Source organism: Saccopteryx leptura, chromosome 2 (assembly GCF_036850995.1).
Source record: "Saccopteryx leptura isolate mSacLep1 chromosome 2, mSacLep1_pri_phased_curated, whole genome shotgun sequence".
In the NCBI taxonomy this organism is placed as follows: Eukaryota; Metazoa; Chordata; class Mammalia; order Chiroptera; family Emballonuridae; genus Saccopteryx; species Saccopteryx leptura.
Window position 1 is genome coordinate 182300512 of NC_089504.1, and position 120276 is coordinate 182420787.

A 120276-nucleotide genomic window follows, 5' to 3' on the forward strand; every position below is an offset into this window, starting at 1 on the left:
AAAGACATCATTTCATATTTTTAGATATGATATTTTTTAGAATTATTATGGATTAATCATTTATTTCTTGATTAGTTAGTGTTGCTATTGAATGAATCATGTTTTCCCTATGATTACTGCATCAGGGTTCTCCAGAGAAACAGAACCAGTAGGATATATGTAGATAGAGACAAGAGATTTATTACAGAAATTTGCTTACATAATTATGGAAGCCAAGAAGTCCATAATCTGCCAGGAAAGCTAGTGGTATAATAAAGCTCAAGTCAAAAGGCCCAAAAATCAGGGACTAATACTATAAGTCCTGGTCTGAACCCAAAGGCCCAAGAATCAGGAGCACCAGTGTCTGGGGGCAGGAGAAGATGAGTGTCTCAGCTCAAGCAAAGGAAGTGAATTTGCCTTTCCTCTGCCTTTCTGTTACATGCAGGTCTCCTTAAAACTGGGTGATGCCCACCTGCACTGGTGAGGATGACAATTACTCAGTCTACTGATTCAAATGCTAATCTTATCCAGAAACAAGCTCACAAGCACACCCAGAAATAAGGTTTTACCAGCTCACTGGGCATCTCTTAGTCCAGTCAAGTTAAATTAGTCAAGTAAAATTAGTCATCATGATTATAAAGATGAATAATACAAAAGATATAAACTGAAAATAAGTCTTCCTCATAACCAGATGCCCAGACCCATATCTCACTCCAGATATAACCATTATTTACAGGTTTATTAATGTATAAGTAGATTAATTTTAATCTCACTGAGGACGCTGACAAAGAAGTTGAGCCACTACCTGAGATCCCACAGCTAATGGAGCTAACAGACTGAACTAGAACTTTTCCTTGACACCACACTGCCACCCTAACACAATCCTGAGTTCATATGTATGTCTTGGGTGTGCATCCAGGACTGAAAATCCTTGGAGAAAAAGGGCTGCACATGGCACCTGCTTGGAGCAGTACCAGCACTGGGCCACTGAGCACTACAGCAGGAGGCCTGGGATCTGATCCATGATTAAGGCTCTGCATGGTGTTGGACAAATCTCTTGATTTTCCCACCTTCCTACTCACTGGGCTAGGTTGGGACTCAAACAAGCTCAGTAGAAAGATGTCTAGAAACTAAAAGTGTCATACAAGGGGAAAATATTATGATCGGTTTAACTTTGAACTTTCATTTGAGCACACGTGTCTGTGTTCAAATGTAAACATCCTGAAAGTGTTACTTGTTCACTGCCTCTCTTCTCCTTTTTTTAAAATTGATTTTACAGAGAGAGCAGAAGAGCAAGAAGTTTCAACTCATAGTTGTTTTACTTTAGCTGTTTATTGCTACCTTGTCATATGTTCCTTGACCAGGCAAATCCAGGGTTTCAAACCAGCAAACTCAGTGCTCCAGGTCAAGGCTATATCCACTGTGCTGTGACAGGTCAGGCCCTGCCTCTCTTCTTTCTTTTTTTATTTTTCTTTTTTGACAGAGACTGTAAGACAGACAGAGAGAGGGACAGATAGAGACAGACAGGAAGGGAGAGAGATGAGAAGCATCAATTCTTCATTGCGGCACTTTAATTGTTTATTGATTGCTTTCTCATATGTGCTTTGACCAGGGGGTTACAGCAGACCGAGTGACCCCTTGCTCAAGCCAGCGACCTTGGGCTCAAGCTTGTGAGCTTTGCTCAAACCAGATGAGCCCGTGCTCAAGCTGGAGACCTCGGGGTTTTGAATCCAAGTCCTCCATGTCCCAGACCGATGCTCTATCCACTGTGCCACCACCTGGTCAGGCCAATCTACCACACACTTTATAATCCACCATTTAATAATGCTTACCAAGCAATCAGCCTGCACTGATTAAAAATCTAATATGTACTAAATATTGTGCTAGATGCTAAAGAATAAAAGAACTCTAAGACCCAGTCTATGCAAGAAAATTTGTGAAAGACTGAGATAAGCAAAAGATTCCTTAGTGCTTTTTCTTTCTTTCTTTTTTTTTTTTTTTTTTTTTTTTGTATTTTTCTGAAGTTGGAAACGGGGAGGCAGTCAGACAGACTCCCGCATGCGCCCGACCAGGATCCACCCGGCACACCCACCTAGGGGTGATGGGCTCTGCCCATCTGGGGCGTTGCTCTGTTGCAACCAGAGCCATTCTAGCGCCTGAGGCAGAGGCCACAGAGCCATCCTCAGCGCCCGGGCCATCTTTGCTCCAATGGAGCCTTGGCTGCAGGAGGGGAAGAGAGAGACAGAAAGGAAGGAGAGGTGGAGGGGTGGAGAAGCAGATGGGCGCTTCTCCTATGTGCCCTGGCCGGGAATCGAACTCTGGACTCCTGCACGCCAGGCCGACGCTCTACCACTGAGCCAACCGGCCAGGGCGGTTCTTAGCTCTTTTTCTATGGAATTTGCCCAGGGACCTGTTAGTGTTATTTGAATTTGTAGGAATCTGTACCTTTGACTTTTTTTTAATTTTATAAAAATAGTTTATTTTTAAAGACTCTCAATAGGACTTCTTTTTTCTTTTTCCTTTAGTGAGGGGGTGTGTACAGACAAGAAGGGAGAGAGATGAGAAGCATCAACTCATAATTGCGGCATCTTAGTTGTTCATTGATTGCTTGCTTATATGTGCCTTGACTTGGGGGTCTCCAGCTAAGCCACTGACACCTTGTTCAAGCCACTGATCTTGGCTCAAGCCAGTGACCATGGGTCATGTCTATGATTCCATACTCATGCCAGAGATCTTGTGGTCAAGCTAATGACCTTGGGGTTTGGAACCTGGTTTCTCAACATTGAAGTCCAACACTCTATCCACTGCACCACCACCTAGTCAGGCATGTTTGTTTGTTTTTGGATTTGGGGTGGTTTTTTAAAGTGAGAGGCGAGAAAATAGTGAGACAGACTCCTGCATATGCCCCGATTGGGATCCACCTGGTAACCCCTGTCTAGGGCCAATGCTCGAATCAACTGAGCTATCCTAGCTATCAGCTTGAGGCTGATGCACTTGGAAAAACTGAGCTATCTTAGCACCCAGGCCAAGCTCAAACCAATTTGAGCCACTGGCTACAGGGGAGGAAGAGGGAGAGAAGGGGGAGGAGGGGGAGGGAAGCAGATGGTTGCTTCTCCTGTGTTCCTTGACGGGGAATTAAACCCATCCATATGTTGGGCCGACACTCTAGCCACTGAGCCAATCAGCCAGCACCATCAATAGGACTTCAACATCTTAATTTCAGAAATACCAAGAAGGTTATCAATATGTTCAGCATAACCTTTGATTGTTTTTTACTAGACTTACTTATAGTTTTATAAGTTGGAAAAACTGACATTAATGCAAATTATTTTTGTCCAGTGAGATAAAATTGGCTTCCATCAAGTAGGAAAGATGATTCTAAATATTGTATTTTCATACCTGTGGGATATTCACCAGTTTTGTACCTATTAGCAAGTTCATTTCAGCATTCCTGATAGCCTGTAAATGGCCATTCTTCTGATCCTTCTTTCAATTGGTTTTCAACACACTGTAGGTTTCCTTCTTAATTAATGAGATGAATAAAATCTTTGAGCCTGACCAGGCAGTGGCGCAGTGGATAGAGTGTCACACTGGGATGCGGAAGACCCAGGTTCGAGACCCCGAGGTCGCCAGCTTGAGCGCAGGCTCATCTGGTTTGAGCAAAAAGCTCACCAGCTTGGACCCAAGGTTGCTGGCTTGAGCAAGGGGTTACTTGGTCTGCTGAAGGCCCACGGTCAAGGCATATATGAGAAAGCAATCAATGAACAACTAAGGTGTTGCAACGAAAAACTGATGATTGATGCTTTTCATCTCTCTCCGTTCCGGTCTGTCCATCCCTATCTATCCCTCTCTCCTACTCTATCTATATCCCTATAAAAAAAAATCTTTGAGGCCCTGGCCGGTTGGCTCAGTGGTAGAGCGTCGGCCTAGCGTGCGGAGGACCCGGGTTCGATTCCCGGCCAGGACACACAGGAGAAGCGCCCATTTGCTTCTCCACCCCTCCGCTGCGCTTTCCTCTCTGCCTCTCTCTTCCCCTCCCGCAGCCAAGGCTCCATTGGAGCAAAGATGGCCCGGGCGCTGGGGATGGCTCTGTGGCCTCTGCCTCAGGCACTAGAATGGCTTTGGTCACAACATGGCGACGCCCAGGATGGGCAGAGCATCGCCCCCTGGTGGGCAGAGCATCGCCCCATGGTGGGCATGCCGGGTGGATCCCGGTCGGGCGCATGCGGGAGTCTGTCTGACTGTCTCTCCCTGTTTCCAGCTTCAGAAAAATGAAAAAAAAAAAAAAATCTTTGATGTGTGTTCATTGGATATTTGTATAAGAGTCATTATTTTACCTTTCCAAAAATTATCCTATAATATAGTTGCCTCAGCTTTAAAATGGTAATAATGAACATATGTACCCTGATTTATCAATGTTATCCCATTAAAATTAATTTTAAAAATGGTAATAATAACAGTATCCCTCCCTAGGGTGGTTGAATGAATGAAACTAGATAAAATATATAGATATTTAATATCAAGCTCATAAAAATGCTTAATAAATATTATCTGCTTTATTGGTGTTTATATTATTCAAGGCCTTAGAATTTAGTTGGGGCCTTGGCCAGCTGGCTCGATGGATAGAGTGTCAGTCTAGTATATGGATGTCCCGGGTTCAATTCCTAATCAGGGCAAAGAGCAGAAGCAACCATCTGCTTCTCTCCCACTCCCTCTCCCCCTTCTCTCCCTCTTCTCCCCTGCAGCCAGTGGCTTGATTCGAGCATTGGCCCCGGGTGCTGAGAATAGCTCAGTTGGTCCCAGCTTCAGCCTCAGGCATTGAGTATAATTCAGTTGATTCAAACATCAGCGCAAGACAGGGGTTGCCAGGTGGACCCCAGTCAGGGAGTATGCAAGAGTCTGTCTCAGCCTGACCAGGCAGTGGCGCAGTGGATAGAGCGTCGAACTGGGCTGTGGAGGACCCACGTTCAAGACCCTGAGGTCACCAGCTTGAGCGCGGGCTCATCTGGTTTGAGCAAGGCTCACCAGCATGAGCCCAAGGTCACTGGCTCAAGCAAGGGGTCACTCAGTCTGCTGTAGCCCCCCCGCCCCTGGTCAAGGCACATATGAGAAATCAATCAATGAACAACTAAGGAGCCGCAATGAAGAACTGATGTTTCTCATCTCTCTCCCTTCCTGTCTGTCTGTCCCTATCTGTCCCTCTCTCTGACTCTCTCTGTCTCTGCCACAAAAAAGTCTGTCTCAATATTCTCCTTCCTCTCACTAAAAAAATATAAATAAATAAATAAAAGAATTTAGTTGAGTAATCACACAAAGCAGCAAAGAGTTTAGGTAATTAAGCTCTAAACTGTAGCAAAGGTTATTAATCCTGGTATTCAAAACAGGTCAATGGAGTCTGGAGTCATCTAGAATGGCTTCTTGGAAGAGGTCTTAGCTGATCCTTGAAGAATGAGCAGGATGTGGATAAAGAAAGAGAAGGAAGACGATACTCTCCCAAATAACACAAAGTCAAGATGGGAAAGAGTATAACTTGATCAGGCTCTGTGATGATTTCATCTTTAACTCTGTCCCCAATTGCATTCGTCTTTGATTTTTCTATTGGAGATTACGTCATTATTCATTACTCATTTATCCACAGACATACAATAAAAACATTAATCAGTTGAATTATATATTTTCTTACCAATACCTGCCAAAAGCACACAATTAACTGTAGATTTATAAATCTCTGAGGGGCAAGGGTCGAGCCTTTAGTTGTTTCTCAAACATACTTCAGCATTAAAAAGTCTGAACTGGTCAATGAAAAGGGGAAGAGGGACAACCTGAACCTGCTACTGTCAAACAAGCCTGTCTTAAGGACCAACCCAGGCTGCTCTCCTGACTGGATCCAGAGTTGGGTTCCAGTTTGAAACATTACATGGCAAATCTCTAGCCAAAATCCTCCCTAGTTCCTCCTTTGACTAATGATCTTCAGCCCAGGTAGTGAGAACGATGGCATCTTTAATGATAAAGGTTGGATTTGGGCAAGAAAAATCCCATTCACACTCCTAAAGCAGACATCCTCATTTAAAAAAACAACAACAAGGCCCTGGCCAGTTGGCTCAGTAGTAGAGCATCGGCCTGGTGTGCAGGAGTCCCAGGTTCGATTCCTGGCCAGGGCACACAGGAGAAGCGCCCATCTGCTTCTCCACCCCTCAACTCTCTCCTTCCTCTCTGTCTCTCTCTTCCCCTCCCGCAGCCAAGGCTCCACTGGAGCAAAGTTGGCCCGGGCGCTGGGGATGGCTCTATGGCCTCTGCCTCAGGCGCTAGAATGGCTCTGGTTGCAACAAAGCAACACTTCAGATGGGCAGAGCCTCGCCCCCTGGTGGGTGTGCCGGGTGGATCCCGGTCAGGCGCATGCGGGAGTCTGTCTGACTGCCTCCCCGTTTCCAACTTCAGAAAATACAACAACAACAAAAAAGTACTTAGCATAGTGCCTGACACATAGAAAGCATTCAATGAATGTTAGTTATTATTAATTATAATTGCTGGCCCTGGCCGGTTGGCTCCGCAGTAGAGCGTCAGTCCAGTGTAGGGAAGTTTCAGATTCGATTCCTGGCCAGGGCACACAGGAGAAGTGCCCATCTGCTTCTCTACCCTCCCCTTCTCCTTTCTTTCCATCTCACTCTTCCCCTCCTGCAGCCAAGGCTCCACTGGAGCAAAGTTGGCCTGGGCGCTGAGGATGGCTCCATGGCCTCTGCCTTAGGTGCTAGAATGTCTCCAGCTGCAACAGATCAATGGTCCAGATGGGCAGAGCATCACTCCCTAGTGGGCTTGCTGGTGAATCCCAGTTGGAGTGCATGTGGGAGTCTGTCTCTCTGTCTCCCCTCCTCTCACTGAATAAATAAATAAATAAATAAATAAATAAACTTACATACGTTTGCTTGTTTGCTTTATTTTAACTTAGTTTGTAAACACTTTTTAGTTTGAAAAAGCCTACAGGAAGACATCTTTTTTTGCTTTTTTCCTGTAAACAAAACCATTGTCTTTGAGGACTACATTTTCCAGTTCTATGAACTATATAAATCAATATACATTATAACTTCTTAAAAATTACCTCAATGAATGTAATTCCTTGGAAGTCCAACTTTAGCACCAACAAATATACACTCAGCACCAACAATGTTCCAGATGTTAATGCACAGAAAACACAAAGATGATCGATGTAGCTTCTGCTCTGAGGAGTTGATGGACAAGGAATGAAAGCAATTCAAGGGGGAAAGTGACAAATGCCAAAGGAAGATACAGGCACATTCCTGGTAGGATTCAGAGAAAGCTCAGAAAAAGCTTCCTAGAAATGGTGACATTTAAAGAGCCTTTGTATTGCTGACCAATTTGGTAGTGAAGGAAGAAAGAGTATTTCAGGCAGAAAGAAGAGCAAATGGCCAAAAAAAAAAAATTAATTAAAAAAAAAATATATATATATATAAAAGAAAGAAAGAAAGACTAGGCTAGGAAAGCACAGGTATACATGGCAGGAACACAACAGCAGACAAGGGAAACTAGTAAAAAAAAAGTGATGTGGGGCTGGAGTATACCAGCCTTGAATGTCTGCCTAAGCCATAGAGTCATGGAAAGTTTGCTAGCAGGAGAATGTGGAATGTGTTCAAACCTATGCTTTAGGACCTATGCTTTAGGAAAATAAATCTGGTAGCAACACACTACATGGATTGAAGCAGGGATAGACTGTTGGCAGAAAGTCTCATTAGGAGACTAATGCAGTGGTCAGGGTGAAAAATGACACAGGAAATTAACAGAAAAATAGAGAAAAGGATATGAATATAATAGGCATTGCAAATGTCAGGACTTGTAAAGTGATTTTCAATGACCAGTTTCTGTCCTACAGAAACTGAGATAATAAACTTTTGCTGTTTTAGGGTAATTTGTTATACAGCAATCAATAACTACCAGTTTGTTTCTTCTGCATTTCTTTAGAACAAATGCTACAAAGTGGTTGTCATGGACTTATCTTAAGATTTTAACAGTTTTATTTTTTTTCTTCTTTTCCAAGTGAGAGGAGGGGAGATAGAGAGACAGACTCCCATATGCGCCCCAACCCAGATCCATCTGGCAACCCCTGTCTGGGGCCAATTCTCTGTACATTTGGGGCCATACTTGCAACCAAGCTAATTTTAGCACCTGAGACAGAGGCTCCACAGAGCCATTCTCAACACCTGGGGTCGATATGCTTGAACCAATTGAGCCATGGCTGTGGGAGGGGGAGAGAGAGAGGAGAGAAAAGGGGGGAGGGGCAGGGAAGAAGATGGTTGCTTCTCCTGTGTGCCCTGACTGGGAATTAAACCTGGGACATCCACACACCAGGCCGATGCCCTACCACTGAGCCAATCAGCCAGGGCCATTTTCTTTATTTTTTTAAAGAAGTCTCTGGGAAACTGGAAACAATGTGGACCTGAGACAGACAGCTCTGGGTTCCCTGTTCTACCATCTGCTGGCTGTGTGCACTTGGGTAAGGTACTGTTTCTAAGTCTGAATCATTTAAAAATATTATTAATAGCCTGACCTGTGGTGGCGCAGTGGATAAAGCCTTGACCTGGAATGCTGAGGTCACCGGTTTGAAACCCTGGGCTTGCCTGGTCAAGGCACATATGGGAGTTGATGCTTCCTGCTCCTCCCCACCTTCTCTCTCTCTCTCTCTCTTCTCTGAAATGAATAAATAAAATAAAATAAAATAAAATATTATTAATATTAACCTTAGAGGGCCATTGTGAGGACTACACAAACTAGTTTTAAGTGTCTATATTACCCTGAAATATATAGGTGCTTAGTAATTGAAAGTCTCTCCCTTCCCTGTATGTCCCTATCTTATTTGGCTTTTCTCAGAACTTTCTGAAATCTATTATCTTCTTTTTTTTTTTTTTTTTTTCTGAAGCTGGAAACAGGGAGAGACAGTCAGACAGACTCCTGCATGCGCCCGACCGGGATCCACCCGGCACGCCCAAAGGGGCGACGCTCTGCCCACCAGGGGGCGATGCTCTGCCCATCTGGGGCATCGCTCTGCCCCGACCAGAACCACTCTAGCGCCTGGGGCAGAGGCCAAGGTGCCATCCCCAGCGCCCGGGCCATCTTTGCTCCAATGGAGCCTTGGCTGTGGGAGGGGAAGAGAGAGACAGAGAGGAAGGAGGAGGGGGTGGAGAAGCAAATGGGCGCTTCTCCTATGTGCCCTGGCCAGGAATCGAACCCGGGTCCCCCGCACGCCAGGCCGACGCTCTACCGCTGAGCCAACCGGCCAGGGCCAATTATCTTCAATGGTAATTGGGTCAATGATTTTTTTCCTTAATTTTCAGATATCATTCCATTTTAATGATCCAAAACAGAATACAAAATCTCAGGCTCACCCCAGTCCTAATGAATTGGAATATGGCTTTTAACAAATTGCCCAGGTGATTCATAAATGCATTGAAATATGGGAAGCACTGAACTAGTAGCTTCCCCAAACTTAGTATGACCAAAAGAGCTCGCAGACCTTCTCCAAAACTGCTCCACCTAAGGCTTAGCCATCTAAATAAATGGAATCAACTATATATTCATGCCAAAAATTTGAGAGTTATCGCTGATAGCTCCCACACCTGTGCTCTCCATGTCTAAGCAATAACCAAGTCTCCTTCCAAACTACTTCATCTTTCTCTTCCTATTTCTACACTCATGTCTAGACCACCCTCTTTTCTCACTAGGATTATAGCAGCTAGGGCTGACTTATCCAATAGTCACAGCAGGCACAGTGCCTAGGCCCCACCATACTTTTAAGAGACCTCAACAACATTTTAGTTTCTTTAAAAATTATAAGAAAAAAAATAGGGTAAATAAAAATGTTTTAATGTATAATATTAATAATTTGGCCTTTAAACCAACAATCATAAAATATAATTTTTAATACTGTTTTAATGTAAAAGGGGTCCTATAAAAATAAAAGTGCCTAGAGTTCATGAAAAGTCATTATAGGGCCCTGGCCTTTTAATTGGTCTTCTCTTCCATTATCACATGTGTATAACCCACTCTCCATTCAACAGCTTGGGTATTCTTGTTGGTTTTTTTGTTTGTTTGTTTTCTTTAAAGTATAATATCTCCCTGACCTGTTGTGGCACAGTGGATAAAACATCAACCTGGAATGCTGAGGTTGCCAGTTCAAAACCCTGGTCTTGCCTGGTCAAGGCACATATGGGAGTTGATGCTCCCTGCTCCTACCCCCTTTCTCTCTCCTTTCTAAAATGAAAAAATGAAGTCTTTTTAAAAACCTTTTAGGTCCTGGCTGGTTAGCTCAGTGGTAGAGCATTGGCCTGGCGTGCGGTAGTCCCGGGTTTGATTCCCGGCCAGGGCACACAGGAGAAGCGCCCATCTGCTTCTCCACCCCTCCACCTCTCTGTCTCTCTCTTCCCCTCCCGCAGCCAAGGCTCCATTGGAGCAAAATTGGCCCGGGCACTGAGGATGGCTCTGTGGCCTCTACCTCAGGTGCTAGAATGGCTCTGGTTGCAACAGAGTGATGCCCCAGATGGGCAGAGCATCGCCCCCTAGTGGGCATGCCGGGTGGATCCCGGTCGGGTGCATGCAGGAGTCTGTCTGCCTCCCCGTTTCCAACTTGGGAAAAATACAAACAACAACAACAAAAAAAACCCTTTTAAGTATAATTTCTATAAGTGAACTGCACAAATCTTAAATGTACTATGTGACAAATTTTTACATAAATATACACTCATGTAACCACCACCCACATAAGATACTCATCTTTCTCAAAATTTTAAGTCATGGCATTCCTTTATATAAAATCCTTTCATGCTTTCCCAACCCACTTGGAATAAAACCCAAACTCCCAAATCTGGTTAACAATGCCACACATGATCCAATCCTTCATCTTGTTAGGTTCCCTTAACATACTCCAGCTACCAGCCTTTAAATTCTTCAACTTGCCAGTGTTCCTGTCTTGGAGCATTTGATCTAGCTGTGCACCCTCGGCTTCTCCTAAAGCTCCTCCTAATGGCGCTCACAGAGCTGGCTATTTGTAATTCAGATCTCAGTTTAAATGTCACTTCTTCAGAGGCCTTCTCTGACTAAACAATCTAAAATTGCACCTAGTCACCTTTTATCAAAATCATCTTAATAACCTAGAATGGTCACTGGACTATAACTACCTTTTGGGCGGTTTTATTAGCTCTTGTACTGAAAAAAAAAGTAACAGTGCCTGACACATGGTAGATGCCCAATGAAATTTTTCATTGAATGAAATGCTAGTATAATGATAAATATACGATAAAACGTAGCATTCGCTGGGAAAGTATGGATAGCACTCATCTGTAAAATTACGGGGCCTGAGTTTGACTGAACTTAGTAAAATGAAAGGTTTAAATGAGGTAAAAACCCATGGCAATTAAGTGTTCTATAGCTTTTACTTCCTTATTCCTTCTAAATATGCCGAGTTAAAAGCATTCATAGCCAGAATTATAGGCTTGCTCTGCTTCAACAAAAGAGGTTTAAAAAGAAATTCAGAATCTCCGAGTTCAGAAAGTCAATTATGGCACACGCATTCAAAGTCCCGTCCTGCTTCCACTTGGCCCCAGCGAAGCGGCCCTAGCCAAAGCGGCCCCACCTCTTCCTGTTGGTTGGCTAAACCCACCAACAGGAAGTTCCCGAATCAAGAGACCCCGCTCAGTTCCTGTCCCTCGTCTGTGCGTAGTCATACGTAAAGCGATAGGAGTTTCGCCATAGCCCAAGCCCCACGTAAAGAGTTAGGGGTTTTGCGACAGCCCAGGCCCCACCTCTTTGGCCACATGTCGCACAAGTATTCCCGTCGGACGCTGCGGCACTTCCTCGCGCTGCTATACGAACCTGGCTGGAACAGCAACGCCTCACCTCCCGCCCCCTTCCAGTTTCGTGTCTCCTAACCCGGCGCTCCCGCTATAATCACGTGATTGTCTCATCCGGGTCCTTTGCGTTCTCTCTCCCTCTCTCAATATGGCGGCCTCAGGTGAGTGAGCGGCCGAGTGCGTCCTAGGACCGGGCTCCCAACCCACTCTCCGAATTTGATCCACTGATTCCCGGGAGTCGGGGAATGGGCGGCACTGCTTCCCTTCGGATTTGGAGGCTGCGGAAAGCTGGCGGCTAGGCCATGTTAGGTTATCGCCTCTGGATGTTTGGGGGGAGGGGAAGGACACCCTCCGTCTCACCCTTTTCACCCCATCTGCGCGAGGTTGGAGCGGGGAGTAATGATGAACTCTGGTTTGAGTTGGAATAAGAAGAAACGCAGGAATGTCTGTGGGAGGTGTGAGGCCTTCTCATAGAGGGAGTACTATGCCAGCGTGAAGGTGTGGAGGAAAGAAGGAGGCGGTTGGCGCGCGGAGACGGGTGCACCCTAGACTAGGTCTCCGAGGCGCGAGGCAGTTGCGGACGGAGTGGGGGCAGGGGAATGAAAGGGGGTGCAGTTAGAACGCGAGCGCGAGTCGGGGGGGGGGGGCAGCGGTGCGCGTGCGCGTTGAGAGAGTCGAGGGTAGTGGAAGACGGGCTCGCCTTAAAAGCACGCGCGGGAGTACAGATGGCAAGACTTTACGCTCATGTGGTACTTTTTTAATGTTCTTCCGCTTTCTGCTCTTTCCCCTTTAGAATGTGGCCCGGCCCCTGTAGTCCAAGTGTATATATGTTAGATTTGGAGGTCTACGTTTAGAGTTAGGTGAGGTTGGGAGACACACTGGTGCGCCCACGTGTTGGAGAAGAGGAAGCAAGGATGGAGACTAGGTTTCTTTACGCCTTTTTTGCTTAATTCAGTCAACACATTACTGAGGGCAAATTGTGCTAGGCCCAGTTCATGGCGTGGTAGATACTGAGTGGTGAACAAGATCAGATCCCTTGACAGCTTCCATTTTGGTTGACTTTTTATAGCTTCACTGGTGGGGTTCAGCTTTTTTTTTTCCCTAAGATAATTGCACTAGGAAGTGCGTTTTAAATGATACTAGTTTCTAGAGTTGGTTTCTTTTTTTAGACTAATTGGGGGAAGGAATATCACTGTCATACAGTCTAATTGCATTTCTTTTTTTTTTTTTTTTTTTTTTCCTAGTCTAATTGCATTTCTAATGGAATTGTCAGTGAGCTGTGCACCATTTTGTAGCATTTAGTTTGGGGTATATACAATGGGCAATCCTAATCCGAGGATTCAATCAACAGGGATGGGGAAGGGAATGTTGTGTTGCTGCAGCGTGTGCTATGCAGTTAGCCTGCCGTAGTTGTGTCTGTACTGAACCTGTATAGACATTATTATTCCCTAAACAACACAGTGTAACACTGTGTTTACATTGTATTATTACAAGTAATTAGAGATGATTTAAAGTATATGGGAGAATGTGTGTAGGTTATATGCAAATACTGTGTCATTCCATTTAAAGCACTTACGCATGTGAGGATTTTGGTATCCACAATATGGGGGAGGGTGCGTCATGGAACCAACCCGTACAGTACCAAAGGTCCACTGTAGTTCCTTTTCCCTGGCACGACCTTGCATTCTACAAAACTTTGATTGAATCCCTGTTATCTCTGGATGCTCCTTTCTCACTGAAAATTTATCCATCTCTGTTATCACATAGGAGACTAAGGATTGTGTATGTCTTTGGAAAATGTTGAGGAAATGGAACCTTTTCATTGGTGTAAAACTAGACAGTTGACCAAGCACTTACATGTATGTCTCTTGCCTCATTTGATGCTCTGTGAAATAAATGTAGGCAAATGGTGGTATCTCCCAGCTGAAGAAGATGAAATTATTTGTTCAGGGTCACACTGTATGCAGGTGGCAGAGCAAGGTCAAAATTTTTTAGACTCCTGACTCTTCTCCATTATCAACTTAGAAATAACAAGGTTGTCTTCCGTGTCATAAGTTTGCGGTGCTGCCCAAAAGCTTCATCTGAAGCAAAGTGTTCTCAGCCTGAATTTACCATCTTGACAGCTTAGTGTCAGTAATTAGTGAAACACCTATACTCCGTTTTTCCATAACTTTTGTGGACTTTTTAGAAGCATAAGACATTAGCAATTGGTGTCATTAATTTTACAGAGTTGAATGAAATCCTGGACTAGTTAACAGTATTTGCTTAATGATGTCTCCTTCTGTTCCATATTTACCTTCTTGAGAGCCCTCGTCTCCTTTAATTCCATAAGTCTTTTTAGATTGTATATTAGTGTAAGGGACACTATGCTAGTATCTGAACACAGGGTTACATCTGACAGTCTGTCCTTGAGGAATTTGGGGTTTGTCAGAATTTTTTCCCACTTAGAATCTTTTCTAATCGCACAGACTTTGTTGCGTGACTAGTAATCCCAGATATTGATCATTCAACCCATATGGCTGTATTAATAAAACTATAAAATTTTCAGAGTGTATTTTCATTATACTTAAATGTGTTTGATGCTGTTAATTTTTGAGACTAAAATGCTTTAAAATCAGTGATAGTGTATGTATGCCCACAGAAGGCCTTTCATATGCATAACACTTCAAAATGCCATTAAGTGTGGGATCTCGTTTGATAGTTTTTGTACAATGCTGAACCTTATAGTTAAAATCGTTTTGTTGGTTGCCATTTATGCTGTTTATAGCCTACCTATTTTCAAGTCTCATACTCTACCTTGTATTTTATTCTGGGATACACCCAGAATATAATATACCCAGAATCAGAAGACCAAGACTAGAATTTAATGAAAATTCAAGTACAGATGGAGTAGTGTCAAAGTAAAACAGTGTTTATAAGTAATGTCATTTAAGTATATACTTTTAAACAGCATTGAGATGTAATTCACATACTACATATGTATAGCTTTACATAGAATACCCTACTGCTTGTTCTTAGTCTTAAAACGTTCTAGAATTTATTTTATTTTCATGATGGTGTAGGAAAAGGATGAACTTCAGGGTTTTGTTTTGTTTTGGATTTTAACCAAGTGCTTGTTTGTAATTAAGTATGTGTATATATATTTACAATAATCAGTTTCTTAAAATTTGTGATAGATACTATGGTCCTAATGGTAGGGAAATGGCCAAAGCAAGAAGGTGTCTTTTGAATTTATATAGTTCCTCTCTTAAAGTGAAGCTTTGATTACTTTTGTCTACTGGTTAGCATGATGTGTATTAGATCCTTATTTTTATTTTTTGATGTAAATTATCATTGAATTATCTGGAGAAGTGAGGAAATGGCAATAGGTATTTTCCTCAGATTGTGTCAAGATGAAGAAATTGGGCAGAGAAGAGGGGTTTGTACGTAACTGAACACGAGTTGAGGTGGTGGAGTTTATTAGTCCTGACTTAGTCTTTTTTTTTTTTTTTTTAATTATTTTTTTTTTTTACAAGGACAGAGAGAGAGAGAGAGGGATAGATAGGGACAGACAGACGGAAATGGAGAGAGATGAGAAGCATTAATCATCAGTCTTTCGTTGTGACACCTTAGTTGTTCATTGATTGCTTTCTCATACGTGCCTTGACCGTAGGCCTTCAGCAGACCGAGTAACTCCTTGCTCGAGCCAGCGACCTTGAGTCCATGCTGGTGAGCTTTTTGGTTAAGCCAGATGAGCCCACATTCAAGCTGGCGACCTCGGGGTCTCGAATCTGGGTCCTCTGCATCCCAGTCCGACACTCTTATCTACTGCACCACTGCCTGGTCAGGCTACTTCCCTTCTTTATAAATCACCATTACTGTGGAACCGGTGGGCGATTAGAAAATTTTACTACTAACAGATACAAAAGTGGGCGGTAGGTATAAAAATGTTGGCTACCCCTGCTCTAAGTGGTAGTTCTAGGCACTCTAGTATTTGGGTACATTGATTGCATTTATACAGTATTGTTTCTTTAAAGAAACATTTGTTAATCTTTTTTTTTTTTTTTTTTTTTTTGACAGAGAGGGACAGACAGGAAGGGAGACAGATAAGCATCAATTCTTCGTGCAGCTCTTTAGTTGTTCATTGATTGCTTTTTCATATTTACCTTGACTGCGGGGTTAGGGGGTGCTACAGCAGAGCAAGTGACCCCTTGCTCAAACCAGCAATTTTTGGGCTTAAGCCAGTGACCATGGGGTCATGTCTGATCTCACATTAAAGATGGTGAGCCTGTGCCCAAGCTGGCAACCTTGGGGTTTCAAACCTGTGTCCTCCGCACCTCAGTTCAACGCTAGCCACTGTGTCACCACCTAGTCAGGCTTGTGTTAATCCTTAATTAGTTTTTAATTCTGGAGGATTTGGCACATTCACTTCCTAAAAGAAAAACTTGATCTATTAGCAATTATTTGTCTTCCCACCTCCAACATTAATTCACTGTTTCTTTGTATTTATCTGTTCTGAACATTTTCTATAAATAGAATCATACAGTGTGTAGACATTAATTATTAGCTTCTTTTACTTCGCATGTTTTCAGGGTTCATCTGTATTGAAGGGTATATGAGAACTCAGTTCTTATTGCCAGATTTTATGGACATCTATCTACATTTTATTTATCCATTCATCAGTTGATGGGCATTTGGATTATTTCCAGTTTTTGCCTATTAAGAATAATGCTGGCCCTGGCCGGTTGGCTCAGCGGTAGAGCGTCGGCCTGGCGTGCGGGGGACCCGGGTTCGATTCCCGGCCAGGGCACATAGGAGAGGCACCCATTTGCTTCTCCACACACCCCCCCTCCTTCCTCTCTGTCTCTCTCTTCCCCTCCCACAGCCAAGGCTCCATTGGAGCAAAGATGGCCCGGGCGCTGGGGATGGCTCCTTGGCCTCTGCCCCAGACGCTAGAGTGGCTCTGGTAGCGGCAGAGCGACGCCCCAGATGGGCAGAGCATCGCCCCCTGGTGGGCGTGCCGGGTGGATCCCGGTCGGGCACATGCGGGAGGCTGTCTGACTGTCTCTCCCCGTTTCCAGCTTCAGAAAAATACAAAAAAAAAAAAAAGAAGTGGGACTTAGTCTGACAAGAGTTATAGTCTGACAAGAGTTAAAATTAAGAAACTTAATCTTTTGACAAAGCTTCATCTGAATGTTGAAAACTTTGTAAATTCCCTTTCTAAATAAGAGATACTGCAGTGTGTTTGTAAAATCATGGTGCACTTTTTTTTTTTTTAATTTATTCATTTTTAGAGAGGAGAGAGAGAAGGGGGGAGGAGCTGGAAGCATCAATTCCCATATATGCCTTGACCAGGCAAGCCCAGGGTTCTGAACCGGCGATCTCAGCATTTCCAGGTCGATGCTCTATCCACTGCGCCACCACAGGTCAGGCCATGGTGCACTTTTGACTGGTCACAGGAAAGCAACAAAAGACGATAGAAATGTGAAATCTGCACCAAATAAAAGGAAAACCCTCCCAGTTTCTGTAGAATGAGTGGCAGCATGTACGCATGTGCAGATGATAATGTAACACCGTGTATACAGCGGAGCATGCCAGTCGAGATGTGGATGGTACAGAGGAAAGTTCAGTGTGTTCTGTGGCTCACTAAATTCGAATCCGTGACCAAAGTGCAACGTGAATATCGGCGCGTTTACAATGAAGCACCACCACATAGGAATAACATTACTCGGTGGGATAAGCAGTTGAAGGAAACCGGCAGTTTGGTGGAGAAACCCCGTTCTGGTAGGCCATCAGTCAGGGACGAGTCTGTAGAGGCTATACGGGATAGTTACCTAAGGAGCCCTAAAAAATCTGTGCGTGAGCCCACATCGAACTGCACTGAATAGGTATGAAACTGGGAGAGTTTTCCTTTTATTTGGTGCAGATTTCACATTTCTGTCGTCTTTTGTTGCTTTCCTGTGACCGGTCAAAAGTGCACCATGACTTTACGGACACACTGTAGTTTAAGAAAGGTGCAGGAGTAGGGCAGCACTGTACAATCAGTAAACTTTAATGCTTATAGTACTTTGAGATGCCTCTGTTTTGAAATATAAAAATAGCAGCTGGTCTATAGATTTTATCACTCCAATATCTGCTAATCAGTGCTTTTGTTTCCAATATGATAGAGTAATAACAGGAAAACATTCTAAGAAAAATAAAGCATATTTTTACATGCTCCAACCTGATCATCCTGAATACTTGGTTTATTATTGCAGTTTTCTGCTGATGTACTTTATGTAGGGCTAACATTTCATTTTGTTTGTCCTTTTATTTATTGATGTGAAAATACTACTTAGAATAGTGGTTCTCGGCCCTGGCCGGTTGGCTCAGCGGTAGAGCGTCGGCCTGGTGTGCGGGGGACCTGGGTTCGATTCCCGGCCAGGGCACACAGGAGAAGTGCCCATCTGCTTCTCCACCCCTCCCCCTTTCCTTCCTCTCTGTCTCTCTCTTCCCCTCCCGCAGCCAAGGCTCCATTGGAGCAAAGATGGCCCGGGCGCTGGGGATGGCTCCTTGGCCTCTGCCCCAGGCGCTAGAGTGGCTCTGGTCGCAGCAGAGCGACGCCCCCTGGTGGGCAGAGCTTCGCCCCTGATGGATCCCGGTCGGGCCATGCGGGAGTCTGTCTGACTGTCTCTCCCCGTTTCTAGCTTCAGAAAAATACAAAAACAAAAACAAAAAAAACAATAGTGGTTCTCAACCAGGGGCAATTTTGTTTCACCCAGGGGTCATTTAGCAAAGTCTGGAGGCGTTTCTGTGTGTCAAGTCTGGTGGGGATTTTGCTACTGGCATCTAATGAGTAGGGGTTAGAGATGCTAGTGTAATATCCAACAATGCACAAGATAGCCCTCTCAACAGAATCAGTAGTGTAGAAATTGAGAAAATAAGTTAAGTTGAATGGTTGTGTTTACTTTTGTATATATCATAACAGACCCTGTTTATAAGATGACTACAAATGTATTGTCTTTTTTAAGGCCTTATAGGCTTAATTTTGGAAAAAGCCTTTTTAAGATCTTGTATTTAACTTATATGTGTATATAAAGAACTTCCCAAGTACAGTCAGCCCTCTATATGCATGGGTTTCACATTAGCAATCATTGGGTGAAAAAATATTAGGGGGAAAAGGTTATGTTTGGTGGCATATTGTATGGTCTGAGGTAGTTAGTTGCATCTGTACTAACAATGTTCAGACCTTTGTTTCTCTTGTCATTATTCTCTAAATACAGTTACATTATTTACATAGCATTTACATTGTTTTTGGTATTATAAGTAATTATAGATATGATCTTAAAACATTACACCATTTTACATAAGGAGAGACTTGGGCATCTGAGGATTATGGTATGGGGGGACTGAAACCAATCACCATGGATACCAAGAGATCACTACTCAGTGCTTGTTAAAAACATTTACAGTTGTAATTGAGTCAGGAGGCAGTTAGAGGATTTAATAATATTTCTAGGAAATACGTTTTTAACCTCCTTGGTCCATGTGAATTTGTTCTTAAATTAAGACAGTGTGTCCGTAAAGTCATGGTGCATTTGTGACCGGTCACAGGAAAGCAACAAAAGACAGTGGAAATGTGAAATCTGCACCAAATAAAAGGAAAACTCTCCCAGTTTCATACCTATTCAGTGCAGTTCGATGTGGGCTCACGCACAGATTTTTTAGGGCTCCTTAGGTAACTATCCCGTATAGCCTCTACAGACTCGTCCCTGACTGATGGCCTACCAGAACGGGGTTTCTCCGCCAAACTGCCGGTTTCCTTCAACTGCTTATCCCACCGAGTAATGTTATTCCTATGTGGTGGTGCTTCATTGTAAACGCGCCGATATTCACGTTGCACTTTGGTCACAGATTCGAATTTAGCAAGCCACAGAACACACTGAACTTTCCTCTGTACCGTCCACATCTCAACTGGCATGGCTGTGGGCTGCTCCGCTGTATACACGGTGTTAACGTCATCATGCTGCCACATCAACCTACAGAAACTGGGAGGGTTTTCCTTTTATTTGGTACAGATTTCACATTTCTATCATCTTTTGTTGCTTTCCTGTGACCCGTCAAAAGTGCACCATAACTTGCCTGACCAGGCGGTGGCGCAGTGGATAGAGCGTTGGACTGGGATGCCAAGGACCCAGGTTCGAGACCCCGAGGTCGCCAGCTTGAGCACGGGCTCATCTGGTTTGAGCAAAAGCTCACCAGCTTTGACCCAAGGTCGCTGGCTCAAGCAAGGGGTTACTTGGTCTGAAGGCCCTCGGTCAAGGCACATATGAGAAAGCAATTAATGAAGAACTAAAGTGTTGCAATGCGCAATGAAAAACTAATGATTGATGCTTCTCATCTCTCCATTCCTGTCTGTCTGTCCCTATCTATCCCTCTCTCTGACTCTGTCTGTCTCTGGGAAGAAAAAAAAAAGTGCACCATAACTTTATGGACACACTATTTTGTATTGTGAGGTGGTAGATTTAACTTTTTTTTTAATGTTTTTTTTTAATTAATTAATTTATTCATTATTAGAGAGGAGAAACAGAGAGAGAGAGGAGAGAAAGACAGAGAGAGAGAAGGGGGGAGGAGCTGGAAGCATCAACTCCCATATGTGCCTTGACCAGGCAAGCCCAGGGTTTCGAACCGGCGATCTCAGCATTTACAGGTAGACGCTTTATCCACTGCGCCACCACAGGTCAGGCAGATTTAACTTTTTAAGTAATCAGTTAAAAAGAAAACTTAAGAGTTGGACCAGTTTGATCATTGATAAACCTGGAGTATTAGACAATATTTTACTTACAAAGAACAGAGGACAGCGTTGGAATTCTAAACATGTTGTCGGTCCAGATATTGGAGGAGCAAAATGCACAGATGATAACATCATTTCTCAGTTTTTGGAATAAAATAGAGCGAAGCAAACATTGTCACCCACTTTAGATTTATTGATTTTACTTTTTAAAGGCTAGTTCCTTTAAATCTACTATTTTTTAGTTTTGTTTATTTGTTTTAATTTATTTTTTACAGAGACAGAGAGTGAGTCAGAGGGATAGACAGGGACAGACGGACAGGAACAGAGAGAGATGAGAAGCATCAATGATCAGGTTTTTTTGTTTTGTTTTTTTTTAATTTTATTCATTTTAGAGAGGAGAGAGAGAGGGAGAGAAAGACAGAGAGAGAAGGTGGGGAGGAGCTGGAAGCATCAACTCCCATATGTGCCTTGACCAGGCAAGCCCAGGGTTTCGAACCGGCTACCTCAGCATTTTCAGGTCGACGCTTTATCCACTGCGCCACCACAGGTCAGGCCAATCATCAGTTTTTCATTGCGTGCTGCAACACCCTAGTTGTTCATTGACTGCTCTCTCATATGTGCCTTGACCGTGGGCCTTCAGCAGACCGAGCAACCCCTTGCTGGAGCCAGTGACCTTGGGTCCAAGCTGGTGGGCTTTCGCTCAAATCAGATGAACCCGCACTCAAGCCGGCGACCTCGGGGTCTCAAACCTGGGTCCTCTGCATCCCAGTCCAATGCTCCATCCACTGCGCCACCACCTGGTCAGGCTAAATCTACTATTTATATTATGACTGAATCAATGCTGCTATATTTTAAGAAACTTAAGTTAGAGATCTTATCTATCTGTCCCTCTCTCTGTCTCTGTCACACACACAAAAAAGAAAAGAAATTTCAATAACATTAAAGGAGACCATGAGACTTATTTGTCAAGAGTCGGGGGTAAAAGTTGAGAAACCCTGACTGAGAAAGTTGATTTAAGTCAAAATTAGACCAGAGGGCAAGTTAATTACAGATTTCTGTGTTGGTATTAGATATGTATATAGAACAAAGGATAAAGGGATATCTTAATCAAATTTTTATTGATCTTATGTTTAATTTGACCTCATTGTATGGATTAACCACTAGTTCTATGTTGATCATGCCAGGGACCAGATAGGTTAATAATCAGTTATAACTGATGATAGTAGGTTAAGTCCTATGAGGGTAAGGATCTCTTTTTTTCTTTTTCTGAAGCTGGAAACGGGGAGAGACAGTCAGACAGACTCCCGCATTCCCCCGACCGGGATCCACCCGGCACGCCCACCAGGGGCGACGCTCTGCCCCTCCGGGGGGCTGCTCTGCCGCGACCAGAGCCACCCTAGCGCCTGGGGCAGAGGCCAAGGAGCCATCCCCAGCGCCCAGGCCATCTTTGCTCCAATGGAGCCTTGGCTGCGGGAGGGGAAGAGAGAGACAGAGAGGAAGGAGGGGGGGGTGGAGAAGCAAATGTGCCCTGGCTGGGAATCGAACCCGGGTCCCCCGCACGCCAGGCCGACGCTCTACCACTGAGCCAACCGGCCAGGGCTGAGGGTAAGGATCTCTAACTAGCATCTTACTAGTCCTAGACACTGTTTTTGAATTAGAGTATATGGAAAAGACTAAAATAAGCCTATACATATATTATAAGCATTCTACCTCAGAGGTATGCTTTATGTCCTATTAAAATTAGCACCTTTTTAAAATTTTTCCAAATTAGCTTTTTAAAATTTCCCCTAGGCCTTTGCATATGAGCTAGGAGCAGTGTCACTGCTGTAATACCCAACCTCTTCCTAACTGCTTTCTTTGAAAGCATAAAGTAGATCCAAAATACAACCTGATTGATCATAAATTGTACTTTTAGAGTAGGAATTGTATTAATTCACTTCAGAGAAGCATGGAAACTTTACATTCCAAGCCATCTCTTTTCCCTGTATATGGCAGCCAAGTTCATCTAGTTTGCACATTAAGACCATAGTTCTTCAGCCTGAACTGGTGGCGAGTGGATAAAGTGTCAGCCTGGGATGCTGAGGTTGCTGGGTCAAGACCCTGGGCTTGCCTGGTCAAGGCACATATGGGAGTTGATGCTTCCTGCTCCTCCCCTCTTCTCTCTCTCTCTCTCTCTCTCTCAAATGAATAAATAAAATCTAAAAAAAAGGCCATAGTACTTCAAGTTCTTATTGTGTCTAGAAGATTGTGCAGAACGTTCATAGCAAATGGGTCTTTATTTCTTATAAGTTGGATTTAAAAAGAAAGGCAAGTACGAAGTGAGAGAACACTGGTTTTATTTAAACAAATGGTGCATCAAGTTGCAGATTCTTAGACCTCTTGGGTTGAAAATTAGATGAGAATTAGAACATGGAGGAGGAACTCATGACTATGAAAACCATGAAACTTGTTACAACAAAGCTTCTTACTTTTTCTTTTTTTTATATTTTTTATTTATTCATTTTAGAAAGGAGAGAGAGAGGGAAAGAAAGAGAGGAGAGAGAGAGAGAGAGAAGGGAGGGAGGAGCAGGAAGCATCAACTCCCATATGTGCCTTGACCAGGCAAGCCCAGGGTTTCGAACCGGCGACCTCAACATTTCCAGGTTGACGCTTTATCCACTACGCCACCACAGGTCAGGCCTTCTTACTTTTTCTTACCAGACCATGTAGTGGCTGTTCTCAGAGGTCAGTTCTAGAACTTCAGTTAGTCCTTTCAGCTCTTCTGCATTAGTTGCTGATTCGTGCCATCTCAAAAGTTCTAAGGACTGGATAAAGAGCCAAGTTCAGTCCATTAAATGGAGGCATTTGGAGATTCTTAAAGATTTCATAACTGGAAAACATTTAACTATGTTGGTTCTTAGGAATTTTTTACTTATTCTCTTTAGTATAATTTCTCATCTACATATGTGGGTTTGTTTTTTTTTTTTTCTTTTTCTGAAATGAGAAGCAGGGAGGCAGAAAGACTTGCATGTACTCAGCCAGGATCCACCTGGCATGCCCACTAGGGGGTGATGCTCCATTGCTCTGTTGCAGCTGGAGCCATTCTAGCACCTGAGGCAAAGGCCATGGAGCCATCCTCAGCACCCAGGCCAACTTTGCTCCATTGGAGCCTTGGCTGTGGGAGGGGAAGAGAGAGATAAAGAGAAAGGAGAGGGGGGAGGGTGGAGAAACAAATGGGTGCTTCTCCTATGTGCTCTTGCCGGGAATCGAACCCAGGACTTTCATATGCCAGGCCGACACTCTACCACTGAGCCAACCGGCCAAGGCCTTGTTTTGTTTTATTTTTGTTTGTTTTTTAATTGAGAGGCAGGAAACAAGACTCCTGCATGTGCCCCTCCTGGGCAGTGCTCTGCACATTTGGGGCTGCTACTTAGCAACCAAGCTATTTTAGCGCTTGAGGCAATGTCATGGAGCCATCCTCAGTGCCCAAGGCCAACTGTGCTTGAACCAGAGCCATGGCTGAGCGGTGGGAAGTGAGAGAGAGAAAAGGATGGGGTGGAGAAGCATATGGGTGCTTCTTCTGTGTGCCCTGTCCAGGAATCAAACCCAGGACTTCCACACACTAGGCTGATGCTCTTACCACTTGAGCCAACCAGCCAGGGCCCATGTGGTATTAAGGTAGGTAAGGAGGTAAAAAAAAAATTTTTTCTAGAGGGCAGAGCAATCCAGCTGGGTATATGAATCTTAACCACTTGAACGCTTTCTCAAATGACGGTGAGTACCATGATTATTATAACCTGACGTAGAACTAATAACAAGCTTCTTAGAGGCTGGGCTTCTGTGGAAAGAGCCCTAGACTTAGTGTCCAAAACCCTGGGTTTAATTCTAGCTCCATCATCTAATAGTTATGTAATTTTTAGGGTAGTCATTTAATCTCTGAATCTTGGTTTCTTTTTCTGTAAAATTTGATAGCAATGATTCCTACTTTACATGGTTGTTTACAAGTATCAGTCTTCAAAAGAGTTATACAGAATATGTTATTAGGGGTGAGGAGTTTTGTTTTTATTTCTTTGTATCCCAGGAGCAGCAAATGTCTTAATGCAAGTAATTGCTAAATTAAAAATCTCATGATTATTGAGTGAATATAGTAGGAAAGCAAAGGTTGCCCCGCACCTCACCCTTTCTTTACAGGAGGTGTGCTTGAAAATCCTAAGATCTTTTTCCATACACATGGATAAAGTGTGTTTAAACAAAAGGGACTTAACTAATATGCGACTTTTTAAATTTTTACTTCTCGTTGGAATTTCTCTGCCAGAATATTGTGCTTTCTCCTTATTTATATCTGCATGGTATTCCTTCATATAAATGTGCCACAATCCAATCCCTTGATGGACCTTTATGTTGCCTTTTTTATAAATATATTTAACAATTGTGTGTTGTACAACACTGTTAATATCCAAGTATTGATGAATAATATTTCTCACCTTTTTAAAACAGCAAAAAAGAAGAATAAGAAGGGGAAGACTATCTCCCTAACAGACTTTCTGGCTGAGGATGGAGGGACTGGTGGAGGAAGCACCTATGTCCCCAAACCAGTCAGCTGGGCAGATGAAACAGATGACTTTGAAGGAGATGGTAATTTTTATTTTCTATCATGCTTGGAATTTTCATTATCTTCGAGACAAATGCTATTCTATAGTAGTGATTCACACTTGTAATTTGAAAGGAAGTTACTCATTTCGTAGAACCTGAAATCTCATGTTTATGTATTTTATAGAATTTTAGGTTTATGGACTAAAGTGGTGATTCAGGAGAGCTAGCTCTTGCATTAACAGATTTTTCTCAAGGTACTGACCTGTAAATCATTCTTCATTTGAAAAGTAAGGACTAGATTATTTCCTTTTGGGTCTAAAGCTATATGGTGTCCTCATAAAGTGATACCAAAATGTAATCTATAAACTTATACTCAGAGTTAAAGAATAATTCATTTTAGAAGCCATGTCCCTAGGTAAATAAAGATGGTCTGAGCCCTGGCCAGATAGCTCAGTTGGTTGGAGTATCATCCAGAAGTGCGAGGTTGCTGGTTTGATCCCCAGTCAGGGCACATACAGGAACAGATTGATGTTCCTATCTCTCTCTCTTCTTCTCTCTTGCTAAAATCAATAAAATAAACATTTTTAAAAAATTAAAGTAAAATTTTAAAAAGAAGGGGTCTGAGGAAAGGAATTAGGAATAGTGATTATGTTGGGAAAATACGGAAGAGTCGTTGGATATCATTTGGAGAAGTTCTGTACTTTCATGGAGTAGCCAGGAACAGGTAGGAGCTGTATCTAATCATTGGATATGACATAAATCTGTTCATCATTTTTTTCTATAAGCTTGAATTATAGACTGAAGAATAATTTTTCTTCTTCATTTTTAATATTTTTAATATTTATTTTATTGATTTGAGAGAGAGAGAGACATGGGTCTGTTCCTGTGTGTGCCCTGACTGGGAATCAACCTTTTTTTTTTTTTTTTTTTTTTTTTTTTTACAGAGACAGAGAGAGAGTCAGAGTGAAGGATAGACAGGGACAGACAGACAGGAACGGTGAGATGAGAAGCATCAATCATTAATTTTTCGTTGCACGTTGCGACACCTTAGTTGTTCATTGATTGCTTTCTCATACATGCCTTGACCATAGGCCTTCAGCAAACTGAGTAACCCAGGGGTCTCAAACTCAACTCAGCATGTGGGCCGCAGAGCAAGATCACAGCCGTTCGGCGGGCTGCACTAGGTCTACAAAAGGCAACTGTTACGCAACACTTTTCTCACTGCAGTTGAAAACAAAAAAAAATCAGTACAACGTTGTTCGGCGGGCCACATGCGGCCCGCGCGCCGCAAGTTTGAGACCCCTGGAGTAACCCCTTGCTTGAGCCAGCGACCTTGGGTCCAAGCTGGTGAATTTTTGCTCAAACCAGATGAGCTCACGCTCAAGCTGGCAACCTCGGGGTCTCGAACCTGGGTCTTCCGCATCCCAGTCTGACGCTCTATCCACTGCGCCACCGCCTGGTTAGGCAGGGAATCAACCTCTTTATTTCAGGTTGATGCTCTAACTAACCATCCAAGCTCACCAGCCAGGGCAGAATACTTTTTCTTTTGTGACTTATTTTCATAATAAATTCCACATCAATTGTGCTTTCTATAAGTGTTGATACCTAAAGTGCAAATTCATGGGCAGTTCAATAGGGACAATATTGATCTTTTTAAAAATAGTAATAACAATAATAAAAGGAGGCTAAACCATGAAGAAAATACTTTCTTCAACTGAAATATAACACTGAGCTGTTTGTAGTGATTAAATACATTTGGAATGAGAGGAGCACAGGTTGGAATCCTAGTTCTGTCAGAATTACCCTCAACTGCTCTACCATCTGTGTGACCTTGGGCAGATTACTGGATCTTCCTGAAATCTGAGTTTCCTTCTTTGTAAAATGAGAAACAACCTCAAAGGATTGTCGAAAAGGTAAGGGGATATAGTGACTATTAAGTACTGTATTCCCCTGTGTATAAGATGCACCTTAATTTGGGAAACTGAAATTTGAAAAAAGACAAGCCTGAAAATGGGAAATGCAAGTAAAAAAAAGTTTATAACCACTGCATAAGACGCACCCTGTTTTTAGACCCTAAATTTTTTTGGAAAAGGGTGTGTCTTATACATGGGGAAATATGGCACCTGCACATAGTGATATTCAGTAAATAGTAGTTTATGTTCTGTCTTTTTTTTTTCCTACAGAAGGAATAAAAGTCATGTCACTTTTAACAAAAGCCTGAGTCTTAAAAGGCCTTGAAATACTTAGGAACAAAGACTGAATCTTTTTGCATTGCTATTCTGATTCTAACATTATCCGTTTCTTTCCCGATACAGCTTATTTAATACTTGGCACTTAGCTTGGATCCTTTTATTCTACAATAGCTGTAAGGGAAGTTTTCATTTATGTTCACTTTTCTATCCTAGTTTCAACCACTTGGCACAGTAATGATGATGATGTATATAGGGCACCTCCAATTGACCGTTCCATTCTGCCCACTGCTCCACGGGCTGCTCGGGAACCCAATATCGACAGGAGCCGTCTTCCCAAATCACCACCCTACACTGCTTTTCTAGGGAATCTGCCCTACGATGTGACAGAAGAGTCCATTAAGGAATTTTTTAGAGGATTAAATGTAAGTCTAAAAGTTTATGGAGGGTAGCCTTTTGGTAGTGACTGTCTGATTTTGTATGTTAAGAAAGTTCTCAAGATGTGTCTAGACCTGGAAGAAACAGGTGCATAATAAAATGGTATTTAGGCTCTTTGGCTAAGAATGTTGTCGCCTGACACCAATTGGACAATCTTAGCAAAATTAGCAATACCTTATTGATAGTCTCTCAAAAACCTGTACCCCTTCTCAATAAGAAACTTAAAGGTTATATACCCAGTTAAATGTTAAAAAATAGAGTTTCTCTGAACTCAGCCATTCTGTTACTGGCATTCAGGCTTACATCAAAATTACTTTTTTTTATAAGAATACTTTAACTTAGTAGATGTATCGTTTATATTAACAAAGTTTGCTCACATATAATAGAATCCATAATATTTATAATTATAAGCCTTGTTTAAAAGCTTAAGATGGTTTGTTTCTTTTAAGTTTATTGCGGCAACATGGATTAATAGAATTATGTAGGTTTTGACTATATATTTCTATGATAACATGATTTGTATATTGCATTATGTGCCCACCACATAAAGTCAAATCATCTTCCATCACCAAATTTGTCCCCCTTTACCTTTTACTACCCCACTACCCCCCTTCCCTTTGGTAACCACCATACTGTTGTATCTGTGAGTTTAGTTTTATATCCCACATATGATTAAAATCATTTGGTTCTGCCTGACCGGGCAGTGGTGCAGTGGATAGAGCGTCGGACTGGGATGCGGAGGACCCAGGTTCGAGAACCCGAGGTCACCAGCTTGAGCACGGGCTCATGGAGTTTGAGCAAAGCTCACCAGCTTGGACCCAAGGTCGCTGGCTCGAGCAAGGGGTCATTCAGTCTGCTGAAGGCCCACGGTCAAGGCACATATGAGAAAGCAATCAATGAACAACTAAGGTGATGCCACGAAAAACTGATGATTGATGCTTCTCATCTCTCTCTCTCTCTGTTCCTGTCTGTCCCTCTGTCTCTGACTCTCTCTCTCTCTGTCCCTGTAAAAAAAAAAAAATTATTTGGTTCTTAGCTTTTCCTGACTGACTGACTGACTTCACTTAGCATTATATTCTCAGGGTCCATTGATGATGTTGTAAATGGCTGTATTTCTTCTTTTTTTTTTTTACAGAGACAGAGAGAGGATTAGACAGGGACAGACAGACAGGAACGGAGAGATGAGAAGCATCAATCATTAGTTTTATGTTGCACATTGCGACACCTTAGTTGTTCATTGATTGCATTCTTATATGTGCCTTGACCGCGGGCCTTCAGCAGACCGAGTAACCCCTTGCTCGAGCCAGCGACCTTGGGTCCAAGCTGGTGAGCTTTTGCTCAAACCTGATGAGTCCGCGCTCAAGCTGATGACCTCAGGGTCTTGAACCTGGGTCCTTGTTATCCCGGTCCGACGCTCTATCCACTATGCCACCTCCTGGTCAGGCTCATCTCTTTTGATTTTAAAAAAATACTTGAGCCTGACCAGGAGGTGGCGCAGTGGATAGAGCGTCGGACCAGGATAACATGAGCAAAGCTCACCAGCTTGGACCCAGGGTCGCTGGCTCGAGCAAGGGGTTACTCGGTCTGCTGAAGGCCTGCTGTCAAGGCACATATGAGAAAGCAATCAATGAACAACTAAGGTGTTGCAACGCGCAACGAAAAACTAATGATTGATGCTTCTCATCTCTCTCCATTCCTGTCTGTCTGTCCCTGTCTATCCCTCTCTCTGACTCACTCTCTGTCTCTGTGAAAAATAAATAAAATTAAAAAAAAAATACTTCAGACGTAAAAGAACAAAAAAGAAAAAAAATACTTAGGACTTAATGAATAAAAGTTTTCAGTTCTGTTTGTTTTTCTCCAGTCTGTTTTTGTTTTGTTTAGTTTTGTTTGTTTTGAGAAGGAGGAGCAGGGACAGACAAGACAGGAAGGGAGAGAGATGAGAGGTATCAACTCATAGTTAGTTGTTCATTGATTACTTTCTCATATGTGCCTTGAGGGGTGGGGGGCTCCAGTCAAGCCAGTGACCTTGAGCTTCAAGCCAGCGACCATGGGATCATGTGAGGGATCCCACACTCAAGCTGGCAACGTTGGGGTTTTGAACCTGGGATCTCAGCATCCTGGGTCAATACTCTACCCACTGTACCACCACTGTGGGTTAGGCTTTTTCTCCAGTCTTTGCCAATGAAAAAAACATTTAAAAGTAGTTACCCCCAAGAATCTGCTCCCTCCTTCACTGTTACTTTGTTTCTTGATTCCTTTCATAGGTCCTGTTCTCTGCAATGAGCCATCAACCTCTGTAATTGTATTTTTCTAATGCGGTTATCTTTGCTACCTACAAGTTTTCCTCTCTGTTCAGTTCTATAGACCAACTAGAAGGCTGGCCTGTTTTTGATTTCTCTCTAATGGCCTTTCTCTGTAGAATGTTGAATAAAATCTGATGTGTTTAGGCATTCACCTGCATGCTCTAGAACTGGTCTTTAGTTACCCCCTCATTTTTTGTTCCTTTCTTTACTGTCTCATGAGTTAAATTAAACTAGAATTTATTTATTTTAATTAAACCAGAATTTAAGAGACTATAACAAAATCATATACATAGATTCTCAAGAGCCAGAATAAAGTATCATGGCAGTGATCCAGAAAATATACCTGAAAATAATAAATCGAAAGGTACAGGAAACAGATGTGGATGACAAAAAGAAGATGGCAAGTTCCACCAAACTATTGTTAATGTATGAAGACAATAATGGTTCTCAGATAAGTAAGATTTCTGAAAAATACACTGCCCAAGAAATTTTATGACAAAAATTGAGCTGCCTTTACGACAGATAAAAATTGGAAATGTGCCTGACCTGTGGTGGCGCAGTGGATAAAGCGTCAACCTGGAAACACTGAGGTTGCCGGTTCAAAACCCTGGCTTGCCTGGTCAAGGCACATATGGGAGTTGATGCTTCCTGCTCCTCCCCCTTCTCTCTCTCTCTCTCTCTGCCCCCCCTCCTCTCTAAAAAGAAAAAAAAAAAATTTGGAAATGTGAGCCCTGGCCGGGTAGCTCAGTGGTAGAGTGTCAGCCCAGTGTGTAGGTGTCCCCATTTTGATTCCTGGTCAGGGCTCACAGGAGAAGCAACCATATGTTTGTCTATCTCTCCCACTCCCCTTTCTCTGCCCCCCCCCCTTCTCTCGCAGCCATGGCTCAACTGGTTTGAGCAAGTTGCCCTTGGCTCAGCACCCGCCTCAGGCACTTAAAAATGGCTCAGTTGCTAAGCAATGGAGCGACAGCCCCAGATGGGCAGAGCATGGCCCCTAGTGGGTTTGCCAGGTGGATCCCAGTAGGGGCGCATGAGGGAGTCTGTCTCTCTGCCTCTCCTCCTTTCACTAAAAAAAAACATTGGAAATGTGTATTTAAACCAACTAAAATGAAAACAAAAAGAGAAAACTAAACTAAGCTAATTGTGGAACAGGCAGTTGCTATTAATTGAATAACGATAGAATTGTAGAGTGGAGCAAAGTCAATGGATATAAGGAGTATGGTGAACTTATGGTTGGTTGGTTGGTTGGTTGGTTGAAGGGTTGGGGTCATTTAAATTGAAAAGGTTTAATAGGGCTTACAGTGAAATCTGTCTTCTATTCTTGTGCACCAGTTTTCTGCCTGGAGACAACCAGGTTGTTGTGTACTTTAAAAAATTTATTGCATGTACAGTGGTTAACAGTAGACAATGAACCAGAACATTGAATTGGGAAACATTTCTTGTTTCTTTACTCCTTCAGATCAGTGCAGTGCGTTTACCACGTGAACCCAGCAATCCTGAGAGGTTGAAAGGTTTTGGTTATGCGGAGTTTGAAGACCTGGATTCTTTGTTCAATGCCCTGAGTCTCAATGAAGAGGTAAAGAAAATCAGGATGGGGAGTTTGAGGGGTGGGTGCTGATCACTCTATAGTGTTTATCACATTGATACTTTTTTTTAAGTTGGATCAGGAACTGTTTTAACGGGTTCCCAGAATATCTACAAGGAAAAGTCCTGGCTTATTTAACTATGTAAGACTTAAAAGTCACAGCTCACTTCAGCAAGCTCAGCAGGCCTCAATAATTCATGGAGGTACTGAGGTGGAACATGGTGAAAGAAATCCACCACACAAAGTCTTTAATAGAATCTTGCATTCGTTCAACTCACAGCTTTGCCTCAGCTCTCGTGGCTTTGCTTTTTCAAAATAATCTGACCAGATCAAGCCAAATAGAAAAATCATGTTAATCAGGTTAGTATTAAAAGGCATTATCTCATTTCAGGGAAGTAATTTTTTATAATTTTAAAAGTTTGTACTTGAATGTTGTTTATAATAAATATATGCCCCAAGGAACTTTTTACAAAAGAATGACAGTCAACATTTCAGTCTTTCTGCTTTTTAACATCGCCAGTCGATGTTTTTCTATCCAGACACATTAGAGATCTTGGGGGAAGAGATCCAGCTGTTACTACGTAAGGGGGAAATGGAGATTAAATTTTTTTAATCAAGTGAGAGCAGAGGATGGGGATGCAGAGAGACAGACTCCAACCAGTATCCACCGGCAAGCCCCCAATGAGGCAATGCTCTGCCCATCTGGGGCATTGCTCCATTGCTCAGTAACTGAGCTATTTTTAGCACCTGAGGCTGAGGCCAGGGAGCCATCCTCAACTCCCAGGGCCAACTCCCTCAAATCATTCCTGCTATGGTTGCGGGGGATAGGGGCATGAGAAGCAGAGGATCACCTCTCCTGTATACCCTGACCTGGAATTGAATCCGGCCGGAACATTTACACACTGGGCAGACCAGCCAGGGCTGATTAAATCTAATTGTAATACATTTATTACGTGATTGGTGCTATGTAGTGATTCTTAGGCTAGCCCAGTGGTCAGCAAACTCATTAGTCAATAGAGCCAAATATCAGCAGTACAACAATTGAAATTTCTTTTTGAGAGCCAAATGTTTTAAACTTAAACTATGTAAGTAGGTACATTCCTTATTATTCCCGCACAAGGTACTTGGTGGAAGAGCCACACTCAAGGGGCCAAAAAGCCGCATTTGGCTCACGAGCTGCGGTTTGCCGACCACTGGGCTAGCCCAAGCAGGATATTGAAGCATGTTTACCTTGTAGTGATGGAAGTTTCTAATCTAGGAACTGCTGTTTTACCTGTAGTAACTAGAGAAATCTAACTATAGTTAGGAAGGAAGGAAGACTGTTTTTTCTCTTTTAATTCTAGAAACCCCTCACTGTGTGTTGAGAAGGCAATTTCCAGTGCCATTTGTGCCATAATTCTGTGATCCAGGTCTGCCACTTGAGGCAATTAAAATCAAGGCTTCCTAAAATATTTTTCCTATCATAGAGTACCACCTTGATAACCTGAAATAAATGTTAGTTAGAAATAAAAATATACATATTTAGTTAAATATATGAAAAGCTGATCTGACCTGTGGTGACACAGTGGATAAAGCGTCGACCTGGAACTCTGAGGTCACCAATTTGAAACCCTGGGCTTGCCTGGTCAAGGCACATATGGTAGTTGATACTTTCTGCTTCTCCCCCTCCCTCCCCCTCCCTTCACTAAAATAAATAAATAAATATTTTAAAAATATATGAAAAGCTGAAATTGTTCCAAAATATTCCTTCTCAGATAATTTTTAGATTTTATTAACATTAATAATTTTTCATTTCTCAATCTGGATTTTCAAAAAGATAGCATATGATTTTTATTTGAATTTTGCTGGATTAACTGTTAAAATGTTGTCATGGTCCAGGCTTAGGAATTGCTGTGTATTTAGGAATTTTATTCTAGTGGTATTTAATTCTGGGTCTTTTTAATTAAAATTCACTGTAATCCTTCTTCAACTGTGGATTCTACTATGAAATGAGGAAAAATCAGCAGTAGAATTAATTGGATTCAAAGTATATAAATATAATGATGTGGGAAAGTGAAATCAGGGTATCCTACAGGAACTGATTTACACAAAGATAATACTAGGTGAAAGAATTTGAGATTATATGCAGAGACCATGCTTTAAGCAGTTTTATCATACATAGCAAGGGCTCCATAAATGCTTGAATGAATAATTTCTGAACCCAAATGTGTCTTTTATTTTGTTAATTGGACATTGTTTTTTAATTTATTGTACTTGATATTAAATTGCCTTTAATAGTATAAAGTAAACTCTATTCTTCAAAATTTGGCTTTATAAAAACAGCAAGTTAGTTGACCTGACATCATTTAAGCTCAACTTAACTTGGTTGATTTTAAGGGGTTGTTTCAGTTTTCAAGTCTTTATAAAGGATTCTTTAGCCAACAAATTGGAGTGTTGGCTAGATTACAGTGTTTTTCCTTTATCTTCCTTCCCCCAGTGCTTCTGCTATGCCCAGACGTTCAAGGTCACTCATGGGATTTGTGCATAATGGGGCAAAAGGTTGGTTAATATGGTCCTATGCTCTCAGTCTCTAGGTAACAGGAGAATTCGGGTGGACGTTGCTGATCAAGCCCAGGATAAAGGTAAGAAAGCTGATAGAAGTTTCTCTGTTTTGTTATTGTCGTAGGATGACAAAGCAGGTTGCCCTTTCCCAAGAAAAAAATTTTTTTTTCCAAGAAATTTTAATAAAGGTAGATAATGGTAGTCCTACCTTAATCTAGAGCAGTAGATCTTAATTGAGTGCTTGTTGATGTTTGGAGACATTTTGGGTTGTCACAACTTTGGAGAGTGCTACTGACATACAGTAGAATCCAGGGATTAATTCTGGAATTCACAGGACAGCCCCCCACAACAAAGAATTCTCAAGCTCAAAATGTTAGTAGTGTTGAGATTGAGAGACCCTGATTGAAATAGTTGAATGTTTAATGCCTAATAAATGGATTAGGTAACCAACAGGACACTGGACACATGACCCATAATTCATGTGTATATCGGGACTCCCATATAAAAGTTGAGACAGATAAGTATTAAGCCAGTGGGAGTAAATGAGGAAACACATCACTCAGTTGAGTTGAAGAGTGCATGTGTGGATTCCAGGGTAACTTCATGGCTGCCCTATGAGCAAGAAATACAGTAAATTGTGGGGAGTTTCCTATACGTGCAAGAAATATTGAGCAAATGTTTTGTTGTCTCACTTGTGGTTTTTTGTTTGTTTGTTTGTTTGTTTTTAAATATATCTATAGATAGGGATGATCGTTCTTTTGGCCGAGATAGAAATCGGGATTCTGACAAAACAGATACAGACTGGAGGGCCCGTCCTGCTACAGACAGCTTTGATGACTACCCACCTAGAAGAGGTGATGATAGTTTTGGAGACAGTAAGTTTATCAAGTTAGTTTTTTCTGTGTTCCATTCTTTCTTTTTTTTTTTTTTTTTTTTTTTTGAGACAACTGTGATAAAGAAAACCCAACAGTCTACAAAGTAAAGTACTTGAATTAACAAGAGTTCAACAAAATTGACGAGTTAAGAGTGATATACGGTAAGTCCTCACTTAATGTTGCAATAGGTTCTTCAACTTCAAGTGAAACAGCATAAATTGAAACCAGTTTTACCATAAGCTAGTTGATAGAAAAAGAGTAAGTTTCTGTATTATTGGAGAACGTGCTGTACAAAAACTGGTTACATTGCTAGCTGTAAACAGTCAAAATTAAATTTTTAAAGACACCTTTTAAAATAACAAAATTCATTCGCTTCAAAAATACTAGTCAGCATTGGCTGGTTGATTCAGCAGTAGAGCATTGGCCTGGCTTGTGGATGTCCTGAGTTTGATTCCAGGTCAGGGCACATAGGAGAAGCAACCATCTGCTTCTTTATCCCCCCTCTCCTTCTTTCTCTCTCTCTCTCTCTCTTTTTCTCCCTCCCTCTCCTTCCCTCCCTCCAGCAGCCATGGCTCAAATGGTTCTAGCAAGTTGGCCCAGGGCACTGAGTATGGCTCCATGGCCTGCCTCAGGCACTAAAATAACTCGGTTGCAGAGCAACAGAGCAGCAGCCCGAAGGGCAGAGCATCTCCTGGTCAGGCTCGCTGGGTGGATCCCAGTCCTGGTGCATACGGGCATCTCTCTCTGCCTCCCCACCTCTCACTTAAAAAAAAGTACTAGCCTGACCAGGCAGTGGCTCAGTGGATAGAGCGTTGGACTGGGATGCGGAAGACCCAGGTTCGATACCCCGAGGTCACCAGCTTGAGCACGGGCTTATCTGGTTTGAGCTAAAGCTCACCAACTTGGACACAAGGTCGCTGGCTCAAGCAAGGGGTTACTCGGTCTGCTGAAGGCCCACGGTCAAGGCACATATGAGAAAGCAATCAATGAACAGCTAAGGTGTCGCAATGTGCAACAAAAAACTAATGATTGATACTTCTCATCTCTCCGTTCCTGTCTGTCCCTGTCTATCCCTCTCTCTGACTCTCTCTCTGTCTCTGTAAAAAATAAAAAAATAAAATAAAAAAGTACTAAATGTCTGCCATGTGCCAGATACTACTATAAATTCAAGATATAGCAGTGGACAAAACAGACAAAATTTCTGTTCTCATTGTTTATATTGGGGAAGAGAAACAGTCTGCAAATAAAAGGTAATTTAGAGAGGGTAATGAAAGATATCATAGGGTAGTTAGGGTGAATTACAACTCTCACACATACTACCTAAATCCAACAAAAGTTTTCTAAAATGTTTATGGGTAAAATTATGCAACTTTATTGAAATACATGAAGAAATACTCAACACTATTTGTTTTAAAATGTAAAGACCTACTGTAAAGTAAGTCACTAAGTAGCAGTTTATCCATATAATGGACTACTTGACAGCATAACATACATGTAACAACAGGGATAAAATTCAAAACCTATTGGGGAGCAAAATGTAGAAATTTGAAAACAATATCATATAGTAGTAATACATAAATAGTACAAATGTATGCATGATAATGTAACTATCCTCCTGGTTGCTGGATGGAGGGTGGAGCGAGTCCTTGAGCTACATCTGTAATACTTTTTACATTTGAAGACTGAAAAAGAAACACCAAAATTAAATTTATATCTGACTTTTGATGAAGTCGTTGTGACTCAACAAAGCCTTGGAGAGAACTAGCTGAAGGACTTCACTTAGCATTTATTCAAAAGGTTCTATTGTTAACAAGAAGGAAAAGCCAACATACAGACCGAGGGTCCTGTTTTAAAACCAGGGCCATGACTATTTTCTCACCTCAGATCTTGAATTTAGATAAAGGCAGATGGATAACAAGAGTTGTGTGCTGTTATCTAAAGCTGACATGTGTGTAAGACTAGGTTATGGTCCCAAAGTCAGTTCTGTCAGCATGTTAAGAGCATGAAGAGGTCAGACTCCTATGCCAAGTATTTGACCCATAAAAGACACTTAGGGGGCGGTCAAGGGAGAGTATTATACTAAATAATACTATAACATCTCAGCAAAAACTTGTATATTTCCTGTCTGTATTAGTAACAGTGTGCTTGCTAATGTGTGTCTTTTCTTCACCATGGATTCCTTTTTCTTTTCTTTTTTTTGGATTCCTGTTTTCTTAGTGAGTACAAGCTTATAATCATTTTAATATCTAAATAAAATTGAGTATAGAGTTCACTGCCTCTCCAAAAATTAAAACTGTATTTCAAACACATGACACATTTTTTTCTGTTTATTTTTTAAATTCTGTTTGAGATGCTTTTCTATATATAATTGTTTGACTAACATTAGCATATCCTTTAGTTTATAAAATTTAAACTACAAAACATAAAGAAAATATATTTAAACTACCACAGGGTGTCTATTTCCATAGACAAAATGTTCTTTGGAATTCCTCTTTAGCCTGTATGCATCAATTACTAAACTATGAATGGTTTACGTTTTTTTTTTAAATTTATTTAAAATAGTTGGTTCGTATTTAGAAATGTGGATTTTTTTCATATAAAAATCTGGGTTCTGACTGACCAGGCAGTGGCGCAGTGGATAGAGCGTCGGACTGGGATGCCGAGGACCCAGGTTTGAGACCCCGAGGTTGCCAGCTTGAGCGCGGGCTCATCTGGTTTGAGCAAAAGCCCACCAGCTTGGACCCAAGGTCACTGGCTCAAGCAAGGGGTTACTCGGTCTGCTGAAGGCCCGCAGTCAAGGCACATATGAGAAAGCAATCAATGAACAACTAAGGTGTTGCAACGAAAAACTGATGATTGATGCTTCTCATCTCTCTCCGTTCTTGTCTGTCTTTCCCTATCTCTCCCCCCCTTCTGTCTCTGTAAAGGAAAAAAAAAAAATCTGGGTTCCCAGCTTTCCCTCAAAATTGGAAGATCTAATAAGTCAACTGAAACTAAAAGAATCACTACCCCCCTTTATAAATGTATTATACTATTCATAGTTTGCCACCTGAGGTACTACATTTATACAAATTTCTGGCATTTAGAGGCTTCTGACATTGGTATTTATATACGTGTATAAGGAATAGTTCACGATATACTTTTCAAATAATACATTGTGAACGTATTTAGAACATAATTACATTTCTCATTAAGTTTTTAATGGTTTTGTATGGGTGCCTCCTTAATTTATTTAATCTATAAGAAAACATTACAGTGAACTTTCTTGTACATGTGTCCAGTTAGTAGTTTAGGAAAAATTCCTAGAAATTGAATTGTTGGCCCAGAAGATATGCATAATTTTGTTGATAGTTCTGAAACAACTTTCAGAGTGGTTGTATTATTTTAAACTTATCAACAGTGTAGGAATAGACTTTCTTGTCTAAATTTTACCCACATAAGATATATAATTTAGCCTGACCTGTGGTGGCGCAGTGGATAAAGCGTCGACCTGGAACACTGAGGTCGCCGGTTCAAAACCCTGGGCTTGCCCAGTCAAGGCACGTATGGGAGTTGATGCTTGCTGCTCCTCCCCCCTTCTCTCTCTGTCTCTGTCTCTGTTTCTCTCTCCATCTCTCTTCTCTAAAATGAATAAATAAATAAAAATAATTCAAAAAAATAAATAAGAAAAAAAAAAGATATATAATTTATTTTAATCTTTGCCATTTTGGTAGGGGAATATGATATCCTATTACTTTTAGTTTCTGTTACTTAAGTATCAGGTAACCCATTGTCATATGTTGCATATATTTCTTTACCTTACATTTGTGTTATGTTTATTTTTCCATGTTAAACTTTTTTTTTTTTTTTTTACAGAGACAGAGAGTGAGTCAGAGAGAGGGATAGACAGGGACAGACAGACAGGAACGGAGAGAGATGAGAAGCATCAATCATTAGTTTTTCATTGTGTGTTGCAACACCTTAATTGTTCATTGATTGCTTTCTCATACGTGCCTTGACTGCGGGCCTTTAGCAGACCGAGTAACCCTTTGCTGTAGCCAGCAACCTTGGGTTCAAGCTGGTGGGCTTTTGCTCAAACCAGATGAGCCCGCGCTCAAGCTGGTGACCTCGGAGTCTCGAACCTGGGTCCTCTGCGTCCCAGTCCGAAGCTTTATCCACTGTGCCACCGCCTGGTCAGGCATGTTAAACATATTTTTAAGTGGTCTCTGATTGGTTCTTTGGCATCAAGGATGGAAAGTTACAACTATATTTTTTTCTAATGTTTTGTGCTTACATGTTTTAATATCTACATCTTTAATTCTGGAAATTCATTATGGGATATATTTCTTCTCTTCCTTAACATCCTACTCAATTGTTAACCCAGGAATTTATATTAAATTACTAGGGAAAATTTTTTCAAATAAATGCCAAGAATACTTTTAATTCAATACAGATTCTTCTGCTTTGGATATAATGTGACTTATTTTTATAAAAATAGACACAGCAACGAATATGAACTCATAAAAACAAATTGACCTAGTTGGGCTATCATGTTTCTTTAATGTCCATAAAATAGAAAGAATGAAAGAAGTGATGTTACCTGTCTCTCTTCCCCTAGAGTATCGAGATCGAGATCGTTACGATTCAGACCGATACCGTGATGGGTATCGGGACAGTTACCGGGATGGCCCACGCCGGGATACGGATCGATACAGTGGCCGGGATCGCTATGATGACAGAGGCAGCAGAGATTATGATAGAGGTCATTAAAACACCATTAAATTAAATTGCTTTAAGAACGTCTTTCTTGCCTTTTCTCCCTTCCAGTGTGATGATCACAATTTGGGATATATTTATTTACAGGCTATGATTCCAAGATAGGCAGTGGCAGAAGAGCATTTGGTAGTGGATACCGTAGGGATGATGACTACAGAGGAAGTGGGGACCGCTATGAGGACAGATATGACAGACGTGATGATCGGTCATGGAGCTCCAGAGATGATTACTCTCGAGATGATTATAGGCGTGATGATAGAGGTAATTATTTTCTTTTGTTTATTTAAGAGGGCAGACCACCTAACAGACTGAAAGGAAATTTTCAGTTCAGACCTCTTAAGTGGGCACAGATAGACTTTTACACATTGTAAAGGAGACAGTGGAGCAGTTAATGTAGATGGCATAATGGAAAGTTCAAATGTATTGAGTAAATAAAGTAGGAAAGGAAAAGAAAAAATGTCAGACATATCTATGGTATGCTCTCATTTCATAAACTACGTTTAAATTGGGTATGTTAGTCCTTCATTTTTTATTTTTTAGTTCCATCTTTCTAATGAAGACAGTAATACAGTCTCATAGCCAGTAATTGGCACTATGGAGTTCAAAACCAAGTGTGTCTGATTTCAGTTTCATTATTACCACAGTACTTGGTATTCATTAATTAATGCTGAGACTTCAGTACACCTGTTCTAGAATTATGCCCCTAATGCTATAACATTTATATAAAACCTTGTGTTATGAATCTGGCTTCTCAAAATGTTACACTAAATGGCCACCACTGTGTTCTGACTTTAGTGATATTGAAAAAGTCAGGTTTCTGGCCCAGAATTTTTCTTTCTTTTCAGACAGCAACCCTAGACTTGAACAGTCTTCTGTATCCCTGACATGCCAAGGGCTTATATACCTCATCATCTGTAATACCCCGAGTAAGGAAGGTAGACCTGGTCAACTAGTAAAACACATGGGGTGACAGAAGACCTCAGCCTTGTTGAAATTTCACTGCAGTAAATTCTTTCCTCCTCCCTCAAACAAAAACACAAAAATAACATTTCCCAGTTATTTTCTACAAAACTTTTAATTTATTCTATTTTTTTCCTCCCATTGATTTGGGGGTGCGGGGGAGAGAAACATAACCTCATTGTTCCACTTAGTTATTCCATTTAGTTGTTCACTCATTGATTGCTTCTCATACATGCCCTGACCCAGGGTTAAATCCATTACCTCAGCATGCCAAGACAACGCTTTATCCACTGAGCCACCCGGCCAGGGCCCAATTTATTCTTAAAAGCACTGTTATCTATTTCCATGCAAGAAATCTAGAAATAATAACTGACATTTATTGAGCATTTACTCTGCACCAGCAATGTGCTGAATTCTTACACAAGTATTATATAATTCTGACCAAGCGGTGGCACAGTGGACAGAGCATTGGCCTGGGATACAGAGGACCCAGGTTCAAAACCCCAAGGTCGCCAACTTGAGCAAGGGGTCCCTCACTCTGCTGGAGCCCCCCAGTCAATGCATGTAAGAGAAAGCAATCAACTAAGGTGCCACAACGAAGATTTGATACTTCGCATCTCTCCCTTCCTGTCTGTCCCTGTCTGTCTCTGTCATACACATACACAAAGAATTCTATCTTGTATAGGTAGGTACAATTTTCATCTGCACTTTACTAGTGATAAAAGTGGAGGCTGAGATGTGGGCCTCAGGTCCTCTTTGACTCCTGGCCTGTTTCTCTCGTGCCATTCTTTTCCTCCCCCAATAGCTGTATTCCCGATTTTTGTTTTTTCACTGGTAATCTTTACCCCCTGCTCCTTCTCTGACCTGCCCTCTTGTTTCTGGAGTCACTGCCACTGCCTTTGTTCAGACTTTATTGCCCAAATTGTCTTTCTGGAACAAGACCTAGTTAAATTATTCTCCTTCTTTATAAACCTTTCCAGTTTCTCTGTGGTCTGAAAGATATCTCTTTCTACTTCTGACATACAAGGGCCTTCACTGTTCTGCCTACAGTTTACCTCTTCAGTGTTTTCCATCCTTCCACATCTGCCCTGTTAGGTGTGTGCTCAGTTTTCAAGACTCTAAGGCAGCGGTTCTCAACCTGTAGGTCGCGACCCCAGCGGGGGTCGAATGACCAAAACACAGGGGTCGCCTAAAGCCATTGGAAATTTTTAAATAAAAAACTGCGTTGGACTGGGACACAGAGGACCCAGGTTGAAAACGCTGAGGTCGCCAGCTAGAGCGCGGGCTCATCTGATTTGAGCAAGGCTCACCAGCTTGGACCCAAGGTCACTGGCTTGAGCAAGGGGTCAGTGGCCCAGCTGGAGCCCCCCACTCCTCAAGGCACATATGAGAAAGCAATCAATGAACAACTAAGGTACTGCAACAAAGAATTGATGCTTCTCATCTCTCTCCTTCCAGTCTGTCTGTTCCTCTCTCTGTCTCTGTCACAAAAAGGAAAAAAAGACTAAGGTGTACTTTGAAGCTTTTACAGTCTTCCCCAAACACTGTCCCAGTCTTAGAACTTGCATATGAATAAATCTGTTATATAAAACTTAGTATATTATTCTTCCTTTATTTTTTTCCAGATTTTATTTATTGATCTCTTTTTTTTTTTTTTTCCAGAGACAGAGAGAGTCAGAGAGGGATGGACAGGGACAGACAGACAGACAGGAACGGCGAGATGAGAAGCATTAATCAGTTTTTCGTTGAGCATTGCGACACCTTAGTTGTTCATTGATTGCTTTCTCATATGTGCCTTGACCGCGGGCCTTCAGCAGACCGAGTAACCCCTTGCTCGAGCCAGTGACCTCGGGGTCTCGAACCTGGGTCCTCGGCATCCCAGTCAGATGCTCTATCCACTGTGCCACCGTCTGGTCAGGCTCAGATTTTATTTATTGATTATAGAGAGGAGAGGGAAAGGCTGCAGGTAGGAGCAGGAAGCATTAACTCATAGTTGCTTCTCATATGTGCCTTGACAGGGCAAACCTGGGGTTTCAAACCAGTGAAGTCAGCATTCCAGGTCAATGCTCTATCCACTGTACCTCCACAGATCAGGCACCTTGTTTTTTCAAGTTGAGAGTGGGGTAGGGGCAGGACAGACAGACAGGAAGGAAGAGAGATGACAAGCATCAGCTCATAGTTGCAGCACCTTAGTTGATTGCTTTCTCATATGTGCTTTGACTTGGGGGCTCCAACCAAGCTAGCAACCTTGAGGTCTTGTCTGTGAGCCCGCGCCCAAGCTAGCGACCTTGGGGTCTCAAACCTGGGTCCTCTGCATCCCAGGCCGACGCTCTCTCCGCTACGCCACTGCCTGGTCAGGCTGAACAAGATATTTTTATTCAGTAGTTTATTGTAGTTGAAAATTTCTTCCCAGCTAATATACTGCTCACAAAATTTAGGGGGATATTTCAAAATGAATATGAAGCAATAAAATATCCCCTAATTTTTGTGAGCAATATGGTAATTGTGATAAATGATGAGTTTACTGTGTAAATTTTTACTGTATTTAGTTTTTTTTCCCCTAGTCTGGTACTGCAACATGGATGTGGTAGTAATAGAACGATTGCTTGAACTTAATTATTGAAACCACTTTTTTTTTTTTTTTTTTTGAGAGAGAGAGAGAGAGAGAGGGACAGACAGGAAGGGAGAGAGATGAGAAGCATCCTTTCTTCCTTGAGGCACCTTCGTTGTTCATTGATTGCTTTCTCATATGGGATGGGGACTGCAGCCAAGCCAAGTGACCTTGGGCTTCAAGCTGGCAACCTTGGGATTTCAAACCTGGGTCCCCTGCATCCCATCCCAAGCTGACACCACCTCCTAGTCATGCTCAAACCACCCTTTTCTTTTTCTTTCCTTTTTTTTTTTAATTCTATTTAGTGAGAGGAGGGGAGGCAGAGACAGAATCCTGCATGCACCCTGACTGGGATCCACCCAGCAAGCACACTAGGGGGCAGTGCTCCATTGCTCAGCAACCAAGCTTTTCTCCGCACCTAAGGTGGAGGCCATGGAGCCATCCTCAGTGCCCGGGGCCAACTTGCTCCAATCGAGCCATGGCTGCAGGAGGGGAGGAGAAGAGGGGTGGAGAAGCAGATGGGTGCCTCTCCTGTGTGTCCTGACCAGGAATCGAACTCAAGACATTCACACACTGGGCTGACACTACCACTGAGCCAACCAGCCAGGGCTGAAATCACCCATTTTCTAATCTCCCTTCTTACCTTCTCTGCTGGATTGACTAGGCCGCTAATCTGAATCCCGTGTAAGAGCTTTGCCTAGGAATCTGGCTTTCAGCAATCAGCTTCTGATTTTAAAAACTTATTACCTAGATTTCTGTTTAACTTAGGTCCCCTCCAAAGACCCAAACTGAATCTAAAGCCTCGGAGCACTCCTAAGGAAGATGATTCCTCTGCTAGTACCTCCCAGTCCAGTCGAGCAGCCTCTATCTTTGGAGGGGCAAAGCCTGTTGACACAGCTGCTAGAGAACGAGAAGTAGAGGAGCGGCTCCAGAAGGAACAGGAGAAACTGCAACGGCAACTGGATGAGCCAAAACTAGAGCGGCGGCCTCGGGAGAGGTGAGGTCATCCTCAATTTGAATTTCCCACTTTTAAATACAGTGGTTCTGATGGGAGCACTTGAGAAATTTTTGGGAATGTTACTTGTTGTCATCAGCATTTAGTGTACATGGCTGGGGCTGCCAGGTGGTCTGTAGCACAGTATGTAGACAGTTTAACCAAGTTAAGAGTCATTACCTTTCCCTCAGAATTTTGAAAAGGCCTACTTGGTTTTACCTGCAACAAATATAAATTTGTGGTGTTTTAACACAGGAGTCAGCAAATTATGATCTGGGCTCGTTTTTATGATTGTTTATCTGGGCCTTTAAGAAAATTTTGCAAATTCTGCTTTAGTATATGACGTAAAATCCCACCATGGTAAGGTGAGTTGTGTAAGGTATTTTTCCCCGCCGCCGAGAAGGAAGGAAGGGGCCAGAGCCTCAAAGTGTGGAATTATAAAAGGCTTTATTGAGTACAGAGTGCATCCCGAACTACGAGGTTCCCTGCCCCCAAGGAAAGATGGAGGCCAGGGAAGTCGCAAGGGGTGACCTGTGTGGGAGATACCTAAAGGGTCCCTAGGGTGGTTGAGCTAATATGACGTGGTAAAATCTCACTGGCTGGCAGATGGTTGCTGTTTTCTTTTTTTTTTCTTTTTTTTTTTTTTTCTTTTTTCTGAAACTGGAAACAGGGAGAGACAGTCAGACAGACTCCCGCATGCGCCTGACCGGGATCCACCCGGCACGCCCACCAGGGGTGACGCTCTGCCCATCCTGGGCGTCGCCATGTTGTGACCAGAGCCATTCTAGCGCCTGAGGCAGAGGCCACAGAGCCATCCCCAGCGCCCGGGCCATCTTTGCTCCAATGGAGCCTTGGCTGCGGGAGGGGAAGAGAGAGACAGAGAGGAAAGCGCGGCGGAGGGGTGGAGAATCAAATGGGCGCTTCTCCTGTGTGCCCTGGCCGGGAATCGAACCCGGGTCCTCCGCACGCTAGGCCAACGCTTTACCGCTGAGCCAACCGGCCAGGGCCTGGTTGCTGTTTTCCAAAGAGCTCCTGGGAAGTTTCTTTTGGGGCGCTTGGTTGTGGGCGGTCCTAGCCAAAGTTCGCGAGTCTGACCTTTCCCCATTATCCACGGACCTTACATTCTGACCTGTTGTGTTTAATAGAATAAGAGGCACCGTTTATTCATCTGGCTTCCTGCTGATGAGGGGCGTCATAGGGAGGGGGAGATCGGAAGGTGGTGGTTTTGAGGGGTGTCAGGAGGAACATCTGTGTGGCCGTGAGTTGAGAAACTTCACAGATGCGGTCCTGTAAGGATTTTTTTTTAAAGAGTAATACAGGGATTTGCAGGGTCCAGCCTTTTGGTGAGCTGGAGATGGATGGAGTCCAGTGGTTCTGACTGCCAGTGGTTCTGTAAGGAGGCAAGCTTGAGGCAAAACTGCATGTCAGGAGTGGTGTAAAAAGGGGAAAGGAAGGGGTCCCATCCATTCCCATAACCGAGACCTGTGAGGGAACTAGAGGTCCAGAGTGTGATGGCAAAACAGAGAAGGTAGCCCCCGTGTCCACAAGGAATGACATGGACTTACCCACTTGTTGCAGAACCCTGGGTTCTCCGAGTCCAGGCCTAGGAGTTTGAGCGATGTGCCCACATGGCTGGATTGGCCTCCCATTTGGGCGGCTTGTCCTCCACATAGAGGCACTGAGGAAAAACCTGTTGCCCAAAGGGGCAATCACTCTGCCAGTGACTGGGCTGCTTGCAGTCAGGGCAGGGCTCAGTGGACAGCCGCGGGCAGGGGACCTACTGGGACCAGTGACCCTGCTTGCCATACTTTTTTTTTTTTTTTAATTTTTTATTTATTCATTTTAGAGATGAGAGGGAGAGACAGAGAGAGAGAGAGGAGAGAGAGAAGGGAGGAGGAGCTGGAAGCATCAACTCCCATATGTGCCTTGACCAGGCAAGCTCAGGGTTTCGAACCGGTGACCTCAGCATTTCCAGGTCGATGCTTTATCCACTGTGCCACCACAGGTCAGGCTGCTTGCCATACTTAAAGCAAGTTGCTGGTGGGATTTATCTTTGTGGCTTGGATTTGGGTCAGGCACTTCCTGTGCCTTGTCTCTGTTGTTCTATTGGCCTCAGGGCTGCCACAAGAGCCAGCGTTTGGAGCGTTACCTTCTGCTCTATGCGGGCCTGGCGAATAGCCTTGGCCTGTTTCTACTAGTTGGGACCGTTAAAAACTAAATGCCATGTTCACAGGTCCTGGATAGGAGTTTGGGAGTTGAGAATAAGAGGAGGAGGGCTCGTGCGGAGCCCGGCACCCAGATCCCGCAGGAAACACTAGAGCCAAAGGCAGGACAGGGCCAGAACTTCCTGCAAGAAAATTGGGGTTGGGCGTCCTGAAAACCGGTGTAAGAGCCAATGCCAGGCTGAGAATGGCCTGACGGAGGAGGGGTTTAAGAACACGGGAGAAGGGAAGGGTCCCTGACCAGCAGGGGAGGAGAAAGAGAGATGGTAGTGGTGAATAAGAAACAGGGAAAAAAAAAAAGAAAGAAACAGGATTTTGCAAAGGAAGGGGAGTGGGCTCTCAAAGGGAAGAGACCCAAGCACAAAAGAGGTCCGCAGAGGGACCAGAGAAAAGTCCTGAGAGAGGGGCACCCCTGGGGGTCAGACAGGAGGGAAGAGAGAGTTGGGAGTCCGCGGAGAAGGAAAGATCAGGAGTGGAGGTTTTAGGTGAGGATTCTCTGGCCAGAAAACGGGCCTGCGCGGTGGAACAGGCAGCACAGAGATTAAGGACGGGTGCACGAATAATTAGAAGCCGTGTATGTAAGAGATCTCCAACTAGTTCCCAGCTTTATTGGCGATAGTTAAATTGGTGAGGGTGTTAAAACCGAAAGTCCCTTCAGGAGGCTAATTGAGTGGGTTTTGTGGCCTGGCCACAGCAGAGAAGAACAGTTTCTTCTTCTTTAAGGAGGGAGATTCCTGTGCCCCCACAGCCGCCCTCAGTCCTCGGAGTGGTCAGATTTGAGTATCAGCGTCCTAAAAACTCAAGGTCTGGCCACAGATGTAAAAGATAAAATGGATGAGTTCAGAACGTCTCCACAAGCACACTCACTCGGAACGGAAAAGACTTCCCTGACGTAGCTACAGTTTCGGACAGGGAGTCTCTGCGGGAAGAACTGAGGGGAAGGCTGGAGGCAGGGGACTTAGCGCACCGTGCGCTGAAGTGGGTGGAAGGTCAGAGATCCTGGTTCTTTCTCGGAGGGGACAGGAAGAGGAGCGGTCCTTGCGGACTTCAAACTCCTCCCGGGTTTTCAGCACCAAAATGTAAGGTATTTTTCCCTGCTGCCGAGAAGGAAGGAAGGGGCCAGAGCCGCAAAGTGTGGAATAACAAAAGGTTTTATTGAGTACAGAGCGCATCCCGCCCTACGAGGTTCCCTGGCCCCGAGGAAAGATGGAGGCCAGGGAAGTTGCAAGGGGTGACCCGTGTGGGAGATATTTAAAGGGTCCCTAGGGTGGTCGAGCTAATATGACGGTAGTGAAATCTCACTGGCTGGCAGACGGTCGTTCTTTTCCAAAGGGCTCCTGCGAAGTTTCTTTTGGCGCACCTGGTTGTGGGTGGTCCTAGCCAAAGTTCGCTAGTCTTACCTTTCCCCATTATCCACCGACCTTACAAGTTGGATTTACCTCTTTTCAGTTTACTAGTGATGTAGAAAAATGTTTTCACTTTTGTAAGTATAGGCTATGAACTCACTTTCTTTTCTTTTTACATGTGTGTATGTTTGTTATACTTTGTTACTAAAGGATAGAGTCATTAAAAAATATTTATTAAGTGGTGACATTGGCCCTAATCAAGTAGAAATCTCTAATAACGATATTGGAAAACTAGGCTTACTTTTGAAAGACTTGCAGAATTGTGTTACCAGTAAAGGAAGGCAGTGTTGTAGACTATGTAGGACAATGTTCTTAATGCTAGCTAATACTTGCTGAAGTATTTAGAGCCAGTGTCTTAATGTCTGCAGCTTTCAAATGGTTTATGGGAAAAGAGAGAGATGAATACACCTACCTACACATGGATAAAGCAAGTGTAACAAAATACGAGTGATGGTTCTTGAGGAGTCAGCATGGGTTCAAAGTAGCCTTCACTAGGCTGAACATAGGTATTTTGTTGAACTTCTTATACAGACACCCAAGCTGGCGAAGTGAAGAAAATCAGGAACGCGAACGGTCAAGGACAGGAAGTGAGTCGTCACAGACGGGGACATCGGCCACATCTGGCAGAAGTAAGTCAGACCAGGGTGGTATAGTGTTGCCCTTTCCTATAACCTATCGATAATGAAATTATACAGAGACTTTGGGTTATTAAATCTAGTCGTGGGCTTTTTTATTTAGGTTAGCCTGGATCTGAGTTTTTCATCTCCTGCTCTAAACAGTCTGAGAAATGAGCACCAGACCTGACCTGGTGGCGCAGTGGATAAAGCGTCGACCTGGAAATGCTGAGGTCGCTGGTTCGAAACCCTGGGCTTGCCTGGTCAAGGCACATTATGGGAGTTGATGCTTCCAGCTCCTCCCTCCTTCTCTCTCTCTCTTTCTCTCTCTTCTCTCCTCTCTCTTTCTGTCTCTCTCCTCTCTAAAAATGAATAAAATTTAAAAAAAAAAAGAAATGAGCACCAGAGGGAAACTTAGATGATCTGTTTAATAGTTTTCCACTAAAGAGTGTACTTGACTGTTACATTTGTCCCTTCATTTTATGTGTTGACATCTCAGGGTGTTATGTTTGTTTGTTTTCAGAACAGTCATAGTCCTATAGCTAGCTCGCTCTGCTGCTCCCATGGCCATCCTTTTGTATGTCTTGTATGACCAGAGTAGTGTCTCAAGTGACAGTATTCTGCTTATTCTTCCTTCCTTACTTGAATTTACCAATTGTAAACAAGTATGTTTATTGTTTTGGAAATGAAAAGGTTCAATTATAACATTTTCCTCTCCTTATTGTGAGCCAGTGGTTGGTTTGTTTTTGTTGTGTGTTTTTGGGGGAGGGGGGTTGTTTTGTTTTGTTTTTTCCTTTAGTGAGAGAGGGACAAATATGAGAAGCATCAACTCATGGCTGTGGCACCTTAGTTGTTTAATGACTGCTTTCTACTATGTGCCTTGACTGGAGTAGAGTTCCAGCCAAGCCAGTGACCCTGTGTTCAACCTATGTGAGCCCACGCTCAAGCTGGCAACCTCAGGGTTTCAAACTTGGGTCCTCAGCTCTAGGGTCAACGCTCTACCCACTGCAGCAGCACCTGGTCAGGCTAGCCCAGTGGTGTTTTTTTAAGGCTTCTCTTCCCAACTCTAAATTGAATTATACTCTTTTTTTTTTTTTTTTTGGTATTTTTCTGAAGTTGGAAACAGGGAGGCAGTCAGACTCCCGCATTGTGCCCGACCGGGATCCACCCGGCATGCCCACTAGGGGGCAATGCTCTGCCCATCTGGGGCCTCGCTCTGTTGCATCCAGAGCCATTCTAGCACCTGAGGCAGAGGCCACAGAGCCATCCTCAGCGCCTGGGCTAACTTTGCTCCAAAGGAGCCTCGGCTGTGGGAGGGAAAGAAAGAGACAGAGAGGAAGGAGAGGGGGAGGGGTGGAGAAGCAGATGGGTGCTTCTCCTGTGTACCCTGGCCAGGAATCGAACCCGGGACTCCTGTACGCCAGGCCGACCCTCTACCACTGTGCCAACCGGCCAGGGCCTTGAATTATACTTGAGCATTTCAAAATATGGCTTGAAGGCTAGGGTGATTTGGAAATAGTCGTCCACGTATAGAAGTTTTCTGCAAATTATTCATACTGGAGTAGACTCTTAGTAATGGGATATAATGCCTCTTTATACCCAAGGCAGGAGTGTGATGATTGGGTTGATTTGTAGTCCTAATTCTGAACAGCTTGCAGTTATAATGTTAAAGGAATCTGACAAAACAAGCCTTTTTTTTTTTTAACAGAGACAGAGTCAGAGAGAGGGATAGATAGGGACAGACAGACAGGAACGGAGAGAGATGAGAAGCATCAATCATCAGTTTTTCGTGGCAACACCTTAATTTTTCATGGATTGTCTTCTCATATGTGCCTCAACCATGGGCCTTCAGCAGACTGAGTAACCCTTTGCTTGAGCCAGCCACCTTGGGTCCAAGCTGGTGAGCTTTTGCTCAAACCAGATGAGCCCGCACTCAAGCTGGTGACCTTGGGGTCTCGAACCTGGGTCCTTCCGCATTGCAGTCCGACTCTATCCACTGCGCCACCGCCTGGTCAGGTGAAAAACAAGCCATTTTTAAGGAGACATTTGGTGCCCTTTTTTTTGGAGAGGGACAGACACAAGCTGCAAGGTAAAAAGCATCAACTCTTAGTTGCTTTTCCTTTAGTTTTACATTGATTGCTTCACATCTGTGCCTTGAAAGGGGTCACACCAGTGTCCCCTAAGACAATGACCCCACATTGACCAGGCGGCATTCAGAGCCAGCAACTGGCAGCCTCAGCTTTCTGGGTCAATGCTTTATCCACTGCGCCACCACCGGTCAGGCTATTGGGCGCTTAAAAAAAATACATGAGTTTTTTTCTAGTTTTCATGTATTGTGTTTTCTACAGGTGTTGAGCCTCTAAGTTGATCAGTGGTTTCTGGAGTTTGAGGTTTCAACATAGGTCCTACTGATTATATATCATTCTCCAAGTATGACCATTTTAATTCTGAGACTAGAAAGCCTATAATCCTAAAATAAATAATATTCATTTCTAGGAAAGGTCGGATGGCTATTCTTAGAGTTATTTTTCTTATTTCTCTTGTATCAGTAAAACATTTTTACAAAATGACATTTGAAAACCACTGCCTTAAGGGTAATTTCATAATTTAATGAGCCTGCCTTGGCCAGGTAGCTGAGTTGGTTAGAGTGTCATCCCAGTACACCAAAGTTGCAGATTTGATCTTTGGTCAGGGCACATAAAAGAAGTAACCAGTGAATGCACAACTAAGTGGAATAACAAACTGATGCTCCTCCTTCTTTTTACCCCCTTTCCTCTCACACTCTCTTCCTCTCTTTCTCAAATCAATAAATTAATATTTTCAGGAGCCAAATTAGAGTCTATATTTAGAACCAGACCAGGTGGTGGCACAGTGGATAGAGCATGGGACTAGGATACAGAGGACCCAGTGGTCACTGGCTTGAGCAAGGGGTCACTCTGCTGGAGCCCCAGTCAAGGCACATATGAGAAAGCAATCAATGAACGTATAAGGTGCTGCAACGAAGAATTGATGCTTCTCATCTCTCTCCTTTCCTGTCTGTGTCTCTCTGTTTCTGACACACACACACACACACACACACACACACACACACACACACATAATAATAATAATAGAGCCTGACCAGTGGTGGTGCAGTGGGTAAAGCATTTGATCTGGAACACTGAGGTCGCTGGTTTGAAACCCTGGGCTTGCCCAGTTGAGGTACATATGGGAAGCACCAACTTATAGTAGTGCTTCTCCTCCTACCCCCCCTTCCTTTCTCTCTGTCTCTCATCTCTCTCTACAAATCAATAATTTAAATCTTTAAAAAGAAAAATAACAGAAAGCAGTAAATATGGGTGGGTGGGCTGTTTCCCATTCTGTTGAGATCCTAATCAATGGTTGTACAAACAGCCTTTTTTTCTGATAATCTGACCTCACTCTGACTTCACAGATGCGCGAAGGAGAGAGAGTGAGAAATCTCTAGATAATGAAACACCCAGTAAAGAGGAAGACTGTCACTCTCCAACTTCTAAGCCTCCCAAACCTGAACAGCCTCTAAAGGTAATGCCAGCCCCTCCACCAAAGGAGAATGCTTGGGTGAAGCGGAGTTCTAACCCTCCTGCTCGATGTCAGAGCTCAGACACAGAGCAGCAATCTCCTACAAGGTGAGTCAGCTTGGAAATGTAGCAGTTGGTTAACTGTAGAGTCTTAAATATTGTGACATCATGATGGAAAGTGTCCTATGCAAAGTTGGCCTTCGATAGCATCTTACACTGTCTTTCCTCTCGGTTCAAACTTGGTGGTATCTTACAGCTGGCTCATAAGTGCCAATTGTTCCATTTTCAATTTTTTGATAGCTGCTGGTTGACATCACTTTGGTGACTCAACATCTGCAAATACTATAAATTAGAAAACCCACAGCACCCACATGTTGGCAATATATTTTGGGGGGGTCACTTTACGTTCCTAAGTCTTAGGGATCCTCGTTTTAAAAATAGAGAGTAATAATAACCTTGCATAATTGTGACGAGTCTAAAGGACATGGCATTTAGTGTTCAAATAATTGCTTTTGTTGTTGTTTCTCCTGTGTTTTAATATTCCATGGCATTAAGTATGTGTTGTTTTTTGTTCTCTGTAAAGCTTACTCACTTGTAGAATGATGATGTAAGTTTCTCTCTTCCTTCCTAAGACAGCTGATGATGTGATTACATGTTTTACTTCTAGTGGTGGGGGTAAAGGAGTCCCAGCTCAACCATCTGAAGAAGGACCAGCAAGGAAAGGTAAGACCAAAAGGGAAATAGGTTTTTTTCACCTGAAGGCCAATTTAAAAGCCTATACAGGAGTCATGAAATACTGAGCTTCAGTGTATTTTGCACCAGTTTTGTGTTTAAGGTTCTTAGATTATCTACTTTTTCTTGCCAGTAGAGGGCAGGAGTGGTCTCTTTGGAGAGCTCACAGCGCCCTGCCCTTTCCTGGTAGAACATTTCTTGGAGGGAGCGAGTAGGAAGGAAATGAACATGTCAGTACAGATTAGGAATGTCACCATCTGCAAAACCGTCTGCTGTACCTCGTCGTAGTTCTTACTGCTATGTAGTTTGTTATTCAGGATGGCGTAACCCTACAGTGGAACTTTTTAGTGGATCTTATTTGGTGGTAGTTGGGTGTGGGTGTGGGTGTGTGATAAATACAGAGAGTATGTGGGAAGAAGGGCTTAGGAAGGAAGTCTGAGTTGGGGTGAGGTTTAATTTCCCTTAGTGCATATGAGCACATTTCTCTCTAGCCCTCAGGAAACCTAAGAGAGGGAGAGTAATTATTTTACTTGCCTTCAATTTATTTTTGCATCTCCACTCAAGCAGATGAAAGTAAAGTGGATGGGGTGAGTATTCCAAAAGGCCAAAGTGGGAACTCCAGCCGTGGTCCAGGAGATGGAGGGAACAAAGACCACTGGAAGGAGTCAGATAGGTATGTGTGTGCCCTCTCATCTCTCTCATTTGTAACTTTCATTGGCGCTAGACACACACGTCTTTGTAATGAAGAAGTTTTTGGTTCTCTAGGCATTGCCAGATCTAGTATGAACAAACTAAAGTCACCCAGTATGGACAGTTACAGTCCTGAGACCCTAGAAATAACAAAATGGCCAGCAGCAAGGACTGTTGACTGGAGGTGCCTGTTGAGTGCCTCGGAACCACTTATGGGTGTTGGGAGAGTCCTCTCCTAAAGGTGTGGTCTTATACTCACGTCTCTGCAGGAAAGATGGCAGAAAGGATCAAGACTCTCGATCTGCACCTGAGCCAAAGAAACCTGAAGAAAATCCAGCCTCTGTAAGTGTCAAAGGTTTGCCCTCAGTTTCCCTATCTTTACTATTCTCATTCCTTTACAAGGTAAGGGGTGGTGTGTAACTTGGGTAAGAACACACCTGCCTCTGGAAATGCTAATGAGCAAGCAAGAGGTTATGGTCTGGCTAAAGTGTCAGTACCCTGTTTCTTGGACTTTTGTGTAATAATTCAAAGGCCTTGATCATTTTACCACTCTTGTCTGTTATAGAAGTTCAGTTCTGCAAGCAAGTATGCTGCTCTCTCCGTTGATGGTGAAGATGAAAATGAGGGAGAAGATTACACAGAATAGACTTCTACATCCTATGCTTTCTCTGAGTCTCTCTATCCTGGAACATTCGAGAGCAAATCAAACCTCTATCCAGACAAGACAAAATAAAACTCACCATCTCCTGGAGACCTTTTTAAAAAAATTTTTTTTAATGAAAAGAAATTCTTTGCATGCTGCTGCAGCCTTTAAAGTATTGAACTAACTGGAGAATTGCCAACATAGTCAGAGAGAAAGACATTTTTTAGCGGAAGAGTTGTGCATTTTTATGACACATGCAGCTGCCTGTGTGATTAGTGCCTAGGGCCCTCCGTTTAAGAAAATGACAATGATGATGATGCAATGTCTGGAACCTGGTTGGGAAGTGGGCAGTTGTGAGGAAGAGTGTGAGGTCTCTATCTTTAATTCTTATTATCCCCTAATGTGGCATATATGAATTCTCAAACCTGAATAAATTCTTCATCCTTGGAAAGGTAGGTTTAGTCTCTGAAATTTTAGTCTCCAGGAGGCTGCCAGCCCCTCCTCTTATTGAATTCTGAGTTACTGGGGCCAGCCTAGGAGGAATTCCTTCATTTTTACCCCCTAGGGGGGTATCTGGGAGTGAGTGTACAGGCCACTAAAGAATAAAAGACTGCTGGGTGACCAAAATAATTGGGAAATCGTGGTTTGAAAAGAAGCTTTGGGAGGTGGGGGTGATGAATTATTTTGCACCAGTAATGGGGGAAGATGGTATGACCTCCAGTAAACACATGAATGGTGACTTCCTGGAGCAGGAAGCATTTAGGGGGTGTGGGAATTCCCAAGTCAATTATGTGTCCTGGTTTCACCCTTTCTTAAACACAATCCTTTCTGAAAGTTCAAATATATCCACATTCTGTTGAAATCTTGAAGCTTTAAAAATTTACTCTTGTGTTCCTCATGCTACTCTTTCCCATTACCTCCCAAAAAGCAGCTTCTGTTTAAGCCATACTCGGTCTCATAGGCATACTGTGTCAGCCCCTGGGTGCTGTCAGATGAGGAATCACTGCTTTTCCCAAGTAAATCTTGGCTCCTTCATCTTTTGACTCTCCTTCTAGTCCCTCCTGCTTCTGCTTCTTTGATCCCTTTTACACCTCAGAAAACTCTAGATAATGGTCTTAGGTGGTGAGTGAGGGTGGATAAGTAGGAACAGTTAAATTGGGAGCCTTCTTGTGACTTACTGGGTGTCTTGTTTTGTTTTGGGTTTTTGTGTGTGTGTGTGACAGGGGGACAGATAGGGACAGACTGACCAGAAAGGAGAAAGAGGAGAAGCACCAATTCTTCATTGCAGCACCATAGTTCATTGATTGCTTTCTCATATGTGCCTTGACCGGGGAGCTACAGCAGACCAACTGGCCCCTTGCTCGAGCCAGCAACCTTGGGCTCAAGCTGGTGAGCCTTGCTCAAACCAGATGAGCCCACACCAAAGCTGGCGACCTCGGGGTCTTGAACCTGGGTCCTCCATGTCCCAGTTTGACGCTCCATCCACTGCTCCACCGCCTGGTCAGGCTCATTGGGTTTTTTGTTTGGGGCTTTTTGTTTTTGTGTGTGTGTGAGAGAGAGAGATTTGGCCTTTTTTTTTTTTTTTTTTTTTTACAAGTTTCCTTCTCTCCACCGAAATCCCACACCAGTATTTGGATTTATATATAATGTGACCTAGACCAATGTGTGGTTTGGGGTTTTGTTTTTAGTTCCCCTTGAGAATAAATGATAATGGAGAACTATTTAACAAGGTCCTGGTTTCTCTTGCGTCACAGTAGCTTAACCTTGCCCTTTTTATGTGCACCCTTGTACTGTCAGCTCAGTAGGTGGTATCCTTATGGGCAGTGTTGGTACCTATGAAAAAATGACAGCTTGGTCTCTTGTTCACAAGCCCTTCTCCCATCAGTCCTAGGTTAGACCCTGTCTAGCCACGCAGGGATGTTGGTTTGAGTGCTGCAGCAGTGGACATAATGATTTACCCAATGACATAAAGGACTTAGCCAAGTGAAGTAACTTTAATAATTGGCTTGGGTGGTTAGTAGCTAGGAAGTGGCTTTTAGAGAATTATCCAAGGTTGAAAGGGTTTTTTTTTTTAACCATTTGCTGTAGATGATGAAAAAGTAGGGTTTGCCCTCTTCCAATCTACTCCTTCCAAATAGTTGTATCCAAAAAAAGTGGTTTTCTCCCCACTCCCCTTACCCTGTCCTCCATTGAAACAGGAACAGGGATGTATGTCCCACTCCTCAATACATGTAAAATTTGTATAAAAGTATCTTCTATGAAAATGATTTGTAATCTGTAGAGTTACTACCTGGGAGATGTCTTGAGATTGTGAATCCCATCCTTTGGGTTGTGGGTGTTTTTGTTTCCTCCAAATAAATATCTTTAAAAGTTCATTTTAATGCTGAAATTCTTTGACAATACATTCTATGCTCCCAGTCCTTTTTTTTTTTTTTTTTTTTTTTTTTTTTGCCCTCCCCACTGACATTCTGCTACCCTGCTTTCCTATCTTTGGGCACCATTTTGTGCAAGGACAGAGGATGAGGTTACAAGGGGAATTTTCATTTGAGGCCCAAGATCTGGAATTCACATCAACTCCCCTCCAGCATGTTTGCCTGGTGTCAACTAATAAGTCATTTGAGCTTTTATGCAGTCATTTTCCTATGCTGTTTTACTAAAATGAAGTGGGAGCTTCGAGGATAAACCCTCATGTCCTTCAGGCAGTGCCTCCATAAACATCAATCCTTCAGCAGGGGAGATGCTGCCTCTGCTTTTCTGACTTACACTGCACAGGCAGAAGGGAGTCCAGGTTACCACTTCAGTCATCGCTCACTTGGTGGGCGTTCCCCAAACAGCAGGGACAGACTGTTCATTGTTGCAAGGCAGGAAAGGTCAGGACAGTGGTAGAGAATCCTTAAGGTCACAAGGGGGTGGAACACAGAAAGCCAGGAAACCTGTCAACAGCTTGGAGCCAAGGGGAAGTAAAAGGACTTCCGAGCATAGTTACACAAGTGGTTTTGCCCTGGGGCCATCTGCTTGACCTCAAAGTTGAGGGGTCAGAGGCTCTGTGCAGCCTGTCTGTAGGTTAGGTAGGAAGGGAAAAGGCCCTGCCAGGCTGCCTGTGGACCCTACAAGGCAGTGTTTGCTTCACCACAGGAATCCGTCTCGGTCACACTCCAAGCCTTCGTTTCCCCTCGCTGTGCAATACTGAGGTCTGGGTAAAGGATGGAAAATGGAGAATTAAAGTGGGAAAGGCTGCCCTGGCCGGTTGGCTAAGTGGTAGAGTGTCGGCCTGGCATGCAGGAGTCCCGGGTTTGATTCCCGGCCAGGGCACACAGGAGAAGTGCCCATCTGCTTATCCACCCCCTCCCCCTCTCCTTCCTCTCTGTCTCTCTCTTCCTCTCCCACAGCCAAGCCTCCATTGGAACAAAGTTGGCCCGGGCGCTGAGGATGGCTCTGTGGCCTCTGCCTTGGGTGCTAGAATGGCTCAACAGAGCGGCGCCCCAGATGGGCAAAGCATCGCCCCCTGGTGGGTGTACCGGGTGGATCCCAGTTGGGCACATGTGGGAGTCTGACTGCCTCCCCATTTCCCAACTTCAGAAAAATACAAAAAAAAAAAGTGGGAAAGGCTAACAGCTTGAAGGAGGTTCATGTCCGTTGAGCACAGAATGGGTAGGTAAGAAGGAACTCCCTCTGCTGTTTTGCAAGAGAATCAAGTCAAGGGAAAGATAGGTGCTGGTATGCCCCCCCCCCCCCATCTGCTCACTGGTGCTGCAGTAGAAATGAACCTCAGGACTGATAGATATGTAAATTCCAAACTGCCCTCTTGATGTTCCGCTTATCTGTCAGACCTCACCCTTACTGGACTATTGCCCCTGAGACAAAGGAATTCCAAAAAGCTGAGAAGCTGCCCCAAGGAGGGGCTCCAGACATACCAGGACTTTTGTCTCAGTATCCCCTCAGGCTCTCCCAAACACTATATAACTCACCCCTAGTCTGTAACCAGTGCTCTTCTCCCCAGGAGAAGTGCCCGGCAGGGTTCCTTTCTTCCTTTCAATAAAGCTTCTTACTCTGGTCTTTCAGACTCCCATGGATTCTAACAAGGACTAGTCAGCCTGACACAACCTGCTGCAAATCTTGAGCAGTCCAGAAGGGGGCAGGTATGGCATCTTACCTTAAAAGGATCCATTTCAGGTTGGTTGGGGCCCACGTGTATAACGGGCCACATAGCCTAGTTTCTCCTATAGAGAATCAAGCACTAGGCAGTGGTTCTCAAAACTTTCTGAAGTCGGGGTGCATTTAAAATCCTACAAATAGCCTGACCTGTGGTGGTGCAGTGGATAAAGCGTCGACCTGGAAATGCTGAGGTCCCCGGTTCGAAACCTTAGGCTTGCCTGGTCAAGGCACCTATGGGAGTTGATGCTTCCAGCTCCTCCCCCCTGTCTCCCTCTCCTCTCTCTCTGTCTCTCTCTCGCCCTCTCTCTCCTCTCTAAAATGAATAAATAAAATTAAAAATTAAAAAAAAAGCTCTGGCCGGTTGGCTCAGCGGTAGAGTGTCGGCCTGGCGTGCAGGAGTCCCAGGTTCGATTCCCGGCCAGGGCACACAGGAGAAGCGCCTATCTGCTTCTCCACCCCTCCTCCTCTCCTTTCTCTCTGTCTCTCTCTTCCCCTCCTGCAGCGCCGAGGCTCCATTGGAGCAAATATGGCCCGGGCGCTGGGGATGGCTCTGTGGCCTCTGCCTCAGGCGTTAGAATGGCTCTGGATGCAACAGAGCAACGCCCCAGAGGGGCAGAACATCGCCCCCTGGTGGGCATGCCAGGTGGATCCCGGTCGGGCGCATGCGGGAGTCTGTCTGCCTCCCTGTTTCCAGCTTCGGAAAAATGAAAAAAATAAAAATAAAATTTTTAAATAAAAAAAAATAAAATCCTACAAATAATTGTAGGTGCACTATATATAAATTTCTGAAAAAATACGTTATAATACATCAAATATTAAAAAATAAAGTCCAAGTGTGCTTTTATGGTAATTAAACAATATGACTGTAAAGTAGGGGTCCCCAAACTACGGCCCGCGGGCCACATGCGGCCCCCTGAGGCCATTTATCTGGCCCCCACCGCACTTCCGGAAAGGGCACCTCTTTCATTGGTGGTCAGTGAAAGGAGCACATTGACCATCTCATTAGCCAAAAGCAAGCCCATAGTTCCCATTGAAATATTGGTCACTTTGTTGATTTAAATTTACTCATTCTTTATTTTAAATATTGTATTTGTTCCCATTTTGTTTTTTACTTTAAAATAAGATATGTGCAGTGTGCATAGGGATTTGTTTATAGGGTTTTTTTTATAGTCCGGCCCTCCAACGGTCTGAGGGACAGTGAACTGGCCCCCTGTGTAAAATGTTTGGGGACCCCTGCTGTTAAGCCAGATGCCATGGCTGCCATCACAGCCGCCCGGCCCATGCAGGTTCACATTGGATTCAGACAGTCGGTAAAGAAACAACGGAGCCAAAAACTGATGGGCCATTTTCTTTAATCCTAGCTTGCACCCGGCGGGCAAGTAAAAAACACACACTGGGCTCCAAAACCCACTCACATTCAGTGCTCACAAAGCTACTGACTTATCCCAGTTTCCTAGAATCAAAGGTTTCTAGCTCACCAGACTTATTCACCTCTGTTCCCCATCTCCTTCCTTCACTCTGCACAAACTGGCTTCTCACTCAACACTCCACCATCTTGGCTGCTTCTCCTGGCCTCCACGTGGCCTTTCTCTGCTCTCTTCTCTGCTCTCTCCTTTAATGATAATCTCAGGAACCAAGAGAGCAAGCTCCTATTCTGCCCCTATTTTATAGTGTAGAAATCCAAACCTTTAATCCAATATACAAAATAGGGAAGTCTCTAATACAAAGTCACTTCTCTGAGGTAGGATGGAATTGCACCACCCCACATCAAAAAGGGTGGGAAAGGCTTAGTCCTAAAACCAAGCCCCAGGCTACAAGGATCCTGCCTGCCCACAGCCCGCCCCCAACACACATTAATATCACCTGGGCGACGGCCTCCACGTGAGCAGCGCCATCTTTAACAAAGTGAGCATAATATATTTTATCTGCCCAACAATTAAATTGACTTTTTTTTGTATTTTTCTGAAGTTGGAAATGGGGAGGTAGTCAGACAGACTCCCACATGCGCCCAACCAGGATCCACCCAGCATGCCCACCAGGGGGCGATGCTCTGCCCATCTGGGGCATTGCTCTGCTGCAACCAGAACCATTCTAGCGCCTGAGGCAGAGGCCATAGAGTCATCCTCAGCGTCCGGGTCAACTTTAAATTTATTCTGACATTAAAAAACATTTTTATGTTATTTTTTATGCTTTTTAGAATTTGTAAAAAAGGAGTAAAAGATTTTTAAAAAACCAAAAGTTATCTTTTATATATATATAGATATATTCTTAGTAAGATTTAGTAAATTTGGCAGGTCCCGGTGCGAATGTGTTAAGTTTTTTCATTCTTGTGTTTATGAGAAACATGAGTCTTAGTGATTTCTTCAATGTTTAGGCATATATTTGAAAGGCAAACTCTCATTTCCTCATCAATACATTGAAGAATTCCTCTCTTTTTACTTTTGTGTTGAGTGCAGAAAACCCCCACCATACATATCATCTTAACTTTACACCAAACAAAGGATAGCAGAAACTTGCCTCCAGTCTTTCTGGAGAACATGGAGGGTGTGTAAATAATCCAGCACCACAGCTTAGCAGCCTTTTGCAACCTAACCAGGCAAGTGAGGTGGGGGGTTGGGCATACTGTCAGCTTACAGCCAATTCCCCACACTCTGGTCCCCCAAAAATCTAAACTCCAAAAACCCTGTTGGTTTTTTGGTCCCCAACAGGCACATATTTCTCTGGAATACCATAGGACACACCTGGAAATCTTCTAGGGCAGTGGTCCCCATCCTTTTTTGGTTTAATGTCAGAAAATATTTTCACGGACTGGCCTTTAGGGTGGGATGGATAAATGTATCACGTGACCAAGACAAGCATCAAGAGTGAGTCTTAGATGGATGTAACAGAGGGAATTTGGTCATTTTTTAAAAATAAAACATTGTTCAGACAAATATAAATAAGACGGAAAAATATGTTATTTATTCTTTCTTTCTCTGCAGACCGGTACTGGTCCACAGCCCGAGGGTTGGGGACCACTGTTCTAGGGCACACCAGTGCGCCCTGGCACACACTTTGAGAACAACTGCACTAGGCTGTGGATCCCAAGGCAATGAGGGTCCCACTTAGTGCTGAGGGCTTCACCTCAAGTGCTAAGTGAGCTCACAGCATGTTTCACAGGAAGTGGGAGAGCTACACATCTGCTTCTGGAAAGCATTGTTTCTTGTTAGATTCAAGGAGTACTGACATGCTGGGGCTGCCAAGAGTGTACAAGGTCCCTGTGACGCTGAAAACAAAGAGTTCAGCAACATCCTGCATTGAGTCAGAGACCCTTATCAGAAGTTTATGTTTGAAATTCTCCACTGAGTAATACCCCCCCCCGTAACTGCGCACGACCTCCCTAGCCAATGACTAACAGCCACATCAGCTTCTGTATGATGCTTGCTCATCCTAGACAGCCACCCTATAAAAAGGAGCCATTTTAGAAGCTCGGGGCTGCAGTCCCTGCGCAGGTTTGGGGGGCTGCAGTTTGTTGGCTGCGCAGGTTTGGTTGGCTGCAGTCCCTGTGCAGGTTTGGGGGGCTGCAGTCCCTGCGCAGGTTTGGTTGGCTGCAGTGCTCCAGTCTCTTCGGAGGCGTGGGTTGCCTGCAGTCCCTGCGCAGGTTTGGGAGGCTGCAGTGTTCCCCTGTGTGGGTTACCTGCAGTCCCTGCGCAGGTTTGGGGGGCTGCAGTGCTCCCTTGCATGGGTTGCCTGCAGTCCCTGCACAGGTTTGGGGGGCTGCAGTGCTCCAGTCTCTTCAGAGGTGTGGGTTGCCTGCAGTCCCTGCGCAGGTTTGGGGGGCTGCAGTGCTCCAGTCTCTTCGGAGGCGTGGGTTGCCTGCAGTCCCTGCGCAGGTTTGGGAGGCTGCAGTGTTCCCCTGTGTGGGCTACCTGCAGTCCCTGCGCAGGTTTGGGGGGCTGCAGTGCTCCCTTGCATGGGTTGCCTGCAGTCCCTGCACAGGTTTGGGGGGCTGCAGTGCTCCAATCTCTTCAGAGGTGTGGGTTGCCTGCAGTCCCTGTGCAAGTTTGGGGGGCTGCAGTCCCTGCGCAGTTTGTTGGCTGCGCAGGTTTGGTTGGCTGCAGTGCTCCCTTGTGTGGGTTGCCTGCAGTCCCTGCGCATGTTTGCGGGGCTGCAGTGCCCCAGTCTCTTCGGAGGCGTGGGTTACCTGCAGTCCCTGTGCAGGTTTGGGGGGCTGCAGTGCTCCCTTGCATGGGTTGCCTGCAGTCCCTGTGCAGGTCTGCAATAAAACTTATAAAATTCACTTTGTGTCTGCTGTGGCCTATCTCGCCAGGATGTAACAGATGGAGGCCCCAGCGAGATTGGCCGTGTAAGACCCCTCCTCACGGAGTGGGCTGCAGCAGACGTTGGTAGCTGGCCAGCCTCCGGCAGTTGCCGTTTGAAATGGAATTTGGCTGATTGGAAACATTTGGAGTCTTGAGACTGTTTGGTAAGGAAGCTTCCTCTTTGAATATTTGGAAACAGAGCTCTGGTTAGAAAAGGGTGTAGTGGAGCAGGCGGGACGCCACCTGATTTCTCCCCACCTGGTCAGTCGGGGAACGCAGGACGCTGCCTTCTCCCTTTGGTTTTGGTTTAGAAGTTTTGTTTGTTTTGTGTACATATTTGGTTTGTTTGTCTGCTACTGGAATGGTCAAGTTAAGAGCAGACTGGCCAAACCAAGGATTGCTAGACCCATAGAAAACATAGAGAGTCTAGCGTACTATCACCAGCACCCACCTGCAGGCAGGTGGCATGGTGAGTATGCAGCCCAGTATAGCAGCAGAGGTAGAAAAAGAAAAGGCAGCCAGGCTGTAGCTGGCTGCAGAAGAAGCGGCAGGCTCCCCTCACAGTTTCAGGCACTTGCCCCTCCGCCTTGGGCACCGGCTCAAGGGCTGAGCCACTGCTTGGTCAGGCAAAAGATAACAGTGCAGTAAGTTAGAGGTTATCATCACCTTGCTACAGCCCCTGCCCTATTCTGCTTTGGCTCCGGGGAATCCCCGCCTCCTATCTGGAGCTAGACCCGAGGAGAAGATTTAGGGAATACGGCCCCTTCTAAAACCACTGTTTTAGGCTTCTTTAAATACAGGATACCCAATTTTGCTCTCTTAGTCAAGCCCCTCAGTGAGATCTTCTGAGCATGGCTTTTAAGGTCTATAATAACCAAGGAAGTAACAGAAAAGGCAAATAAGGCCCAAAAGAAGTCAGGAAATACCAACTTTTGGCTCCAGCGCCCTAAGGCTCTTCATAGCATGTCATCAAGGCCCTGCTCCAGAGTGGAAAGAAAGGTCATTGAACTGAAGCCTGCCAGGCTTCCCGGCCCCATCAAGGGACACGTCTGTGCTGTGGAAAGAGGGACATGAGAAGGTAAGCTGCCCCCTTGCTCCATGGAGGGAGGGTTCAGTCTCTTCTAGCCCTGCTCCAGCTACCTGTGACCTGACCTTGCCCAGCGTACTGGGAATTGCCACTGAAGGTCCAAGGACATCATTAATGAGCCTAAGGTATTTCTTCCAAGTAGCAGATAAGCTAATAACACAAGGGCCATCTACTATGCCTTGCTTGAATATTTAAGTTTTATTTATCCCTCAAAGATCTCTACTGTGGGTATTGACAGTCTGGTTTTATTACTTTATTTAATGTACCCTTTATTTCTCTTATCTCAATGCCCCATGCCTATTATAGGCTGGGACCTGCTGCTAATTCCAGCTAGAAGCAGTAGTCACTAAGACTTAAACTCTAACTGCAAAGTGTAGAAATGTAACACCCTTTCCCTAAGTACTTACAGGTTTTATAGGTTACTCAGCAAACTGTTCAAAGACTGTCCAAGAGGCACTTCTAGCAGTACACCACCCAAGGACTGACTCCCACGTAGATGGGTCCAGACACCATGATCCTGACCACTCCCACTACTGTCAAGGTAGAAGGCATACCCGCTTGGGTCCACCGCAGCCGGCTGAAGCTTGCAGTCCCAGCAGAGACACCTTTGTGGACAGCGAAGACTGACCCCGCCAACCCTTGTAAGCTGACCCTGAGAAGGACAGCATGCCCTGCTTCAGCCACAAACCAGAAGTTAACTGGTCCATGCATGGAGACTTTGGGGAGGGAGGGAAACTAAGGTAAAGGAAAGCCAAGTAAGTCATCTTAAGGTTTGATGCATGTACTACTATGAGTCATACAGAAAGGGGGTGTAAGTCCCTTGGCTGAGAGAGAAGCTACAAGGTAAATGAAAGTTATGTATGTGCTCATAGCTACCACTATAGAATAATCTGTGAATATTGGTCATATGTCCAATAGGCTACTTAGGAAAAGGACACCTCCAAAAAGCAATCTTTAAAAGAGGATTACTTAGTACTAACTTAGTCTTTGCTGAAGGTTAAGGTTTTTAGGAATTAAGAATTCTGATAAATTAGAAAGGAATTGTATGGTTTTGATAATAGAAGGTATAAGGTGTAGAGGTACTTTTGAAAAGAAAAGGAAAAGCAAGTTGTTATGAAGGCCAGTTATTTCTGGATAAGAAAGTGCATAAAAGTTGAAGGTTTATGTAAGTTGCAGAAGGTCTGTGTAAGTTGCAGAAGGTTTGTGTAAGTTGTAAGAAGTTAGTACAGAGAAGAAAAATGCAAGGCAGAAAGAAATTAGTCCGTAAAGCTTGTAGTACTAAGGGCACACTATCAGCGTGCCAGCACATACTAGGGAGGACCCCTGACCTAATTAGCTTATAGCTACAGCTAAAGTAGAAAATTCTCATGAGCCCCAGCCTTATACCATTCTCCCCACTGATGAAGAATCAAGGATTTGATTTATGCCCAAAAGAGATGGGGGAATGTTAGATTCAAGGAGTACTGACATGCTAGGGCTGCCAAGAGTGTACAAGGTCCCTGTGACGCTGAAAACAAAAGAGTTCAGCAACATCCTGCATTGAGTCAGAGACCCTTATCAGTTTATGTTTGAAATTCTCCACTGCGCACGACCTCCCTAGCCAATGACTAACAGCCACATCAGCTTCTGTATGATGCTTGCTCATCCTAGACAGCCACCCTATAAAAAGGAGCCATTTTAGAAGCTCGGGGCTGCAGTCCCTGCGCAGGTTTGGGGGGCTGCAGTCCCTGCGCAGTTTGTGGGCTGCGCAGGTTTGGTTGGCTGCAGTGCTCCCTTGTGTGGGTTGCCTGCAGTCCCCGCGCATGTTTGCGGGGCTGCAGTGCCCCAGTCTCTTCGGAGGCGTGGGTTACCTGCAGTCCCTGCGCAGGTTTGGGGGGCTGCAGTGCTCCAGTCTCTTCGGAGGCGTGGGTTGCCTGCAGTCCCTGCACAGGTTTGGGGGGCTGCAGTGTTCCCCTGTGTGGGTTACCTGCATCCCTGCGCAGGTTTGGGGGGCTGCAGTGCTCCCTTGCATGGGTTGCCTGCAGTCCCTGCACAGGTTTGGGGGGCTGCAGTGCTCCAGTCTCTTTGGAGGCGTGGGTTGCCTGCAGTCCCTGCGCAGGTCTGCAATAAAACTTATAAAATTCACTTTGTGTCTGCTGTGGCCTATCTCGCCGGGATGTAACATTTCTCAGCAACCATCGTAGCCCCTAGGGTCACGAGTGAAGAGGGGATTTGCCTTTCCTTATCCTCCCACCTCACCAAAAAGGTTTGGAAGAGGCAAGCTGTGCTGCTTCCCACCCAGCTGCAGCTACATTGGACAATATAAGCTCTTTCCTCAGCCAGGACATCTGCCTCGAGTCAGCTCTGCTCTTTCCCTAACTCTTCTGGTTGTCAGCGTCCAGCCCTCCACTGAAGTTCTCCTGACTTAGTGTTCTTCCAACCCTCAAAGACCTCCTCCGAGTCTCCCACCCCAAGGATCTCAGAACACTGAGTCACAGGCATGGAATCACCTGAGACCATGGAAGAGGGGGTTCAGCCTTCTGTGCCAAGATGGGCTGTCCTCTGCATAATTGTTGGGCAGATAAAATGTATTATGCTCACTTTGTTAAAGTGGCACTGCCCACGTGGAGGCCGTTGCCCAGGTGATATTATTGTAATGTGTGTCTCTGTGGGCAGGCAGAATCCCTGTAGCCTGGGGCTTGGTTTTGGGATTAAGCCTTTCCCACCCGTTTTGATGTGGGGTGGTACAATCCAATCATGCCTCAGAGAAGTGACTTTGTATTAGAGACTTCCCTATTTTGTATATTGGATTAAGGGTTTGGATTTCTACACTGTAAAATGGGGGACGGAGCGGGAGCTTGCTCTCTTGGTTCCTGAGATTATCATTAGAGGAGAGAGCAGAGCAGAGAGCAGAAGGAGGCCACGTGGAGGAGGCCAGGAGAAGCAGCCAAGATGGCGGAGTGTTGAGTGAGAGGCCAGTATGTGCAGTTTGACGCTGGAGAAGGAAGGAGATGGGGAACAGAGGTGAATGGGTCTGGTGAGCTAGAAACCTTTGATTCTAGGAAACTCGGATAAGTCAGTGGCTTTGTGAGCACTGAATGTGAGTGGGTTTTGGAGCCCAGTGTGTATTTTTTACTTGCCCGCCGGGTGCAAGCTAGGATTAAAGACTATGGCCCACCAGTTTGTGGCTCCATTGTTTCTTTACCGACTGTCCGAATCCAATGCGAACCTGCATGGTCCAGAAGGCTGCTTTGATAGTGGCCATGGCTTCTGGTCTTACAATAATCAAGGTAAGAAAACCTACATGGAAGGAGGATGCGGTGCTCCTGAAACTGTCACCTCTTCTAACATCACCTGGCTTTCTCCTCCCTCCTCATCTTTGTGCAGCTCTTGATCTGCCTGACTTGCCCTTATGCCACCCGTTTTTATTTCACTCCCACTAAGCCACCTCCTGTATATTTTTTCACTCTCAACCTCTCATCAGCTTCCTTTCTGCAGCCTCCTTCCTCCCTGGTCCCCACACTAAGCAGCCATCAAGTCTGAGCTGGTAGTTCAGTTAACCATCTTAAGAACCTCCCAATTCCTTGGCACCTCAAAAGGGGTTCCTCTTTAGGTAGCCGTAGCCTCCAGCTTCAGTGTGGGGCTCTAGCCCACCCATTGCTCTGGCTGAGTGCCTCTTGGCTGAGTCCCTGTCTCTCCTTTGGTACCTTTAGATATACCTCTTAGTGTGTATCCCTGGGCCCAAACTAATGAACCCTGGGAAGGCCAGAAATAACTAGTGTATGCTCCAAAGAAATAACAAATTTTCTTATCACCTATATCTTGATTACATAATCAAATCTTGCCAAAATACATAGTGACCTTCAGCCCTTCCCCCACCCCAATAGCCTCTGATCCCTGTTGCTCTCCTGACTCCCACCCATCCTCCCAATCTCTTCCCTCCTCAATTCCATCCCAATCTCCCAGCCCCTCCTCCAGAACCCAGTGACTGCTCTAATCGCTGAGAACACTGACTCAGCCAACAGCAGGAAGGCCAAGGCTCCCTAGTCGTCCCAGCAACAGCTATCCCTCCCAAATGTCAGTCTCTAGGGCATACACATTGTCTCCAAGTGCTGCTTCACAGCCTCTTCCCTGCCACCAGATTGGAATCAGGTGCCACACCCCCTCCTAATCAGAACCAGACTTTCCAGGCTTTGCCAAAGGCAAGATGAGCACAGAATGGATGGAGGGATGGATGGCCTTAGAACTGATGGTACTGGCTTCTCTGAGCAGACATTGGGCATTAAGCCGTAGGCACTGGCTCCTCAGAATCCGCCTCTCCCTCTCCCTCTCTGCCCGCCCTTCACCGTCTGCCCTCCCCCGACCTGTTTTCATCACGGAAAATCTAGTAGGGAGGGGAGGAAGGTAGAAAGTTTCAGGAAGTGTTCACTGCTAAAAAGCATTGGGGAATCTGGAAATAGAAATAGACTCAGAGCTTCTAGAAAGACACGCCTTTCTTTTACCTTCCCCTCCAGAGTGGCACAATTCAAACCAGCCCCATGGCCCATTAAGTCAATTCCAGGAAGTGCCAGATCCAGACACTGCAAAAGAAGGGAGTTATGTTAAACCACAGAATGAACTTTCACATCTATTGGAAGCCTGGAACTTGAGTTAAATGTGAGGAAGATTTTTCAATAGAAGTCTCCTAGGGAGTAAGATTGTCCAGCTCCAAAGCAGGGCAATGGAAGGGCTGAGTGGAGCAGCTTAGTGATTGTGGATTCTTTTTTCCTTTCTCCACAAAAAGGAAGGGGTAAGAGGCCTGACTTTTCCTCTTTAAAATGGTGTTGCTAACGCTAAGTTTTACAGTTCCATGCCAGCTTATCACAGAGGCAGTCCTGTGTGTGCATCCTGTTTCTAGCACCTTCCAGACCTATGCCCACCTTTTCTTCTGCGTTTGTCTCATGTGGGTAGTTTGGCCTGTGTCCTCCGTGTCCACCTTCCTCAAAACCTCTCTCTCCATCTCTTATTTTAGACTTATTCACTTTAGGAGAGAAAAAGAAAGAAGTGGGGTAGGGGGGCAGGAGCAGGAAGCATCAACTCCTGTATGTGCCTTGACCAGGCAAGCACGGGGTTTCAAACCCGCGACTTCAGCATTCCAGGTCGTCGCTTTATCCACTGCGCCACCACAGGTCAGGCCCTCCCCCATCTCAGTCTCTGCCCCTCTCCGAGTGTCTCTCCGCGTCTCTGTGCTCCTCCTTCATCTCAGCTCTTTGTGAGCGGGGTTCGCAGAAGGTGGGGAGAAAAGGGAGAGGAGGGCGAGGGGCGGGAGCGGGCGGAAGGTGGGGATTGGAGCGGGACAGGAGGGAGGGGAGCAGCGCTGGAGGGAGGAGAAGGCGGCGAGGGCGCGGCAGGGCGGGAAGGAGCTCAGGAGTGCAGCGCCCCGCTCCCGCCTCCTGCGCCTCCCGCGCGGCCGCTCCGCGCGGGCCAGGCCGCAATGGGCTGGCCCCCGGGCTCCCCCTGCTGCGGCTGCTGCCCCGCCCCGCCGCGCCCCCGCCCCGCCGAGCGCCCCCCGCAGGTGAGTGGCCGCGGGGCGGGAGGGCGGTGGCCTGTGCGTCACAGCCGGGGAGCAGTGCCTGGGGGCTGTCGCCAGGGGGCGCAGGACCTCCGGGTTTAGAAGGGGCAAGGGGAGTGGGGCTGGCGCCCCCCGGACCGGGGTCGGGAATCAGACGGGCCGCGGCGAGCCCAGGGAAGGTGACCAGGGGGCGGGGCGCGGGCCGCGGTCACACTCGGGTCGGGGCCGAAATGCCTTCGCGCGTCCTGGTGCGCCCCCGCCCCCGGGCACAGCGCTGCTCCTTCCCGCCACGCACTCGTGCGCCCCGCACCAAGTGCCATTTCTTGAGCTCCACGGAGCAAGTGCCCCCCATACGCAGGCCTGCGACTCCGGCGGGAACTGGTGGCCGCGTCCCGGCCCCGGTCTGGGAGTGCTTGAAAGAGTGTTCCTTTTCTACTTCACATCTGAGGAAACTGAGGCAGAAAGCAGGCACAGAAGAGGCCAACTCCACTTCCCAGCCCCACTCCTCCGCCCCCTTGTACTGCTACTCTCAAGTCTCCAGATCCCCCAGGGCACACCCTTAGACCCCGCCTTCCTCCCTCTCTCCTTTACTGGGCCTCACCCCTCCTCCGTGGCGTGGCGGCCAAGCTCCCAGCCTCATCCAACCACAGCTATTTCCAGGAAGGGGGAGTGTGGGTGGAGGGGTATCTCCAAACAAACCCAAGCCTTCGGAGTGTGATGGGGCCAGGCTGGGGAAGAGGCTAACAGGCTCTGGAATGTTCCAGGCAGAAGGGCAAGGGTCCTCTGGGGTCTGGCCATGGCTTCCCAGTGAGCCAGTTTACTTCTAGGCCCAGGCTGAGGGATCAGGGTTCTCCCATCTCCATCTTCCCTCAGAGGTGCCCCACAGGGTGGAGAAGGATTCAAAGCCATGCTTCGCTGGCCACCCCATACAGGTGTTAGTGAACCCGCCAGGAGAAAAGGGTGAGGGCCAAAAGATGTTTGCAGACCTGTTGCAGATGAGGGGGCTTTCAGCCCCTCTGGAGGGAGCAATAGAAGCATGCTGGAAGGGTATGAGCAATCGGAGCAGAGAAAGGCCACCTACCCTACCACTGGGCTCCTCCTCCCCCAGTAGGGCTGGGGACAGATGAGGCCAGGCCCAGTTGCCCACACTGGCCAGGGGCCTGGAATGTCCTGGGACCCAGCCAGAGCTCATGGGGTGGGAGTGGGTTGCAAAGCCAGTGCCCCTATCCAGTTACAGACTAGGGGCACAGGCTTTGCCACACAGATACCTCCCTCTGGGCAGTGTACTCTGGGGACAGACCTACTGACCCGGAAGCAGAATTAACACTTTAAGAGAGAAACCTCAGGCTGGGTCCAGCCCAGCAGGACCAAGAAGTGTTCTGAATGGGCTCCCATAAGGGGACTCATCCAGAGATGGCAGGATTAGACCTGCCCCAGGGTCAAGTCTGAGGGACAGGGAAGTCTAAGGACCTGGTGGGAGTTGCCAGAGCTGGGGGAGTTGCCTGAGCTCTGGGACATTCAGTAAATACCATGCAAATGAGGGCGGGATATTTGCACATTCTTTCAAGTGACAGCTCTTGCTGGTCCAAGGGGCTGCTGTCAAAGGCTTGGGGATGAGGACCCCCCCAGGGCATTAACCCTTTATATTTTTGGAAAATGACTTCCCCCATTTCTAAGGCCCCAACCCACCTCCTTCCCTTGAATCCCTGGGACAGGAAGTTGGCCATGTTCCCAGGAGGGAGGCAGGAGGCCCACTGAGGGGTGTGCAGTATGTTGGGAGGGGGGCCTCCTGTCCAGTGCTCATGTGGGACAGCTGCTGAGGAAGAAGAGAACTACGAGAGCCATGAAGGTAGTATTCAAGCTTTTGGAGAGGGGCAGCCCTAGGGCCTGGGATGGAGGGCCGAAGTGGCAGGGCTCCAAAGAGGGGCTAGAGATCTGAGAAGTCACAGCCCAGAGAATGAATGAGTGGGGGACTGTGTCAGAAGCAGAGCACCTGGGGGCTGTTAAGAGAGAGTCAAATGCCTTGGACTCTGGCAGGAGAATGGATCAATCCTTTAGACTAGAATTTGCCTTCCAGTATGAATGGGGTAAGGGAGGGGAGCAAGTTGTCCTTTTCCTACTTCACAACCAGTGAAACTGAGGCAGAAAGCTGGCCTTCAGTCCCATTTTCCCTGACTCTCAGGATGCACTCCCAATCCTGGGATCCTGGGCTAGCCAAGATAGTGAATCCCAGGTCCGCACTCCCCCCTCCCCGCCCCCCCACCACCACCATTTTCCCCACCCACCGTAAGTCCCCAGTGAGCCTGAGAATTCAGGCTGGGAGGCTGGCCTGGCCAGGACTCTGTGTTCCCTACTGGCCCTTGAGCCCTGCCCTGAGACCTAAATTCCCACCCTGCCCCCCATCCTGGGGGTGGGGCTAGATCTCTGTATCCCTGCAGATATCTGGATAGGGTGGATCCCTGGGCATGGGGCAGCTCCAGAGCAAGGGGGTAGGGGCAAAAGATCTTGGGCTGACACTCCCAGCAGGGTAGATCCTGGGAATCTGATCTCCTGGCCTCCTCCACATCCTCCCCCCACCCCACTTCCTGGAGCAGCGACCTGCCCCCTTCCCGCTTGTACTCCCCTCCGCTTCCAGGGCTGGGCTTCTCCTCACACCAGCCAGACAGCCTACCCTCCACCCAGGGGAAGCGGCTGCCTCCACCAGGCCACTTCCAGGAAGCCCCACGCCTGGCCCCAGCATTGTTTGGGGCGCGCGGCCAGCACCCCAGCCAGCCGGACACCATGAAGTCCAGCGGCCCCATGGAGAGGCTGCTCAGAGCCCTGGGGAGGAGGGACAGCAGCCGGGTCACCAGCAGGGTAGGAGTACCCACCAGCAGGACAAAGGAGGGGCAGGCGTGGAGGTGTGGGCAGTGGGGGAGGGGGCCGGGAAATCAGATTTCCAGGCCAGACCCTCTTCTTCCTCAGCCTTCTCCCCTTGCCCTACATCCCCTTTATTCCGCCCCTTAGAGGTGGCCAGGGCTGTGATACAGAGCGGCAGAAGTCGGTTAGAGCAGAACTGGTTTGTGTTTCCTAGCTGAGGCCAGCCTTGGGGGAATCTTGACCCTATACCTATAGCTAGGTATACTTCATCGTAGGACCTTTCCGGGTACTATCCTGGAGCTCCAGAACAAGGCTAAGAGATCAGGCTCCTTCTCCAAGCTGAGAAGTTTGGGGGCAATGTGGTGGGGGCTGGTGAGGGAAGGGAAGGAGACAGCCAGGGTCTGGGCAGGGCCTTAGACACTGGGGGGCAGCTTTCTGCTGATACCAACTGTGAGCCGCTCATGCCAAATGCATTCAAGTTTCCTAGTGGATCCAGCAAGGTTGGTCCAGTTTAGAAGAGTTCATCTGCTGCTTTAATCCAGCTGCTTCAGGGACAGATAGCCAAGAGACCAGAGGTGCTGCCTGGATCCCCAGACTAGGCAGCCTGGAGACCCCATCAAAGCAGCATAAGATAATACTATAGAAGGGAAGGGGACAGGAACTTGAACTCCAAAGGAGAGAAATGGATAGGGGAGAGGAGGCAAGGAGGCTAAGGTCCCCAGACAGGGACTGAGAGTGAACCATGATGGAGGGGATGGGGCTGAGGTAGGCCTGGGCCACAGGGGTCATCCCATCCTCCCGCCTCACTGCACCTCTGGGTGAGAAGGGGCCAACATCCACACAACATCTGGCCTTCTCCTCCCCCATTCAATGTGGAAATCCCCCTTGAACCTCCTCAGATGACAGGGTGCTCACTACATCCAGCAGTAGCAAGGCAGCTAAATATTTTCCCCAATGTCATGTCTCTGCCTCTCCCTCCAGTATTACTACCCGCCTTCTTACACAACTGCCTGCAGCCTCAATGCAAAATGAGTAAACATGTTGTTCTTGGAGGAGGGGGGGTATGGGGCAGAGGGAGGGCAGGTCAGCTGCCTAGAAGCGTGGGGACAGCAGGAGCCACGGGAGCAGGACTGGCTGAGGCCACTCCTGCCAGGTCAGTCTGGGTGCTGTTGCGTGACTGTCATTCTACGTTCATGCCTGGACCCCCTGCTGCTCCCTCTACACATGGGCCTCCATCTGGGGAGGGTAAGATGGGAAGAGAAACAGGGGCCTCATAGAGCAGAGTAAGAGAGTACCTTCCACCAGGAGGAAAGCTCTTAAATTTGGGGGGAGGCAGTGACCACAGGTTATCACACAGCAGGGCCATGTGAGGACCTAAGTGATACCCTGGGGAGGAGCTGACCCAACAACAGTGATGCAAGGGGCCAGATTCTATTCACTGTCAAGGACAGGCCCCACAACTAGCCGGAAACAGCCATGGCCAAGTGTGTCCTATGAGTTTAGGGATTAAAATCAGGAGGGACGAAGAAAGGAACCAGTACAGTGCTAAGCCCCAGCACAGTCCTGGAGATGGCCCCACTGGGAATGCACACCACTGCTTGTGTCTGCCCCCCACCCCTAGCCTAGGAAAGCTGAGCCACATAGCTTCCGGGAGAAGGTTTTCCGGAAGAAACCACCAGTCTGTGCAGTGTGTAAGCTGACCATCGATGGGACAGGCGTCTCGTGCAGAGGTGAGGCACCCAGCACCACTGTGTCATACAGCTCTAGCCGGCAGAGGCACAGAACACTGGACTGGACAAAATGGGAACCGAGAGGCAGCTGCCTCCCCTCCAGATAACCCTTGCTTCCTATGACAGACACCCTCAGCAACCCAGGAGATCCGAGTACAATACCTTCCCACCCTGATCTGTGCCTAGGGCTTCCTCCCTTTCTTCCTCTTCTTCCTCCACCTGCCCTAGAACATTACCCTGGCTCTCCCTCATCCTGGCCTGGGCAGTACTCCACTGCCATGCTCTGCCCATTCCATCTCAATACAGCTCGAGTCCTGCAAGTCCCAGGATCGGTCTTTGGGCCTGGGGAGATGGAAGAGGGTCATCCCTTCCACTGCCCCAGAAGGCACCTGCTAACCCCTCCTCCTCTTATCCCCATCTAGTCTGCAAGGTGGCCACACACAGAAAATGTGAAGCAAAGGTGGGTATCTGGTGAGGGAAAGGGGACTGTGGTCCCTTCCTCCTCTGAAACAGTCTTCTCTAACCACACTAGCATCACCCTCTGTCTCTCTCGTCATTGGGGAACCCCTGCTGGGGTGGCAGAGGATGTACCCAGCCCTTTAAGAACCATTGTACTCCACCCCCTGGAGGGCTGACCCAGGCGAGTGGACAGCTAGACAGCGTTTGTCTTGGTGCTGTGCCCAGGCTGCAGCTGGCAAGAGGGTGGGGGTGGGGAATGAATGAGGAGGAGGAAGGGTGGAGTGGGTGGGTGGGGGAGCAGGATTTCAGAGACTGGGCAGCGGATGGGCTGTGCCTTCCCTCTGGGGAAGGGGCCTCAGGATGCCTGGGTGGGTCTTGTCCTGGGCCCTGTAGAGGCTGAGCAAAAGGTACAAGCTGTAGATAGCACCCACTGTCCACTGGGGACCTGAGACAGCCCCATCTCTAGGTGGTTCCTTGGTCCCCCTCCTGCAGTACAGGGGTTCCCAGAGCCCTGGAACCAGCTTGGGGGAGCTGTGTGCCTAGGGGCGGGGTCTCCTGGTGAAAGAGGCCAGTGTCCGTCCCTGGCCGTGGCCTGCCTGCATGGCCCTATATATAACTCCTGCCCTGCAGCTGGATGAATGGGGGTCTGTGTGGGCATGGGGCTGGGAGCCAAGAGCAATAAGTGGGGGGCCTGGATTGAGGGACCTAGAGGCCAGAGGGGAGGCTCCCTTAAATAGAGGAACTTCTGCTAGAGTCTGCACCCATCTCCTGATAGCCCCTCTACCTTTCTGGAGCTGAGGGGTAGCCCCATCCTTAAGCCCAGGAGAGCCCATTTCACCAGGAGCTTAGCCCCTCACTCTAGTCTCCTTCCAGGTGACTTCATCCTGTCAGGCCTTGCCTCCTGCAGAGCTGGTGAGTGTACTTTGGAATGGGGTGGGGGAGGCAAGGAACCTAACTGCAGGGTCCAAAGGCCTGGTGGCCATAGAGGGGCGTCCCCAGGAGATTACTTTGAGACTGCTGTGGGTATTGGTCATCCTGAAAAAGAGGGGGGAAAATGTCTAAGTCCTCTGCTTTTGACCTCTGGGGGAGCTGGGGACTAGGACTCTTCTTCCCTTGCCCAGTACAGCCCTCACAGGGACACCAGCAGGCCATCTCTACTTTCCCCAGGCCCAGAGTGGTCCTTGCTCCTACCCTAACCACTCTCCGTTCCCCCTTCATCTCCCTCTAGCGGAGAAACACGGCCCCTGTGAGGCGCATAGAGCACCTGGTAAGGTGATGGGAGGGGGCAGGGTGAGGGTGGAAGCAGGTAGCTCTGGGAGTAAGGACCTAGGTTTCTTGAGGAAAAAGTGCATGGAACTCTGGAGTGGGGAGCCTCGAGTTCCGGGGGACTCCCAAAAGATGCTTGTTCATTATCTTGTCTCTTCCACCAGGGATCCACTAAGTCTCTGAATCACTCAAAGCAGCGCAGCACTCTGCCCAGGTAAGTGAGGGCTCCAGAGGCGGTTCCACATGAGCCCTTTCCGTCGTCCTCACACCTCAGACCAGGGCAGTGTCCCCCAACAACGTTTTCTGGGACTAGCCCCATACCCCCAAGGGGTCCCACCCACTCTCAGGACCCGGGAGACTTCAGCTGCCATCGGCCAGACAACCTTCCATCACACTAGACCCCTCCGGGAGCCCGCACCTCCGTTCCTTACGCAAGCTTCACTCCTTCCAGGAGCTTCAGCCTGGATCCGCTAATGGAGCGCCGCTGGGACCTGGACCTCACCTACGTGACTGAGCGGATCCTGGCCGCCGCCTTCCCAGCCCGACCGGACGAGGAGCGACACCGGAGCCACCTGCGCGAGCTGGCTCATGTGCTGCAATCCAAACACCGCGACAAGTACCTGGTGAGGGGCGGGCCTACCTCAGCCAGCCAATGAGAAGGCTGGGTAGTCCTGATGGGTTAGGCTGCATCCTGACGCCAGACTCTTGGAGGCGGGACCCGAGGCGCTGCTGGAACCAGCCTTGAATGCAAAAAACCCGGCTACATCTATCACAACTGCGCAGGGTCTTAGCAACTTCTTCATTTTGGAGAAGGGCTCTTCGGGGTACAGCGGGTGATACCACCACCGTGTGTCCCCGAGCCTCGCTGCGTCAGATCTAAAGCCTACCCTCTTTTCTTGCAGCTCTTCAACCTTTCAGAAAAAAGACATGACCTGACCCGCCTAAATCCCAAGGTAGGAGGGGATTAAAGCAATTAAACAGAATCATCCCCACACCAGAAGCCAGAACCTCCTGGTTATTAACAGTAGCAGTTGGCATCTACTTCTTTTTTTTTTTTTTTTCTTTTTTGTATTTTTCTTAAGTTGGAAACAGGGAGGCAGTCAGACTCCCACATGTGCCCAACCAGGATCCACCCGGCATGCCCACCAGGGGGCGATGCGCTGCCCATCTGGGGCGTCGCTCTGTTGCGACCAGAGCCATTTTAGCACCTGAGGCAGAGGCCACAGAGCCATCCTCAGCGCCTGGGCCAACTTTGCTCCAGTGGAGCTTTGGCTGCGGGAGGGGAAGAGAGAGACAGAGAGAAAGGAGAGGGGGAGGGGTGGAGAAGCAGATGGGCGCTTCTCCTGTGTGCCCTGGCCGGGAATCGAACCCAGGACTCCTGCACGCCAGGCCGACGCTCTACCACTGAGCCAACCGGCCAGGGCTATCTACTTCACTTTTAACCACTTTCCCCTATGGCACCCCAAACCATGGTGCAACAGGTATCAACCCACTATACAGATTAACAAAGTGTTGAGGCTCTTGTTGTGGCAAGCCAAGAGGCTGACCTTGCCCCAGACCTCTACACTCTGTCCCTTTTTCACCCTTCTCTCTTCACTCATGCCCCCCAATCCCAGTTTCAACCTGCACCCCCCCACACCCAGGTCCAGGACTTTGGCTGGCCTGAGCTGCATGCACCCCCCCTGGACAAGCTGTGCTCCATCTGCAAAGCCATGGAGACCTGGCTCAGTGCTGACCCACAGCATGTGGTCGTCCTGTACTGCAAGGTGGGCTGGGACTTTGGGTTTGCAGAGTGAGGTGCCTCGGCCTGGGGCCCCAGCAGGCCCTCTATCGCTGTCTGTATCTTCAGGGGAGCAAGAGCAAGCTCGGGGTCATCGTCTCTGCCTACATGCACTACAGCAAGATCTCTGCAGGGTGAGGCTCCCCTGCCCTTGAGTGGTCCCTTTCCCAATGGCCCTTCCTCCAGCTGGTCTTTACAGCCCGTCTCACCTGAAGCCCCACCTCTGAGTTCAGAGAGCCATTTACTAGACACTTGGCGTTGCCACCTTCTTTTTCTCACTTGTACTTCACCACAGTTCTCTGGGATTGCTGTAACAAACTACCACAAACTAAGTGACCTAAGACAACAGAAACTTGTCTCAGTTCTGGAGGCTGGAAGTATAAAAATTGAGAGGTGTCAACAAGACTTCACTCCTGCTGAAACTCTGGGTAGAAGCCTGCCTTGTCTCTTTCTAGCTTCTGGTGGTGGCCGGCAATCCTTGGTGTTCGTTCCTTGGCTTGCAGCTCCATCACTTCAGTCTCTGCCTCCATCATCACATGACCTTCTTCCTGTATGTCTGTGTCTTTTCTCTTCTAAGGACACCAATCGTATTGAATTAAGGGCTCACCTTACTCCAGTTTGACATCTTAACTAATTACATCTGCAATGACCCTATTTCTAAATAAGGTCACATTTTGAGGTTCATATTTTTTTTTGGGGGGGGGACACTATGCTTTTATTGCCCATTTTACAGATGAAGAAACTAAAGCTCAGGGAACAATTGTTTGAGGTCCAACAACTAGTAAAATGACTGTATGTGGGGTTTCTAGTTCTCTTTACCACCACTCTAGGCTTCCTCTAGGCCTTGGGGTCATCCCTGTCATCCTCCTCTGGGACTTAGGATGAGAGACCAGGATGGAGACAAGCCCCTCATCCCATGCGCTTGTTTGCTCTCCCCAGGGCAGACCAGGCACTGGCTACTCTTACCATGCGGAAATTCTGTGAGGACAAAGTGGCCACTGAGCTGCAGCCCTCCCAGCACCGGTGAGCAGCCTGGGTGGAGATGAGCCAGGGAAGCAGTTCCCCTCATGGCTACCAGGGTCAAGTTTTTCTCATTCACATAGCACGCTTTAATGGTGCACTTCTGATGTGCCAGGCACTGTGCCAGGTGCTGGGAATTCAGAACAAGCGTCCTTGCTCTTATGGGGCTACACTATTGCTTAGTGGAGTAGAAGGCAATAAACCTGTGATACATAGATAAGGTCATTTTGGATGATGACAAGTGCTATAAAGGAAATAAAGCTGAGTCTCATGATAAAAAAAGAGATGTGCAGGTCCTGCCTCTATAAGGTCTGGAGCAAGAGCATTGTAGGGAAAGGGGGCAGCAAGTACAAAACCTTTGATGCAGCAAGAGGGATTGAGGCTAGATGCAAGGAGAACCTCTGGTGGCTGGAATGGGAGGGAAGTATGGAGAAGAGCAGGCCTTCCAAGGGTGGCTGGGGGCGGGAGTAATGCACAATTGAAGTGCTACAAGAGGGTCTCCAGAAGGAATGGCTTATGTTCTTGACATACTTCCCCCACCAGATACATCAGCTACTTCAGTGGTTTGCTGTCTGGCTCCATCAGAATGAACAGCAGCCCTCTCTTCCTGCACAATGTGCTTGTACCTGTGCTGCCAGCCTTTGAACCTGGCACAGGTGAGTCTGATATACTCCATGAGAGGCTGTTCCCCCACCCCCTTCACTCAGCACCCCCAAATGTGTCTTCTTGCCCATCCAGGCTTCCAGCCGTTCCTCAAGATCTACCAGTCCATGCAGCTTGTCTATACATCTGGAATCTAGTGAGTGCTGTGTTCCCAGGCCCTTGCTGCCCTGGCCTCCAGCTCCCTCTCTCTCAAGCCTCCCCAAACACCTCCAGCTCTAGCCTCTCTGTTCCTAAAAACTACTACCACCATGGAATCTACTTTACAGATGGGGAAGCTGAGCCTCAGCTAGAGGTCTCTCACTCAGGGCTCAGATTCCCATCTCCTTCCTGACTTCACAGCTCTCCCTGATTCACCTCTGCCTTCTCCTCTCTTCCACAGCCACATTGCAGGCCCTGGTCCCCAGCAGCTTTGCATCAGCCTGGAGCCAGCCCTTCTTCTCAAAGGCGACGTCATGGTGAGGGAGTCTTGGACAGAGCTGTGGCAAGACAGTCCCCAGGGTGAAAGCACAGAGTAGGTATAAGTGGACATGAGGGCCTGACCCAGTCTCTCTCACCCAGGTGACATGCTATCACAAGAGTGGCCGGGGGACAGACCGGACCCTTGTGTTCCGAGTCCAGTTCCACACATGCACCATCCACGGACCACGGCTCATCTTTCCCAAGGACCAGCTGGATGAGGCGTGGACTGGTGAGTCAGAGACGAATGGTGTGAGGGCAGGCAGACAGAGGACCTGGCTTCACACTGTCCCCTCCTCACAGATGAGAGATTCCCCTTCCAAGCCTCAGTAGAATTCATCTTCTCCTCTAGCCCTGAGAAGATCAAAGGTAAGAGCAGGGCTGGAGGGTAGGGCTGAAGGCTGTCTCCGTGCTTCTCACCACTTGGGCTTTCCACAGGCAACACCCCACGGAACAACCCCTCAGTCACTGTTGACTACAACACAGCGGAACCCGCCGTGCGCTGGGACTCCTATGAGAACTTCAACCAGCATCATGAGGACAGTGTGGACGGTGTGTACAGCAGGCCCAGGGGTGGTGGGAGGTGGAGTTGGGGGACGCACACCTTCCAAGCAGATACACCTCCCAAAAAACACCCCCTGAGCCAGAGTCTCCAGAGCCGTCCCCTCTCATTAATGCTCTCTCTTTTCCCTGCCCGCCTACCCTTCCTCTCCCCACTCAGGCTCCCTGACCCACACCCGTGGCCCCCTAGATGGCAGTCCTTATGCCCAGGTGCAGCGGGCACCCTGCCAGACCCCACCAGCGCCCTCTCCAGAGCTGCCCCCACCCCCCCTGCTGTCCATCAGCAGCGACTCTGGCCATTCATCCACACTCACCACGGAGCCAGCCACAGAGTCCCCTGGCCGGCCACCCCCAACGGCTGCTGAGCAGCAGGAGCTAGATCGCCTCCTGGGAGGCTGCGGAGAGGCCAGTGGGGGTCGGGGGGCTGGGCGCGAGACAGCCATCCTGGATGATGAAGAGCAGCCCCCTGCTGGCAGAGGCACCCACCTTGGAACATATTCAGGCCACAGACCTGCCCTCAGCCGCCACTGTTCCTGCCGCCAGGGCTACCGGGAACCCTGTGGGGTACCAAATGGGGGATACTACCAGCCAGAGGGAACCCTGGAGAGGCGGCGGCTGGCCTATGGGGGATATGAGGGGCCCACCCACGGCTATGCGGAGGCCTCTGTGGAGAAGAGGCGCCTCTGCAGATCGTTGTCTGAGGGGCCATACCCCTACCCCCCTGAGCTGGGGAAACCAAACAGTGGGGACTTCGGCTACCGCTCCCCAGGCTACCGGGAGGTGGTGATCCTAGAGGACCCTGGTCTGCCTGCCCTATGCTCCTGCCCTGCTTGTGAGGAGAAGCTGGCACTGCCCACGACAGCTCTGTATGGGCTACACCTGGAAAGGGAGGCTGGAGAGGGGTGGGCAAGTGAGGCTGGCAAGCCTCTCCTGCACCCGGTGCGGTCCGGGCACCCACTCCCCCTGCTGGTGCCAGCTTGTGGGCATCACCATGCCCCAATACCTGACTACAGCTGCCTGAAGCCACCCAAGGCAGGCGAGGAAGGGCATGAGGGCTGCTCCTACACCATGTGCCCTGAAGGCAGGTATGGGCATCCAGGCTACCCTGCCCTGGTGACGTACAGCTATGGAGGAGCAGTTCCCAGTTACTGCCCAGCCTATGGCCGGGTGCCTCACAGCTGCGGCTCTGCAGGCGAGAGCAGAGGGTATCCCAGTCCTGGTGCCCACTCCCCACAGGCTGGCTCCATTTCCCCTGGCAGCCCACCCTACCTACCATCCAGGAAGCTGAGCTACGAGATTCCTGCAGAGGAGGGAGGGGAGAGGTACCTGCTGCCTGGGCACCTGGCCCCAGCAGGACCCTTGACATCTGCAGGTGAGGGGCCCTGGGGCGGGGAATGCCCAGGGCAGAGGAAGGTTCTGGAGTATAGTTGGGAAGGCACAGGCTCACGCTTCTCCCCTTCCCTGCAGAGTCGCCTGAGCCAGCATCCTGGAGGGAGGGCCCCAGCAGGCACACTACTCTGCTGCAGTCTTCCCAAAATGCCCAGGGCAGTGCCTCTTCGGAAGTGTCTGGTCCCTCCACACCCCTGCACACCAGTAGCCCAGTGCAGGTCAAGGAAAGGTAGGCGAGCACCTCCTTGTTCAAGTAGATCCTGAAGGCTGGGGTAGGGGACAACTCACAACAGGACACTGAGGCCCTGCTGGCCACCTCCTTCCCTCCCGCAGCACCCGACGGCAGGACGCCAGGTCTCCCACCTTGGCGCCCACTCAGAGACTGAGTCCCGGCGAGGCCTTGCTCCCTGCTTCCCAGGGAGGTGCTGAAAAACCTCCTGAGCTGCCAGCAAGAAGTGGGCTTGAGCCTCTGGCCCTGAGCCCTTTCTCCTCGATCTCCCCCCCAAGCTCACCCAATGACTGGCCTCAGGAGAGGAGTCCGGGGGGCCGCTCAGACAGTGGCAGTCCAAGGGGCCCTGTGCCCACCACGCTGCCCGGCCTCCGCCATGCACCCTGGCAAGGCCTTCGAGAGCCCCCAGAAAGCCCAGATGGATCCCCCCTCACCCCTGTACCTACCCAGATGCCCTGGCTTGTGGCCAGCCCAGAGCCACCTCAGAGCTCGCCCACACCTGCCTTCCCCCTGGCGACATCTTATGACATCAATGGCCCCAGCCAGCCTCCACTTCCAGAGAAACGCCACCTGCCAGGACCTGGTTGTTGGGGCCCAGAGCAGGCATCACCACCAGCCAGAGGCACCAGTCACCATGTCACCTTTGCACCTCAGCTCCCAAATAACATTTCTCAACCCCCAGGTATAAAGACCTTGAGGAAGGAGGTGTGGAGGGCAACCTTGGGAGAACACATTTTTTCCAGGGAAGGGCATGGTGTGGGGACTTGAGAGCCCTGGGTCTGAGCTCAGTCCCTTCCCTATCCTAGAGCCCCCCATGCAAGAAAGCCAGAGCAACGTCAAGTTTGTCCAGGATACGTCCAAGTTCTGGTACAAGCCACACCTTTCCCGTGACCAAGGTGAGAAGCCAGCTTGCCCCACCCACTCTCATCTTCCAGGGCTCTGTCTGGGCTTTGGACCCAATTCAGCCTTTCAGTTGACGCCCTTACTGCCTCCTGCCATCTCAAGGTTTACTGTGAGCTGAGCTTCTCACTAGCAGGTGATTCTGGGCTTTGTGCCCAAAGAGGTTTAGACTTAACGTTTTCAATGCCCCATTAATTCTAAAGTTGTGCCCAAATTCCCAACACTGCCACAGCTGTTAGGGTGAGGGCAGAGGGCGCTGGCTAGCAGAGCGGGGTTCTGTGGGGCTCAGTAAGCCGCTGTGAAAACTTCTCCTGCCTCCCCCAGCCATCGCCCTGCTGAAGGACAAGGACCCTGGGGCCTTCCTCATCAGAGATAGTCATTCATTCCAAGGAGCCTATGGGCTGGCCCTCAAGGTGGCTACACCTCCACCCAGTGCCCAGCCACGGAAAGGTATAGAATGCCCAAAACCAAGTGAGAAGGGGAGTGGAGTGGGACAGGTATAGAAGCCAGGTGGGGTGGTGGGTGGGCCATGCCACTTCTTGGTGGGAACAGGAAATGACGCTCATGCTTGGGAAAGAATCCCAGCAGGATGGAAGCCAGGAACTTGGAATCTGATAAAGCCTTCCTCTCCTCTCCCGGCCTCTCAGGGGACCCCTTGGAACAGCTGGTCCGCCACTTTCTCATTGAGACTGGGCCCAAAGGGGTGAAGATCAAGGGTTGTCCCAGTGAGCCCTACTTTGGTGAGAAGCAGGAACTGGCTTGGTTTAGGGAGGCCAAGGGGTTGCAGGAGGGTGGAGGGGAAATTGAGACTATCTGCGGGCACCTCAGGCCTTTCTCACCTCTGGCCACAGGCAGCCTGTCCGCCCTGGTCTCCCAGCACTCCATCTCGCCCCTGTCCCTGCCCTGCTGCCTGCGCATTCCCAGCAAAGGTGGGTGTTTTGTTTCCTGTCCTCCCACTTCTCCCCACCCACTGCAGCCAAAGGCAGAATCTGGGTCCCTGCCACCCAACCTGCCTTCTCTTGGGGTGGCAGCTCCTAAAGAATGCCATTCCCTACTGACTGGCCTTGCTGGCTGTTTCCCTCAGACCCTCTGGAGGAGACCCCAGAGAGCCCAGTGCCCGCCAACATGAGCACAGCGGCCGACCTACTGCGTCAGGGCGCCGGTAAGGGCCTCTCCCTCCACTCCCCTCTCTCCCTAGGTATCAAGGGGGGCACCGCAGATGCAAGCACAGAACACTGAAAGGCCTTGAGATGGATGGGCCCTGGCAGATGCTTTAAAACCAATAAAGGCAGGGGAGCGTCATGTTTATAGGGTGGTGGAAAAAAGAGGTCCTTAGTCTAGGTTCTCAAAGTTTTATTAACATGAGCATCCTGGGAAAGGGGCTTATTTTTATTTATTTTTTATTTCTCTGAAGTGTGTGTGTGGGGGGCAGACAGACTCCCGCATCGCATGCACCCAACCGGGATCTACCTGGCATGCCCACCAGGGGGTGTTGCTCCACTGCAACGGAGCCATTCTAGCACCTGAGGCAGAGGCCATGGAGCCATCCTCAGCGCCAGGGCCAACTTTGCTCCAGTGGAGCTTTGGCTGTGGGAGGGGAAGAGAGAGATTTCAGAAAGGAGAGGGGGAGGGGTGGAGAAGCAGATGGGCGCTTCTCCTGTGTGCCCTGGCTGGGAATCGAACACGGGACTTCCACATGCTGGGCCGACGCTCTACCACTGAGCCAACCAGCCAGGGCCGGGAAGGGGCCTTATTAATGCAGATTCCCAGGCCTCTTTCCAGCATTTCTGACTATAATCTTTGGGTCATAGAATCTGCTTTTTAACAAGTTATCTATATGATTCTAATGCATTTTGAGCAGCACTAGCCAGGGGAAGTAGAAGAGCTGGTGGGGCAGATCTAGGAGACAGATCTGGGAGCTGACAGAGCTGGTATCCCCCCAACCCACTTGCCCCCATAGCCTGCAGTGTGCTCTACCTGACCTCAGTGGAGACTGAGTCGCTGACGGGCCCCCAGGCGGTAGCCCGGGCAAGCTCTGCAGCTTTGAGTTGCAGTCCCCGCCCAACACCAGCTGTTGTCCACTTCAAGGTCTCAGCCCAGGGCATTACGTTGACAGACAACCAAAGGAAGTGAGTATGTGTGCAGAGTCCCTGGGGAACCCCAACCTTAAGCCCTTGGGACCCCATCTTCTGGGTGTGACTCCACCCTCCCTCCTTTTCGCAGGCTATTCTTTCGACGCCATTATCCGGTAAACAGCATCACCTTCTCCAGCACCGACCCTCAGGACCGGAGGTGACCTTCCCTCCCAACCTTTCTTCCCACAACCCAAGAGACCAGTGCCCTGACCCAGCTCTTCCTTTGGTAGCCATTCCCTAGGCTGCATTCCTTCATACTTCTTTTCCTTCTGCAGATGGACCGACCCTGATGGAACCACCTCTAAGTAAGCTTCCCCATTAGTGCAATCTCTTCCCTCCATGAGATTGAGGTTCCTCCTTTCCTCCCCAGCCTGGCTCTGCAGTCCCTTGTGGAAGGAGTGCTGAGCTCCCATCTGACCCTGGCTTTGTACCCCTAGAATCTTTGGTTTTGTGGCCAAGAAGCCGGGAAGCCCCTGGGAGAATGTGTGTCACCTCTTTGCAGAACTAGACCCAGATCAGCCTGCAGGCGCCATTGTCACCTTCATCACCAAAGTTCTACTGGGCCAGAGAAAATAAAGGAAAGGCACAAGCTGAGCCCACATCAACACTGTGTCCCTCCCAGCAACCCATAGCTCTTACTTCCCCTGGCCTGGACCCAGGAGACCCAGGAAGCCAGCCCTCGACATTAGGAATAGGGCATGGGCATCAGCCTGGGACACTGCTCTCCTTCCCAGCCCCCAGCCTGCTAAGCTAAGTGGATGGGCCCAGAAGATGACCTTGCATGTGAGCAGATGGCAGAGATGGGCATGTGAAGGGTGAGGAGGAGTCAGCAGTTGAGCTCTAGAGGGGATCAGGACAGCCCCACCTGCATGTCAGCCCTGGAGAGGAGCCAGCTCCACCCAGTGGCGATCCCAGCAGGCAGCGAGAGGGGAGAGGTGTGGGGAGCATTGTACTCCCTCGGTTGCCTTCCCAGCTGAGCAGAGATAAGACTGAAATCATATGAAAAGGGGGGGGAAGAGTCTATTTTTGTCTAATAATAAAGAACTTCTATAACGTTTACTTGAATTTGGAGTTCACAATAAGGGCAAAGCCTCATGTGTTTCATGGCTGTACCTGCGCAGAGGGCATCCCATCTTCCGAGGCAGGTCATGGAACATACGCAGTCCCCATCCTTGGCCTCACATTGGTCCACATGTCCTGGTGGGCAAGCTGCCCTTGGCTGCCCCCACCTCCAGCTGTATGTACTGGAAAGGACTCCCACGTCCTGGCTATGCTGATAAATATGGAAACTCCATCTTTATTGGCTGCATAAACATCTGTCTGTACATACACTTCATACATCATAGTGCAGGGCCTGAAAGGAGGGCCCAAGGGGACACCCCAGCAGCACAGCAGCTACCCCACTTCCCCAAAGCCCTGACCATCCTGTGCAAACCAAGGCCAACAGCTCTTGCTCCCACTTCCTCTCAGGAGAAGTCACTGTAAGGGGAGGGGGCTAGAGGTCAAGGGGGTAAGAGACATGTAAGTGCTGGAATTGAACACTGAAACAAAACAAAGAACTGGCACAGGCAGCAAGCAGGGGCAGGAAGGGAAGTGGGGCCCAGCTGTCCTCTGGGACATGCAGTGAGAGCTTCGGGGTCTTGTCCTCTCTACCATGGAGAGACATACTCGAGGTCTCAGCCTGATCCCAGGAAACTAGGCATGAGGGTGCCACTGGTACACCAAGGATGGCAAGGAAGAGAGGAACAAAGGCCTCAGGCTCTTCCCCCCCAACTGACAGCCCCTCTCTCATGCCATTAACAAGTAATGGGCACCCACTGATATGTGTCTGGCTGGGAGAGCCAGGGACTCAGATTCTCTGTGGAACTCCAGTGCCTGAACAGGTGGGGAGTGAGAAAGCTGGCTCTCAGGAGAAAGAACAGAGATCATAGAGCCGTCTTCTTGGGATAGCAGTCAGTGGAAGAAGAGAGGGCCCAAGAAAGCCCCCCCCCCCCCAGCCCAGCAAGGGGGGATAACAGCAGCAACCGGTTCACATGATGACAGGGAACAAAAGAAAATGTAAGGAGAAATACTGTGGTAAGTAGGGGAGGGGTTAGCTCTACTCCACCCTCTGCAAAGCCTTAGGCCCAAACAGCAGCTGAGCTGGTCCTCACTCTTCTCTACTCATGTGGGCCAATGGGGAAAGGGGGTGTGGAGCCCACTGGCCAAAGCAAATGGGACCTGCTGATTTCACACTATTCTTTGTGTCTGCTCCTGTCCAACCAGGGACTAGGGCCAAGGGACTGATGACGGGTGGCACCAGGACAGAAACACAGCACAGAAGGGCTTGGCAGGGGCCTGATCTGGTACAGGGGCAGAATGACAACACCCTTTGGGTCTGCGAGGTAAACAAATCCTCAAGGAATTCAGCAACTGGATATCTGGTCCTATAAAGGAGCAGGAGAGGAAGAAGGGGCCAGAGTACAGGACAGGTCCCTAGCCACTCAAGGGGTGCAGGTCCACTTTGACTTTCTCCCCACAGCTCAGCATTCCGATGGTGGGAAAGAAGCCCCCAGAGGGTACAACAGCATCCTTCTTCCCAATGATCTTGCCATTCCGAGTAAAAAAAACCTGAGGGTGGAGGTGGAGGGAAGAGTGTAGTGGCTTCTCTGAGGATAAGAGAGCTACACAGGCCTGACCCCAGTCCCTTCCAAATCCCAGCATCACTTATGGAGAGACTTGGGGTGATGGCAAGAAGTGACCACAAGAGGGCATCCTAGGGCTGGAATCCAGTCTCCCCCAACCCAACCCTCCCAATATCTCAAAACAGGAAAAGGCCCACAGCAGCGCCAGGCCTTCCCCTCTCCCCTACTCTGGCTCCACTTTTTATTCCCACTAATACCATTCCTTGCCCAGGCCCAAGAACCCTAGTCCAACCCCAAACCTTCCACACTTACCACCACCTTCTTGCCCTCATGCTCCTGCTCTATCTCTTCCCCATCTTCTTCTTCTTCCTCTTCCTCCTCCTCCTCTTCCCCTTCTTGGTGCAAGTACATGACATTCCGGACAGCTCGGGCAGTCGGGGACAGAATCACTGTGTCACAACTGTCATCACTGTCACCTAGAAGGCCAGGAAAACTGAGCTCCTGTGGTACTGCCCCAACCCTCTGCCCTACCAACCTGGTTGGCCACTGCCACCCCACTCACCCTCACTGTCTAGAATGTAGTCCCGAGGGAACATGATTCCACAGCCCATTATGTCCCCTTTATAACAGCGTGGCCCAAAAGGGTCCCCCACACCACTGCCATGGAAGATCTTCCCATCATCTGTTGGAGGGGAGAGAACGCACAGTGAACAGTGAAGGACGGGCCAACAGCGGCCTCTACTTGAAGCTGATGTTTCCCCACCTCCCTCTCTGGCAGGAAGGAAGGGAGGAGACAGAAGCTGGAAGAGGACACCAGATTAAAAAAGAGAGAGACAATGTGGGTCTACTCCAGGTGCTAAGTGAGAGATTCCTCAGGGAGCTGGTTGGATGGTCAGAGAGGGGAGAGCGACAGGGATTAGAGGGAGAGGTGGGACCAGTAACTCACGGTTTGTCCTTTCTAAAGAAAGCCCCAAAGGAAATGAAGCTGATCAAAAAGAGAAAATGCAGAATCTGCAGGAAGGGTGCAAAGGGAGCCAACTCAGAGGCCTGTAATGTTCCGTTTGGGCCCAGATCCCCTACCCTGCTCTGCTCCCCTGGCTTGTAGGGCTTGGAGGAAAAACACAGATGAGGAGAAAGTAGTTTTAGAAGGAAAGCAAATGACAGCAGGGGAAAGTCTCTCCAGCCAGATGCTGGAGGAGAGGCTACTTGTGAGGGGTCAGAAATGGATATCCCTATGTCTCTACATCCCCACAACCCTAGCTTCCCCAAGGCAGCCCCTGCTCACCTGCATGATAAGCCACAGACCCTCTGCTCCAGCCAGGGTGCCTGTTCTTGGGATAATCCTGTACAAAGAAGAAAAAAGAAAATTTAGGGTACAACACACAGAAGTGGACAGGACGGAGTAGCACCTGAATCTTCAGTCTTCCAGAATTGGCTACAACCCAGATGGCTGCTCACCACCCCTGCAGCCTCACCCCCTTAAGGCACTTGAAGTTGCGGGGGAAGCAGGAAAGGTGAAAAGGTTCTTGGTTTTCCTGGCCAGGGCTCAGTATGTATGGCACAGTCACAACACACTCCCAGGTCTAGGTCACTTGGGGTCTGTACCTTTCCACAGCAGATACACATTGTGTTCAGTCTCAGGTTAGGACCCTCCCTCTGCAGCCTGGCCCCCAGATTTCCCAGGAGCTCTCAGACCCATCCCAGTAGCCCCCGAGCTAATCAGCTCCACAAGCAAAAAGCAGCCCTAGTGCACACCTTCCGGGCCAGCCCCAAAGCGATGTAGCATTTTTCTCCAGGGTCTACGATCTCCACCTCGAAGTAGTGGCTACGAGTGCTCAGTGGGTGCCGGGCCTGGGCCAGCCCTACGTCAACGATGCTCTTGCCCTTGCCCAAGTACTCCAGCAGCTGTGGGGGAAGAGCGGGAATGGGGGAAAGAGGCAGGCTGACACCCACCCTGGAAGCCTGGTCCCCAGGCAGTCTGGGGACCAGTTTCCTGTATCTGACAAAAAACCGTGGCTGAAAGGTGAAGGATCCTAGAGATACAACGTGGGCCTCAACGTTCGAAGCAGACATGAGAGGACAAGGATGAGGTTGGGATAGTGAAAATGGCAGCATAAGCAAAAGGGCCAAGCCCCTTGCAGAATACTGTACCCACCTGCCTACTGAGCCACAGAGCCTCTCCTTGCTCTGGGAGAAACAAGGAGAGCAGCACAGCAATCCAGACGGCTGAGCGCTGGGAACCACAATAGGGGTCTCCAGGCTACATCACCACTGCCCTGAATAACCCTGCTGAGAAACATTCACCCAGGGCCCCTGAACAAGATGTCTGAAGAAGACTTGGCTCAGAGGAAACCCAACCACTTTCTTAGGGGGCCTACTGAGGACAGATTTGGTGCCAACTCCAGGTGTTTGAGGGAGGGGAGACGAGTTCAGAAGCCAATTCTGTCTGAGATGGAACTGAAATAATTTCTCAAGATTTTTGTTTTACTTGGCTTCGAACAGAGTTGTTCACAGCTGGGGTCAGGAAGGTGGCAAGAGGAGCTAGCTCTACTCCTTCATTTAATGTGAGGGAGAGGAACAGGCAGAGCAAAGCTAGGAAGGCAGGTTTCCCACCCACCCCCTCGTGGCTCTTTCAAGCGGGAGCAGATGTGTGGAGTGTGGAGAGGGGAGATGAATGATGGGCTCTTGGGGCTCTTCAAGTGGTCCTGCCTGGGCATGATGGGGTGGCAACCCCCAATCTGGGTGGATTTATTTATCAGTTGTCATAGTAATAATGGGCCTATGACTCAACCTCATCCCTTTTTTCCCCTATCTTCAGCATCACTTGGGATTCCTTAATCCCTTTTTATTTTATTTTATTTTTTTACATAGAGAGAGAGTCAGAGAGAGGGATAGACAGGGACAGACAGACAGGAACAGAGAGATGAGAAGCATCAATCATTAGTTTTTCGTTGCGCGTTGTGACACCTTAGTTATTCATTGATTGCTTTCTCATGTGTGCCTTGACCATGGGCCTTCAGCAGACAGAGTAACCCCTTGCTCGAGCCAGCGAGTTTGGGTCCAAGCTGGTGAGCTTTGCTCAAACCAGATGAGCCCGTGCTCAAGCTGGTGACCTCGGGGTCTAGAACCTGGGTCTTCCGCTTCCCAGTCTGACGCTCTAGCCACTGCGCCACCGCCTTAATCAGGCTCCTTAATCCCTTTTTAATTAGCCAAACCGCCTCTTAACACTTTCTTCAACCTTCCCACCCTTCCAGCCCTGAGGAATACACACTCCCTAGGGACCTCCTTCATTCATCCATGGCAAACCTTGGGACGCTGACCTCTCACCCCTTAAAGAGCTACTGCCTGAACAAGAAAGGAATTATGCTCACCCACACCTGTGTGGAAGCCTCTGTCTTTTTTTTTTTTTTTTTTTTAATTTTTTTTTTTTTTTGTATTTTTCTGAAGCTGGAAATGGGGCGAGACAGTCAGACAGACTCCCGCATGCGCTGGACCGGGATCCACCTGGCACGCCCACCAGGGGGCGATGCTCTGCCCCTGGGGGGGGGGGTCGGGACCAGAGCCACTCTAGCCCCTGGGGCAGAGGCCAAGGAGTCATCCCCAGCGCCCGGGCCATCTTTGCTCCAATGGAGCCTTGGCTGCGGGAGGGGAAGAGAGAGACAGAGAGGAAGGGGGGGGGGTGGAGAAGCAAATGGGCGCTTCTCCTATGGGCCCTGGCCGGGAATCGAACCCGGGTCCCCGCACGCCAGGCCGACGCTCTACCGTTGAGCCAACCGGCCAGGGCGAGAAGCCTCTGTCTTAAGCAGAGGCAGAACTACATCCTTACCACCCACTTCACAGAGGAAATAAACGGACTTGGTCTCCTTCTCAGCTCGGGACTCCCAAAAGTCTGCCACCTCAAGTCTACCCGCTTTACCTCTCCAAAGAGAACATGAGGCAGAGGTTGGGAGTGGGGTGGGGGTGCAGTCAGGGTAAAAGCCAGAGATGTACAGGAGATCACCTAAATTCACACCCAGACAGACTCCTCTCATTTCTAAAGCCAGGGCCTTACACATCTTGGGTTTCGGTGACTTTTCTTTCAACATTCCTAATCCAGTCTTCTCCATATGTCACACTGCTTCGTCCCATCAGGGAGGTGCGCTGTACATCGCCTTCTCAATTTTTGGATACTGACTGAGACCCACACTGTTTGAATTCTGTTTCTGGTCTTCTGCATGTTCTCGGCTTGGTCTGGGTTCCTCCTCTGCATCTCTCCCCATAAGTCTGAAGGGATGCAGCTTGATGTATGCTAACGAGCTTCCACCCCACCGAGTCTGAGCAGCCCCCAACCCACCCTTTCCATCCAACATTCCAGAACTGGGTGGGGGACCCCACAGCTGCTCTAGACCCACTCCATCCAGTTGGGCTCAGCATAGGAAACAGTGTTCTCCACTTCCAGAGCCAAGAAACAACAGATCCAGACCCTGATCCTTGAGAAAAACCCACCCAGCCATTTCCTCTACCTCCCCCCCACCCCCAGAAGGGCGACCCTGCAGTGCTGTCTGTGAATAGGACAGGGATGCTTCTTTAAGCTAACAGCCTGGGAAATGAAACACACTGACACAGGACTCTAAAACCCAGCCCACTCCACAGAGCAGTTCAAACAGACTGCTGCTGGCCTGGAAGATGAGATCCCTGCACAATTTACCCACTTGGAGAGAGGAACCACCCATCTCTCAGGATGGGAGCCACCCCAATTCATCTGGTCCTCTTGGATCCACTCTCCTGCTCCTGGGCAAAGTCCCCGCAAACCTTCCAGAGCCTTCTCAGAGCACTTAGAGGGACAGAGTGAGGGGAAGTTTGGCCTCCTTAACAGATCCTTGCTTGAGTCTACTCCTCCCCTCCTTAGTCTAGGGCTATTGGGAACCTAGAGATGTGAGGTTTAGTCCCTAGAGTCTTAGTTGCTAGAAGCTTGAAGTTGGTCCCTTAATCTGTGCCTCAGATGCCTCTTAGTTTGAAAGGGAATCAAACAGACTTCAGTTCATATCCTAACTCCTATTACTTACTAGTCACTAATCTTAAGCAAGTGACTTTCACTTTTTTTGTGTGACACAGAGAGAGGGACAGAGAGGGACAGGCAGGAAGGGAGAGAGATAAGAAGTATCAAGTCTTCATTGTGGCTCCTCAGTTGTTCATTGATTGCTTTCTCATATGGACCTTTACTGGGAGCTACAGCAGACAGAGTGACCCCTTGCTCAAGCCAGTGACCTTGGGCTCAAGCCAGCGACTTTGGGCTTCAAGCCAGTGACCTTTAGGCTCAAGCCAACGAACCCACACTCAAGCCAGATAAGCCCATGCTCAACCACAGAGCTCACACATGGGTCTTCTGCATCCCAGTCCGACACCCTATTCACTGCACCAGTGCCTTGTCAGGCATGAATTTCACTTCCATAGGCTTCAATTTCTTCAGTAAAGTCAGGATACTAATATCTGCATCTCCAAAATCAGGTGAGAAGGCAAAATGAAGTGAGTATCAAGTGCTTAGCATGGAGCCTGAGACCCAGTACATGATCAATACACGTTTTTTGCCTTTCCCTAAATCAGAAATGGGTTATACTGGAACATGCCAACAAACTGGTGCTCCCTAGACATTAACAGTCACCCCAAAGCTACAACTGACTGAAAATGCCAATCACAAACAAGGAAACTACATCCAACTAGAATGGGCTCTTGGGCTCCCAGAGCTAAGCACTGTTTCCCCAGGACAGATGACCACTTCCCAGATGACTCTACCCTAAATGACCAAACTGCCCTCCCAATGTTTCTCTTCAAACAATGCCCAATCTACAGGAATGTTCCTCGACATCTTTGGTGGGGGTAGGAAGAACACTTTCCTTGGGGGTCTCAAGCCTCCATGCCTCTCATGTGTCCCTCCAAACACAACCAAAGCCTCGAGAGGCCAAACAGGCGGACTCAATGCCACAGAGGAGAGGCTGCAGACCAGAGTGCAGAGAGCTTTCTGTACCCCACCCTCTCCTTGTCCCAGCAGCACCTTCTCAGCCTCTACCTTCCTGCTCGTACCCGCCCTCCTTCTCCTGCCAGCATAGAACCTAATCCATTTTGACAGGAGCAAATGACGACTCAGTGCCCGAAGGGCCTAGAAGCAGCTGAAATAGGAACTAAGAACATGCTCCCCACCAGCTAGTTCAGGTCCCAACATGGTTTCCTCCTAGGTTGGGTCCATGAAGGACCCCTGGGAGGTGAGGCTTCATTCACTCCTCTTTGTGTACCAAAGCTGTTGCCCCATCACTGAGTTGTCAGAGGAGCTCTGAACAGGAAACAAAGACAGAATGAGTCCAACCCTCCAGCTTTACCAGCTGCCCCCCACCCTCCACTCCCTAGCTCACTTTAAAAGCCAGGGATGAGATATGGGGTAACACCCCCATCCCTAAGCAACACAGTAGCAATACTTCAACACCCTCAGAGTATGGGGAGGAGAACTCTTTAGGAGGGGATACTAAGGCCACAGGAATCAAGGGAAGGATTTCACTCAAAACAAAGCCAGGTCTGACTACATATAGATACTCGGATTAAGCAAAGATGACTAAAAATTAACAACTGTTGAATCTAGGTCTTAGGTATATGAGTGTTCACTGTAGTATTTTTTCAACTTTTTGTATGTTTGAAAATTTTCATAATGAATGTTGGAGAGATAAAAGGGTCAGGAATTGAATTTGCTCTTCTTTACAGAAAGAACCAGTGAGAAGGGAGAAGAAAGGATGATTGAGACTGCAAAATGGAGAAAAAGAGCTGGGAGTAAAAAAGAATGCCAAGGCCGCCAAATAAGCTCACCTAGCTTATCCTTGGCTTAGAAACTAGAAAGGAGAATCCCAAGGAAGTGAGAACTGAAGCCCGGAAACTCCAGATTCATCAACTGGCCTGGGCAGAACGTAACAGTACATACTTGACAACAAAAAGGCAGTGGGGAGGGGTCGAAGAATAAATATCTGGGCTTAGTTTTGCTACTAATTCCCCTGTTTGTTTTGTTTTTTAAATTCATTTTAGAGAGGAAAGAGAAAGAGAAACAGGAACATTAATGGGCTCCTGTATGTGCCCTGACTGGTGATGAACCAGCAACCTCTGTACTTTGGGACAACACTCTAACTCAGGGGTAGTCAACCTTTTTATACCTACCGCCCACTTTTGTATCTCTGTTAGTAGTAAAATTTTCTAACCGCCCACCAGTTCCACAGTCATGGTGATTTATAAAGTAGGGAAGTAACTCTACTTTATAAAATTTATAAAGCAGAGTTACAGCAAGTTAAAGCATATAATAATAATTACTTACCAAGTACTTTATGTCGAATTTTCGCTAAGTTTGGCAGAATAAATCTTTTTTTTTTTTTGCCTGACCTGTGGTGGCGCAGTGGATAAAGCGTCCACCTGGAAATGCTGAGGTTGCCGGTTCGAAACCCTGGGCTTGCCTGGTCAAGGCACATATGGGAGTTGATGCTTCCAGCTGCTCCCCTCATCTCTCTCTGTCTCTCCTCTCTGTCTCTCTCTCTCCTCTCTAAAATGAATAAATAAAAAATTTAAAAAAAAAATCTTTTTTTTTTTAATTTATTTTTCCGAAGCTGGAAATGGAGAGGCAGTCAGACAGACTCCCGCATGCGCCCGACCGGGATCCACCCGGCATACCCACCAGGGGGCGATGTTCTGCCCCTCTGGGGCGTCACTCTGTTGCATCCAGAGCCATTCTAGCGCCTGAGGCAGAGGCCACAGAGCCATCCCCAGCACCCGGGCCATCTTTACTCCAATGGAGCCTCGGCTGCGGGAGGGGAAGAGAGAGACAGAGAGGAAGGAGAGGGGGAGGGGTGGAGAAGCAGATGGGCGCTTCTCCTGTGTGCCCTGGCCGATAATCGAACCCAGGACTCCTGCACGCCAGGCCGACGCTCTACCACTGAGCCAACCGGCCAGGGCCCTTTTTTTTTTTTTTCAAGAGACAGAGAGTCAGAGAGAAGGATAGACAGACAAGAACGGAGAGAGATGAGAAGCATCAATCATTAGTTTTTCATTGCGCTTTGCAACACCTTAGTTGTTCATTGATTGCTCTCTCACATGTGCCTTGACTGCGGGCCTTCAGCAGACCGAGTAACCCCCTGCTGGAGCCAGCAACCTTGGGTTCAAGCTGGTGGGCTTTTTGCTCAAACCAGATGAGCCGGGGCTCAAGCCGGCAACCTCAGGGTCTCGAACCTGGATCCTCTGCATCCTAGTCCGACGCTCTATCCACTGTGCCACTGCCTGGTCAGGCATGGCAGAATAAATCTTTATAAAACTTACTATAGTTAAATCTATCTTTTTATTTATACTTTGGTTGCTCCGCTACCACCCACCATGAAAGCTGGAATGCCCACGGGCAGTAGGGACCAGGTTGACTACCACTGCTAAACAACCGAGATACCCAGCCAGGGCCAACAATTTACTTTTTGTCCTCTGACCAAGTTTCTTCACTTCTCTGGCACTGTTTTTTCATCAACAGCATAAAATGATATTTGAGAATATGTGGCTGTCACAATGACTATGGGAGATGATACCAGCGCGAGGCATCTAAAGCAAGGATGCTAAGCATTTTGCCCAGCAATGAACTGTCTCACCTAAAATGCCCACAGTGAAACCCTGGACTGGATGGCACCAAAGTCTTTCTCAAACTTTTCTGGTAAATGTTGATCTCTTGGGAATATCACCCAGGGAAGAAGAAATAGGCTTCAACACAGCAAAGGTCTTAGGTCCCAGGTAAGGGCTCCCCCCAGAGGTCAATGGGAAAACAAAAACAAAAACAGAAAGGGAAGAGAAACAGCTGTGCTGGACAGGGAACTAGGAGGCACAGGCACAGTCCAAATGGCTTCTTCTTGGCTCCTCCACGCTGACATAACTCTGATTGCTGGATCAGAAACTCAGTGCATGATCACAAAAGGGAGGTCAGGATACAAGTAGCAGTTTTGGGCCAAAGGGATGGAAGAAATTGCGTAAGTCACCCTCATTTGAAAATGGTGTAGTTGGCAAGACTACAACAGAGGCACACGTCCCTCAGGAGGCGCATGCCCGTCTGCCCCCGAGGAGCATGTGCTCAGGGAGTATAGTGCCCCTGACAGCTGTCACAGCTGCAGTGAAGGTCTGAGAGAAGATTCAAACTCAACAGCCTTTGTCTAAAAAATAACATTCTTCAACACATGGCCTAAGGGCACTGGGGGGAGGGCAGAGAGGAACAAGTACTATTTATAAATGTCAACAGGATTTCGCATCAATTAGAGAAAACTGCCTGGGAGGAGCTGGGGACAGGTCCAGACAGGGAAAGGATGCCAGGGAAACACTCTTGAGGAGAGGTCAGGGACAAGAGCGGGAACACTGCGCTGGCTCAATCCCAAGTTCAACTCTGTAGATGTTGTCAAAATGATGGTGGAGGCCTGACCTGTGGTGGCGCAGTGGATAAAGCGTCGACCTGGAAACGCTGAGGTCGCCGGTTCGAAACCCTGGGCTTGCCTGGTCAAGGCACATATGGGAGTTGATGCTTCCTGCTCCTCCCCACCTTCTCTCTCTCTCCTCTCTCTCTCCCTCTCTGTCTCTCTTTCTCCCTTTCTCTCTCCTCTCTAAAAAATGAATAAATAAAATTAAAAAAAAAAAATTAAAAAAAAAAAAAATGATGGTGGAAGGGGAAAAGAAAGGGAAGAAACACGGGTCAAGGAGTGGGCATGTGAGGCCTCCTGGCTCAGAGCCACTGCAGTCCTTGCAACCTGTGTCAGCGGGTGTGCAGAGTGTTAGAAGCAGGACAGCACACTTTCTGCCATTCTCCTTGAGTATGACTCACCTTCAACTTCAGAAGGGGGAGAGGGAGGGTGGAGAAAAGGTTGGGCTGGGAGTAATAGGGCAGCAGAGGGACAATTGAAAGTGGGAGGCCTGGCCCTGGCCGGTTGGCTCAGTGGTAGAGTGTCGGCCTGGCATGCAGGAGTCCCGGGTTCGATTCCTGGCCAGGGCACACAGGAGAAGCGCCCATCTGCTTCTCCACCCCCCCCCCTCCTCTCTGTCTCTCTCTTCCCCTCCTGCAGCTGAGGCTCCATTGGAGCAAAAAGATGGCCCGGGTGCTGGGGATGGCTCCTTGGCCTCTGCCCCAGGCACTAGAGTGGCTCTGGTCGCGACAGAGCGAAGCCCCGGATGGGCAGAGCATCGCCCCCTGGTGGGCGTGCCGGGTGGATCCCAGTCGGGTGCATGTGGGAGTCTGTCTGACTGCCTCCCGGTTTCCAGCTTCAGGAAAAAAAAAAGAAAAAAAAAGAAAAAAAAAAGGAAAGTGGAAGGCCTGAGCAGCCCACTAGAGGTCAGGGCCCAGACCCCTGACTCAGCATCCATCCACTCCCAATCCAGCATGAAGTGCAGGGTAGATAGGAAGAATTTTCCTTTTCAAGGTCCATACACTTCCCAAGGAAATTTAAAAGTCAGGGAAAGACTAAAGCAGGTATGACAAGAAGATGTATAAAAAAGCAAGCTTTGGAAGGTCAAGGATTCTCACTGACCTTTTTTTTTTTTTTTTTAACAGAGACAGGAACGGAGAGATGAGAAGCATCAATCATTAGTTTTTCCTTGCACGTTGCAACACCTTAGTTGTTCATTGATTGCTTTCTCATCTGTGCCTTGACTGTGGGCCTTCAGCAGACCGAGTGACCCCTTGCTCGAGACAGTGACCTTGGGCTCAAGCCAGTGAGCTTTAGCTCAAACCAGATGAGCCCGCGCTCAAGCGGGCGACCTCGGGGTCTCGAACCTGGGTCCTCCGCATCCCAGTCCGACGCTCTATCCATTGTGCCACTGCCTGGTCAGGCTCACTGACCTAATGTGCCTCTATTCTATCCTCTATAAAATGTAGGAGAAAGACAGAAGAAACTGACATCAACACTTACTCAAAAACTATCTCAAAAAACCTTCCACATGAGTGGGACTTGTGACCACACCTGCTCCACAGTGAACAGAAAGGCTGGGTCAGCTAAAATGAAATCAAGTCCAAAGGGGGATCCAGGCCCCCTGCCTCCCGATCAGCCTCAGCCTCTCAAAGGCAGGTGTGCAGGACAGCAGAGGGCACCAGGTGCTAAAGGAACCAAAGAAGGCAAAGAACTACTACTTGTTCTGAAAGTAAAGCTTCTCAAAGGGAAGGGAAGCAAGCAAAGCAGCACTAAGAAAACATCAAAGAATCCTGTCGAGGCCCAGGTACCCTGCCAAAATTCCCATTTCCCAAAACCCTAAAAAAGACACTGATCTCATCCCCAATTCTAAGCAAATCAGACATGCTTATGTGGCCCCCCAGGAATCCTGCCCAGCTCTCCCGCCTTACCTCTACTGCCCTTTACTTACAGTTCCACAGACTCTGACATCATGCAGCCGGCCCCATTCATCCTCATAACTGTCCACCATCATGACACTGTCATCCTCACGGCCCAGCTCAGCGTTGAGGTGCAGCCGTACCTCCTCACCCAGGGAGTGCATGCCCACTGCTGGGAACAGCCCATCTGGGGACATGGGCATGATAGTGGAGCCCACCTGCAGTGGGGGAAGGGAGGGAGCTGCCATCTGGCTCACTTTTCCATAGCTCACCTAATTCTCACAAGATACTTTTGAGATGATGCAAAAAAAATTATCACATACACTCACAGACAGAAAAATAGAGATACAGATAAAATTTTAAAGCCTGCTCCTGGCCGAGCAGGGTATCCACAGAGCTAGAAAGCAAACACAAGTCTCTCAACCTGCTGCCAAACACTTTGGGTGAGCGTGAGTGTGCACTGAAGCAGGAGAGTGTCAGGTCTGGGGCTGTGGCAGTGGGGCCTCTCAGCCAAGGCCGGAGAAAGCCCTTTTCCCAGGGTGGGAGATCGAGCTGGGTGGCTCTCTGCTGTGTGCTCTATGCGATCTCCTCACAATTACTAGTCTCTCTCTGAAGAGGAAAGGGAAGAAATGAAACAAGGAAAATAAAACACAGAAAGAAAATATCCTTGAAAGTATTCAAGTCAAAAATCCAAAGAGGAAAAAAAAAAATCCAAAGAGGACTCCAGCTTATGCAACCAGGCCGTAACCTGTTTGTTCCTGCTTGAAACCCTCCCCCAAATCACACAATTCTGTCCCCTTCCATTTCTGCTCACCCTACACTGCACCTGCTGCCCCTGCATCTTCCACCTGCTGATGTCCCAGCTTCCCCTGGGCAGGAAAGCGTCTTCTCCTACATCAGGGGTCTTCAGGAGAACCTGAGGCTGGACTGAAGGAGATGGGACCTGATCCCTCTGGGTCCCTGGGCAAGCCCCAGCCAGGAGAGTCTTTCTTATCATTCCCACAAATTCTTAAATAGCTTCAAACCACTCAAAACCCAACTTGGGATTTTTCACTTACCCGCTTCCCATTTTTGGTAAAGAAGATCTGAGCAGTCTGTACCTCAAAGGACACAGGCTCAATACCGCAGCCAATCCGGTCCCCAGAGTTGCACTTTGACCCAAACTGGCGACCCTTGGCTCGGCCATTGTACAGCCTGTGGACAGAGTAGCACAGACAAAGGACCCGAGCCAAGCCTCCCAAGTTCTCCCCAGTACCAGTAGCTGAGACCTCATCTCGCGGCTCACAGTCATTCTGTGATAGCATCTACCTATGTCCTAGCATGAGTTCCACCCTTCCCTCTAAGTCTGCAAACCTCCATGGTGGATTGTCCTGTCCTGATCAGAGAAGTCTATGAAAACACCCCAAGATTAGTGAAGGAATGGCAAAAGCCACTCTGAAGTAGTCCTTTGTTTTTAAGATTCTTGAATCCATAGGAAGGGGGTCAGGTTCCACAGGAGGCAACTCACTTGCCATCATCAGCATGGTAGGCTACAGAGTCAGGCAACCAGCCAGGCTGGTGATCCAAACTGTAGTACTGAGGGACTAGCCCCACAGCAATGGTGCCTCGGACACCGCTGTCCACGATAGACACCTGGAGGGAAAGCATGGCATAGTTAGTACAGACGGGAAATGGGAACTGCTGGGGGTGTGGGAAAGGGGAGTTAGACATCAAAGCAGGCTGAGGCTCAAAGAGACAACAGACATGGGAATCAGAGAAAAGGACAGGGCACTCAGAGGGAGATCTGAGAGGATGGGCCTGCTTTACTGTGATTACTTAGAAAATAATTTCCAATTAATGGATAGGAGATGAAGTAGATGCTGGGGTTGGGTTAGGGGATGGCAAAGGACATGGGTCAAAGTCCGGGATATGGGCCAAAGTCTACTTAGATGAGGGGCAGGAGAGCAGAAGGGACAACATGACCGGACTCCTATCACTCAGATTAGGCACCATACTATCCTGTGCCCTTTTCCCAGACAACTGGACAGCCCTGATGGAAAAATAAAAGGCCCAGATCGTGAATCTAGTAAAAGAGGTCCTTGGAGCTTAATGATCTCATGCCCTGCTCTGCCCACCTCAAAATAATTGCTGTCTTTAGTCAGGGGTCGAGAAGCCACATAGCAGCCAACTTCACCGGAGTTTCCATGGTAACTAAAGGAGGAATGAGTGGGAAGTCCCATTAGTAGTCTAGCCTAGGAGCTGGGGGAAGGGCCTCATCACCAACCTCCACCCTGCGAAGGCCAGCACAGAGGAAAATCCATTAGAACACACTTCAGGACATCTGCACAGATACCACAAGATACTTGAGGTCACCCACTCCTCCCGCTGCCTTCAATCAGGGTCCAACCCACACCAGACCAACACAAACTTAGTTTCTTCATTTCCAGAAGGAAAAGAAAACAGAGCTTCCCTCAGGTGACTATTTGGGGGTCTCACAACCCTGTCTAACCTCAATCCCTCATGCTGCAGCTTTGGCCCTTTTCCTCTGGCTCTGTCCTCAGTGGAGCTGGAGAACGGCTGGTCTCTATCCTCTGTAACAAAGCCCTTCGTAGACTGGAAGACAGTTATTCAGTCTCCACTCCTCAGCTTTCTTGTTTCCAAGCCAAATAGCACTACTTCCTCTGCCCCTTCAGTGACAATTTTGTGAAAGAGTTAGGCTCGGAAGGAGTCAGGGAAGGGGTTCAAGCCAGAACAGAGGGAGAAAAGAAACACAAACATAATCCAAAGGGTTGTAAGGTGGTGAACAGGATACACTACATAGCTGTCCTTCCCCAAACAGGAAATCCACTGCCTTTGAAATGGCCATTCTTCACCTAAGGCAACCCTTTAGATGCTGGGAGAAAAGGAGACACTGATACCCCAAAGACCCACTGGAATCCTCTCAACAGGTACTTGGGCAACTCCTGAGACCCCCAGCCACCTTCTATCTCTCACATGATTGCTTCCAATGTAGCCAGGACAGTGACCCAGAGACACGAGGAGAAGGGAGTGCAGGGGGAAGTAGCACACACTGTGCCACTATGAAAGGACTCCACAGTCAACAGCATTCCCCTCCCACTGTAGTGTAGACCAGCGGTTTTCAACTGCCAGTCTGAGGTTGTCTGTAATCACTGGGTCTGTAACCTACACAGAACATCAGGGTGGTTAACTCTTTTGCAGACTGGCTCGAAATTTCTGGCAGATTGGTGGATGAAAAACACTGGTGTTAACAGTCCTCAACCTCTAAAAAAGAGGCCCTTTTTCATCTCTAAGATCTGGCATACAAAGGAAAATGTGGAAAAAACTCCCCTAAACTTACCTCAAAGTGTCTCCATCTACAAGAATGTGCTTGAACCTCTCCTGATACCGAAAAGCCCGGACCTCCCTAATCTCCCGGATCCTCCGGCGCCAATTCAGAAACCGGTAGTGCAGATTGAGGTCATCCATCTTGTTCATGAGAACAAACCTATGGTTGGGGAGAAGGGGATTGAGGAAGCAGGGTCCGTAGCAAAGAATCTCAGCTGGTTTTACTTGGAATGTGGTAAGGACTTGAAACCAGTTTCCCAGACTGACCTCAACAATCTCCATCCTCACCCATTCATTCAACCTTTACTGTTCTGGGTGCTAAGGACATGCTGTGAACAACATGCATGGGATTCCTGTTCTCGTAAGGCTTCCATTCTAGTGTAAGGAGGCATAACAGGCATAACTGTTAGACAGTGGAGGACAAAGCAGTGTGAGGTGATAAAGAACATGGGGTGAACACTATCTAAAGAAGGCCTCTCTGAGGTGACATCTGAGTTGAGATGAGGAGGAACAAGGCACGTGACAAGTCCAAGAAGGAGCATTCCAGGCACAAGGCACAGCCAGGACACAGGTCCTGGTTAGCATGGTAAAGAAATAGGAAGGCCAGGGTGGCTGACATATAGGGAAAAGGAGAGAAAATACAAAACCAGGATGAGAAGGCAGAGGCTAGATCAAGGTCCTACAGACCATAATGAGTAGTTTATATATTATTCCAAGTGTCCTGGGAAACCTGTAGAGGGTTTCAAGCAAGGAAATGATAAGAACTTAAGGTTTGTTAGGTCTTAAAGATCATTCAGGTTGTTGGTAGGAGAACCGATCATAAAAGGAGTGAGAGTGGCTAACAACTAATTATGAGGTTGTCACAACAGATGAGAGATGACATTTTCTAAGATGGCAGCAGTGAAGATGGAGAGGAGTAGGACAATCTGGATGTTTGATTCACCAATGGTGCTAACATGAATGAATGAATGAATGAATGAATGAATGTTTCCTGGGAGCCGACAGTGAGAAAAAGGTGAGATACTTTTCTCTTCCTATCCCCCAAACCTTGAGACAGGGTCCATCAAGACCTGACTGCTTTGCACACAGTAGGTGCTTAGTCAGCGTTGGATGGGCTGAATTCAATCCCAAGGCGCCTATTTAGACTTTTTTGCAATAGCTACAAGCCACCAAGTGGCCCAGAAGGGTAGGCACCTGCGGGGCAGCAGTAGGACTGCCCTCCCAGGCACTCGGCCAGGGCACTGGCACCCCAGACCTAGAGGCATCTGCTTGCCCAGAACCTCACAGCCATGACACCGGCGAGTGGCTGCCGCACCAGTCCCCGCCTCCACCCCGGGCACGGCCTGGTCACTCAGATGAGACCCGAGGGCAACGCCGCCGGCCTATCAGTGTGACTACGCCCAGTCTTCCCAAGCCCCGCACCCGGTCAAAGGTCCAGACGCAGCAAGCCTCGAGACCGGAGTGCAAGGCTCCGCCCAGGACCTCGGAGCCCTCGCCCAAGACCCCCGCCTCCCGCCTCAGGCTCTGGGGAGACCCGAGATCTCTGGGACCCGCCCCCGATCCCCGCCTACCGGGGCCGCCGCGTCCTCCTCATCCATAGGCCTCTCAGCTCGCACTCGAGCTCTTCGGCCACCGCCACCACACACATCCGGGTCCCCGCCCTTCCTACGCTCCCCCAAGGCCCGCCTTATATTATTTAGGCCAATCCGAAACAGCCCAGGATGACAGTCACCTGGAAGAGCCAATAGGAGGGCGCAGGTGGGGTCGGGCGCGGCTCAGTGATGGGTACACGTAGTGCTGGGTTGGGTTTCGTAAACCCCCGCTGTCTGCAGGATGGGAGGCGGCTACGTGGCGGTGCGCACGCTCCGCTGGGCAGAAGGGGTGGTAAAGGGCTGGCGCTTTGGCTGGGCTGGGTAGGCGGAGAAGGTTACAGCGCACCAACAAATATCGCAAATGGTTTCTTAGTGTTGCTCGAGACGTGATGCTAAAAGCTTTGCAGGGATGTCCTATTAATATATTCAACAACCTTACGAAATGAATCTTACTAACCGTCTCTTTTTTTGCAAATGAAGAGCCTGAGGCTGGCCTCCAGGCTCGTGGGCTTAATGTAATCAAATGTTTTATATTCTGAGCTATACTGTTTCCGTACGTTATATACTCCTGCGCTACATTTTTTCGTTTGTTTTGTTTTTTGTTTGTTTGTTTATAGAGAAAGGAGAGAAAGAAGGGGAGAAGCGGGAAGCATCAACTAGTAGTAGTTGCTTCCCGTCTGTGCTTAGACTGGGCAAGCACTGGTTTCGAACCTGCGGCCTCAGCGTTCCAGGTCAACAGTTTATCGACTGTTCCACGACAGGTCAGCTTCCCGAGCTCCATTTCATGTAACCTTTCACTCACTGGGCCATTCCATTATAGGAGAAGAGAATTTCTAATTAAAAAAGCACAGTGACATGAAACGTCATATTGTTCAGGAACAAAGGAGTTTGGTGTGAGTTAAGAAAGTTAACTTGGAGTCAATAATGTGAAGTGAAGGATACAAACATTTACTGAGTGTAAGGTTGGTGGATAATGGGGGATGGTCACTTGGAAAACTCAGACCCGTGAACTTTGGCTAGGACCGCCCACAACCAAGCGCGCCAAAGGAGGCTTCACAGGAACTGTTTGGAAAAAAAATGACCGTCTACCAGCCAGTGGGATTTCACCACGTCATGTTAGCTTGACTTCCCTAGAGGGACCCCTTTAAATATCTCCAGCGGGGTTTAATCCTTGCAACTTCCCTGGCCTTCATCTTACCTCGGGGCCAGGGAACCTTGCCGGGCAGGATGTGCGCTCTGTACTGAATAAAGCCTTTTTGTTATTCCACACTTGGTGGCTCTGAGCCCCATTCCTTCCTTCTCGGCGGGGAAAAATACCTTACATTTTGGTGCCGAAAACCTGGGAGGAGTTAGAAGTCTGCAAGGACCGCTCCTCTTCCTCATCTCCGAGAAAGAACCAGGAGAAAGAACCAGGATCTACGACCTTCCACCCACTTCGGCACACGGTGCGGTAAGTCCCCTGCCTCGAGCCTTCCTCTCAGTTCTTTCCTTCGAGACTCCCTGGCCAAAACCGTAGCTACGTCAGGGAAGTCTTTTCCGTCCGTCACATCCACTTTACCTTTTCCAGACCTTGAGTTTTTAGGATGCTAATACTCAATACTGACCACTCCGAGGACTGAGGGCAGCTGTGGGGGCACAGGAATCTCCCTCCCTAAGGCAGAAGAAACCGTTCTTCTCCACTGTGGCCAGGCCACAGAACCCACTCAATTAGCCTCCTGAAGGGACTTTCGGTGTTAACACCCTCACCAATTTAACTATCTCCAAAAAAGCTGGGAAGCCCTGGCTGGTTGGCTCAGCGGTACAGCGTCGGCCTAGCATACGGAGGACCCGGGTTCGATTCCCGGCCAGGGCACACAGGAGAAGCGCCCATTTGCTTCTCCACCCCTCCACCGCGCTTTCCTCTCTGTCTCTCTCTTCCCCTCCCGCAGCCAAGGCTCCATTGGAGCAAAGATGGCCCGGGCGCTGGGGATGGCTCTGTGGCCTCTGCCTCAGGCACTAGAGTGGCTCTGGTCGCAATATGGCGACGCCCAGGATGGGCAGAGCGTCGCCCCATGGTGGGCGTGCCGGGTGGATCCCGGTCGGGCGCATGCGGGAGGCTGTCTGACTATCACTCCCTGTTTCCAGCTTCAGAAAAATGAAAAAAAAAAAAAAAAAAAAAAAGCTGGGAACTGATGGAAGATCTCTTACATACACAGCTTCTAATTATTCGCGCACCCGTCCTTAATCTCTGTGCTGCCTGTTCCACAGCGCAGGCCTTTTCTGGCCAGAGAAACCTCCCCCTAAAACCTCCACTCCTAATCTTTCCTTCTCCGCAGACTCCCAACTCTCTCTCCCTCCTGTCTGACCCCCGGGGGCGCCCTTCTCCCGGGACTTTTCTCTGGGGTGCCCTTCTCTTGGGACTTTTCTCTGGTCCCTCTGCAGACCTCTTTTGTGCTCAGGTCTCTTCTCTCTGAGAGCCCCCTCCCCTTCCTTTGCAAAAACCTGTTTCTTATTCACCACTACCATTCTCTTTCTCCTCCCCTGCTGGCCAGGAGCCCTTCCCTTCTCCACTGTGTTCTTAAACCCCTCCTCTGTGAGGCCATTCTCAGCCTGGCATTGGCTCTTACACCGGTTTTCAGGACGTCCAACCCCAATTTTCTTGCAGGAAGTTCCTGCCCTGTCCTGCCTTTGGCTCCAGTGTTTCCTGCGGGATCTGGGTGCCGGGCTCCCCATGAGCCCCCCTCCTCTTATTCCCAATCTCCCAAACCCCTATCCAGAACCTGTGAACATGGCATTTAAAGTTTTTTGGTTTTTTTCTAATTTTTTTTTCTTTTCTTTTTTTTCTTTTTTCTTTTAAAGATTTTATTTATTCATTTTATTTTATTTATTTTGTTTTGTATTTTTCTGAAGCTGGAAACGGGGAGAGACAGTCAGACAGACTCCCGCATGCGCCCGACCAGGATCCACCCGGCACGCCCACCAGGGGCGACGCTCTGCCCACCAGGGGGCAATGCTCTGCCCCTCCGGGGCGTCGCTCTGCCACGACCAGAGCCACTCTAGCGCCTGGGACAGAGGCCAAGGAGCCATCCCCAGCGCCCGGGCCATCTTTGCTCCAATGGAGCCTTGGCTGCGGGAGGGGAAGAGAGAGACAGAGAGGAAGGAGGGGGGGGGGTGAAGAAGCAAATGGGCGCTTCTCCTATGTGCCCTGGCCGGGAATCGAACCCGGGTCCCCCGCACGCCAGGCCGACGCTCTACTGCTGAGCCAACCGGCCAGGGCCTATTTATTCATTTTAGAGAGAAGAGAGTTGTGAGAGAGAGAGATTGAGAGAGAGAAGGGGGGAGGAGCAGGAAGCATCAACTCCCATATGTGCCTTGACCAGGCCAGCCCAGGGCTTTGAACCTGTGAACTCGGCATTCCAGGTTGATGCTTTATCCACTGCGCCACCGCAGGTAAGGCCGCATTTAAAATTTTTAACGGTCCCAATTAGTAGAAACAGGCCAAAGCTGTTCGCCAGGCCCGCATGCAGCAGAAGGTAACGCTCCAAACCCAAACTCTTGTGGCAACCCTGAGACCAGCAGAGCCACCAGCAGCTTGCTTTAAGTGTGGTAAGCAGGACCACTGGTCCCGGCAGGGCCCCTGCCTGCAGCTGCCCACTGAGCCCTGCCCTGACTGCAAACAGCCCAGTCACTGGCAGAGTGATTGCCCCTTTGGGCAACAGGTTTTTCCTCAGCGCCTCTACGTGGAGGACAAGCCGCCCGAATGGGAAGGCCAATCCAGCCAGGTGGGCACATCGCTCAAACTCCTAAGACACAGCCTGGACTCGGAGAACCCAGGGTTCTGCAACAAGTGGGTAAGTCCATCTCATTTCTTGTGGACATGGGGGCTACCTTCTCTGTTTTGCCATCACACTCTGGACCTCTAGTTCCCTCACAGGTCTCAGTTATGGGAATGGATAGGACTCCTTTCTTTCCCCTTTTTACGCTACTCCTGACATGCAGTTTTGCCTCAAGCTTGCCTCCTTACAGAACCACTGGCAGTCAGAACCACTGGACTCCATCCATCTCCAGCTCACCAAAAGGCTGGACCCTGCAAATCCCCCTATTACTCCTCTTTTTTAAAATCCTTACAGGACCGCATCTGCGAAGTTTCTCCAGTCACAGCCACACAGATGTTCCTCCTGACACCCCTCCAAGCCACCACCTTCCAATCTGCCCCTCCCCACGACGCCCCTAATCAGCAGGAAGTAGCCAGATGAATAAACAGCGCCCCTTTTCTATTTAACACAAAAGGTCGGCCTGATCTGTAGTGGCGCAGTGGATAAAGCCGTCGACCTAGAAATGCTGAGTTCGCCGGTTCGAAACTCTGGGCTTGCCTGGTCAAGGCACATATGGGAGTTGATGCTTCCAGCTCCTCCCCCCCTTCTCTCTCTCTGTTTCTCCTCTCTCTCTCTCTGTCTCTCCCTCTCCTCTCTAAAATGAATAAATAAATAAAATAAATTTAAAAAATAAAACCAAAAGGTCAGAATCTAAGGTCGGTGGATAATGGGGGATGGTCACTTGGAAAACTCAGACCCGTGAACTTTGGCTAGGACCGCCCACAACCAAGCGCGCCAAAGGAGGCTTCACAGGAACTGTTTGGAAAAAAAGTGACCGTCTACCAGCCAGTGGGATTTCACCACGTCATGTTAGCTCGACTTCCCTAGAGGGACCCCTTTAAATATCTCCCGCGCGGTTTAATCCTTACAACTTCCCTGGCCTCCATCTTACCTCGGGGCCAGGGAACCTTGCCGGGCGGGATGCGTGCTCTGTACTGAGTAAAGCCTTTTTGTTATTCCACACTTGGTGGCTCTGAGCCCCATTCCTTCCTTCTCGGCGGGGAAAAATACCTTACACTGAGTACCTACTAAAGGGTGTTTATTGCAATTCTGGGGAGAACTTAACCCGATTTCCTTCCATCACTGAATCCCTTTTCCAAATAAAGTTTTTCTCTCTGTATTCTCATATTATATCATTTGTACTTCATTTATAGCACTTATTACAATCATACTTTCATTATTTTTTTAAAGATTTTATTCATTTTAGGGAGAGGGAAAGAGAGAAGGGAGAGAAAAGGGGAGAGGAGCAGGAAGCATCAACTCCCATGTGTGCCTTGACCAGGCAAGCCAAGGTTTTGAACTGGGGATCTCAGTGTTCCAGGTCAATGCTTTATCCACTGTGCAACCACAGGCCAGGTGTAATCATCATACTTTTTTTTTTTTTTTTTTTTTTTTGAAGCTGGAAACAGGGAGAGACAGTCAGACAGACTCCTGCATGCGCCCGACCGGGATCCACCTGGCACGCCCACCAGGGGCGACGCTCTGCCCATCCTGGGCGTCGCCATGTTGCGACCAGAGCCACTCTAGCGCCTGAGGCAGAGGCCACAGAGCCATCCCCAGCGCCCGGGCCATCTTTGCTCCAATGGAGCCTTGGCTGCTGGAGGGGAAGAGAGAGACAGAGAGGAAAGCGCGGCGGAGGGGTGGAGAAGCAAATGGGCGCTTCTCCTGTGTGCCCTGGCCGGGAATCGAACATCATCATACTTTTATTAAAGTCATTTCTGTATGTAGATTTGTCTCTGGGATTTATCCTAGTCTTATCATAAATGGGTAGTCTATAAATGTTGAATGAAATAGAAGCCATCACCTCTTATATGATAAACAGTGACCAGTTGGCATACTAGAAATAGGTGTAAGTGAGAAATTGAGAAATCTAAATTGGAGCCCCAATTCTGTGATTGAAATGTCATGCACGGTCTTGGTATTTTTTTTGTTTTGTTTTTATTAATTTTAGAGAGAGAAAGGGAGAGAAGGAGACAGGAACATTGGTCTGTTCCTGCATATACCCTGACGGGATCAAACCCACAACCTCTGTGCTTCGAAACGTGCTCTAACCAACCGAGCAGTCCGGGCAGGGCAAGATCTTAGTGTTCTCATTGAAAAAGAATTACTGAAGCATGTGTTCTCTTAGCTCCCTTCTAGCCCCTGGATTACGTAGTTCTGGATAGTTACTCTCCATAACTCCTCCAGTTCCTTCTGTTTGCTTTATTTCTTCTCTTAACACTTCCTCTTCCTGAGCTATGAAAATACTCCAAGTGTCAACTCAGCTCTTCCCAAAGACAGCAAGAGCAACCAGCCAAGACAGCTAGAGAGTGTCCATGCCACACTGGGTCTCCTGGCTCCCTCCAGAATCTAGCTAGCTGGCTAGGGCCTGAGATGAAAGAGATGGCAAAAGGTGTTGGGGAGCTGTTCTTGGCGGTTGGTTATTCTACTCAGGATTTCCTCATCTTCAGGTTCCAAGTGTGGAGTTGGTCTTTCTGGTGAATCCTCCATCTGTTGGCATTCTCAGTACCTAATTGATAGTTTCTGCTTGATAGCTAAATGGTTTTTTTTTTATTAAGAACCAAACTTTAATATTTCAAGGACATCCCAAAGGAGTTACCGGTGGGGTTACAGAAGTTCCCACTCATGCTGCGATAGCAAAATCAATAATTCTGAAAAGATAAAGAATTACCTCTGGGTACATAAAAACAATATATTAAAGGATGTCACAAAGTGCAAAAAAGGAGACATTCAGCAGAGCAAAAACAAGCAGCAGGCTGATTGTCCTAACAAGAGGGCAGAGAAACTCCTTCTGGAGTTCAGTCCCAGGAAATAGAGCTGCCTCAGGCAAAAAGAGGTCCAGGCAGGGCTTTGATAGATTCTTATTACAATTAGTCAAAGGCAAACTCAAAAGAAAACCGGGGTTCAGATTCCCCGTGACTGTAGAAACTTGTAACGAAGAGAACCTTTAACCAAACATCTCATATGTAGGCTGAACAACTGAGCAGTGAGACTTAGCCAGTGAATCTGACCCCGGGCTGACATTTCTGCACCTGAGCTCTGAGCTCCTCAGGCAGGACAGCCTGGAATTGCTCCTGCACCAGCATTTCCACAATCTGCTCCTTTGTGTGAATATCAGGTCTCAGCCACTGCCTAGCAAGCTCCAGGAGACGTCTGAGGACATCCCTGGGCCCAGCTGCATCCTCATAGCGGAACTTTCTGAACATCTGTCTGCCTAAAGGCCACAGGGTTGAGAGGATTCCTTCCTGGCATGGCTTCAACATCTTCGACACAGTCTTCATCAAGGGAAGAGAGAGACAGAGAGGAAGGAAAGGGGGAGGGGTGGAGAAGCAGATGGGCGCTTCTCCTGTGTGCCCTGTCCGGGAATTGAACCCGGGACTCCTGCACGCCAGGCCGATGCTCCACCACTGAGCCAACCGGCCAGGGCCTGGTGAGCTTTTGCTCAAACCAGATGAACCCACGCTCAAGCTGGTGATCTCGGGGTCTCGAACCTGGGTCTTCCGCATCCCAGTCCAACGCTCTATCCACTGCGCCACTGCCTGGTCAGGCAGCATAGTTATTTTGAGTCATCCATTTTATTTCATATATGAATACATTCTATTTTATTGCTGAGTAGTATGCTATTGTATGGATAAGCAACAATTTATCATTCATTTGTTGACGGACCTTTGTTTGTTTACAGTTTGGGGTTGTTGGGGCTGTATTACAAATAGGGCTGCTATGAACATTCATTCCCAAATCTTTGTATGGACTTTTGTTCATTTTCTCTTGGGTGAATACCTAGAAGTGAATGGCTGGATCACAAAGTTAAGGCAGATGTATACTTACCTTTTTGAGAATCTAACAAACTGATTTTTAAAGTAGTTGTATCATTTAATTTTTTTTTTTTTTTTTTCATTTTAGAGAGGAGAGAGAGAAGGGGGAGAAGCAGGAAGCATCAACTCCCGTACGTGCCTTGCCCAGGCAAGCCCAGGGTCCCAAACCGATGACCTCAGCATTCCAGATCAATGCTTTATACACTGCGCCACCACAGGTCAGGCTAATAAAAAATTTTTAAGAGATAGAGAGGGGCCTGACCTATGGTGGCACAGTGGGTAAAGTGTTGACCTGCAATGCTGAGGTCGCTGGTTCAAAACCCTGGGCTTGCCTGGTCAAGACACATATGGGAGTTGATGCTTCCTGCTCTCTCCCCCTAAAAATAAATAAATAAGTTAATTTAAAAAAAACCTTTCTTTTAAGAGACAGAGAGGGGAAGGGAGAGAGATGAGAAGCATCAACTTGTAGCTGCAGCACTTTAGTTGTTCATTGATTTCTTTTCATACATGCCTTGACCAGGGGGCTCCAGTCCAGGAAGTGACCCCTTGCTCAAGCCAGCGACCTTGGGCTCAAGCAAGTGACCATGGGTTCATGTTGATGAGACCATGCTCAAGCTGGTGACCTCGGAGTTTCAAACCCAGGGCCTGAGCATCCCAGGTCGACACTCTATCCACTGCACCACCACTGGTCAGGCTGTAAATATTACTTTAAATTTCCCATTGTCCGTTGCTAATGTATAGAAATACAATTGATTTCTGTATATTAACTTTGCATATATTTGATTTTGATGTATGAGATTTAGTTGCTATTTCTCTAAACTTTCTCTTGTTGTCTAGTATTAAATTCTAGATTCTCAGGACAAACTTTTAGGGAGGAAAAAAATAAATATTTACTAGAACCAGTTTTATTACAGCCTCAGATACTTTCTTCAACAACTTTGCCAGTGACCAGCTATGGGAGGACACAAGTGGCCTTCCCAGACCTCAAACAGCCCCAGGTTGCCTTTGAAAAGCATCCAGGCCTCCACGCGCGCGGTCCGCCACGTGGGCTGTGCTGGGTGGCTGGTTAAAAAAAAAAAAAAAGAAAAGCATCCAGACTTATGCTTGGGATGCTCTCATAGCTCAAGAAGATGAAGATGAGGAGGTCTAGTCTTTTCCTGACTTGCCAGGGATCTTTTATCTGTGCTTTTACTATTATTTTTTATGATAGGATTTTTGGGGATTTTTTTTCTGAGAGTGAGAGAGAGGGACAGGCAGGGACAGACGATAAGAAGGGAAAGTGATGAGAAGCATCAACTTGTTGCAGCAACTTAGTCATCCATTGGTTGCTTTCTCATATGTGCCTTGACTGGGGGGCTTCAGTTGAGCCAGAGACCCCTTCCTCAAGCCAGCAACCTTGGGCTCAAGCCAACGACCTTGGGATCATGTTGATGATCCTGTGCTCAAGCCAGCGCCCCTGCAATCAAGCTGATGACCCTACACTTAAGCTAAGGAGCCTGCACTCAAGCTGGCGACCATGGGATTTTGAACCTGGAACCTTAAGGCATTCAGGGTCGACACTCTATCCACTTCGCAACCACTGGTCAGGCAAATTCCCACTGTTTTATTTTTATTTATTTATTTATTTATTTATTTTTATTTTGTATTTTTCTGAAGTTGGAAATGGGGAGGCCGTCAGACAGACTCCCTCATGCGCCTGACCAGGATCCACCCGGCACGCCCACCAGGGGGCGATGCTCTGCCCATCTGGGGCTTTGCTCTGTTGCTACCAGAGCCATTCTAGCACCTGAGGCAGAGGCCACAGAGCCATCCTCAGCGCCTGGATCAACTTTGCTCCAATGGAGCCTTGGCTGCAGGAGGGGAAGAGAGAGACAGAGAGGAAGGAGAGGGAGAGGGGTGGAGAAGCAGATGGGTGCTTCTCCTGTGTGCCCTGGCTGGGAATCGAATCCGGGACTCCTGCACGCCAGGCCGACGCTCTACCACTGAGCCAACCGGCCAGGGCCTCTTCTGTCTCTTTGATATGCTTCCATCCTTTTGTTTTTGGAGTGCTTACTTTCTGGTTCTACAAGATGCTCTAGCTTATCTTGTTTTTCCCTGCCCCATGTCTACAATCAGCTGTTTCTGGAAGGAGTTCCAGTCCAATACTTTTATTGGAGAATAGTATTTGGAAACCAAGATCTAGATTCTAGGAATGCTCACTGCTGTTGGGGTGTCATTGTTTTGAGGTCCTCTCAGTGAACAGAGTTAGGTAATATAAGCATGTATGTTAACCTGTGTATATACACGTTTGTACTTGTTACATATATATAAACATGAGTTCATATTGATGTCTCAAACTTTATTCTAGCTCCCCCCTTACTTATCTGTAACTCCTTTCTCTAACAATGAGAAACCTGGCTCCCACTCTTCATTACTTATTTGATCTACCCTGGTATACATGTAAAGCAGTTTTCAAAAATTGTAACCCATAAGCCCATCAGAAAAATGATCAGCCCAGGCCAGCTGGCTCAGTGGTGGAGCATTGGCCTGGTATGTGGATGTCCCAGGTTCAATTCCCAGTCAGGGCACACAGGAGAAGTGCTCATCTGTTGTTCCACCCTTCCCTCTCTCACCGCTCTCTCTCTCTTTTCTCCTCCTGCAGCCATACCTCAATTGGAGAGAGTTGGTCCTGGGTGCTGAGGATGGTTCCATGGCCTCCACCTCAGGTGCTAAGAAGAGCTCAGTTGTTGAGCAACGGAGCAACACCCTAGATGGGCAGAGCATCGTCCCCTAGTCAGTGGGCTTGCCCGGTAGATCCTGGTTGGGGCACATGCAGGAGTCTGTCTCTGCCTCCCCTCCTCTCACTGAATAAAAAAAAAAATTATCAGCTAGAGTACAGTGTTTATTTAGGGTATGCTGTTCCTTTTATCTATAGGCCTAACAGTTTTCAGTCAAAACACTGTCTTTGATTTTTTAAGTGATTTTTTAAATGTGTAATGGATAGACAAATATTAACCCTAAGCTCCCAGAAAGTATAGTTTTCCCTATTTGTGTTTATATATCCAGTTATATCCATATAAATGGATACTTTATTAATCTATTGAATATACTTTATTTAATTAACTACAAAAAAGCAAATCTCAGATTCCCAGTAGCTGCTTTTGTCCACTAATGATTTCTAGCTCCCAACTGTCTGGCTGACTCAGGACCTGTCTAGAAAATTATTCTGTTCCTTCCCAGCTCTTCTCTGATACCAATGGAACACTGGGAATCTAGGCAAAATATACACCATGCACACATACACTGTCCTGCTCCCCTGGCTCTTTACCTTCGTATCTGTTACACAAAGATGTGCTTTCCTACCTGAAACACCCTCCACTTTCCCCTCTCTTCAACCATACTCATCTCTTCTCCCAAATCCTATTATAAAAGCTTATTCTCTTGGAAACCCTCTTTGATTTATTCTGGAGCATAGTTTCCCTCTCCTATTGAATCCCAAACACACTCTGGGCCTCTCAACTCAGAACAAGGGGAGGAAGAGAAAAAGAGAGAGGAGGGGCTGAAGGGGCACAAGGGCCAAAAGCCCTGCTACGGCAGCCTAAGCTCACTCAGAAATACCAGACTGACAGAGCCTTAAGGAGAGCTGAGATGCACCCCCTTCACCCCTGATGCCGTACCCCAAGACTGCCTTTACTCCCACCAAAAACACTAACCTTTACTTAAATCAATTCCAAACTCTTTATGTGTGCTGGTAGCTGGGAGCCTAGAGATGAAAAAGATGTGGTGCCCCTGGTCTCAAAGAACTGACGTTCTAACTGGAAAAATGAGACACACAAAAATATAAACAAAAATGTATGATAACAACAAAATAATGTGGATGAATCCAGAGGAAGGCAGACAGCCAGCCAAGCAGGTGAAAGAAGAGATGGCAAGATTTGGTTTGTGGTGAGGGGTGTGTAGGGAGAGTTTAATTTTTGTGAGCTGAAAGCCTCAAGTCCAGGGGAAAAAATTATCTCTGAGCATCAATTATGCTACACTTTCACTTCCCCTTGTCTCAGTTGATGCCCAGAGACGGGAAGCTGCCAGGGGTTCTGGGGAAGGTGATCCAACCAGCTAGGTGAAGCTAGTGCTTCCAAGGTCATTGTCCACAGGGCCATGAGTGCCAGATGAAAGCATGGGTTCTGTGGAGAGCTGAGAGACGGAGGGACATGGAGTTCCACCAAAGGCCTCTGAGAAGGAAAGAGTCACAGGACTGCCTCAGCAGGACCGATTGGGAGGCTGCATGTGGGACAGATGGGAGAGAGGCTAGAGAAGAGCCAGGGTTACTACAACAGTTCCCATCAGGCCCACGCCAGACTTAGTCCATGTCATGATGTGGTTGTTGATTCTCCTCTCTGGTTTTATTTTACTTTTTAAAAGATTTTATTTATTGATTTTAGAAGAAAGAGAAAGGTGGAGGGGTGAGTGAGTGTGTGTGTGTGTGTGTGTGTGTGTGTGTGTGTGTGTGTGTGTGTGACAGAGACAGAGAGAGACAGACAGGAAGGTAGAGAGATGAGGAGCATCAATTTTTCACTGTGGCACTATAGTTGTTCACTGATTTGCTTTCTCATATGTGCCTTGACTGGGGGCTACAGCAGAGAGAGTGACCCCTTGCTCAAGCCAGTGACCTTGGGCTTCAAGCCAGTAACCTTTGGGCTCAAGCCAGCGATCATAGAGTCATGTCTATGACCCCACGCTCAAGCCAGATGAGCCCGTGCTCAAGCTAGCAACCTTGGGGTTTCAAACCTGGGTTCTCTGCATCCCAGTCCAATGCTCTATCCTCGGTTCCACCGCCTAGTCAGGCAGAAGCTACTTCTTGTAGGTGCCTTGATCTGGCAAGCCCTGGGTTTCAAACCAGCCACCTTAGCATTCCAGGTTGATGCTTTATCCACTGCACCACCACAGGTCAGGCCTCTCGGAGTTTTTTGTTTATGGACTATGCCACCACTTGTCTTTCCTCAGACTCAAGATCAAAAGGGTCCAGGCAGGCAGGCCCCCTCCTTTACAACCTTGTTCTTTTTTTTTTTTTTTTAAATTTTATTTATTCATTTTAGAGAGGAGAGGGAGAGAGAGAGGAGAGATAGAGAGAAGGGGGGAGGAGCTGGAAGCATCAACTCCCATATGTGCCTTGACCAGGCAAGCCCAGGGTTTCGAACCGGCGACCTCAACATTTCCAGGTCGACACTTTACCCACTGCGCCACCACAGGTCAGGCATACAACCTTGTTCTTAAAAGGAAGTCAGCACCTGGAGGTGTCAAGAATTTAGAGTGCGGGGATGGGTGTAAGAGATGCAGAACATAAGTAATCAGGAGAACAGAATATAACGTGCAAGAGGAGGAGAAAGTCCAGGCAGTTTATTTATGGAAAAACCTAAGTTAACAGTCCAAGCTGTCTAGCTTTTTCATAGCCCTGGCAGAAGCTTTCAGCAAAATCCTCTAGGGCAGAGGCCAGACAGGCAGTGGCCAGACAGATTCCCAGGGCTTTGCACCTTGGCCCTGGATGCTGAGGTACAGGGCATCCCAAAAGTCATGAGTCTCAGTCTGCAAGAAAGAGCCTGGTTAGACCCCAGTACTGACAGCATACAGCTCTGAACATCCATGCTGGAGGGATAGGGAAAGGGGAAGTGCAGTGCTGCGGTGGTGGCTGATACTGAATTGTGCAACCCCATTTAGACTGCAGGGAGGAACCAAGCTGGGCGGGTGGGAGCATTAAATAGGAGAGATGTGTAGCAGCGATGGTGGTGGCAGTGATGTGGGAGGGGAAAGAGGGGAGTTTGAGAAGGGAGTATTGAGAAGACCACCTGACCTGTGGTGACGCAGTGGATCGAGTGCCGACCCTGGAATGCTGAGGTTGCTGGTTCAAAACCCTGGGCTTGCCCGGTCAAGGCACATATGGGAGTTGATGCTTCCTGCTCCTACCCCCCTTCTCTCTCTCTCCGTCTCTCTCTCTCTCTGTCTCTCTTCTCTAAAATGAATAAATTTTAAAAAAGAGAGAAGAGATTGGTGGATATAAGAGGCTAGCAGAATATTGGGCTTGTCTGCAATATAGCCCACAAAGGAAGAGCACAGGCATATTTCTAAAACCACATTGGGATCCTGCAGGGAGCACAGCCATCTCGTCTCCATCCCAACTTCCCATAGGCCTGTCTGTCTTATTAGGAGCAAGGAGCTAAGCCCAAGATAAAAAGTGCTTGCCAGAACCATGTACAGAGCAAAATAAAGTGATACAGTCTGGGAACAAAACAGAGCTCTGCACCCTGTGGTCAGAGCTTGGGGCAGGAGGTCACAGAGCTTCTGCAGAGTGGAGGAGAGCTGTCTCCTCCCACTCCCCCAACCCTCCTTCTCCCTACCTGTCCAATCTGTGTTAGTGTCTTTCTTAGAGGAGCTGGAGGTTCCCACTCCCAAGTTGTGGGTTCTAGGGTCCCTGAGAAGGCCTGGAGGGTGGTGCCGAGAGTGGGGTTCTTCTGTTTTGTATTTACCTAAAAGTTCAGGAAGCCCTGACATTCTTGCTTGGAGGCCGGAAATTTAAACTTAGTCACTGCCCAAAGTCCTTGTTTTAGGAAAGAATGAGATGGCTGTTGCATAACCCAGAGCCAGGCAAGTGTGAATTGCTGTGGGAAAAGGTCCTTCTTCCTCCCTCTAAGAAGGAAGGCTGGGCTAGAAGTGCTAGGGATGAGCAGAGTCTGGGTCAGGGCAGTGGGGGGTGAGGAGGCAGACCTGTGTAGTGAAGGCCTTCAAACTGACAGACAGAAATGCCCAGATAATTCACCTTCGGATACCCTTGGGCATAGCACAGCCTGATGAATTCAGATAACCGACTGGTTGATATTGGCTGGGGATGGAGTGGGGGACAGGTTCTGGGAAAGAAGAGAAATGGAAGGTAGGCTGACCTGAATGAGGTGGGGGAGAGTAGTGGCGATGAGGTGCGCTGCCCTCGGCCACTGTTCCCAGGAGCACCCACAGTATGGGTTCCCCTCCAGAATTGCAAATAGCCACCCCCTCACCTCCCAGGTGTTCAGCCAGTTCTTACCCTCATACACTCGCCCTCTGCAATACTTCCAGAATCCCGTGGCCCCACTACAAAAAAACTCAAGTTCATTCAAGTTTTGCCTCCCTACCTCCCTCCTTGCCCCAAACCCCTCTACCATCTTAGCCCAGTCTGGCCCGCCTGACACCTGTTTTCCCCACAGTCACATTTCAGGGAGAGTTCTCTTGCCCTTCCCCATACTGCTCTTCCTCTCCTTGTCCTTGGTTTACTTTCTCCCATCAGCAGTCGGTGCTCCCAAGACCCCGTTATTCATTACCTTGGCTTTATTTCTCCTCTTTTCATTCACCCCCATCCCTCTCATGACCCCACACACCATCCCTTCTCCACCCACTTTAAAATTGTTTTAATGGCCTGACCAGGCGGTGGCACAATGGATAGAGCGTCAGACTGGGGTGCAGAGGACCCATGTTCAAGACCCCCGAGGTCACCAGCTTGAGCACGGGCTCATCTGGTTTGAGCAAGGCTCACCAGCTTGGACCCAAGGTCGCTGGCTTGAGCAAGGGGTTACTCGGTCTGCTGAAGGCCCATGGTCAAGGCACATATGAGAAAGCAATCAATGAACAACTGCAGGGGTCCCCAAACTTTTTACACAGGGGGCCAGTTCACTGTCCCTCAGACGGTTGGAGGGCTGCCACATACAGTGTTCCTCTCACTGACCACCAATGAAAGAGGTGCCCCTTCCAGAAGTGAGGTGGGCTGGATAAATGGCCTCGGGGTGGCATGTGGCCCGTGGGTCATAGTTTGGGGACACCTGAACTAAGATGTCGCAATGAAAAACTGATGATTGAGGCCCTGGCCGGTTGGCTCAGTGGTAGAGCGTCGGCCTGGCGTGTGGGGGACCCGGGTTCGATTCCTGGCCAGGGCACATAGGAGAAGCGCCCATTTGCTTCTCCACCCCCTCCTCCTTCCTCTCTGTCTCTCTCTTCCCCTCCCACAGCCAAGGCTCCATTGGAGCAAAGATGGACCGGGCGCAGGGGATGGCTCCTTGGCCTCTGCCCCAGGCATTAGAATGGCTCTGGTCGTGGCAGAGCGACGCCCCGGAGGGGCAGAGCATCGCCCCCTGGTGGGCAGAGCGTTGCCCCTGGTGGGCGTGCCGGGTGGATCCCGGTCGGGCGCATGCGGGAGTCTGTCTGACTGTCTCTCCCCGTTTCCAGCTTCAGAAAAGAAAAGAAAAGAAAAAAAAAAAAAGAAAAAAAGAAAAACTGATGATTGAGCCTGACCTGTGGTGGCGCAGTGGATAAAGCATCAACCTGGAATGCTGAGGTTGCTGGTTCGAAACCCTCGGCTTGCCTAGTCAAGGCACATACAACAAGCAACCAATTAACAACTAAAGTGGAGCAACTATGAGTGATACTCACTCCCCCCATCCCTTATCTCTGTAAAATCAATTAATAAAATCTTAAAAAAGGCCCTGGCCGGTTGGCTCAGCGGTAGAGCGTCAGCTTGGCGTGTAGGGGACCCGGGTTCGATTCCCGGCCAGGGCACATAGGAGAAGCACCCATTTGCTTCTCCACCCTCCCCCCTCCTTCCTCTCTGTCTCTCTCTTCCCCTCCCGCAGCCAAGGCTCCATTGGAGCAAAGATGGCCCGGGCGCTGGGGATGGCTCCTTGGCCTCTGTCCCAGGCGCTAGAGTGGCTCTGGTCGCGGCAGAGCGACGCCCCGGAGGGGCAGAGCATCGCCCCCTGGTGGGCAGAGCGTCGCCCCTGGTGGGCGTGCCGGTGGATCCCGGTGGGGCGCATGTGGGAGTCTGTCTGACTGTCTCTCCCCGTTTCCGGCTTCAGAGAAATACAAAAAAAAAAAAAAAAAAGAAAAACTGATGATTGATGCTTCTTTTTCCATTCCTGTCTGTCTATCCCTGTCTATCCCTCTCTCTGACTCTCTCTGTC

The 120276-nt window shown here is 47.7% G+C and overlaps 3 protein-coding genes and 2 long non-coding RNA genes across 13 annotated transcripts; 3 read left to right on the plus strand and 2 right to left on the minus strand.

Moving 5' to 3' along the window:
• The first annotated feature begins 11841 nt into the window (after window positions 1-11841).
• Window positions 11842-56630, plus strand: EIF4B (eukaryotic translation initiation factor 4B). Of its 2 annotated transcripts, none has more exons than XM_066369622.1 (15): window positions 11842-11995; window positions 25063-25200; window positions 27564-27772; window positions 31548-31664; window positions 34240-34294; window positions 34955-35089; window positions 39687-39830; window positions 39932-40105; window positions 44184-44412; window positions 48569-48666; window positions 52085-52298; window positions 52858-52913; window positions 53487-53595; window positions 53882-53954; window positions 54178-56630. In XM_066369622.1, the coding sequence occupies exons 1-15, from the start codon at window positions 11983-11985 to the stop codon at window positions 54256-54258; spliced, it is 1845 nt and encodes a 614-aa protein (XP_066225719.1). In that variant the 5' UTR covers window positions 11842-11982; the 3' UTR covers window positions 54259-56630. The 2 variants fall into 2 exon arrangements, with proteins under 2 accessions (XP_066225719.1, XP_066225721.1); XM_066369624.1 differs by having other exon boundaries at window positions 53490-53595.
• A 9-nt stretch (window positions 56631-56639) lies between these two features.
• Window positions 56640-76199, minus strand: LOC136395229 (uncharacterized). 2 transcript variants are annotated; one of them, XR_010749292.1, is made up of 6 exons: window positions 76061-76199; window positions 75384-75411; window positions 70150-70314; window positions 69639-69780; window positions 68280-68357; window positions 56640-57448 (listed from the first exon to the last, which is right to left on the minus strand). It is a non-coding gene; the product is annotated as an uncharacterized lncRNA (long non-coding RNA). The 2 variants fall into 2 exon arrangements; XR_010749293.1 differs by having other exon boundaries at window positions 68269-68357.
• On the plus strand, window positions 69236-85351 carry TNS2 (tensin 2). Of its 3 annotated transcripts, none has more exons than XM_066369615.1 (29): window positions 69236-69331; window positions 73809-73917; window positions 74340-74377; window positions 75250-75288; window positions 75605-75643; window positions 75807-75856; window positions 76094-76265; window positions 76545-76595; window positions 77286-77408; window positions 77492-77556; window positions 78362-78445; window positions 78986-79098; window positions 79181-79241; window positions 79485-79560; window positions 79664-79793; window positions 79865-79930; window positions 80000-80113; window positions 80283-81494; window positions 81590-81740; window positions 81845-82422; window positions 82547-82636; window positions 82965-83090; window positions 83288-83380; window positions 83492-83569; window positions 83725-83802; window positions 84601-84769; window positions 84864-84932; window positions 85051-85080; window positions 85213-85351. In XM_066369615.1, the coding sequence occupies exons 1-29, from the start codon at window positions 69251-69253 to the stop codon at window positions 85349-85351; spliced, it is 4224 nt and encodes a 1407-aa protein (XP_066225712.1). In that variant the 5' UTR covers window positions 69236-69250. The 3 variants fall into 3 exon arrangements, with proteins under 3 accessions (XP_066225712.1, XP_066225713.1, XP_066225711.1); XM_066369616.1 differs by lacking the exon at window positions 69236-69331 and adding an exon at window positions 71820-72184; XM_066369614.1 differs by lacking the exon at window positions 69236-69331 and adding an exon at window positions 73289-73432.
• A 253-nt stretch (window positions 85352-85604) lies between these two features.
• SPRYD3 (SPRY domain containing 3) lies at window positions 85605-103740 on the minus strand. 3 transcript variants are annotated; one of them, XM_066369629.1, is made up of 12 exons: window positions 103636-103740; window positions 102078-102224; window positions 100855-100930; window positions 100248-100372; window positions 99799-99934; window positions 98773-98958; window positions 89155-89304; window positions 88685-88742; window positions 87962-88081; window positions 87712-87875; window positions 85889-86048; window positions 85605-85764 (listed from the first exon to the last, which is right to left on the minus strand). In XM_066369629.1, exons 1-12 carry the CDS (start codon window positions 103710-103712, stop codon window positions 85616-85618), a joined length of 1548 nt encoding a protein of 515 aa, XP_066225726.1. In that variant the 5' UTR covers window positions 103713-103740; the 3' UTR covers window positions 85605-85615. The 3 variants fall into 3 exon arrangements, with proteins under 3 accessions (XP_066225726.1, XP_066225727.1, XP_066225728.1); XM_066369630.1 differs by lacking the exon at window positions 89155-89304; XM_066369631.1 differs by lacking the exons at window positions 85605-85764; window positions 85889-86048 and adding an exon at window positions 86053-87385.
• A 166-nt stretch (window positions 103741-103906) lies between these two features.
• Window positions 103907-108860, plus strand: LOC136395230 (uncharacterized). Of its 3 annotated transcripts, XR_010749296.1 has the most exons (4): window positions 103907-105106; window positions 107016-107085; window positions 107355-107486; window positions 107766-108860. It is a non-coding gene; the product is annotated as an uncharacterized lncRNA (long non-coding RNA). The 3 variants fall into 3 exon arrangements; XR_010749294.1 differs by having other exon boundaries at window positions 106930-107486; XR_010749295.1 differs by having other exon boundaries at window positions 107016-107486.
• Window positions 108861-120276: the final 11416 nt, after the last annotated feature.

What these genes read in the sequence shown, in the direction of transcription:
- SPRYD3 (XM_066369629.1), bottom strand. Translation starts at nt 103,712, where the DNA reads ATGTGTGTGGTGGCGGTGGCCGAAGAGCTCGAGTGCGAGCTGAGAGGC. An exon ending in GTAGATGGAGACACTTTGAG is followed by an intron (nt 100,931 to 102,077) that starts GTAAGTTTAGGG and finishes TTCCTCCTTTAG; the next exon opens with TTACCATGGAAACTCCGGTG. An exon ending in ATGAGGGCAAGAAGGTGGTG is followed by an intron (nt 86,049 to 87,711) that starts GTAAGTGTGGAA and finishes CATATTTATCAG; the next exon opens with CATAGCCAGGACGTGGGAGT.
- TNS2 (XM_066369615.1), top strand. Translation starts at nt 69,251, where the DNA reads ATGGGCTGGCCCCCGGGCTCCCCCTGCTGCGGCTGCTGCCCCGCCCCG. An exon ending in AACACCGCGACAAGTACCTG is followed by an intron (nt 76,266 to 76,544) that starts GTGAGGGGCGGG and finishes CTTTTCTTGCAG; the next exon opens with CTCTTCAACCTTTCAGAAAA. An exon ending in AGCCTTTGAACCTGGCACAG is followed by an intron (nt 79,099 to 79,180) that starts GTGAGTCTGATA and finishes TTGCCCATCCAG; the next exon opens with GCTTCCAGCCGTTCCTCAAG.
- EIF4B (XM_066369622.1), top strand. An exon ending in TGATGATAGTTTTGGAGACA is followed by an intron (nt 35,090 to 39,686) that starts GTAAGTTTATCA and finishes CTCTTCCCCTAG; the next exon opens with AGTATCGAGATCGAGATCGT. An exon ending in CTGAAGAAAATCCAGCCTCT is followed by an intron (nt 53,955 to 54,177) that starts GTAAGTGTCAAA and finishes TGTCTGTTATAG; the next exon opens with AAGTTCAGTTCTGCAAGCAA.